Source organism: Neoarius graeffei, chromosome 9 (genome assembly GCF_027579695.1).
Source record: "Neoarius graeffei isolate fNeoGra1 chromosome 9, fNeoGra1.pri, whole genome shotgun sequence".
In the NCBI taxonomy this organism is placed as follows: domain Eukaryota; kingdom Metazoa; phylum Chordata; class Actinopteri; order Siluriformes; family Ariidae; genus Neoarius; species Neoarius graeffei.
Window position 1 is genome coordinate 18,891,652 of NC_083577.1, and position 144,179 is coordinate 19,035,830.

At 43.1% G+C, this 144,179-nt stretch overlaps 2 protein-coding genes across 6 annotated transcripts; both read right to left on the minus strand.

The window, feature by feature from the left end:
* Window positions 1–1,008: 1,008 nt before the first annotated feature.
* si:dkey-230p4.1 (centrosome-associated protein CEP250) lies at window positions 1,009–71,237 on the minus strand. 5 transcript variants are annotated; one of them, XM_060929159.1, is made up of 23 exons: window positions 71,142–71,237; window positions 66,612–66,760; window positions 55,557–55,688; window positions 54,561–54,638; window positions 54,392–54,462; window positions 54,098–54,263; window positions 50,361–50,467; window positions 43,966–44,133; window positions 43,544–43,715; window positions 42,883–43,026; window positions 22,947–23,095; window positions 22,444–22,593; window positions 21,505–21,661; window positions 19,936–20,082; window positions 17,380–17,489; window positions 15,248–15,389; window positions 14,440–14,633; window positions 13,198–13,325; window positions 9,039–13,057; window positions 7,257–7,427; window positions 4,105–4,164; window positions 2,187–2,258; window positions 1,009–1,919 (listed from the first exon to the last, which is right to left on the minus strand). In XM_060929159.1, the coding sequence occupies exons 2-23, from the start codon at window positions 66,750–66,752 to the stop codon at window positions 1,689–1,691; spliced, it is 6,909 nt and encodes a 2,302-aa protein (XP_060785142.1). In that variant the 5' UTR covers window positions 66,753–66,760; window positions 71,142–71,237; the 3' UTR covers window positions 1,009–1,688. The 5 variants fall into 5 exon arrangements, 1 of the variants encoding a protein (XP_060785142.1); XR_009655329.1 differs by lacking the exon at window positions 1,009–1,919 and adding an exon at window positions 4,974–7,176 and having other exon boundaries at window positions 2,224–2,258; window positions 4,105–4,839; XR_009655331.1 differs by lacking the exon at window positions 1,009–1,919 and having other exon boundaries at window positions 2,224–2,258; window positions 4,105–5,086.
* Window positions 71,238–98,512: 27,275 nt separating this feature from the next.
* hce2l1 (high choriolytic enzyme 2-like 1) lies at window positions 98,513–118,463 on the minus strand. Its single transcript, XM_060928610.1, has 9 exons — window positions 118,404–118,463; window positions 117,435–117,486; window positions 116,447–116,506; window positions 115,947–116,099; window positions 112,782–112,899; window positions 110,417–110,595; window positions 110,163–110,244; window positions 98,657–98,781; window positions 98,513–98,571 (listed from the first exon to the last, which is right to left on the minus strand). The coding sequence occupies exons 1-9, from the start codon at window positions 118,461–118,463 to the stop codon at window positions 98,558–98,560; spliced, it is 843 nt and encodes a 280-aa protein (XP_060784593.1). The 3' UTR covers window positions 98,513–98,557.
* Window positions 118,464–144,179: the final 25,716 nt, after the last annotated feature.

Here is a 144,179-nt window from a genome sequence, read left to right on the forward strand (position 1 = left end):
TTAAATGTTTCCCTTTAAACCATTGCAGTATAGCTTTAGCAGTATGTTTAGGGTCATTGTCCTGCTGGAACGTGAACCTTCATCCCAGTCTCAAACTTCCGGATGACTCAAACAGGTTTTCCTCCAGAATTGGCCTGTATTTAGTGCCATCCATCTTTCCTTCAGTCCTGACCAGCTTTCCTGTCCCTGCGGATGAAAAACATCCCCACAGCATGATGCTGCCACCACCATGCTTCACTGTAGGAATGGTGTTCTCAGGTTGGTGGGTTTGCGCCACACATGGCATTTCCCATGATGGCCAAAAGGATCAATTTTAGTCTCATTTGACCAGAGAATCTTCTTTCATGTGTTTGCGGAGTCTGCCACATGTTGTTGGGCAAACTCCAAATGTTTTTTCTTAAGCAATGACTTTTTACTGGCCACTATTCCATAAAGCCCTGCTCTGCTGAGTGTATGGCTTAAAGTGGTCCTATGGACAGATACTCCCATCTCCACTGTGGATCTTTGCAGCTCCTTCAGTGTTATCTTTGGTGTCTTTGCTGCATCTCTGATTAATGCCCTCCTTGTGAGTTTTGGTAGGCGGCCTTCTGTTGTCAGGTTTGTTGTGGTGCCATATTCTTTCCATTTTGCTATAATGGATTTAATGGTGCTCCCTGGGATATTCAAAGTTTGAGGTTAGTTTGATCTATACTTGTCCACAATTTTGTCTCTGACCTGTTTGGAATGCTCCTTGGTTTTCATGTTACTTGTTTAGTAGTGTTGCAGAGTCAGGCTCCTTCCAGAACAGGTTGATTTACACAGACATTATGTGACAGATCATGTGACACTTTGATTGCACAAAGGTGGATCTTTATCAACTAATGATGTGACTTAAGAAGTTTATTGTTTGGACCGGCTTTTATTTAGGGCTTTTATATGAAAGGGGGTGAATACCTATGCACACTCCAGGTTTCTGTTTTTTCATCTTAATTATTGTTTGCGTCACAGTAAAAAAAAAAAAAATGCACCTTTAAAGTGGTAGTGTAAATCAGTTTTGGTCGTGATGTGTAAATCAAAAATGGTGCTAACCCTCTAAAAATCCATTTTAATTCCAGCTTGTAATGTGATGAAACAGGACTAACACCAAGGGGGATGAATACTTTTGCAAGACACTGTATAGCTTTCTAAAAACAATAAGATTTTTCAGTTTCAACATTTGATATGATGTCTTTGTACTATTTTCACTCAAACAGTTTCCATAATTTGCAAATCACCACATTCTGTTTTTATTTACATTTTACACAGCTTCTTAACTTTTTTGGAATTGTGGTTGTATACTTTTGACCCTGCATGTATAATTTTGACCCTGAAAAGATAAAATTAATTAAAAACTTGTGCACCAAATTCTTGTTTTCTATTCAAGATACATGTTATTCATTCTGCCACATATTGGTCACAGCGTTCATTTCCATGATGACATTCATATCCATGCACGTAAGCCTCTGACGCAACTGTACATTGATTCGCCTGTTATTGGCTTTTAAATTTTTAAGATTCATGATATGTAACCACAGTTAGGTCAATTTCAGTTCCACGTGGTAACACCATAAAATGTGGAAAAGGTCAAGGGTGGGGAATACTTATACAAGGCACTGTATCTAACTAAAAAGGACTTTATTAAAAGTGCAAAGTCAGGATACTTTGTAAGTTCATTCGCTGTGACTAAACAAAATTCTGAGCTGCTCTCCTCTTATGCTCCTATCTAGTCTTTGTGTTTCGCACTCCAAAACTGATGGGGCAAGCTGCTTGGACACCAATGTGAGTGAGTCATTCAGGTCCTGCCTCAGTGTCTGCAGTGATTTACTGTTCCTCAAGGACTGGTCAATAAAGTCTGCCCGTTCCCGATGATCTGAAGCCAGCAGCAGACGTAACTGGTGAACCTGTGTATTTGCAGACAAGGTAAGCTGACAAACACTGCAGCATTCTAACATAACCCTTAAATTTATAACTCTCCATTAATCAAGACTTGAAGATGCAGACTGGTTGAAAAGTCCACTGTTCTGAGTCACCACTTCATAAATGATTTAATCTTTAAAATAATCTATATAAACAACAGGGATGGTAACCTACAACACACTTTTGCACAAAACTACTAAATTACTTAGTCTCAGATATAAATATGGTATTCTTGAAAAATCTCCTCTAACCTGTGCAGACAGTTCACTTGACTGCTCTCTCAGAAACTTCAGCTCATCAGTTCCAGAAGGACTGCTGCACTCCTTAAAGGAATACAGGAAAACTCAAACTTTTAGTACAGTTCACATTTACTTGTATATTATTACATATGTATAACAGACATATTAAATATAATATGAATAATTTGCCATTTATTGATGAGTCAGGATGACAACTTTAAAGTGTTTGTAAAGTTATTACTTTATATAATTGTAGTGGTCATGAACAGTTTTGCACTCAAGTTTCCATTAATGAACAGATGATAACTTCAACAAAACAGACTTCAATGCTAAAACTATAATGAATTTCCTGGTTACACAGTTGTACTTTGTGACTATACAGGACATGGTTATAGAAGCAAGTTATTTATAAATCACGCTATCTGTTATCACCCAAATGAGGATGGATTCAATTTTGAGTTTAGTTCCTCTCAAGGGTTCTTCCTCATGTCATCTGAGGGAATTTTTCCTTGCCACCATCGCTACAGGCTTGCTCATCAGGGATAAAATTAGCTCATGTTTAAAGTCTTTAATTTTCTGTAAAGCTGCTTTGTGACAATGTCTGTTGTTAAAAGCACTATACAAATAAACTTGACAACTTAATTTTGTAGGCTGAAGTGTACCAAGAAGGTAGTTAATGCACTATTTCTTGATTCTTATTTCTTGCTTCAATGGTGCTTTATATCATTCTTTGTCCCAACAATTTATGGTCATCATCATGCATGCACAGGGGTGTACAGTATAATGAAATGTAGTTTAGCTAGTCTCAGGTGTAAATGTAGGGCACGTGTCAGTGCAAATAACATAAGACAGAAGCCATTAAATAAGGAGTAGCATTAGATAGGTCACTAAGAGGATATTTTTCACAGTGTACATGGTGTGTGAGTTTGTAAGTGAGCAAGGAGCTAATCTTTAGTTCTGTAGACCTGGTTTGTATGCTCCAAAATCGCTTTCCAGATGGTAGGGGGTCAAAAGATCGGAGGTGTGGATTGACCAAGTGAGGTCTTCCTGGGATACGAACACCGAGGAATTTAAAACTTTTTCCATTGTAGTGCCTTGTATGCATCAGGATGCTCTTCTCTCCCTCTAATCAACATCTTTGGTTTGCTGATATTAAGGGAAAAGTTAGTGGCAGCACAACTTGAGTTAAGGAGGGCTATTTCCTCCCTTCCTCCCTACTGTGCAAGTTCCATTTAATAATGTGGTGACTGTCAAAATCCATTGTTGCAGAGTACTGTAGTTGCAATATTTTTATGTTTCCTATCTATATGTCATCTTGTGATTTAATTACATATAGTTTTGACTGGCCACCAATCCTCATATTCTTTTGACATTATATTATGCAATACTTTGTTATTAAACCAGAATGACAAAATGGGCTTTAGTTTACTTTCTATAAACAATGACCTATTCTTGCCAGTAGCTGATGGAACTAAACCTCCACTTGGTATGCTAGATTATAGTAATGAGACCTAAGCCAATTGTGTGAAGAAAAATACATCTTCAAAGATAAAGGACTACACAAGAAACAGCAAGTTAGTGGGTATCATGTAAGTTACCACAGCAGCTGCCTTATAAGATCTCACTGTCTTTAACAAAGTAAGCTGCCATTATATTCAAAATAATTAAAGCCTAATTTCTTCACAAGTGTCCAAGTTGAAAAAGCCGATGGAACGCTATCTTTACAAAATAAAAAACTGGCTACCATAGATTCTGCAAGGCAGGGCTTTGTGTACTTGCGTATTGATAGGTGGTGGGGTGAAGCAGTTAAACTATTAAACTATTTTAACAGGCAACATTTGCTTCCTTTATAGCAACAGAACTTGGTGAGTTTCTTGTTCACATGATTTATCTTGCAATTCATTCTTGCTATAAATTGTTTCATCCATACCTGTATTTCAGCATTTGACTGTGACAGTTTACATCTCAATTTCTCCCTCTCTAGCTCAACCTGTTGGAAAAGAAAAATAATCATGGAGTTTGGCATTGTCTTGCTGAAATAAGCAAGACCTTCCCTGAAAGAGACATCATCTGGATGGCAGCATGTTGCTCCAAAATCTGTATACAGTATATCATTCAGCATTAATGGTGCCTTCCCAGATGTGCAAGCTACCCATGCATGTGCACTAATGCCCCCAATATCATCAGATACCCCTTTTTGACCAACAGGGAACAGGTTCAGAGCATTTCGACCAAAAATAACTTGGTTCAGAACCTGAAAAGTTGGTTTCCAGCTGGAAGCAAAATATAGCTTTTTTTTTTTTTTTTTTTTAGCGTGAACCGTGACATCATTGGGGGTGTCATTATTTTGGAGAGGAAGTAGAGCACAGCAGTGGAGACCACAATGGAAATAGATGCATCTACAGAAGAAAAAAAAGGGACTGAAAACAAATATCTGCAATAACAGAGCAAAAGCTTGCAAGTATTGCATACCATTGCATTGATATGCGCTCTGCCATCTTGCTACTGCTGTTTACTCCCATTGTGAATTGTGCAACACCTTCCGTTCATGAGGCATCCTTGATGACAATGGTTGCACTCAAAACTGGTGAAAACGTGGGCTGGTTCACAAGCTGGCACCAAAGTTCAAAGAATCCTGAACAGAACCAGTTCAAGAACCCGTTCCCTGTTGGTCTAAAAAGGATAACAGATGATGGCTTTTGAACTGTGCACTGATAGCAAGCCGAATAGTCCCTCTCATCCAGGCCCAGAGAAGGCAGCAGTGTTTCTGGATATTGTTTATATATGGTTTTAACTTACATTTGTGGATGCAATGACGAGCTGTATTCACAGACGATGGTTTTCTGAAGTGTTCCTGAGCCAGTGCAGCGATTTCCACTATAGAATCTTAGTTGTTTTTAATGCAGCATCACCTGAGGGCCCGAAGATTACAGGCATCTGATGTTGATTTTCAGCCTTGCCCCTTGCTTACAGACATTTCTCCAGATTCTCTGACTGTGTTAATGGTATTATGTACCTTAGACTATGTTACCCTCAAATTCTTTGCAATTTTACATTGAGGAACTGTGGACAAGTTGATGACAGTCCATGTAAATATGCATCTTTTTTTTTAATTATCATCAGTTAATAAAGCTCCATAATGATCTAGATTGATTAAAATATATTTACATTGGTCTTAGAGTCAAGGCACGAAATGATGGACACTAATATTTGCATATTTCTATCATTATAAAATAATTATATTTAATCGGTAAATATAGTGGTACGGGTACATGATTATATAAATCTAATTAAATTTTCCAGCTGTTGCACCATACCACTGCATCTAGCCAAATCAAGACAGAATCACGACCAGATAATTATTGGAGCAAAAAAGAAACCCATTTATTTAACAAATGACATTTGATCTGACATTTGGACAGTTCATCGATTCCTCTATTATTACCCACTTCATATTTTCTTTCAGTAATTACACTGTCAGTCCTGCACGCTTTGGCACGTGCACCAGAAGGACTCTCAGGCGTGCTCTGGACTGCGTGCAAGCCAAGCGGATGCTCACACGCACATTGTTAATTATGCACACCTGTGCGTGATTAAGACGCATCAGTGTGCCTATAAAAGGACTGTGTCAATGTACACTCGGTGCGAAGTATTACATGACATTTGTACACTTTGGTGAGCCTTTTTTCTCTGTGTTGATCTCCTGATTTTCTGATCCCTGTTCCTAGTTTCCGATTTTGGTCTGTGCCTGTGATACTCTGTGCCTTGCCCGAGCCATTGCTTGTTTCTCGTTTATGATCTTACCTGCTGTTTTGTATTGTTTCCCTGTTTGTCACTTTTTACTAATAAAACGTACTTCTGCACTTACATCCGCCTCCTACCATCCCCTGACACACTGAATAAGTGTATGCTTTAAATATTACATTTCTGCATTTATTGAGATACATGTAAATATTTTCCTTATATTTTGCAGTGGCCAGCTTAGAATAAATTCTCTCTGGCTGGTGATGCACGGTCGGCGGTGAGTGGGACTGTCGTGAACTGGCAGTTTCTCGTCTTGGGGGCTCGAAAAGATAACTATTCATTCTGGAATGTCCTTGATAACCTTCTGCCCCTTCATCCGACATATAGGAATTCCAATTTCTATCAGAATTCTCTCCAAAACGTGATTCCATATCGAGACTAGTCTAACCACTGCTGCGCATGTGAACGAAACTGACACCTGGATCCTTGTTACACATGTGACATCATGCACCCCTTCGGGATCTTCTGGTTCAGGTCTTGGCAGATTCTGTGAAAATGGGCTGATCTTATTGATTTTCTATCAATTTATGGCCTTTTGGGTCAGCTATGGTTCGAAAACACATGATCAAGCAATATAATGATTGTTGCTTTGTACAAGGAAAAACGTGTGGTTTAGAGGCATTACATACACTTTAAATCGTTACACTATTTACTCATGCAGCCTTTCACAGAGTGGTGAACCCCTCCCCCTCTTTTATAAAAAGGATACTCTTTTTATACCCAATCATGTTACTGACCAGTTACCAATTAATCTAATTAGTTGTGAGATATTCCACGAGGTGTTTTTTTTTTTTTTTAAACCATTACACAACTTTTCCAGTCTTTTGTTGCCCCATCCCAACTTTTTTTGAAACATGTTGCCGGCATTAAATTCAAAAATCAATAAATTTTCCAAAGAAAAATAAAATCTGTTTCAGCATTTGATATGCTGTCTTTGTACTATTTTCAATTAAATATAGGGTTTCCATGATTTGCAAATAACATTTAGTTATTTATTTATGTCTTGCACATTGTCCCAACTTTTTGGCACCAGGGTTGTAACTGGGAGGAACTTCATAACACAGCATGTCAATGATCCAAAACACACTGCCAATACAACAAAAGGGAAAAATGTAGAAGGTTATAGACTGGCCAAGTCAATCACCAGACCTTGAGCCAGACCCCCAGTTGAGCAGCATTTTACTTCCTGAAGAGCAGACTAAAGGGAGAAAAACATGCATGCAAATTTGTTCTATTTTTCAAAAGATGTATTGAGGTCTTGTTAGTAGACCTGAGTACCTGTTTTAAAGTGTCTCGTAAGTTCATTTTCTCCAATCTTAGCTTCTCAATACGATGTTCTAGCCGTTCATTTCTCTGTTGTAATTTCATTAGCTTCAGTTCCAGCTCAGCCACAGCTCTTTGCAGGGCACATACACGTTCCCGTGACTCCTCTTCACAGTTGTTAATAACCTTACAAAATAATAAACACCGTAAATAACATAGCGAATATATAAAGCTAAACATTTGGAAAAGAACATTTGCTGACTGAGAAAGCAGTCTGTGGGCATCAGTGGCTCAACAGTTAAGGCTCCAGGTTACTGATCAGAAAGCTGGGTGTTCAAGCCCCAGCACTGCCAAACGGCCACCGCTGAGCCCTTGAGCAAGGACCTTAACCCTCTCTAGGTTAACCCAAGGGCTGACCCTCATGGCTGTCCTTGCACTCTACGTCCTAACAACTTGGGACGTGAAGAATTTTCACTGTCGTATAATGGAAATGGGACAAATAAAGGCTTCTTCTTCTAGATGAAGAATAGCTAGTAGAGGAAGAAATTGTATAGTATAAGGTGAGGCTCTACTAGGCAGAAAAACATCTTCACTTAGCAGCGGCAAAGAGGTACACCTGCACTTTGCCAAACCCTTCCTAGATCTGGGTTACCACATCTAGGTGCGATGCTGAGTGTGTCGTACATGAGTTGATTTTAGTGTGGATGGGTCACTTGAGAAGATTCCACGCAATGCAAAAAAAACCTCAATATTATGCTACCCTAAACTGGTAAGAACAACTTGAAGGTCAGATGGACTGCCTTCAATTCCAGTTGGTTAACAATCTTCTGATTTTAGTTCAGGGATCCACATATCCTCTGGGCTTCTGTAGCACCACAGCCACCAAGTTAAGGGGCCTTCTCCAGTTGGGTACTGCTCCCAAGTGCACCCCACCTGCATCACCATCAAGCAGGTAACAGACACATCTCTGTTTATATTTCTTGTGGTTCAAGAAAGCCTAGAGAAATTACTACTGTGGCTGGTCTGAACAATACTAGCATTCTCAAGAGGAGCCAAGATTGGATGTAGCAACCTGGGAAACCACCAGGTCGTTTTTTTTTTGCAGAAAACCACCAGGTCGTTTTCTCAAACAAACTAGCGCTTGCATAGGATTCAGAGGGAGGCGTCCCGCATGCGACGTCACGAAAATCAATGTTTGCCAGGAAATCCAAATGGCAAGTTTTTTCAGAGGTGGACGAATTTGCCTCAAATGGCTTGATTTCAACTGAATTTTCCTGGTATTGCGCAAGGTAAAAAAAAATGCACAAAATGCAAAATGTGACAGATATTTGACCAAAGTTTAATATAAAATAGGAGAATTACATTGATCTTGCTCCTGAATTTACCCGTGATATGCACGTCAAGCTTTTTCTCACATTGTGTTCCAGCATGACAGTGCCCTTGTGCACAAAGCAAGGTTAATGAAAACATGGTTTGTAAAGGTTGGAGTGGAAGAACTCAAGAACCTCAACCCAAACAAGCAGCTTTGGGATGAATTGAAACACTGACATGCCTCACACATTCTTGCCTGACATGAGTGAATGATCTCACTAATGCTCTTGTGGCTGAATAATGGGCAAATCTCCATAGCCACACTCCAAAATCTATTAGAAAGGCTTCCCAGAAGAATAGAGGTTACTATAACAGCAAAGTGGGGACTGAATCTAGAACAAGCACATATGTATATGTATATTTAAAAAATATTTTTCTTTACTTCAGTGCTTTGAAATCATGCATCACTACATTCCAAGTTCTCACCTGCAACTTTTTTTCCAGCTGATGTGCTTTTTCTTGATAATGAATTAGCATTGCCTCATTTTTTCCCAGTGCTGTTCTTAAGCGATCTCGGTCTTTCCTGAGCTCGTCTGCTTCCTTCTTTAAATCATATACCACTGCTTGTAATTCTGCATTCTCTGTCATTCGAGTCGGACTTTGTGAGTCCTTCATTTGAAAGTCTTTTCTTGTCTGTGCATTTACTATTGTTAAGTTTGCTTGAAACTGGCTGTGTATCTTCTCCACAAGTATATCTTTCTCCAGATTTGACATTACATTTTGTTTTTCTCTTTCAATTTGCGTTTTCAAAATGTCCGTCTCCATTTGTGCATCCCCGAGCTGTTCCCCTAACAGATGCCTTGCATTTTCTTCTTTAAATGCTGTAATTATTTTCAATTCCGTTTCTTTTTCAGGAAGAGTTTCTGCTGCAAACATGATTTTTTTAACACTTTGTTTTTCTACATGTTTTATCTTCTCATTTGCCTCCATTTCCTTCTTCATAGTATCCATGTCCCTCTTCTTTTCCAGTTTGTCTTTGACAAGTTCAAAACTTGTCTGTTTCTTTTCTGTTTTACTTTTCATCATGGCAGCTTCTTGCTCTTCCATGGTATTCTTCTTTCTGTTAATCTCATTCTCCTCCTCTTTCAGTTTCTCACTGAGTTCAAAACTATCATTCAGCTGACTTTGTCTTTTAATTTCCTCATATTTCAGCAATTCTTCACCTTTTTTTCGTTCATCATTTTTATCTTTTGCATCTTCCTCCAGTGTCATCCTCAGAGTCTCCTGCACCTCTAGCTCCATTTTCTTTGTGTCTTTAACTTCACAGTTCATCTTAATGTCATTTTCCTCCCTGAGCCACAGCTGTGCCTGAAGTTCTTGATTCTCCTTCTGGAGTATCTGAACTCTGAGTTTTAGATATTCTGTTTCTTCTTGTGCTGCTCTGACTTCCTCTCTTCTTCCCTTTATCATCTCGCTCTTTTTCTCCTCGAAGATCTTCCTGAGTTTTTCTCCTTCACAATGGCTCTCCTCTAGCAGCTCCTTCAGAGTGACCATCTCTTCCAATCCAGCTTTTAGTCCATCTTTTATCTTTTTATTCTCTATATCCCGTTCCTTCACCATTGTTTCTGCCTTCTCTTTGCTCACAGAAAGTACTGCTACTTCTTCTCTTAGCTTTGTCACCTCTGCTGACATTGCATTTTTATTTTTCTTGGCTTGTTTTAACTCCTCTTCTTTTTGCTTTAGAATGAAATCTGTTTTCTCCTTCACAGCATCAATAATTCCATCTTTCCTCCTTACATCTTCTCCCAGATCTCCAATTTGTTGCTCTAGCTCTAACCTCAGCTTTTCTTCCTCTTCTTTTCTTTCTTTCAGTTCGATCTTCATCCTCTCCAATTCTCCCTTTGTTTCCTTAAGAGACCTCTTCAGTTGTTCCTTTTCCTGTTCCTCACTCTCCACTCTCAATTTTAATTTCTTAACATTGTCTTCATTTTCTTGCAGAAGCCTTGACTTGGTCTCCAATTCTTTCAACTGTTCCTCAAGTTTTCTTCTCACCACATCTGCCTCTTGTGTCAAATTTTTCTTTGTTACTTCCAGTTCTTTCACTTTTCCTTCTACTTGATCTATTTTATCTCTTGCCAGCTGGAATTGTTCATCATATTCCTTTTGTATATTTCTTTCTTTTTCCTGGACCAATTTAGTTTCCTTCAGTTTTTCTTTTAATGTCATCAGTTCCTCATTTTCCTGCTGTTCTTTCCGTTCTAAAGTCTCTCTCAGTCTGCTTACGTCTACCTCTCTTTCTTTGAGAAGAACAGTCTGGATTTGGAGCTGATCTTTTTGCTCTAGCACTTTCCTTTCAGCTTCTCTGTTTTCTCTATCCAGCTCAGCAATCTTCACTTGAAGCACATTAATCTCTTCCTTCATCTTTTGGCCTCCTTCCTCCAGCTGATTTCTCTTTTCTTCTAGACTCATCTTGTCTTTTTTCAATTCCTCTAGCTGCATTTTCCATTCTTCCTGTTCATTTTTTTCTTTTATCATCATTTCTATTGTACTTCTATGTTCTTCTACCTCTCTATCTCTCTGCTTCAGCTCTTTTGCTTGTTCTCTGTGCTCTTCTTTCATCCTGTCATGGTCACTCACCATATCTTGTTCATTTCTCTTCAGTTTTTTAATCTCTTTGTCTCTTTCTCTCAGTTGGTCTACCAATTCATCCCTCTCTTGTTCAACAGAAATGTGGTTTTCCATTCTCTCTATTAGTACTTCTTTTTCTTTTGCCACATCCCCAGCCTTTTTCTTCCACCACTCCATCTCATCCTGTGTTTCTCTGTTTGCCTGTTCCAGATCCATGACTTTGTTCTTAAGCTTTTCTAGGTAAGTATCTCTTTCCTGCAGAAGATGAGACATGTGTCGTGATTCCATTTTCAATTCTTCCATGTTGTCTTTGAATCTTTCTAAGTCATTTTCTTTCTTTTTTAGCTCTTCTCTCAGCTTCAGCTCTTTTTCTCTCTCCTCTACCTCCCTTTCTTTTTGTTTTATTTTTTCTTTGTTTATTTTAGCAGCTATTCCAATCTCTTTTTCTTTAAGCTCTCTTTTTACTTTTTCTATTAAACTGTCCTGCAATCTTATGTTCTCTATTAATTCCTCTATGTGTTTACTGTTCTTTTCTATCTCGCCATCCCTCAACTTCAAGATGTCAGCCATCTTGGCATTCTCTTTTTCACTTATTTTCAGATCTTCACTGTCTTGATTCACTTTTTCCAAAAGTCTCTCCTTCTCTCTCTCAATGTCTATCACTGTCTCCTTCCATTGTTCCATCTCAGCTTTTGCTTCTTGCATCTGCAGCTCCAGACTCCCGATTTCTGACAACAGTCTCTCCACATGTCCGTCTTTTTCACCAATCAAGACTGCAAGCTTTTCATTTTCTTTCTCCAATCCATCCATCCTGTTTTTTAGAGCCCTCATCTCCCCATCTTTCAGTCCCAGCTCAGAGTTCAGAGCCTCTCTTTCTTTTTGCCACTTTTCTCTGTCTTCTTCATGCATTCTCTGGTTTTTCAATGATGTTAGGGCTTCAGCATTCAACCTCCTGATCTCCAACTGACAGTTTTCAATCTCTTTTTCACTTATTTTCAGATCTTCACTGTCTTGATTCACTTTTTCCAAAAGTCTCTCCTTCTCTCTCTCAATGTCTATCACTGTCTCCTTCCATTGTTCCATCTCAGCTTTTGCTTCTTGCATCTGCAGCTCCAGACTCCCGATTTCTGACAACAGTCTCTCCACATGTCCGTCTTTTTCACCAATCAAGACTGCAAGCTTTTCATTTTCTTTCTCCAATCCATCCATCCTGTTTTTTAGAGCCCTCATCTCCCCATCTTTCAGTCCCAGCTCAGAGTTCAGAGCCTCTCTTTCTTTTTGCCACTTTTCTCTGTCTTCTTCATGTATTCTCTGGTTTTTCAATGATGTTAGGGCTTCAGCATTCAACCTCCTGATCTCCAACTGACAGTTTTCAATCTCTTTTTCACTTATTTTCAGATCTTCACTGTCTTGATTCACTTTTTCCAAAAGTCTCTCCTTCTCTCTCTCAATGTCTATCACTGTCTCCTTCCATTGTTCCATCTCAGCTTTTGCTTCTTGCATCTGCAGCTCCAGAGTCCCGATTTCTGACAACAGTCTCTCCACATGTCCGTCTTTTTCACCAATCAGGACTGCAAGCTTTTCATTTTCTTTCTCCAATCCATCCATCCTGTTTTTTAGAGCCCTCATCTCCCCATCTTTCAGTCCCAGCTCAGAGTTCAGAGCCTCTCTTTCTTTTTGCCACTTTTCTCTGTCTTCTTCATGTATTCTCTGGTTTTTCAATGATGTTAGGGCTTCAGCATTCAACCTCCTGATCTCCAACTGACAGTTTTCAATCTCTTTTTCACTCCGCATCTGTTCTTCACTTGCTCCTCTTCTCTCTTCCTCCCTTAGGAATGAGTTTCTCTCCAGCTCAGACTGAAGACACTTTATCTCTCCTATAATAATAATAATAATAACTCTTATTTACACTCGCAGCATAGAGATACTGTTTATCCTGTTTATTAATGAGACGACTGGGAAATTTAAATGTTGCAGTTTCATTTAAATAAAAAGTGGGATAAGCAGAAAATCTCACCATGTAGAACATCTTTGGCCTGCTGGAGTGTGTGAACCTGCATTTGCAGTTGTGTGTGCTGCACCTCCAGTACAGAAATCTGTTCCTTTGCCACACACAGCTGCTTCTGGAGGATGCCATTAAAATTCCTAAAAATCAAAATCATCACACGTCATGCACAGCAGAGTAGTGCTCATTTAATATGTTTATAGAGAGATTCTACTGATCTAGCTGTATGTTTCACTGTACATCAACCTTTGTTTGTCTATTCATATTTAGTGTCTTTCAAAATAAAAGATACTACTGAAAGGGGCAACACGGTGGTTTTTGGTCCAAACCTTGCGGTCTTTCTGCGTGGAGTTTGCCTGTTCCCCTTGTGCCTGCATGGGTTTCCTCCAGATGCTCCGGTTTCCCCACCACAGTCCAAAGACGTGCGGATTAGGTCAAGTGGCTACTCTAAATTGCCCATAGGTGTGAATGGTTGTTCATCTCTGTGTTAGCCCTGTGATAGTTTAGCAACCTGCCCAGGGTGAACCCTGCCTCTCACCCAAAGTCAGCTGGGATTGACTTAAACTTCCTACGTGTCCCTGACGGATGAGCGGAATAAATAATGGTTGAATACTACTGAAAGTTCAATTCCATTTAAATACTACAACATGAAAAAGACTTTGATTTTATAACATTTCACACTGATATATGCTGGATTCAGATTAGGTAAATATTAATCTGATGTTGTATTTTGTCCAGAAGAACAAACTGCACCATGGCTCCAGTGAACATTGCACAGATAAAGAAACCAAATTTAAAAAAGCTCATAAAGTGAGCTGACTAAGTGCGGCAGCTCATGAAGCTTGTGATAATCATTTATAATTATATCTATAAGAACACATTTTTGTGCATTTTTTGGGTGAATTTATGACATTAACCCTATGAATTCCAGGTTATTTTCAGGGTAATTTCATTAATTTTATTTTAAGCTCTTATCTTGATTATACATGCTGTATCTTTTTTTTCCCAGAACAGTTTAGAGACAAAAAAAAAAAAGTTAGCTTTTTTACAGACGATACGTTGTCCATGTTTTCTACGGTCGATGTTAACAACCAGTTGGGATCAATGGATAAAAGTCCATCTTTTTCAAATGTTAATAATTAGCTTCAGTAATAAGTAATAAATGCAATTGTTATACACTGTATATATATTAATTACCAAAATAAGCCATCTTACTTTTAATAATACGTATAAAAACACAGACACCATTTTTACCTGAGGTCCTCTCTGTCTTGTTTTATTTCCTCCTTCTCTTGCCCTACACTATGCACTTGTTCCTCTAGTCTCTGGTTTTCTCTCTGTAGCTCTTCTCTCTCTCTCTGTGCCCTCTTCTCTTGGTCCATCTCTTTATCCAGCTTCAACTTCACAGTATGCAGCTCCTCAGACACACTTCTGTACTTTTCAGAGAACTGAAACATGCACACAGACACCAGGTTATGTAAAGAGTAGGATCCAATTAAAGAAAAGTGAAAAAGTGTTTTGTTTAATTTTTTTAAACAGTGCTCTTGGCAACAGCACTGTCATAGGCCCTAAAATACTATTGTAGAAAACGGAACAGTTTCCTAAAATCACTAAAATTGGACACAGAAATAAGAGGAAAATAAATAATTAGTTTAACTGAATCTGGGCTTATAATACTGGTGTCTGATGTGATTTAGAAGTTTTAAAATCTGGATCAAAAGGACAAACAACAATAAAGAATAACAATCTTGAAACTGAACTGTTTACTAAACACAATTCCACTGTCATACCATCTACATTATTAGTATTATTGGGTTTTGTTGTACAGATGAATAATGACAGAAGAGTGTGTGTAAGCTTATTTTATTAACAGGTTTGTTCATGCACAACATTGATGACAAATACACATGGGCTTTGCTAGTTATATGACAAGCCATTCCCATTATGTTTAACTGCCTTAACCAAAAATACACTTACATTACTATATATTTAATAGGTTTTTAATTATGTTAATCGCTAGGATTGTTTTCTCTCTCATCACACACCTCTTTTACCATCTCACCTGCTCATTTTTTCTTTTCTCATCATCAAGAGCATTAGATTTGTTCTCGTTTTCCTCTCTCAGTATCTGCAGCTCTCCCTCCATTTCTCTTTCCTTCTCTCGAAGCCGATGAAGGGAGTCCAGATCTGCATTTCGGCAAGTCCTAAAATATAGTTTATATTTGAACACAAGCATTCTGTAATTACTTAGTGATTTTTACATATTGTTAAGAACTGATGCAAAATAAAAAAAATAAAATAAAATAAAAAAATAATAATCTATGAGGAAATTAATCAGTAAGTAAATTAACCAATTAAGACTTTAATAATTTCTTACTGATTAGCTAAAGTAAGGAAAATGAAACTATTGTTATTTAAACAAGTAATTCAGTATAATCAGTAATCATTAACCAGTTTGGAAATGAATAAATACTAACTGCCTGTTTGCTTGACAGGCTCTACATTTATTATGCTTTAGCCTGGATTTTGTCTCCTACTTTAGCGCTACTGGAAAGATGATGTTTTTGAAACTACATTAGTCAGTAACTTGATTCAGGAAGGAAAAGTCATAAAAGAGCAAGAGATGGCAGCAGGAGCAGATGCAGTGGTTTGGTGCTCCCAAAGTTGAAAGATATCACTGGCTGAAGAGTGCAGCAGGACCCTTGAGGATGGTACTCAAAGACGCTTTACAGGAAGTTCAAACATACACACACATACACAATCTCACACACACACACACACACACACACAAACAACAGATAAATAGTAGACAGAAAGAAAAAAATAAATAAATAAAAAATAAAAGTAAAAAAGTCCACCAAGTAGGGGTCAGGATGTAATTCCCGTGGTGTAGCAGCCACAGTCCCACCAAAAGGCGCACGAAAACAAGTCCCACATCTCCAGCACCGCCGCCGTGACGCCGTCAGCAACATCGCTCGAACACCACGCCGTGGATCCACAAAGCGAGCAGAGAAGCTCCGCCACGCAGAGCGCTGGTGTGTCCCAAACCGCCTGCACAGCCGCCGCGACACCACCGAGCAACATCGCTCGGAACATCACGCCAAGCGTTAAAGCACAGAGCGCTGGACAACCATGATGTAAAATGAGCAACGAGCTCACTGCAGTCCACAGCTGGGAGCGCAGGCATCGCCCACGGCGAACCAAGGCCTGGAGGGAATCGATGCCCAAAACTAGGTCCGGAGCTACACCACAACCGGCGGACAAAACACTCAAACAAACATCAAACTACACAAACACACAGAAAAAAAAATAGAAAAAGAAATAAAATAAAACAAAAAAAGCTCCGGTGAGAAGCGGCAGCCAGAACGCGCACGACGTACTCTCAACCGGAAACGGTTGGCCAGAAGGCCCGGGTTCGAGCCCCGTGGCCGGCGAGGGCCTTTCTGTGTGGAGTTTGCATGTTCTCCCCGTGTCCGCGTGGGTTTCCTCCGGGTGCTCCGGTTTCCCCCACAGTCCAAAGACATGCAGGTTAGGTTAACTGGTGACTCTAAATTGACTGTAGGTGTGAATGTGAGTGTGAATGGTTGTCTGTGTCTATGTGTCAGCCTTGTGATGACCTGGCGACTTGTCCAGGGTGTACCCCGCCTTTCGCCCGTAGTCAGCTGGGATAGGCTCCGGCTTGCCTGCGACCCTGTAGAACAGGATAAAGCGGCTAGAGATAATGAGATGAGATTTTGAAATGGTGCGCAATAAGAACAACAAATCTCTGTAGCTGAAACACTACTCTCTAGAGTTGGTATGAAAAGATGGATCATCACAACGATGACACTAAACCAACTGCATTTACAGATCATCTGTGAAATTGACATGCTCACACCAAGAAACTCTTAAGTAAGCGTGATTAGTGAGCATCTCTGAATTGTTCATACTTTCAGAAGCAGTTGAAAGATGATTGCTAATTATGGTTGGTTCAGAAAGGTGGAAATGCTAAAGCAGGTCTAAAAATACCCACACTAAATCTTGTCGTGTGAGTAAATGTAGAATGTGTACAGAAAACAGATAAGTACAACAGTCAGAGCATGAGATGACATCAAGGATCAAGGTCAAATGAAATAATATGGTTCTGCATTATATAAATAAAATGATTCTATCAGAATAAATAATTTGTTTTATACAAAAATAGCTGTTTTTAACCTTAACTCTGTGTTTTCTTCTGAAACAGCATTCAGGTCCTTCTGCAGACATGCTACATCTGATCTGAAACGCTGCAGCTGCAATTGAGATTCAGTCACCTCCTCCTCCAGCTGGGGACATAAACCAAAAACCCGCTGACTTCTTACTGTTATTAAGTAATGCTATGCCTACAACTACCTCTAACACACACACACACACACGCGCTACATAATGACAAATGTAGAAAAGTCTATAAATAAATAGATAAGAAGTATGGTACAATAAACATTCTATCCACATTCTCTGGAAATGAGCAATCGCACACTCTGATTGGCTACTTTACTATTAGGCTATCAGTTCATAAACCGTGACTAGAGAAAAACAAAATGGTGGAGCGTGAAGCCCCAAAAATTATCATCAAATACAACCCCAATTCCAAAAATGTTGGGACAAAGTACAAATTGTAAATAAAAATGGAATGCAATGATGTGGAAGTTTCAAAATTCCATATTTTATTCAGAATAGAACATAGATGACATAGCAAATGTTTAAACTGAGAAAATGTATCATTTAAAGAGAAAAATTAGGTGATTTTAAATTTCATGACAACAACACATCTCAAAAAAGTTGGGACAAGGCCATGTTTACCACTATGAGACATCCCCTTTTCTCTTTACAACAGTCTGTAAACGTCTGGGGACTGAGGAGACAAGTTGCTCAAGTTTAGGGATAGGAATGTTAACCCATTCTTGTCTAATGTAGGATTCTAGTTGCTCAACTGTCTTAGGTCTTTTTTGTCATATCTTCCGTTTTATGATGCGCCAAATGTTTTCTATGGGTGAAAGATCTGGACTGCAGGCTGGCCAGTTCAGTGCCCGGACCCTTCTTCTACACAGCCATGATGCTGTAATTGATGCAGTATGTGGTTTGGCATTGTCATGTTGGAAAATGCAAGGTCTTCCCTGAAAGAGACGTCGTCTGGATGGGAGCATATGTTGCTCTAGAACCTGGATATACCTTTCAGCATCTATGGTGTCTTTCCAGATGTGCAAGCTGCCCATGCCACATGCACTAATGCAACCCCATACCATCAGAGATGCAGGCTTCTGAACTGAGCGCCGATAACAACTTGGGTCGTCCTTCTCCTCTTTAGTCCGAATGACACGGCGTCCCTGATTTCCAAAAAGAACTTCAAATTTTGATTCGTCTGACCACAGAACAGTTTTCCACTTTGCCACAGTCCATTTTAAATGAGCCTTGGCCCAGAGAAGACGTGTGCACTTCTGGATCATGTTTAGATACGGCTTCTTCTTTGAACTATAGAGTTTTAGCTGGCAACGGCGGATGGCACGGTGAACTGTGTTCACAGATAATGTTCTCTGGAAATATTCCTGAGCCCATTTTGTGATTTCCAATACAGAAGCATGCCTGTATGTGATGCAGTGCCGTCTAAGGGCCTGAAGATCACGGGCACCCAGTATGGTTTTCCGGCCTTGACCCTTACGCACAGAGATTCTTCCAGATTCTCTGAATCTTTTGATGATATTATGCACTGTAGATGATATGTTCAAACTCTTTGCAATTTTAACACTGTCGAACTCCTTTCTGATATTGCTCCACTATTTGTCAGCGCAGAATTAGGGGGATTGGTGATCCTCTTCCCATCTTTACTTCTGAGAGCCGCTGCCACTCCAAGATGCTCTTTTTATACCCAGTCATGTTAATGACCTATTGCCAATTGACCTAATGAGTTGCAATTTGGTCCTCCAGCTGTTCCTTTTTTGTAACTTTAACTTTTCCAGCCTCTTATTGCCCCTGTCCCAAATTTTTTGAGATGTGTTGCTGCCATGAAATTTCAAATGAGCCAATATTTGGCATGAAATTTTAAAATGTCTCACTTTCGACATTTGACATGTTGTCTATGTTCTATTATGAATACAATATCAGTTTTGGAGATTTGTAAATTATTGCGTTCCGTTTTTATTTACAATTTGTACTTTGTCCCAACTTTTTTGGAATCGGGGTTGTATTTAAAAGAAACAGAAATTGCTAAAAGAACTGCCCCCCCCCAACAGTTGCTATTCCACACTCCAGCCCAGTCGGTGACGGTAATGCACCTTTAAGTTGGTTTGCCAACCACCAAAAAAACCCTAAAGAAGAAGAAAAAAAATGCAATAAAAGCAACAAACTATGGAATAAAAAGTATTTGATGGTAAGAACATATCTTTTTTATTGTCCAAGAATTATTACTATAGCATTTTTCACAAATTGCTACTGTCATTTCACTGGTTTGTTTACATTCAAAGTGAAAAATATTTTGTCGGATGTTTTGTAAAGTTTTTATTTATTGAATTTGCAAAAAATAAAAATAAAAATGCTCCGTTTCTCAAAATCCAGTGAATGTGGATAGAATAAAACAGTTATTCCACTCAATCTCAGCGCTATGGGCCTCATCAGCTATCTGCTCATGTACGACTTGATTTTGTGGAATAACTTAATTATAACTGTGTATATGAGCTGAAGGCATGCACTGAATGAGACCCCGAAATCTGAAATGTGAATTAAAGGAATAAACACCTGAAGATTTCGGGCACTGAGCTCCCTTTTATCCTGTGCCAGTGACTCGTTTAAGGTGGCCATTTTCTCCAAAGAATCACACGTATCTGAGGTTTCCCTCTGCAGTAAAGTGTGTGCAGAGGAGAGAGAGAGCACAGACTCACGTGCCTAAGAAACAGAGAGACGGGGATAACCAAGCTTAAACTCAGTAATTCTGTAAATTTAGACAAAAGCATAAGACTGAATTACCATGAAGCAGCAGGAAAAATGTTCTTGTGCAAATCAGATAATTTTTGCAACAAAGCGTCCTCCATTAAATAGAACAAGAAGACAGAGTCATCTATATCCCCCGCCCTGTATACCAACTATATCCCAAGTTTCAAGATATTATTTATTACATTTTTCAAGTTCTGCTGCAGGAAACCAACCCTACCTCTTTACATTGACCTCAGCAGCCCATGGCATAAACCCACCGGACCTTTGGTCCAGATGAGCTAAAAATTTAAATTTCTCACATTTCTTAGTATCATAAGGCACATATACATTACTTAATCAGGTATATACCAACTATCAAGACCATACCACTCATAATTTTCAAGTTCTGCTCCAGAAACAAAACCTACCCCTAAGACTAACCTGAGAGACTAAGTCTGAAATTATTTCCATGGAAACATGAAAAATTTAAATTTCTTAGAATGAAAAGGCATGTCTACAGCACCTTGTTAACATGTATACCAAGTTTAAATTCATATCATGAATACTTTTGGATATATGCTCCGGAAATGAACATGCTGTTAGAAACTAAGTCAAAATCTATTTTTTATGTAAAAATTTGAAAAATACTTTTTCAAAAAATCCAAAATGCAAAAGGCACCAGTTCACATGTTGATTGATATGTATACAAAGTTTCATGAAGATATCTTCAGTAGTTTTAAAGATATGGCCCAGAAATGAAAATGTGACCGGACGGACAGCTGGATGGACGAAACCTGTAACATTACCGTAACCATCACGCAACTTTGTTTGGGTGGGGGATAATAAAGTAGAAGTAAAATATATCAGTTATATAGTGTACAATGGAAAAACCCTTGATGTTCAAGATTTTAAAATTTCCCACATTTAACTGATGTAGTGATCTCAATTAAGGACAGGACCAAAACAACACAGAACATCATGCATGCGACAAAAATCAGTGAGCATGAATGGGCATTTTCCAAAAGATCTGCCTCCATTCTGAAACACAAATAGTATTAATGGAAACCTGAAACTTCTTTTCTATCTTTCTAGACATTTCTATATGGCTACATGTGTGTGCATGCATGAACCGAGCATCCTTACCAGGCACTTCTTAACTGAGAGTCTCTGAGTCATGCATGCTTACAGAGTGTTTTGAACCGACTGCGCTACCTGGCATCTCTTAACTGGAAGCACTTAATAAGCATCTCTGAACTGAGAGTGCAAACCTGCAATAAACCACGCCCCCACCTGCTACATGATAAAGTTTGTGTTTAAATCTAAGTCACATGAATATAAGATGGTCAGATGCCAAAAAATGTTGAAAAGTGTTAGTGTGTGTTGTTCAATCTTTACCTTGGCTAAAGCGTCCCTGGTGTCTGCTAACTCCTTCTCTGCACGCGCCTTTTCCAGTCTCTCTTGCTCCAGCGCCACCTGCAGGTTATGTAGTTCTATACGAGTGCGACTCTGTTGCTCGCACAAATGGGCATTTTCCAAAAGATCTGCCTCCATTCTGAAACACAAATAGTATTAATGGAAACCTGAAACTTCTTTTCTATCTTTCTAGACATTTCTATATGGCTACATCTATCTACCTATATGTCTAGCCATCTGTGTATCTGTTTATCCATCTACATAATCTGCTATCCAACATGTTGATCTATCTCTGTCCATATGCCCATCCACCCAACCACTCATCCATCCATCCATCCATCCATCCATCCATCCATCCATCCACTCATCCATCCATCCATCCATCCATCCATCCATCCATCCAAGTTTCCAGAAAAAGAGTATGTTTCATATAGATGTCCATCAGCTGCAAGCAAAGTGCTTCTGAGGTTGTAGGAGGTAAAACCAGTCAATAGTAGATTATACTCAATGCTTCATTCCATAGTCTTAATGCACTGAAATGCAGCTATTTGTGGGGTGGAGAAGTCCATCAAATATTGAACAGTTAGACACTCAATGTCTGCATTGTAGAAATGGATCATTAGATCCTGTGGCTGCCTCAGAAGGAAGATGCTATACAGTGAAGTAATTTGTGTTTGAGATCAAGAGATGAACATGAGACAATTGATCAGAATTTCGGCTTTCATTTCCTGATATTTACATCTAGATGTGTTAACCAACTTCAAACATGGCACCTTTTATTTGAACTGACACATTTTTTCCACCCAAACTGGATAAGTGGTATCGATAATGGATGAATAAATGGTGTTTAAATGCAGAAAAAATTAGAAACGTAGCATTTCAGGCTTGCAAAAACAAAATCTGTCAATTAAGAGTGTTTACCGTCTCTGTCGCTCTCTCTCTATTCCACTCCTCTCCTCATCCTCCCTCTCTCTCTGCTGTATCAACCGTATATTTTCTTTCTTCAGCTCTTCACTGCGGCACTCAGATTCCTCCAGCTGCCTTTTTAAACTCAAAGTTGTTTCTTTTTCACTGCAAAAAATATACACATATGGACCAAAAGTCCAAAGGGTAAAGAGATCAGAGGAAATGGACAGATAGTTTTGAACTGCCACAAAGGATATCAGAGTTCTTTTTCCTCGTAAATTTACGACTTTTATCTTGGAAATTCTGAGGTATTTTTTTCTTGGAATATTACCTAGATAATAATAATAATAATAATAATAATAATAATAATAATAATATCTATCTACCTACCTACAATGGCCCTAATACGCTGTCATACTAGACAGCTAAAATAACAATAACCTTTGTCAATGTCCAAATATTTATGAACCTTACTAATCATTTGTCTCAGCTATTAATTTGTTGTTGCTGTTGCCCACCTGTTCAATAGGCTTTGTGTCTGCTTTAACTCTAGAGTTTCCAAACTGGCTTGTTTCTGAAAATCCGCCCTTTCATTTTTAAGCTCTGTGATTTGCTGCTGCAGTGATTCTGTCTCCACTCTCAACCTGCGCCACTTCCCCTCAGCGTCCTGAAAAACCAAGATACACCATAGTAACATATCAAAAGTATATTAACACACAACCAAGGTATACATCTTATTTGTATTAAGACAAAATTAATATTGTAAAATATAATCAAACGTAAAATATAACCGCTTATGGGATACTAATTTTTCTATGATCATAATTTTTTAATTTTAACCATTTAATAGTCTAAAATCTTTTGCAACCAAAAAGACAAGATAACAAGCATTTACACCATTTTAGTTTTAAAGAGAGTACAGGAGGGCATAATAATAATAATAATAATAATAATAATAATAATAATAATAATAATCTGTACAGTAGGGCAGTGTGGAAATTGTGAAAAAAACAGCTGGATGGTGGATATTTAAGTGATTCTATAGTAGTGTGCAGCAAACTGGTAAAAAAAAACATGGTAATAAAATCCTTTTAGAAATCAGTGGTCTAATGTTTACATGGCTGACATTTTCACTATAGATACTGCTCAGTACGAAACAGGAGAACAGCACTAAAAATAAACTAAAACAGCACAATTAATCTCTTTCAACTTATCACCATTAGCATTATTTATAATGTCACCCTATCAGGGAGTAAATACTGTTCTTTTGGCATATTTAGAGTGACAAGTCATACAAGCATACTCTGATGTTTTTGTGGTGCTCCTAAGTAAAAATGTGTAATGGTTGGCATGTTTGGTAATACAGTATAATCAGCTATAAACTTTATCTGCTGCACTTGTGTCAGGACCACAAAGTGATGATGATGCCCTTTATTGTCACTAGTCACATGTACCAGCAAAATTAGCCGTCAACCTGCCCGTACATATACAACATACAATTAACATAGGGTAGACAGGACAGGAAGACAGGGATGAAGATAAAAAGGAAACATAACATGAGGAGAGATAAGGAAAAAAAGAACCCCCCCCACTATGCTCCTGTCAGGAGTACAGTGTGGGAACATTTAAAAAACCTTTGCACATAAGCACACAACACCACAAGTACACTTTAAACACGGGACTTGAGGGGGGGAATCAGGGGTAAGGGGGGGAGGTAATCCAGCACAAGCAAGCAGCCGTCCGCTCCTGCAGCCATGAAGGCGCTGGTCACGCACCCACTTGTCATACTGGGGGTAAAAATGGCGACCGCGGAGAGTTAGAGAAGGAATGCGAGGAATGCGTGAGTGTCTCCTGGCAGTGACCTTCAGGGGGAAATGTTGCCTCAGCAACGGCCTGAACCAAGACCGGTGCTGTCTCAGGCCGCCGAATGTCGAAGATATGAATTGTTTGGTCTTTCCAGACGCAGTCTTTGCACGTCTACACCGCTCGTCTATATCTGTCCATTCCGTCCATTCTATTCAAATTGATCTCCGAAAAATGTATTCCTTGCAAAGCTGAAAGCTGCTCTGAGATAACAACCATTTTGTGGTTAAAAGTTCTGAATATCCACAGTCTGAGTGCCAACAGCTTTGCCCACCACTCCAATCATATCGGGCAGCTTTGTGGGGCTTTGAACAGCTGTCACCGTTGTCTGATTTCCTCGATATACCAGGGCAATGCCTAATCCAATCAGCAAAAGTCCTGTAATCATGGTTCCGAATAGGTAGATATCTTCAATGTCCTCCACAGAAAGAATCGCCAGGCACACGACCCGCCACCGCTTCCACGCGTCCATCGTGTAACCAGCCGCAAACGTTCCGGCAGGACAGACGGGTTCCCCCGAACCCAAACTTCTCGTTGAGAAAACTGTGTCAATTTCGTTAGGAGACCAGTTTATCAATTCCATGCTTTTTTTAGTGAAGTGAAGCAAAGCACTGTGACATCTACTTTATTCACATCAGAGGACATTTTAAAGTAATCAATGACAGGCAGATTTATTTCACTTCCAAGTCACTATCTCAGAATTCCAGTGTGCCAAATTTTACATACAGTGCCACTAGAAAGTATGTGAACCGGTGTGACCGCTTTGAGGAATAACTTCAACCAGCCAGTCAATTTCTGGTAATCAGTCCTGCACGATAGGCTGGAGGAATCTTGGCCCATTCCTGCTTCAACTCGGTGATGTTGGTAGACTTCCTTGCATGAACTGCTCTTTTTCAGTCCACAACATTTCTAGTGGGTTAAGGTCTGGACTTTGATTTTTTGAACATTCCAAAATGCTAAATTTCTTCTGGCTTTAACCATTTTTTTGTAGACTTACTTGTGTGCTTATGATCGTTGTCTTGCAGCATGACCCAGTTATAGTTAAGCTTCAGTTCACAGGCAGATACCCTGACATTCTCCTGTAGAATTTGCTGGTAATTCTAGAATTCATAGGTTCATCAATAATGGCAAGCTGTCTTGGACCCGAGGCAGCAAAGCAGCCTCAAACCATGATACTGACACAGTCATGCTACATAATTGGGATGAGGTTCTTGTGTTGGAATGCAGTGGCTAGTTTTTGCCAAATATAACTTTTTATTGAAATCAAACCCTATTTTGGATTCATCTGTACACAGAACATTCTTCCAATTGGCTTCTTGAGCAAACTTCAGATGGGCAGCAGTCTTCATTCTGGCTCATTTTGAAGTAGTGGCTTCCTCTTTGCACACTGTTCTTGCTCAGTGTTTTCCTGATGATAGATTCATGATCATTGAGATTACTTAATGCAAGAGTGGCCTGTAGGTCCATAGATGTTACCCTGGGGTTCTTTGAGACTTCCCATAATATTATTTGCTGCACCCTTGGAGTGATTTTTGCTGGACCACCATTCCTTGGGAGAGTAACAGTGATACTGAATTTTCTCCATTTGTATATCATCTGTCTTACAGTGGATTGGTGGATGGTTGAGAAACTCTTGAGAAATTGTTTTTAACCTTTTCCAACCTGGCGAGCTTCAATAACTTATTTTCTGAGGTCCTCGAGAATCTCCTTTGATCAAGGCATGGCACACTTCCATAAACCTGTGTGGTGAAGACCAGATTTTGATAGAGAAGATCAAAGTTTATGTTCTTGAAACATGAGAGGACCTGCTAAGCTCACACGTGATTGAAACACTTGATTTCAATTAACTCTCGTTTGATTAACTTGTACTCCTGGAGGTTCACATGAATTTTCCGACAAAGATGTTTAATTTTGAATAATTTTGCTCAATAAATGAATGCAATACACTTAAGAACAACAATAGTGTGCTAGCTTTGTGCAGCAAACACACTAAAAACTATAATCTCATCTCATTTCATTATCTCTAGCCGCTTTATCCTGTTCTACAGGGTCGCAGGCAAGCATAATTTATTTAATAGGGTTCTTTTTATCTAGTTTTAGGACTTAAATGAAGATCTGATCATATTTCAGGTCAAATTTATGCAGAACTTGAGAACACTAAAGGGTACTGTGGCAGCGGGGGCGTGGTCAAGCGCCGGTCTGTGACAGGAGGGCGGAGTCAGGGAAGGTAAGTGGCAGAATCACTACACCTGAGAGCAATTAACCTGTGTTTGTGTGTCTTCCCAGTGACCGCGCCCTATTTAAGGAGGGACAGTGAGAGCAGAGATGTTGATCCCCGAACAAGACGCCTGTCGTGTGTAGCTGTCTGTTTAGAATAAATATTGTTAGACTGAAAAGTGTGGCAATAAAAGCCCTATTTCCAAAACCTGATCTCTGTCCTGCCGTCCTCTGTGCTCCACCCACCCATACGAACTGCTACAGTGGTGCTGAAACCTGGGAAAAGTGGAGCACCAGCCGAGCAGCCCCATGGAGTCCTCCCCATTCGCCGACCTGGTCCACGCCCTCGCCATGGCCCAGCAAAGCCAGCACCAGGCGCTCGTCACCCTCCGGAAGGAGCAAGGGCGACGCTTCGAAGCCCTGGTGCTGGCCCAACAAGAAGATCGAGAGGCGTTCCGGCACCTCCTCGCGTCGGCGGGGGCCACCAGCGCTCCTACCGCGGGCCCGTCTCCCCTCACCGTCACCAAGATGGGCCCACAGGACGATCCTGAGGCGTTCATCACGCTCTTTGAGCAAGTCGCCGAAGGAGCGGCGCGCCTCCTCCCCCTGCCAACGGGAGAGGCACAGCTGGCCGCACTACAGCTCCCTGCCGACCGCCGGCTAGCCTACGCGGACCTCAGCCGGGCCGTCCTCCAGCGCGTGGGACGCACACCAGAGCAGCAGCGCCAGCGCTTCCGCGCGTTGCACTTGGAGGAAGTAGGCCGGCCGTTCGCGTTTGGCCAGCAGCTCCGGGACACCTGCTGGCGGTGGTTGAGGGCCGACAACCGCGACGCCGAGGGAGTCATCGATCAGGTGGTGCTGGAACAATTCGTCGCTCGCTTGCCAGCAGGAACCGCGGAGTGGGTCCAGTGCCACCGCCCGGCATCGCTGGATCAGGCAGTGGAGCTGGCAGAGGACCATTTGGCAGCTGTCCCGGCGGCAGGACAGCAGATGGCATCTTCTCTCTCTCTCCCCCTCCTCCTGTGTCCCGTCCTCGCCCCATTCCCCCACCGCGGAGGCGGAGACGGGGGCCGGCACCACCCCAGCCGGCCCGCCGCACCTGCGGTGCCCTCCCGTTTCTCCCTTCTGTGTCTGTCTCTCCCCCACCTCAGGTGAGTGAGCTCCAGATCACCGGTGCAGAGGGAAAGCCCGGGCCGGTTTGCTGGCGCTGCGGGGAGCCGGGTCACCTTCAACAGCAGTGCATGGCGATGGAAGTGGGCGCAGTGGTTCGGATCCCCAACGCGCCAGAGGCCGCCCTCAATCAGGCCGGAGCGTATCGCATACCGGTGAGTATCCAAGGGGATACATATCAGGCGTTGGTGGATTCTGGTTGTAACCAGACCTCAATTCACCAAAGCCTGGTTCAAAACGAGGCACTGGGGGGAGCACAGGGGGTGAAGGTGTTGTGTGTGCACGGGGATGTTCACAGCTACCCTTTGGTGTCGGTCACCATTGTTTTCAGAGGGGAAAAATGCATAGTGAAGGCAGTGGTTAATCCTCGCCTTACCCACTCTTTAATTTTGGGGACTGATTGGCCGGGATTTCGGGGTTTAATGACACGCCTAGTAAAGAGTGGGTCCTGCTATTTGACAGGGGGAGGTCCCAGTGTCGCTTTGGCGGGAGCAGCTGTCACAGAGCCGTTTACGTCATCTCCGCGTCAGCGTGAGGAGCCGTCGGCTCCTCCTCTCTCTATTGGGGAATCCCTTGCAGATTTCCCATTAGAACAATCGCGAGACTCGACTCTGCGACATGCGTTTGTGGGTGCAATCAGTTAATTATTGAAATTAAGTGATCAATCTCGTTAAATCAGTCTCATTAAATTTGAAGGTTAATAATTAAAATGAATCAATCCCATTGAATCGTTTACTTTGACTCCTTTGAACTGAATCATACCATAGAATCACTCATTTGAAGTGAATCATTCAGTGAATCATTTAGTGAATCGTTTGATGAATCATTTAGTGAATCATTTAGTGAATCATACAATGAATCATTTAGTGAATCATTTAGTGAATCGTTCAATGAATCATTTAGTGAATCATTTAGTGAATCGTTCAATGAATCATTTAGTGAATCATTTAGTGAATCGTTCAATGAATCATTTAGTGAATCATACCATTAATCCTGGATAAATTACCAAACAGCTAGATTATGGTATATTTCCAAATTATTACAATCACTTACCATATTACATAACTTTTATATGCACCCTTTTGAATTCTTTGAGAAGACTGGGGACTTCATATATCGTTCACACAAATAAACACAGTTTATTTAATAAATGAATTTATTATAACAAAGATAAAAATAATAAATCAATATATACAAGCAGTGAGGTGTGTATATACATGCGTGGTGTGTGTGTGTATGGCCTAGCTTGTTGCTAGCTAAAACAAAAGAATGTTATTTAAATAGAACAAAGGATTAGCTCTGTTGCTAACATGTGCTTGTGTGTGTGTGTGTGTGTGTGTGTGTGTGTGTGTGGGTGAAGGACTTGACCATGTGTTTAGCCTCGTATAGCTAACTACACGTGGTGGAGGCCTAGATTAGCCTTGTGTTGCTAGTGTGTTTGTGAAAGGCCCTATGGCCTAGCTAAAGTGTGTTTGTTAGGCCTGGTGAGGCCTACTGAGCACGTGTTGCTAAAGACAAAGGGAAGCTGTCTAAAGTGTATCAGGCCTGGTCAGGCCTGTTGAGCACGTGTTTTCTCAGTAACAAAAAGATTCCACACTCATAACATTACCAAACTCACTGAAACCTTGATAAGGTCAAAATGTATGATAAGGAAATTAGTGTTAGTCAGAGAGGAGCATGCACAACCTATTAAACAAACAATTGCGAGAACATAGAACCAAAATAAAACACGCTGCATGTCTAACAGTGTAACAGATAAACCTGGGTTTAAATTCACAGTATTTCAAATAAAAGCAAATTCCTAAGACTATCCTAATTATGCCCAAATGCCAAAATCTTACTTAATCCTGCCTTTAGCAAGATATGAAGAACTATTCGCCGGTGTAGTTTCGGGCCTCGCCGTGGGAGCACGTGAGCCACTCGTGATGGAGGCGTAGAAAACTTTCGGGTCCAGCGGAGCACTTGGGTGGTTCCCGTGGAAAGCAGAGGATTCTTGGTCTGAACCTCAGCGTTCGTGAGGAAAAGTCTCTGATCAGAATAAGATGCACAGCGCTTTTGAGTTAAAAAGGATTCAATCACTTCTTAACTTTTAACTGCCTGGGCTGCAGTCGTGACGTCAATTCTAATACAAGTAAACCGGGTGTAACTCAGGTTGAGTTTAAAGATCGCGCGACTCTAGAGTTTACCTTTGCCAAGGGTAAGAAAGAAAATCGCGCTGAGTGATGGATCTTGCAAGAAAGAAGACGTCTTTCTGGTGGAGAGCATCTCTTTGGTGCGTCTAGCTCCCTTAAAAACCGGATGCGAGAGACAAAATGGCAGAGCTTCCGCCTGGACTTATACGCGCATGGTGGACTGACGTAGATGGTCACGCGGAAGTTGCCTGGGAATTGTAGTTCTGACACAAGATGGTGGCATGATACCTACACGTTTGACCAAGTGAAAGTAATCGATGGTCAAACGCTCCAGCCGAACGCCACCCCGTCCTTCCCCTACTTCGCAGTTATGAAGGATAGGTTATACCGAGTGACGCAGGACACTCAAACTAAAGAGCGAGTCACGCAGCTTTTGATTCCAAAGAGCCGCCGGGAATTGGTATTCCATGCGGCTCACTTTAAACCCATGGCTGGACACTTGGGGCAGGATAAGACACTAGCCCGAATAATGGCCCGATTCTATTGGCCGGGGATTCACGGCGATGTTCGTAGGTGGTGTACGGCGTGCCGCGAATGCCAGTTAGTGAATCCAGCGGCCATTCCAAAAGGGCCTTTGCGCCCTCTTCCATTGATCGAGACCCCGTTTGAGAGAATTGGGATGGATCTCGTAGGGCCATTAGATCGGTCAGCACGGGGGTACCGCTTTATATTAGTTCTGGTGGAGTATGCAACGCGATACCCGGAAGCAGTGCCTCTGCACAATATCTCAGCACGCAGTATTGCGGAGACGCTCTTCCGCGTCATCTCCCGAGTCGGAATCCCGAAAGAGATTCTGACTGATCAAGGCACAACGTTTATGTCACGAACACTGCGCGAACTGTATGGGTTATTGGGGATTAAGCCGATCCGCACCAGTGTGTATCACCCACAAACGGACGGTTTAGTAGAACGGTTCAACCGCACCCTCAAAAATATCATTAAAAAATTCGTAAGCGAGGACACACGTAATTGGGATAAGTGGCTCGAGCCCTAGTTGTTCTCAGTGCGAGAGGTTCCACAAGCCTCCACGGGGTTCTCCCCGTTCGAGTTATTATATGGGCGCAAGCCGCGCAGCATCCTTGACGTGCTGCAGGAAAATTGGGAGGAGGGACCTTCACAAAGCAAGAACGAAATTCAATACATTATGGACCTGCGCGCAAAACTCCACACGCTCACCCACCTAACTCAGGAGAATTTGCGGCAGGCCCAAGAACGGCAAGCCCGCCTGTACAACAAGGGTACGCGCCTTAGGGTGTTCACACAGGGAGATAAAGTACTCATACTGTTGCCCACTTCAAGCTCCAAATTGATCGCCAAGTGGCAAGGACCCTTTGAGGTCACACGGCGAGTCGGGGACGTCGACTATGAGGTGAGGCGAACAGACAGGGGTGGGGCGCTACAGATTTACCACCTCAATCTGCTGAAACTCTGGAATGAGGAGGTCCCCATGGCGTTGGTGTCGGTGGTTCCGGAGAAGGCGGAGCTGGGGCCGGAGGTTCAAAAAGGGGCATTGGCATCCCGTACCTCTCCGGTCCCCTGTGGAGACCACCTCTCCCCGACCCAACTTACAGAGGTCGCCCAGTTGCAGACCGAGTTTTCGGACGTGTTCTTGCCCCTGCCCGGTCGCACGAACCTCATAGAGCACCACATAGAGACGCCCCCGGGGGTGGTAGTGCGTAGCCGCCCTTACAGGCTGCCCAAACACAAAAAAAAAGGTAGTTCGGGAAGAACTTGAGACCATGCTTGAAATGGGCATCGTCGAGGAGTCCCACAGTGACTGGAGCAGCCCGGTGGTCTTGGTACCCAAGGCCGACGGGTCGGTCCGGTTCTGTGTGGACTATAGAAAAGTCAACGCGGTGTCTAAATTTGACGCGTACCCAATGCCTCGTATTGATGAGTTGCTCGATCGACTCGGCACGGCTCGCTTTTATTCGACACTGGATTTGACGAAGGGATATTGGCAGATCCCCTTGACTCCACTATCCCGAGAAAAAACGGCCTTTTCCACACCGTTTGGTTTACACCAATTCGTCACACTTCCATTTGGGCTGTTTGGGGCACCCGCGACGTTTCAGCAGCTGATGGATAGAGTCCTGCGCCCCCACACCACTTATGCGGCCGCATATCTAGATGATATAATCATCTATAGTAATGACTGGCCGAGGCACCTTGAACATCTGAGGGCTGTCCTTAGGTCGCTGAGGCAAGCGGGGCTCACAGCCAACCCAAAGAAGTGTGCGATTGGGCGGGTGGAAGTACGGTATCTGGGCTTCCACTTGGGCAACGGGCAGGTGCGTCCCCGAATTAATAAGACGGCAGCGATTGCGGCCTGCCCGAGGCCCAAGACCAAAAAGGGGATGAGACAGTTCCTGGGGCTGGCTGGCAATTACCGTAGGTTTATATCTAATTATTCAGACGTCACCAGCCCGCTGACTGATCTCACTAAAAAGAGGGGCCCAGATCCAGTCCAGTGGACGGAGCAATGCCAGCGGGCTTTTTCAGAGGTAAAGGCGGCACTGTGTGGGGGGCCACTTTTACACTCCCCTGACTTTTCTCTCCCCTTTGTGGTGCAGACCGATGCGTCGGACAGAGGGCTGGGGGCAGTTTTGTCCCAGGAGGTGGAGAGGGAGGACCACCCCGTCCTCTACATCAGTAGGAAGCCGTCAGTGCGTGAGGGGCGCTACAGCACCATTGAGAAGGAATGTCTAGCGATCAAGTGGGCGGTCCTCGCCCTCCGTTACTACCTGCTGGGGCGCCCCTTCACCCTCTGTTCGGACCACGCGCCCCTCCAGTGGCTCCACCGCATGAAAGATGCCAACGCGCGGATCACCCGTTGGTATCTGGCACTCCAACCCTTTAATTTCAAGGTGGTCCACAGGCCAGGGGCGCAGATGGTCGTGGCGGACTTCCTCTCCCGTCAAGGTGGGGGAGGGGGGAGAGTCGGCTGCAGGCCGGACGGCTGCCCGGCCTGAGTCGGGCGGTGGGGGTATGTGGCAGCGGGGGCGTGGTCAAGCGTCGGTCTGTGACAGGAGGGCGGAGTCAGGGAAGGTAAGTGGCAGAATCACTACACCCGAGAGCAATTAACCTGTGTTTGTGTGTCTTCCCAGTGACCGCGCCATATTTAAGGAGGGAGAGTGAGAGCAGAGATGTTGATCCCCGAACAAGACGCCTGTCGTGTGTGTCTGTCTGTTTAGAATAAATATTGCTAGACTGAGAAGTGTAGCAATAAAAGCCCCATTTCCAAAACCTGATCTCTGTCCTGCCATCCTCTGTGCTCCACCCACCCATACGAACTGCTACAGATACAAACAAACTTTCTAGCAGCATTGCGCAAGTTAACTGTCTCTAAACAGTCTGGAAGAGTCCAGAAATATATAAACAAACAAAGAATCTCAGGTGAGTTTTTCAGTCTCTCACATACTTTTGGGGAAATTTTTGCCCACTGTTCTTTATAACTGTGGCAGCGGGGGCATGGCCAAGCATCAGTTTGTGAATGGAGGGCGGGGCCAGGGAAGGTGAGTGGCTAAGTCATTACACCTGGTGTCAATTAGTGTGTGTGTGTGTGTTTGTTTGTTTGTTGCAGGGATGGTGGAGCATAAAAGGAGGGGGAGAGCAGAGAAGAGGTCTCTCCCGACCAGAACACGTGTGTGTGAGACTGTGTGTGAGTGAACAAAGCTGAAAAGCTAAGAAAATAGATAAAATAAAAATTGTGTGTGTGTGAGAACATCAACTCCTGCCTGCCGTGCTTCTGTATTCCACCCACATCAGGGATTGTTACAGTGGTGCCAAAACCCGGAAGTACAGAAGGGAACCACCACATGGAGTTCTCCCCATTCAAAGAGCTCATCCATGCCCTCGCTACCACCCAACAGAACCAGCATCAAGTGCTGATCGCCCTTCCGGAAGGAACAATAGCAATGCTCTGAAGCCTTGATGCTGGCCCAGCAGGAAGATTGCCAGGCATTCCGGCATCTGCTCGCGTTGGCAGGGGCTTCAACCATCACCGCAACAGGCACCTTCACGAAGATGGGCCCACAGGACGATCCGGAAGCATTCCTCGCCCTCTTTGAGCAAGCGGCCGAAATGTGGGGGTGGCCACTCGAACAGCGCGCCTCCTCCTGCTTCTAACTGATGAGGCGCAGCTCTCAGCACAGCAGCTCCCGGCTGACAGCTGACTGATGTATGCTGACTTGAAGAAAGCCATCCTGCAGCGTGTTGGCCGTGCTCCGGAATAACATCACCAGTGCTTCCGGACGCTGGCATTGGAGGAGGTTGGCCGGCTGTTCGCATTCAGCCAGCAACTCCGGGACGCCTGCCGGTGGTGGCTGAGGGCGGAAGACCGCGACGCCGACGGGATCATCGATCTGGTGACACTGGAGCAGTTCATCTCTTGATTTCTGGAAGGAACGGTGGAATGGGTCCAGTGTCATCGCCCGGCATAGCTAGAACGAGCCATCGAGTTGGTGGAGGACCATCTAGAGGAGGTTCTGACGGCAGGCAGACGAGGAGCCTCTCCTCTCTTTGTCCCTCTCTCTCTCTCCTTTTCCCCCCTCTGTCTCTCTTTCCATTCCCCACCCTGTTCCCCCACCATGGAGGCAGTGGCCGGCTTCCCCCCAGCCTGCCCGTCGCACCTGTGGTGTCCTCCCGTCTCCCTTTTCCGTGTCTGTGTCGTTTCCTCCTCAGGTGAGTGATGCCCATAACGCTGGTGCAGAGGGAAAGCCTGGGCCGGTGTGCTGGCGCACAGGGAGTTGGAGCATCTCCAGAGTCAGAGCCCCGCAAGGGAGGTGGGAGCTGTGATCCGGATCCCCAACGCACCAGAGACTGCCCCCGATTGGGCTGGAACATATTGCATACTGGTAAGTGTACAAGGGGTTACATATCATGCGTTGGTGGATTTCGGTTGTAATCAGACCTCAATCCACCAAAGCCTGGTGCAAGGTGAGGCACTGGGAAGAGCACAAGTGGTGAAGGTGTTGTGTGCACAGGGATGTTCACAATTACCCCCTAGTGTCCTTCCATATTCAATTCCAGGGCCAAACACATAGAATTAAGGTGGAGATTAATCCTCGTCTCACCCACTCACTAATTTTGGGAACTGATTGGCCAGGGTTTAAAGAATTGATGGAACACATAATGCGAGGTGGGTCCTGCATAAATACATCACGGGAAGATCCCGGTGTGGCATTGGCTATTTCGCTATTATTAAGGATAGGTTGTACAGAGTGATGCAGGACACTCAAACTGATGAACAGATAACCCAGTTGTTGATCCCAAAGAGCCATAGGGAACCCGTATTCCATGCAGCTCACTTTAATCCCATGGCCAAACACTTGGGGCAAGATAAAACACTAGCCCGAATAATGGCCCGGTTCTATTGGCCAGGGATTCGTGAGGATGTCTGTCAGTGGTGTGTGGCGTGCCTTGAATGCCAATTAGTAAATCCCGCGGCCACTCCAAAAGCGCCTTTGGGCCCTTTCCCTCTAATCGAGACCCCTTTTGAGAGAATTGGCATGGATCTTGTCAGGCCGTTAGATCATTCAGCATGGGATATCACTTTATTTTAGTTCTGGTGGACTATGCAACCTGATATCTGGAAGTGGTGCCTCTCTGCAATATTTCTGCACACAGTATTGCGGAAGCGCTCTTCCGTATTATCTCCCAGGTCGGGATTCCGAAAGAAATCCTGGCAGACCAAGGCACTACATTTATGTCACACACACTGCGCGAACTGTATGGGTTACTGGGGATTAAGTCTATCCGCACCAGTGTCCATCACCCACAAACGGATGGCTTAGTGGAGCGTTTTAATCAAACACTCAAAAACATAATTCGAAAATTCGTAAGTGAGGATGCACATAATTGGGATAAATGGCTCAAGCCCGTTATTTGCAGTACGAGGAGGTCCTGCAAGCCTCCACAGGTTTTTCACTGTTTGAATTATTATATGGGCATAAGCCACATGGCATTTTAGACATGCTACAGGAAAATTGGGAGGAGGGAACTTCGCCTAGCAAGAATGAAATTCAATATGTTCCCAACCTGCACGCAAAACTCCACACACTCACGCACTTAACCCAGGAGAATTTACGGCAGGCACAAGAAAGTCAAATCGCCAAGTGGCAAGAGCCCTTTGAGGTCAAACGGCGAGTCGGGGACGTCGACTATGAGGTGAGGCGAATGGATAAGAGTGGGGCATTGCAAATTTACCACCTCAACCTGTTAAAACGTTGGAACGAGGGGGTCCCCGTGGCATTGGTAGTCTTGGAGAAGGCAGAGCTGGGGCTGGAGGTAAAAAAAAAACAAAAAACCACACCTCGAACCACTCTGGTCCCTTGTGGAGACCACCTCTCACCGGCCCTACTCACGGAGGTGGCCAAGTTGTAAAAGGAATATTCTGACTTGTTCTCACCCCTTCCTGGTCGCACCCACCTCATAGAACACCACGTTGAGACGCCCCTGGGGATGGTAGTGCATAGCCGCCCTTACCACTTGCCCAAACACAAGAAAAAGGTGGTTCGGATGAACTCAAGGCCATGCTCGAAATGGGCATAATCAAGGAGTCCCACAGTAACTGGAGCAGCCCAGTGGTCCTGGTTCCCAAGACCGACAGGTTGGTCCGGTTCTGTGTGGACTATAAAAAAGTCAACAGTGTCTAAATTTGGCACATACCCAATGCCTCGCATTGATGAGTTGCTCGATCGGTTAGGCACTGCTCGCTTTTATTCGACACTGGATCTAACAAAGGGATATGTGCAGATCCCCTTGACTGCTCTATCCCGAGAGAAAACGGCCTTTTCCACACCGTTTGGATTACACCAATTTGTCACGCTCCCTTCTGGGTTATTTGGAGCGCCCGCTACATTCCAGCAGCTCATGGACAAGATCTTCCACCCTCATGCTGCCAACGCGGCCGCATACCTAGCTGACAATCATTTACAGTGATGACTGGCCATGGCATTTGGAATGCCTTAGGGCCGTCCTAGAGTTGCTGAGGTGTGCAGGTCTCACAGCTAACCCGAAAAAGTGTGCAATTGGGCGGGTGGAAGTACGGTATCTGGATTTCCACTTGGGTCATAGGCAGGCGCAGCCCGAAATTAACAAGACTGCAGCAACTGTGACCTGCCTGAGACCCAAGACCAAAAAGGGGGTGAGACAGCTCCTGGGGCTGGCTGACTACTATCGTGGGTTCATACCCAATTATTCGGATGTCACCAGCCCGCTGACTGATCTCACTATAAAGGGAGCACCAGATCCAGTCCAGTGGACGGAGCAGTGCCAACAGGCTTTCAGCAAGGTAAAGGCTGCACTGTGTGGGGGGCCACTTTTACACTCCCCTGACTTCTCTATCCCCTTTATTTTACAGACAGACACATCAGACAGAGGGCTGGGGGCTGTTCTGTCCCAGAAGGTGGAGGGCGAGGAGTGTCCCATGCTGTACATCAGCTGCAAGCTCTCAATGCGTGAAAGCAAGTACAGCACCATTGAAAAGGAGTGGCTGGCCATCAAGCAGGTGGTTCTCACCCTCCGATACTACCTGCTGGGTTTTCACCCTCTGTTTGGACCATGTACCCCTCCAGTGGCTCCAGTGCATGAAGGATACGAATGCGCGGATCACCTGTTGGCATCTCACCCTCCAGCCGATTAAGTTCGAGGTGGTCCACAGGCCGGGGGCACAGATGGTGGTGGCAGACTTCTTGTCCCATCGGGGGGGATCTGCTGCAGGCCGGACGGCTCCCCGGCCTGAGTGGGGTGGTGGGGATATGTGGCAGTGGGGGCATGTGGCAGTAGGGGCATGGCCAAGCATCAGTTTGTGAATGGAGGGCGGGGCCGGGGAAGGTGAGTGGCTAAGTCATTACACCTGGTGTCAGTTAGTGTGTGTGTGTTTTGCAGGGATGGTGGAGCATAAAAGGAGGGGGAGAGCAGAGAAGAGGTCTCTCCCGACCAGAACACGTGTGTGTGTGTGTGTGTGTGTGTGTGTGTGTGTGTGCGCGCGCGCGCGCGTGTGTGTGAGTGAGTGAGTGTGTGAGTGTGAGCAAAGCTAAAAAAAATAGATAAAATAGTGTGTGAACATCAACTCCTGCCTGCCGTGCTTCTGTACTCCACCCACATCAGGGATTGTTACAATTACTTTGCTTCAGTTTATTGATGTTTGAGGGCGCTGGTTTACACAGAAGCCTGCAACAGCATCTCAATGGGGTTGCGGTCTAAATTGTGACTTGGCCATTACATCACCTTGATTTTTTTCTTTAGCCATTCAAATGTTGATTTGCTGGTGTTCTTGAGAGATTGTTGTCCCATTACATGACCAAATTTTGGCCCATCTTAAGCTATTGGACAGATGGCCTCGCATTTGTCTCAAGAATATTCTGGTATAAAGTGGAGTTCATTGTCTCAATGACTGCAAGTGTCCCAGGTCCTGTGACTGCAAAACAAGCCCAAATCATCACCTCTCTACCACCATGTTTGGTATGACGGTTGGTATAAATTGTTTGTGGTGATCTGCTGTGTTTGGTTTTCAGCAAACACAGTGCTGTGCATGATGACCAAACATCTCTACCTTGGTCTCATTAGTACAAATGATATTGTTCCAGAACATCTGTGGCTTATTCACATATAATTTTGGAAACCAAAGTCATGCTGCTATATTCTTTTGGGAGAGAAGGAGCTTTTACCTAGTCACCTTTCCATGAATGCCATAATTGTTTAGTCATTTTTTGATTGTGCTGTCATGAACATAAACTTTTAAAATGTTCTTACAGTGTCCTGTAGAGCACAAGATCATGATGTAGAATCACATTGTAGAATAGTGAATTTCAAATTGTTTGGAGAGGTCATTATACCTCTTCCTAGATTTGTGAACAGTAACAATTGCTTCTCTAAGGTCAAGCTGATGTCCTTTCTTCTTGACATGATGTACAACCCCGATTCCAAAAGTTGGGACAAAGTACAAATTGCAAATAAAAACAGAATGCAATGATGTGGAAGTTTCAAAATTCCATATTTTATTCAGAACATAGATGACATAGCAAATGTTTAAACTGAGAAAATGTATCTTTTAAAGAGAAAAATTAGATGATTTTAAAATTTCATGACAACACATCTCAAAAAAGTTGGGACAAGGCCATGTTTACCACTGTGAGACATCCCCTTTTCTCTTTACAACAGTCTGTAAACGTCTGGGGACTGAGGAGACAAGTTGCTCAAGTTCAGGGATAGGAGTTCAGTTCAGTACCCGGACCCTTCTTCTATGCAGCCATGATGCTGTAATTGATGCAGTACCGTATGTGGTTTGGCATTGTCATGTTGGAAAATGCAAGGTCTTCCCTGAAAGAGACGTCGTCTGGATGGGAGCATATGTTGCTCTAGAACCTGGATATACCTTTCAGCATTGATGGTGTCTTTCCAGATGTGTAAGCTGCCCATGCCACACGCACTAATGCAACCCCATACCATCAGAGATGCAGGCTTCTGAACTGAGCGCTGATAACAACTTGGGTCGTCCTTCTCCTCTTTAGTCCGAATGACACGGCGTCCCTGATTTCCATAAAGAATTTCACATTTTGATTCGTCTGACCACAGAACAGTTTTCCACTTTGCCACAGTCCATTTTAAATGAGCCTTGGCCCAGAGAAGACGTCTGCGCTTCTGGATCATGTTTAGATACAGCTTCTCTTTGAACTCTAGAGTTTTAGCTGGCAACGGCGCATGGCACGGTGAATTTTGTTCACAGATAATGTTCTCTGGAAATATTCCTGAGCCCATTTTGTGATTTCCAGTACAGAAGCATGCCTGTCTGTGATGCAGTGCCGTCTAAGGGCCTGAAGATCACGGGAACCCAGTATGGTTTTCCGGCCTTGACCCTTACGCACAGAGATTCTTCCAGATTCTCTGAATCTTTTGATGATATTATGCACTGTAGATGATGATATGTTCAAACTCTTTGCAATTTTACACTGTCGAATTCCTTTCTGATATTGCTCCACTATTTGTCGGCGCAGAATTAGGGGGATTGGTGATCCTCTTCCCATCTTTACTTCTGAGAGCCGCTGCCACTCCAAGATGCTCTTTTTATACCCAGTCATGTTAATGACCTATTGCCAATTGACCTAATGAGTTGCAATTTGGTCCTCCAGCTGTTCCTTTCTTGTACCTTTAACTTTTCCAGCCTCTTATTGCCCCTGTCCCAACTTTGAGATATGTTGCTGTCGTGAAATTTCAAATGAGCCAATATTTGGCATGAAATTTCAAAATATGTCTCACTTTTGACATTTGATATGTTGTCTATGTTCTATTGTGAATACAATATCAGTTTTTGAGATTTGTAAATTATTGCATTCCGTTTTTATTTACAATTTGTACTTTGTCCCAGCTTTTTTGGAATCGGGGTTGTAGATATACACCTGAGTACTCCAGAACACTAAACTGTTAAGACTGTCAAAAGTTCTGCTTTTATTGAGGTTGTCACACTTCTTGATGAGCTAACCTCATACATTAGCTCATTAGTAACAATTAGTACTTTCATGAGTAACATGTGGCTGCTAATTACTCTCAATGATTATGGAAGTAGGAAGGGTGTACTTATTTTTCCCACCTGATTTCTGAAATGTTGGTTTACTTTTTGGGAAAAATGACAAGCACATATTGAAATCTGTTGTATTTTGATAAGTTTTAGGTTATTTGTTTGTTTATAGAAGTTGGTAAGGACCATGCAATTTTTTAGACCCTGATCAATTAAAACATACAAGTCTAAATCAGAAAAAGTTGTGATGGTATGTTGAAATTGAAATGAAAACTGAAAACAATGATTTGGCCTGCATTGCACTCAAAACACCACAATATTTGATGTCTTACCTCATGAATTTTATTGCTTTTTCAAAATAAATAATTTTGAAAATATTTCAATTTTGACTCTTGCAACAGTTTGAAAAAACTTGGGACAGGAAAGCATTTACCACTTTATAATGTTTCCATTCCTTCTCACAAAACTGAAAAGATATTTAGGGACTAAAGACACCAAGTGATGAAGCGTTTCAGGTGTTATTTTGTCCCATTCTTCCTGTAAACAGGTCTTAAGGTGTGCAACAGTTCGGGGTCATAGTCATATTTTTCATTTCAAAATTCGCCACACATTCTCTATTGGGAACAGAGGGGACAGGCACCCTCTTCTTCCACAGCCATGCCTTTGTAATGTGTGCAGAATATGATTTTGTATTGTCTTCTTGAAATATCCCTGGAAAAAAGCTTGTCTGGAAGGCAGCATATGTTGCTCCAAAATCTCCATGTACTTTTCTACATTAAAAGGCGGCACAGTGATTAGAACGGTGGCCTCATAGCAAGAAGGTTCGGAGTTCAAGCCCAGCAGCCAGCGGGGGCCTTTCTGTGTGAAGTTTGCGTGTTCTCCCTGTGTCTACATGGGTTTCCTCCAGGTGCTCCGGTTTCCCCCACAATTCAAAGGCATGCGGTTAGGTTAATATGGGGCGGCCTTGGGCTGAGGTGCCCTTGAGCGAGGCACCTAACTCCCAACTGCTCCCCGGGTGCTGTTAGCATGGCTGCCCACTGCTCTGGGTATGTGTGTGCACGCTCATTGCTCATGTGTGTGCATGTGTGTGTTCACTGCTTCAGATGGGTTAAATGCAGAGAGGAATTTCACAAACGTGTGATGAATAAAGTTGTTGTTGTTGTTCTTCTTCTTCTATTAATGCTCCATCACAGAAGTGCAAGTTACCTTTGCCAAAGGCACTTTTTTTCTTACAAAAAAAAAAAACTTGGAACACTGATTCATCTGACCACAGTACACGTTTCCACTGTGTGCTGGTCCATCCCAGATGCCTCCGAGCCCAGAGAGGTCAATGGTACTTCTGGACACAGTTAACATAAGGCTTCTTTTTTGCACAGTAAAGTTTTAACTAGCATTTGTGGATGTAACTCCATATTGTAGTTCTTGACAAAGGTTTGTCAAAGTAATCCCGAACCCATGTAGTTATATCAGCTATAGATGAATGACTGTTCTTGATGCAGTGCTGTCTGAGGGATCGGAGATCATGGGTGTTCAGCTTAGGCTTGTGCCCTTAAAGGGCATATCACGGGTAAATTCAGGAGCAAGATCAATGTAATTCTCCTATTTTATATTAAACTTTAGTCAAATATCTGTAACATTCTGCATTCTCTGCAATTTTTTTTACCTTGCGCAATACCAGAAAAATTCAGTTGAAATCAAGGCATTTGAGGCGAATTGGTCTGCCCCTGAAAAAACTTGCCATTTGGATTTCCCGGGAAACATTGATTTTTGTGACGTCATCTGCGGGACGCCTCCCTCTGAATCCTACATCAGCGCTGTTTTGTTTATGAGAAAACGACCTGGTGGTTTTCTGCAAATTTCTTCAACGTAATCTCATAATTATTAAAATGGTTAACAGATATATCATAGGAGGGTGTAGCAACACCAATCTTGATGGGATTAGTACTCATCGTTCTCCAAAAGACCGGACAATGAGAGAGAAATGGGAGTGCTTGGTCTACACAGGCTGTGCACTGAAACTGTGCAAGCTCGCGCAGCCTGCTCACGCTTCCGCAGATAACGTCACGAATCTGGCTCCAGATGTATTTCGTTATTTTATCTTTTTCTGCTGTAGACAGATGGTCTTGTGCAAAATTACCCTTCTGGATGACTGTGTAAAGGGACATACTTTCATATAAAAAAAAAAAAAATTTGGTCCAGAATATGCCCTTTAACCTTTACTCACCAAAATTCCTCCAAATTCTTTGAATTGTTTAATGATATTATGCACTGTAGCAGGTATATCTTTCTTTGAGGAACGTTGTTTTTAAACATTTCAATAATTTTCTCACACATTTCTTCCCCAAAGACTACCAAATCATGATTCACGCTCATTACAGCATTGCTATCCACAAATAGTCTATATCCATTTCTGTCTCATGCACAAATTCAGAATTTATGTACAAACCGCAACTACAAAAATACACATTTGGGAAATCAATTCTGATTGCTAACCTGCAGTTCTTGGTGTCCCAACTGGAAGGCACTCTCAGCCTCAGCGATAACCCACAGGACAGAGTAGAGATCATCACTGAACACACCAGGATCAGAAAAACCTTTTTTGTGTCCATCTGACCTCTGGGCACCCAAAACCCTGTACTGTACATTGATGAAAATGTGTTTAATTACTAATGCTGGTTGTTGTTATTAGTGAAAAATGTAAATACTATTAAAAAGTGTTTACATTTCAAAAAAATGAATAAAATGTAAGAGAAGAATTTTGTTTCAAAATCATTAACATATTAGTGAGCAACAAATACATTTTTATTAAAAGCTATAGTGTGTACTTTTTTTTGCGCTAATTAAAAAAAGGATTACTAAAGTTCTCTATAATATGATGATCCTGTGCTGCTATGTATCACCCTGAAAATGCTCTAACAGTATTGAAGTGCTGGGTCAAGTCAGAAATGGTAGGAAATTGTACATGTGTCACATGCCAGATCAGACACATCAAGCATCATCACACCCAAACTTCAGGCATGGAAGATCTTATTATATAATACACACAGATGTAGGTGAAAATAAGGTATTAAAGAACCAGTGCACAATAACTAATGAATTAACAATACATCTGTGAGAATGATTATGAATCATGAAGTCACTGATGCCAACTCACCAGTTTTCTGATGGCTTGTGTAATTGATTCTATTTTTCTCTCCATTTCTCTGTATTTCTCCTGCTGCAGCTCTCGCTCTTCTTCCTCTTTTCTGTTGCTGCTCTTCATTGCCTCCTCTTGCCTCTGTTTCTCCAGATCCTGAGACTTCATAACAGCTGTCAACTCATCAATCCTGGAAACAGTGAATAACAGTTAAGGTGCTAATACACTCTGGTCAGCTTTCAAATCAACATGACCTAAATCAACAATATATTTCTATTAATAGTCACATAGTGATTCAATTCTGAATCAAAACACCTGAACTGAAGAGCTTCTGAAGTGTCACAAGAAACCAATTTGTTTCTGTTAGTAAGAGATACCAAATTACTTCTAAATTAATACAAACCAATTTAGTCATGAATCAGCACATAACATATAATGACCTGCTTGTGAGCTTCTCCACATCATGATCTAATTCCACCAGAGTCATTGGTTCAGAAGTGTGGGAGGGAGGAGGAGGAGAATGAGTTGAAGAGAGAGCAGGAAGGACATTCAAAGAGAGAAAAGTGGATGACAGGCGAGTGAACTCTGCTCTCAATTCCCATAAGTCTCTGAAATACAGAAACAAATAATCCAAAATATTACAAGACAACAGATTGGCTAGCACACAATTTAGATTGTAAGAAATTTGTTTATTTATTCAGCTAAATGAATATAATACACAAAAATTATACAGTAGCAAACATGAATACAGAAATAAATTGCTTCTGAATGTATAATAACAGGTCGTTGAGAGACAAGTATAATTGTCTTTTTCAGACTTTTTCAATACAACATCAAATTTAAAATCTAAATTGCAGTGAGAAAAGTAGTAGCTGTTGGTTGTTGGAGAGGGGCCGGGTTCACTGTAAAACCCAGTATACAGTATATATTCACACTCCAGTATCTACCTCAGTGGGTTGTGCTGACCGGTAAAGGAGAGCTAACAGTGGTTTTAATCACTGTGGCAGCAAGGGTGTGGTCTAGCATCAGCTGTAGACAGAGAGGAGGTGGATCGAACGGGCAGTTAACGTGATGATTCTCACCTACATGCTATTACTGCCAGTCTACTTATTTGTGTTTCTTTGTGCTTTCAGTGACTGCCGTAATGGGAGAGGCATAGCTGGTGGAGCCTGCTACACACATGCGTGCGCACACCAGTTATCGAGCTGGTGGTACTAGAACAATCCGTTGCTGGATTCCTGACGAATGGAAGAACGGCGGAGTGGGTCCAGTGCTACTGGCCCGCAATCCTGGATGAAGCTGTTCAGCTAGCAGAGGATCAAGTGGTGGTGATCGCTGGTCCAGGCGGCTCCCTTTTTCCTCACACTCTCTCTCTCCTCCCCCAGTCCCCAGAACTGAGGTGCAAGGACCCCAAAACTGTCCCCTGACTGTTTCTTCTCCCGGTTTTTCTCCTTCTTCTCTGATGTCTCCCCCAGCTCCCTCTCTCTGCACAGGTAGATGCTTCCATACCTGCAAACTTTCCCAGGCTTTTCCCTAGTCAGGGGAAAGCCCGGTATTTCCAAGATCAGTGTTCCCTCATGGAAGCAGGAACATGGATCTAGATCTCTGGATCCCTAGCCTCCCCTGATAGAGCAGAAAAACATACCGCATGTCAGTGAGTATACAAGCGAGTACACATTATTCATCCTTGGTGGACTCAGGGTGTAACCAGACCACTGTTTATCAAAGCCCAATTCAATGCAGGGCATTGGGAAATGCACAACTGGTGAAGATGAGGTGTGCGCACAGGGATGTTTGAGTATTCGCTGGTGCCAGTCATTAAATTTCAGGGACAAACACACAATCCTCACCTCACCCATCCATCATTTCTTGGGAAAAATTGGCTAGGGTTCTGAGGTGAGTGGCACAGTGGTGTAGTGGTTAGCACTGTCACCTCACAGCAAGAAGGTTCTGGGTTCGAACCTCATGGCCAACGGGGACTTTTTGTGTGGAGTTTGCACGTTCTCTTCGTGTCTGTGTGGATTTCCTCCGGGTGCTCCAGTTTCCCCCACAATCCAAAGACATGCAGTTAGGTTAACTGGCTACTCTAAATTGCCCATAGTTGTGAATGTATGTGAGCGGTTGACAGGAGCAAACCTCTATAATAATCCAGTAGAAGGCAATGGGAAATCACTACTGTATCTTCCCTAGAAATTTTGATGGCTGGAAGAAAAGCCGTCAGAGTAGCCACGTCACAGCAGTGATATGTCAAATAGAGAGAGAGGGTTGGGTTCCAAAACATCTTGTGGAATGCACACAGCACTGGCTGGGGAGGCAGTGCCAGGTACATCAATGAAAGCTCTATGTCAGGAGGATATGGAGAGCAGGAAGGGCTCCGTCCTTTGCGGGGATTCCCATCAGGGATTTCTCCTTGGAACAATGAGACCAAATGAGAGTAACTGATGGTCTACAGATCCAGCCCAATGTTGCACTTATCCATTAGAATGGACTGCACAAGGGCATTGCTTTGTGTAGTCCACTAAAACTTGGGCTCTTAGCAACATCTCAGCATGCAGCATTGCAGAGGCACTCTTCTGTGCTATCGCCCAAGTCGGTATCCTGAGAGAGAGCCTGGCTGACCAGGGCATGTCCTTTATGTCATGCACTCTTTGCAAAGTGTACAAATTATTGGAGATTAATTAGGGATTAAACTGATTTGTAGCAGTGTCTAAATGGAATGTCCACTGCTTATTTAGATGACCATCATTTACAGAAATGACTGGCAGCAGCATTTCCAACATCCGAGAGCCATCCTGAGATCCTTGAGATGGGTGGGGCTCACAGCCCCAAAGTGTGCATTTGGATGGATGGAAGTATGGTATCTGGGCTTGCAAGTAGGTCATGAGCAGGTGCATCCCTAATTTGATAAGACAGCAGCGATTGCAGCCTGTCCAAGACTCGTCTCGTCTTCTTCCGCTTATCCAGGACCGAGTCGCGGAGGAAGCAGTCTAAGCATGGAAGCCCAAACTTCCCTTTCCCCAGACACCTCAGCCAGCTCCTCGGGAAGAACACCGAGGCGTTCCCAGGCCAGCCGAGAGACATAGTCCCTCCAGCGTGTCCTGGGTCTTCCCCGGGGCCTCCTCCCGGGGGGACATGCCTGGAACACCTCCCCAGGGAGGCATCCAGGAGGCATCCGAAAAAGATGCCCGAGCCACCTCAGCTGATTCCTCTCGATGTGGAGGAGCAGCGGCTCTACTCCGAGCTCCTCCCGAGTGACTGTGCTTCTCACCCTATCTCTAAGGGAGCGCCCAGCCACCCTGCGAAGGAAACTCATTTCGGCCGCTTGTATCCGCGATCTTGTTCTTTCTGTCATTACCCAAAGCTCATGACCATAGGTGAGAGTCGGAACGTAGATCGACCGGTAAATTGAGAGCTTCGCCTTTTGGCTCCGCTCCTTCTTCACCATGACGGACCGGTAAAGCGACCGCATCACTGCAGAGGCTGCACCGATCCACCTGTCGATCTCACGCTCCATCCTTCCCTCACTTGTGAACAAGATCCCGAGATACTTAAACTCCTCCACTTGAGGCAGGACTTCTCCACCAACCTGGAGAGGGCAAGCCACCCTTTTCCGGTCAAGAACCATGGCCTCGGACTTGGAGGTGCTGATTCTCATCCCAGCCGCTTCACACTCGACTGCAAACCGCCCCAGTGCATGCTGAAGGTCCTGGTTTGAAGAAGCCAACAGGACAACATCATCCGCAAAAAGCAGAGATGAAATCCTGTGGTTCCCAAACAGGATTCCTTCCGGCGAACCGGTGACAAAGGGCAGCCCTGCCGGAGTCCAACATGCACTGGGAACAGGTCTGACTTACTGCCGGCAATGCGAACCAGACTCCTGCTCCGTTCGTACAGGGACTGGACAGCCCTTAGCAAAGAGCCCCGAACCCCATACTCCCGAAGCACCCCCCCACAGAATACCACGGGGGACACGGTCGAATGCCTTCTCCAGATCCACAAAGCACATGTGGACTGGTTGGGCAAACTCCCATGAACCCTCGAGCACCCTATGAAGGGTATAGAGCTGGTCCAGTGTTCCGCAACCAGGACAAAAACCGCATTGCTCCTCCTGGATCCGAGGTTCGACTATTGGTCGAATTCTCCTCTCCAGTACCCTGGAGTAAACTTTCCCTGGGAGGCTGAGAAGTGTGATTCCCCTATAATTGGAGCACACTCTCCGGTCCCCTTGCTTAAAAAGAGGGACCACCACCCCAGTCTGCCACTCCAGAGGCACGGTCCCCGACCGCCACGCGATGTTGCAGAGGCATGTCAACCAAGACAGCCCCACAACATCCAGAGACTTGAGATACTCGGGGCGGCTCTCATCCACCCCCGGTGTCTTGCCACCAAGGAGCTTGCAAACTACCTCAGTGACTTCGGCTTGGGTAATGGACGAGTCTACCTCTGAGTCATCAGCCTCAGTCTCCTCAGTGGAAGACATGACGGTGGGATTGAGGAGATCCTCAAAGTATTCCTTCCAACGCCCGACAATGTCCCCAGTCGAGGTCAACAGCTCCCCACCCGCACTATAAACAGTATTGGCAGAGTATTGCTTCCCCCTCCTGAGGCGCCGGACGGTTTGCCAGAATTTCTTCGAGGCCGACCGATAGTCCTTCTCCATGGCCTCCCCGAACTCCTCCCAGTTCCGAGTTTTTGCCTCCGCAACTGCCCGAGCTGCAGCACGCCTGGCCTGCCGATACCCGTCAGCTGCCTCAGGAGTCCCAGAGGTCAACATGGCCCAATAGGACTCCTTCTTCAGCTTGACGGCATCCCTTACTTCCGGTGTCCACCACCGGGTTTGGGGATTGCCGCCATGACAGGCACCGGAGACCTTGCGGCCACAGCTCCGAACAGCTGCGTCCACAATGGAGGTAGAGAACATGGTCCACTCAGACTCAATGTCCCCCGCCTCCCTCGGAAGCTGGGAAAAGCTCTCCTGGAGGTGGGAGTTAAAGACCTCCCCGACAGAGTGCTCGGCCAGACGTTCCCATACGTTTGGGAACGTTCTCACCATACGTTTGGGCCTGCCAGGTCTGTGTCCAGCTTCCTCCTCCGCCAGCGGATCCAACTCACCACCAGGTGGTGATCAGTTGACAGCTCAGCCCCTCTCTTCACCCGAGTGTCCAAGACATAGGGCTGGAGATCAGATGAAACGACTACAAAGTCGATCATCGACCTCCGACCTAAGGTGTCCTGGTGCCACGTGCACTTATGGACACCCCTATGCTCGAACATGGTGTTCGTTATGGACAAACCGTGACTAGCACAGAAGTCCAATAACAAAACACCACTTAGGTTCAGATCGGGGAGGCCGTTCCTCCCAACCACGCCCCTCCAGGTGTCACTGTCGTCGCCCACGTGAGCATTGAAGTCCCCCAGTAGCACAATGGAGTCCCCAGTCTGAGCACCCCTCAGTACCTCTCCCAGGGACTCCAAGAAGGCCGGATACTCTATACTGCTATTTGGCCCGTAGGCATAAACAACAGCAAGAGCCCTCTCCCCAATCCGAAGGCGCAGAGAGGCGACCCTCTCGTTCACTGGGGTAAACTCCAACACATGGCGGCTGAGCTGGGGAGCTATAAGCAAGCCCACACCAGCCCGCCGCCGCTCACCACAGGCGACTCCAGAGAAGTGGAAAGTCCAGCCCCTCTCGAGGAGCTGGGTTCCAGAGCCCAAACTGCGCGTGGAGGTGAGCCCGACTATCTCTAGCCGGTACCTCTCAACCTCCCGTACAAGCTCAGGCTCCCCCCCCGTACAAGCTCAGGCTCTCCCCCCCCCCCGTACAAGCTCAGGCTCTCCCCCCCCCCCGTACAAGCTCAGGCTCTCCCCCCCCCCGTACAAGCTCAGGCTCTCCCCCCCCGTACAAGCTCAGGCTCTCCCCCCCCAGCGAAGTGACATTCCATGTCCCAACAGCCAGCCGCTGTGTCCGGGGATCAGGTCGTCGAGGCCCCTGCCTTCGACTGCCACCCAATCCACACTGCACCAAACCCCTACTGCTACCTCTGTGGGTGGTGAACCCACAGGAGGTCGGGCCCACGTCACCTCTTCGGGCTGAACCCGGCCGGGCCCCATGGGCAAAGGCCCGGCCACCAAGCGCTCGCATACGAGCCCCAACCCCGGGCCTGGCTCCAGGGTGGGGCCCCGGCTGCGTCATACCGGGCGACGTCACGGTCCTTGCTTTTTTCTCCATAGAGGTTTTTGGTGAACTGCTCTTGGTCTGGCCTGTCACCTAGGACCTGTCTGCCTTGGGAAACCCTGACAGGGGCATAATGCCCCCGACAACATAGCTCCTAGGATCATTCAAGCACACAAACCCCTCCACCACAATAAGGTGGCAATTCTAGGAGGGGCTGTCCAAGACTCAAGAACAAAAAGGGGGTGAGGCTGTTTCTGGGGCTGACTGGCTACTATCGTAGATTTGTGCCTATGATTTTTATGCATTATGTAATTACAATTATTACTGATTCTATCTTGATTCAATGAATATGATGACCTGTGATTTATTAACTAACATTCAATGGTCATCCAGATTGCAAATACACCAATATGTTGGAAAATGCAGGTGACACTAAGTTTTCACAACTCGAACACCGTATAATCTAACTGGGTTTCCATTATAATAATACTGATGATCGTTTTGCTAATTTTTTTTTTTTTAAGTGTCCAAGTACAACTCCGTTACAGTGTTTACAGCTGTGACAGAACATACTCCAAGACACTCCACTCTCCAGGGTCATTGGCCTGCTAGAGAAATAAAGCACCACATTTGATTCAGAGTGAAAAGAAATTGCCTCACTTGTCTGTTGCAATTTTGACCGCATGACAGTGGCGTCTGAGAGCCACGACTCTGCTCCAGAGTGACATTAACCTTGAACGCTCTGCTTCTAAATACCCAGAAAAGACCTGCAAAACACAAACGTGCATTCTTCAAACAGACACAAATGATTCCAATATCGCTTAAGTAAAATGAGATAAATCTTTAGCTATATGAAAATTCTTTACATTTTATATCTATATATCTAGTTTACACACAGTTTGTATTTGTGGTGACATTATTTAAATAAAATGCATGGCAATACATAAAAGCTCCTAACAGTGTTAATTAGCAACCAACACTCAGTTAGTATGCTCCTCTGTGTGTTATGCATCATCACCCCTACTACTTTTTTCTCAAACGCTATTTGTTCTCCGAAAATGAAAGTTTGAGTTTTGAAATATGTGACTACTTTTACTTAAAATAAGTTTGAGAAGAAATCTGCTGGAGGATCCCTTAAAAAAAAAAAAAAAAAATGAAAAGACCACTGTTTTGAGGCTTGTATCACTGAAACATTGAAACTTATTTGCATAATCTACTTAAATGTATTCATGTTTTTTATAAATGAAATACAAACATAGACTACTAATGATGTATTGATCCGATACGAACATCAGCTGATACCCATTATAGATATTATATTCAGCATCCTCACAGGACCCAACTACATAGCAGGCCTGGGCACAGAGCATATTCAGTGCCTTGCATAAGTATTCACCCCTTAAACTTTTACACATGTGGAACTGAAAATGACTAATTGTGATTAAAGATACCTTGTAAAGAATTATTCTTGGTCTCTTGGTTGCTTCTCTGACTAATCTCCACTTTACATTGGTCTCCGGATTTTGGTGGATGCCCTCCTCTAGGCAGTCATATTCTTTTCAGTTTTTTTTTTTTAAGGGATCCTCCAGCAGATTTCTTCTCAAACTTATTTTAAGTAAAAGTAGTCACATATTTCAAAACTCAAACTTTCATTTTCGGAGAACAAATAGCGTTTGAGAAAAAAAAATTTTCTTTAAAATGACAGACGGGCGATGTATGCGATGACGTCATGTAGTGGTCGCTTGGAGCAACTCAGCTGTTTATATTCTCTGTTTACATCGTAGTTTTGCTAGTTTTACAAGTATTTTACCGAATTTATCAGTTTTTAAATAAGTATGCCTGTTTAGCTGGCACACACACACACAAACTATCTGTACCGTAGATTATGTAAAAAAGATTTTGCAGCGCAAGGTCTCATGTCTGATCCAGTTTCTGTCAGTGACACTTTGCCACAGCTGAACAGGCATACTTATTTAAAAACTGATAAATTCGGTAAAATACTTGTAAAATTAATAAAACTACAATGTAAACAGAGAATATAAACAGCAGAGTTGCTCCAAGAGACCACTATATGACGTCATCGCATACATCAAGCCCAACTGACATTCTGAAGAAAATTAATTTTTCTCGAACAGTATTTGGTCTCCAAAAATGAAAGTTTGATTTTTGAAATCTGCGACTACTTTTACTTAAAATAAGTTTGAGAATAAATCTGCTGGAGGATCCCTTTAAAAAAAACTGAAAAGAATGTGACTGCCAAGAGGAGGGAATCCACCAAAATCCAGAAACCAGGTAAAGTGGAGATTAGTCAGAGAAGCAACCAAGAGGCCAAGGACAAGTCTTTACCTTTAAATCACAATTAAGTCCTTTTCAGTTTCACATGTGTAAAAGTTTAAGGGGATGAATACTTATGCAAGGCCCTAATATGGTCTGTGCCCAGGCCTGCTGTGTAGTTGGGTCCTGTGAGGATGCCGAGTATCAGATCTATAACAGGCATCAGCTGATGTTAGTACCGGATCAATACATCATTAGTTGTCTAGGTTTATATTTAGCTGGCTGGCTGGCTACAAATGGTCGCTCCCGGGAAATCTGTCAATCATGTAATTCCCAAGTGTAGCCACACCTTCTTACTTTATAGTACAATACCATTATAAAAACTAATTTCTGGGGAAAATAAAAAATGTGCACAAATCACATTGTGTAGATGGAACTGTAGATGAAAAGACAGCTTAGATGGGAAAAGTGACATGGAAAAAAGGGTGTTTTGTCATTGAAACTCATAGGCATGGGCGGAACTAAAATTTGTTCTGCAACCAGCCAGCAGGGGTGCTAGACCAGTGGTGACTTTATTTTTTAGAGATGCTTCACTGTCCATGTTCTAAACCAGCAAAGTGTTGGTGCTGCTGTGAAAGCAATTTTTCTGACCAATAGCTCGCCACCAGAACATTGGTGGAAAAGGGCTACAAGAGCCGGTTCTTTGGCTGCTGAGACACAAAGAACTGGTTCGAGATTTGGCACCTGCTCTGAACCTGCCCTTGAACTGCCTTGGTGGAAATAGGTAAAACAAACTCTGGGATCTTCTTTCATGAACAGAGGAGTATTTGAATTGCAATCATATGACCTTTTACTTGCACACACATGACAAATTCAACATTTTTTTTCTCCGTGCTCTCACGGAAGGCAGTCGCATTTCTTTGCTCTCCTCTCCCTTATTTTCCCTGCTTGTGCTCCTTTGTCTCATCTCATCTGTCTGTCTATACTTCTGAGAGATTCTCTCCACACTGCTCTCTAAACTAAAAAATCATGGACTTAATAAACTGGTCTCCTAACGAAATTGACAGTTTTCTCAATGAGAAGCCTGGGTTCGGGGGAACCTGCCTGTCCTGCCGGAATGTTTGCGGCTGGCTACATGATGGATGCGTGGGAGCGGTGACGGGTCGTGTGCCTGGCGGTTCTTTCTGTGGAGGACACTGAAGACATCTACCTATGCGGAACCATGATTACAGGACTTTTGCTGATTGGATAAGGCATTGCCCTGGTTTATCAAGGAAATCAGAAAACGGTGACAGCTGTTCAAAGCCCCATAAAGCTGCCCGACATGATTGAAGTGGTGGGCAGAGCTGTCGGCACTCAGACTGTGGCTATTCAGAACTTGAACCGCAACATGGGTAACATCATGGAGAAGCTTTCGGCTTTGCAAAGGAAATGGATTGATTCGGAGACCAGAATGGACAGACAGAGTGGTCGTGTAAAAGAATGCGTCTGCTCGCCAGACCAAACAATCCCAATCTTATCTGCTTTCGGCTCCCTTAGACAGCACTGGCCTCGGCCAAGGCCGTTGCTGGGACAACATCTCCCCCTGAAGGTCACTGCTGTGAGACGCTCTCGTATTCCTCCCCCCTCTTCCCACGGTCGCCGCTTTTACCCCCAGTGTAACAAGCGGGTGCGTGACCAGCGCCATCATGGCTGCAGGAGTGGATGGCTGCTTGCTTGCGCTGGGTTACCTCTACCTCCTCCCCCCCCAGGTCCCGAGTCTTCATGTTGTAAAGTGTACTTGTGTTTTTTTGTGCTTATGTGCTGAGGTGGTTTTTTTTTTTTAAATGTTCCCACACTGTACTCCTCACAGGAGCATAGTGTGGGGGTTGCTTCTTTTTTTTTTTTTTTGCTGGTACTTGTGACTAGTGATAATAAAGGGTTCATTCATTCAACTAATTATGTGACTTCTGATGGCACCAAAATTAATTTAGGGGATTCACACCAACAAGAACACTTAATGCAATAACATCTTTTTATTTATAAGTAACTTGCAAACTATATTTCCGCTCACTAATTTTGAAGATTTATGACATAAAATCCTTACTGAATCAATTACAGAGCCATTAGGTATTACTGCTGACCTCTTTCTCTTTGTTCCACTCCATTTCTTTTTCCCCTGCTTCCTCCACTGCTTTGGACCAATCAGCAGTCAGTTTCTTCAAGTCATCCTGCAGTACTTGGTTTGCTTCTGCTGATTGGCTGAGCTGACAGCGCAACAGTGCATTTACTTCAACCAGCGTTACATTCCTGCACAGGGAGACATTTTAGAAAGATTCATTACAGATCACTAAATACATCCCAACATTTGCTGCTCATTATTCAGTGACTTGTTCTTTCAATAAACATCTGTAACAATGTAACATTTAATTTCCGACCTCTGCTGCTCCTCCTCCAGCCTGATAAGGGTGGTCTCCAGATTATCGCTGCGCTCATCTTGAAAAATCCTCTATAAAAGTACATTGAGACTAAGGCTTTAAACATCCTTTTATTTAGCATACCCTGGAAAGAGGAAGTAGGATACAAGAGGATGTAGGATACATCTACCTCTCGGACTCTCATTTCTTTCTCCTCGGTCATCACGTGCTGCTGCAGACATTCACAGCGATGCCTGTACTCCATCACCTAACACACACGTACTAAAATTAATATAGTGAGAGTGTGTTTGTGTGTGCATATATTCAACACAGTGGTACACCTCCTATACCACGGTATGGTGATGATGCTGTTAACAGTGTTTTTTGGTTGCCATGTTTGTGCATTTTTATGCTTTATTGTATGACCAATGATTTATTTAATTAAACTGACTCAAAGGTGTGTCTCTCTAATATGTTAGGAAACCTTTAACTTAACAGCAAAAATTTTATTTGAAGTGAAATTACTGTTAAACTACTACATTATATACTTAATTCATTTAGACACATTTGTCTTTTAAGCTGAAGACCATATATTTTTCAACAGGTTTATTCTGTAACCTTGAGATGAGGACATGAGACTGCTGAAATTCTGATACAAGAGTCTACTTTTCATAAAAGCTGAATAACAAGAAAATGTCTGTTTAGTTTGAGCCTAGCTCATCACCTACTACTTGCTACAACAACAAAGTATAAAGCTGTTAAACAAAGGCAGGAACAAAAATGCAGAATATACGGCTGTTCTTCCCTTGAGCATTTGATTAAAAGTAGGTTTGGTTTCATCCCTTCATTTCTTAGTGGTAAGAGGCAAAATCCATCATAGTAATGACCTCAACACATACACAGAGGCTACAGAAAGTAGAAAACAATTAATACAGAAAGATCAAGAAAACAATTTACCTCTTAAAATCAAAACAACATCTGTCATAGCCAATAAGCAACATCATGCATCATCTCTCTTTAACGCTACCATTTGTTTGAAAAGCATACTTATCTATAGTTTACATGCAATATTAAATGGTAAAAATTAATAGAGAGTAAGACAAAACATTTATTCTCTGATACATTTACTACTCTGTCTGATAAAAATAATTTCTTATTTTGTGTGCGTGCGGGCGCAATTTCATACCTTTTGCTGCAGTTTCTGAATGAGCAAAGCCTGTCTTGATTCTCGCTCTTTTCCCTCTCTCATTTTCTTTCTCCACTCTCTCTGTTCACTTTCCCAACGAAGAGATATGGATGAGTCCAATGTCTGAGACAACTGTATACAACATGCACACACACGCAAAATATGTTAGTTTAAGGAACTACACTGCTATCATTAGGTTAGAATAGAGCAGACCTGGGCGTTTTACGGCCCGCGGGCCACATCCGGCCCTTTGGTTCATTCTGACCGGCCCGCGTAAGGTTAATTAGAAATTACAAAATAAACATATTTTCTAATTTTACCTCATGCATGGACTGAATGTGCATTGCTTTTATTTTAAAGTTGTGTTCAACAAAAACGCAGTGCGCGCGACATGAACATGACATGAAATCCCATGAAACCTAATCCCGCGATAACTACTTCCGTAATTTGTCCAGACCAACCACAAACTTGTATGTCATCCTTCAAACGGTCCAGCCAATCACATAGTGTGACGTCACCAGCAGGCGCCGGAGCCCGAGCCAATCTGTAGATCTGATACCGACACCGAATGGACTGATGATCATCTGTCAGCTGTGCTTCGCATCTCCACCTCAGACATTCAACCTGACTCTGATGCACTCGTTAAAGACCAACAGAGACGAGATTTCTCTCACTGAACAAATAAAAAACTGAAAAACACCAAATGAAGTGATTAGACTACAAATGTGGGCATCATTATTATAATATGATATATCTTGCTTGATATTTGGAGTAGAAAGACAATATTGTGATGTCTTTATTGTGTTTTGGGGTGAATGTCTCATCTCATTATCTCTAGCCGCTTTATCCTTCTACAGGGTCGCAGGCAAGCTGGAGCCTATCCCAGCTGACTACGGGCGAAAGGCGGGGTACACCCTGGACAAGTCGCCAGGTCATCACAGGGCTGACACATAGACACAGACAACCATTCACACTCACATTCACACCTACGGTCAATTTAGGGTCACCAGTTAACCTAACCTGCATGTCTTTGGACTGTGGGGGAAACCGGAGCACCCGGAGGAAACCCACGCGGACACGGGGAGAACATGCAAACTCCACACAGAAAGGCCCTCGCCAGCCCCGGGGCTCGAACCCAGGACCTTCTTGCTGTGAGGCGACAGCGCTAACCACTACACCACCGTGCCGCCTGGGGTGAATGTGACTGGAAAAAAAAAAAAAAAAAAAAAAAGGTACAAACATTCACATTTTGTTAACCATTGTTTTGGGAAATTTGATTGAATAAATGACATTTTTTGTAAGGTAACCTCGTTTTTTCCATACTCTTACCAGTCTTAGCAGCTTGTAAAAACAATGTTATTTACTGCTTTATATAAAGAAATACAATTAATATTATGCAGAATTTAGTTCAGCCTTTTGGTCCAGCCCTCCACAAAATTTTCTGTTTCTCATGTGGCCCCATGGAAAAAATAATTGCCCACCCCTGGAATAGAGGGACATATATTCTTATTTCATGTATTGTCCACAATTCTATTTATTACATGTTCAACATTTTAACTTTATGTTTTAGGTAAATGCCACATTTGGATTTTTAATTTATTCCTGGACTATGCTGCTTAGCTGAATGAATGACAGTGAGTGACCAAATGAGTGACAGGGAATAATTTGTTTGGAAAAAGAAAATGAATAGCAGTAATCGCTACACAAGATGGAAATTAAGTCGCAGTTGGTGAAAATTATATAGCACCACCAGCCGAGGCTGCAAGGCTGCCGAGCAAATCAGCCGGGTCTAGGGCCCGCCTTAGGGCCCTGGAAGCCAAAGGCTAAAAGAAACGCCGAAATGCATTCTCCTGCATTTCCAGGGAGCTTGCAGGTGATTCCAGTGGGTCACTTTTCAGGCAAGAATATTAAAGGAAACATGCTAGTCTTGAGTCAGGAATGCAACTGCTAAGTCACTGGGCAAAATTTAAAAATTTATTTCCAAGTTGAACATGTAAAATTGTTGGAAGGCAAACAGTTCAGGAACTGGTTGAAGGGTTAGGCCTCTTCCCATAGGGCGGCACGATGAGTAGATTTGGAGCAGTGTACCATCACCATATTAATTTATAGTATGTATGATCATGAACACAGACCCAAAAAATTATCTATTACAAGATTAATATAGGGCGGCACGGTGGTGTAGTGGTTAGCGCTGTCGCCTCACAGCAAGGAGGTCCAGGTTCGAGCCCCGTGCCCGACGAGGGCCTTTCTGTGCGGAGTTTGCATGTTCTCCACGTGTTCGCGTGGGTTTGCTCCGGTCTCCCCCACAGTCCAAAGACATGCAGGTTAGGTTAACTGGTGACTCTAAATTGACCGTAGGTGTGAATGTGTGTGAATGGTTGTCTGTGTCTATGTGTCAGCCCTGTGATGACCTGGCGACTTGTCCAGGGTGTACCCCGCCTTTCGCCCGTAGTCAGCTGGGATAGGCTCCAGCTTGCCTACGACCCTGTAGAACAGGATAAAGCGGCTAGAGATAATGAGATGAATGAAGATTAATATAAAACACACTAATTTTTTTTTAATTATTAAAAATTATTGAAAATGAAATTTAAAAAAGGAACACACTATTTGGCAATTTACAGTCATGATCAACTATAGTAGACAGTGATTCTAAAATACTATTTAGACCTAGATCTAATGCTATTTAATTACACTATTTTCATGTATGAATGGCTCGTACATCTGCTGAAATGGTGACAGGTTACCACCTAGGCCAAGAAGATTATGTTACAGACAAGACTGAAACGTTCACAAGTCCAAATTAAAGAATATCAAATAGGCCTACCTGCAGGTGCATGTTGGATTCTGCATGCTTTTGAAACTAATGCTTTTTTAGACTGCGTCCAGAGATCCCATCAATGAATGACCACTTCAAGTTTCTCAGAGCTCAACATTAACTTTTTAATCCACTTGTCCAGTCAGACAAGCAGCAAGATTTTTCACTTGTCCTGGCCATGTATTAACTTATCCTGACCATAACCCTTTTTATTACCATGTACTGTATTTAATAGTTCAATGAAAAGACAGTGGTTGTCACTTCCACACGCATCGGTGTGTGCAACAGACTTTCACTCAGGTTCACCTTGAACAGCGCAAGCCTCTAACGACAAGCACCTACCCTGGATTAAGCGCAATTAGCACGTGCATAAAAGGATGCTGCACACACCTACACGGTGCGAAGTATTGCGTTGTTTATCACCATTACCAAACTGGTGTTACTGCATTGTCTTCCTGGTTATTGCTGGGTTTCAGTCACGTGACTTTTCTTAGTGGTTTTACCGGAAGTGAATAGCTGGTGGTCTAAATGGCTGCCGGAGTGCAAACAACTAGTGATAACTTATCAGAGTATGCTCGTAATCTAGAAGCCGGTGCTTGCTTTAGATATATTCAGAAGATTGCTATGTGCAATGGAATCGACCCCTACAGTCTGGGAAAGAAGGATTTGTCATACAATCTCGAAAACTACCCTTCAGTCGAGTTCCCCGACATCTCGAACTATCTGGTGTTGCAGACGTCCTTCTACACCGCAAAACAGACAAAAGCGTGGAAGAGTATGGAGGCTTACAACTTTTTTTTGTACGTGGCTGGGTAAAGGACCTCGGTATCAAGTTGCTGCCAAATGAATCCTGTATTGTTTTTGCCCATGTAAGTATTTTTTTAAGCTTTTCGTTCGCATCTTTACAATGAAGCGCTGCAAGTTGAAGTGTAAACAAACAACAGTTCGCTTGATTCTCACTTGTGCTGGCTCTTATCTCTCACGTAAATCATTCACAAAGATCAGAAACCCCTTTAAAGGCCTGGATCTTAGTTAAACAAGACAGAGAAGTGATCACGGCGCATTGTAACTGTATAGCTGGGGAAGAATTTTGTCGCGATCTTCACGCATATGGACTTTGTGAGGAGTAAACAAAGAAACAGCTGGGGACTTTACTGCTTCATGACTAAAAAAATTACCGTTAAATAGTGACACATAGCAAGAATAGTACTTGGAAAACACTAACAACATAGCTGAGAGGGATATACAGTACAAACCTTTCACCAAATGATCACTGCAAACTCGAGCATGCTTCGACTAGGCTCCCTTCGATTTCAGTGAGAGGCTCAAAAGCCACCTTTCTTGACGTCTTTTTGTGAAATCCTGTGTTCGTTCACCCTTTTTTATTAGTTCACAGGGAACCCTGAAGAAACTTTTATCAGTTTCATGGTTTGATCGATTTAAACAACCTGCAAGAATGCAAGCGTAAGGCATTTTTCATGCAAGCAATGCACCTTCTCCATACAAACATTTTGTTAACTGAGCTTTGGTAGACCACCAGCTAAAGTTTTGAATAATTAATGAGGCGGATGTGACATCACGTGAAACCCAGCAATTGGCTCTTGTTTCGGTGTTTTGGTTTCCGATTTTGTCCTGCCCAGTTTACTCTGTGCTTCGCTCAACCCTTTTGCCTGTTTATCGTTATTGATTCAGCCTGCCGTTTTGGACTATATGCCTGTTTATTTCTTTTATAATAAAGACACTCTTCCTGCACATACATCCGTCTCTTCTCCAATCAACCTGCGCTTACTTACAGTGGTTAACAAAGTTTATCAAAAAGCAGGTATAGTTATGATAATCATTATGCTTTAATGATTTATAATTTCTCAATAAAATTCAAACTTTAACAGTAACAAACAGAAACTATCCAATGTCCCATTATGGTGCATGTGTTGTTATAACACATTACCTGATCTGCAGTTTTAAGAGTTAGACTCGTACAAATTCAAAGCTTCTGGAGGAAATAAGGTTAAATCTTGATTAATCCAGTAAAATGTGAAGTATATATTAATTTAAAGAAATTAAACTGAAAAAAAAAAAAAGTTCGACATGATAAGGGGGACAGAATCATTTTGTGAATGAAAACAAACTGAGTGAGTTTGGCGCCGTCATAGAATTCCCACCAAATATTTTATGACATTTGTGATGGTTAAATGTGAACCATACAAAAGAAAAATACAATAAAAAGTCCAAATGAAATGATGATTTGCCACAGATATTTATTTTATTGAGGTATTTGATAGCCATTTCTCCGATTTTGATGAATTCAGAGTCTAATAATCTATAATTAGATATTATGACGTGGTTATTTTTATATACACACACACCTGCTGTTCTCGGCTTCCCCAGAATTTCATAAACAATAACAGGGCCGGATCACTGAGGGGACTGAACTGGTTTTGTTGGAGCTTTACTTATGTAACTCTTGAATGATTACTATAAAAACTGTGATTTTCAACAATCCCTAAAAGATGTGGTCCATAAAAGATGCAAAAGCATAAGGTATCATTACTACATTGGCTGGGGCAGTTATATGTGATACTCTATTGAGTAATTTTCTTTCGTCTGTAAACCAAATCAGAACAGCCTATATGTAGAAAATGTGAAAAAATACGTAGACTACTTATACTATTTATGTAAACTGTTTATTACTATTATTTAACTCATTTTTTACATTCGATTGCTATTTTAAGCAAGTTTTCAAGGAGTCTGTTCTTATCATGTAGCCTTAGCAGCAAGCCAGCGAGTGTAAATAATTTGCACATGAACAAATGGCACTGTTAAACTCACCTCAACATGTCTTTTATAATTGTGTACCCTGCCATGGCCAATGCTAAAGTCACTGTTACAAACAGTACAGTGCACAACACCCTCATTATTTTACCGCTATGAAGGCAAGGGGACACTTTCGTGTAGTCTGAGGTGAAGTACGTTTAGCAATTAGCATGCATGCGGCACATGCGCTCTCACGCTCACTCTCTCGGGGAGAAAAGACGTAAAGCCTGCCCACACAGAACACTGACTGGTCTACTTAACAAGACAGACCAATCAGGATGCGCTGACCGAGGATGTGAGCAAGCAAGCAACGAAGGGTGTGAGAGAGCGACCGGCTGACCGAGGGTGTGAGCGAACGACCGGCTGACCGAGGCTGCGAGCGAGCGACCGAGGCTGCGAGCGAGCGACCGAGGCTGCGAGCGAGCGACCAGCTGACGAAGAGTGTGAGCGAGCGACCGGCTGACGAAGAGTGTGAGCGAGCGACTGAGGCTGTGAGCGACTGGCTGACTGAGGCTGTGAGCGAGCAACTGGCTGACCGAGGCTGTGAACAAGCGACTGAGGGAGTGACTGAGAGACTGGCTGACCGAGGCTGTGAACGAGCGACTGAGGGAGTGACCTAGCGATTGGCTGACCAAGGGTGTGAGCAAGCGACTGAGAGTGTGAGCGAGCGATTGGCTGACCAAGGGTGTGAGCGAGCAACCGAGGGTGCGACCGACCGAGGGTGTGAGCGGGCGGCCGGCTGACCGACCGAGGGTGTGAGCGGGCGGCCGGCTGACCGACCGAGGGTGTGAGCGGGCGGGCGGCCGGCTGACCGACCGAGGGTGTGAGCGGGCGGGCGGCCGGCTGACCGACCGAGGGTGTGAGCGGGCGGCCGGCCGGCTGACCGACCGAGGGTGTGAGCGGGCGGCCGGCTGACCGACCGAGGGTGTGAGCGGGCGGCCGGCTGACCGACCGAGGGTGTGAGCGGGCGGCCGGCTGACCGACCGAGGGTGTGAGCGAGCAACTGAGGGTGTGAGCGAGCGATTGGCTGACCAAGGGTGTGAGCGAGCGACTGAGGGTGTGAGCGAGCGTCCGGCTGACCGAGGGTGTGAGCGAGCGTCCGGCTGACCGAGGGTGTGAGCGAGCGTCCGGCTGACCGAGGGTGTGAGCGAGCGTCCGGCTGACCGAGGGTGTGAGCGAGCGTCCGGCTGACCGAGGGTGTGAGCGAGCGTCCGGCTGACCGAGGGTGTGAGCGAGCGTCCGGCTGACCGAGGGTGTGAGCGAGCGTCCGGCTGACCGAGGGTGTGAGCGAGCGTCCGGCTGACCGAGGGTGTGAGCGAGCGTCCGGCTGACCGAGGGTGTGAGCGAGCGTCCGGCTGACCGAGGGTGTGAGCGAGCGTCCGGCTGACCGAGGGTGTGAGCGAGCGTCCGGCTGACCGAGGGTGTGAGCGAGCAACTGAGGGTGCGAGCCAGTGACTGGCTGACCAAGGGTGTGAGCAAGCGACCGGCTGACCGAGGGTGTGAGTGAGCGAGCAAGCGGCTGACCGAGGGTGTGAGCAAGTGACTGAGGGTGTGAGCCAGCGACTGGCTGACCAAGGGTGTGAGCAAGCGACTGGCTGACCGAGCATGTGAGCGAGCAACTGAAGGTGTGAGCCAACGATTGGCTAACCAAGGGTGTGAGCGAGCGACTGAGGGTGTGAGCCAGTGACTGGCTGACCAAGGGTGTGAGCAAGCGACCGGCTGACCGAGGGTGTGAGTGAGCGAGCAAGCGGCTGACTGAGGGTGTGAGCAAGCGACTGAGGGTGTGAGCCAGCGACTGGCTGACCAAGGGTGTGAGCAAGCGACTGGCTGACCGAGCATGTGAGCGAGCAACTGAGGGTGTGAGCGAGCGATTGGCTGACCAAGGGTGTGAAGGGGCGACTGAGGGTGTGAGCGAGTAACTGGCTGACCGAGGGTGTGAGTGAGCAACTGAGGGTGTGAGCGAGTAACTGGCTGACCGAGGGTGTGAGCGGGCAACTGAGGGTGTGAGCAAGCGACCGACTGACCGAGGGTTTGAGCGAGTAACTGGCTGACCGAGGGTGTGAGCGAGTAACTGGCTGACCGAGGGTGTGAGCAAGCGACTGGCTGACCGAGGGTGTGAGCGAGCAACTGAGGGTGTGAGCGAGCGGCTGGCTGACCGAGGGTATGAGCGAGCAACTGAGGGTGTGAGCGAGCAGCTGGCTGACCGAGGGTGTGAGCAAGTGGCTGGCTGACCGAGGGTGTGAGCGAGCGATTGGCTGACCAAGGGAAGTGAGCGGGCAACTGAGGGTGTGAGCGAGCGATCGCCAGACTAACCGAGGGTGTGAGCGAGTAACTGGCTGACCGAAGGTGTGAGCATGCGACCGAGGGTGTGAGCGAGCGGCCGGCTGACCGAGGGTGTGAGCGAGCGGCCGGCTGACCGAGGGTGAGAGCGAGCGGCCGGCTGACCGAGGGTGAGAGCGAGCGGCCGGCTGACCGAGGGTGAGAGCGAGCGGCCGGCTGACCGAGGGTGAGAGCGAGCGGCCGGCTGACCGAGGGTGAGAGCGAGCGGCCGGCTGACCGAGGGTGAGAGCGAGCGGCCGGCTGACCGAGGGTGAGAGCGAGCGGCCGGCTGACCGAGGGTGAGAGCGAGCAACTGAGGGTGTGAGCGAGCAACTGAGGGTGTGAGCGAGCAACTGAGGGTGTGAGCCAACGATTGGCTGACCAAGGGTGTGAGCGAGTGACTGAGGGTGTGAGCCAGTGATTGGCTGCCCGAGGGTGTGAGCAAGCAACCGGCTGACCAAGGGTGTGAGCGAGCGACTGGCTGACCGAGGACGTGAGCGAGCAACTGAGGGTGTGAGCGAGCAATTGGCTGACCAAGGGTGTGAGCGGGCAACCTAGGGTGTGAGCGAGCGACCGACCGGCTGACCGAGGGTGTGAGCGAGCGACCGACCAAGGGTGTGAGTGAGCAACCGAGGGTGTGAGCAAGCGACTGGCTGACCGAGGGTATGAGCAAGTGACTGGCTGACCAAGGATGTGAACGAGCAACTGAGGGTGTGAGCGAGCAACTGGCTGACCAAGGGTGTGAGTGAGTGACCGAGGGTGTTAGTGAGCGACTGGCTGACCAAGAGTGTGAGCAAGCGACTGGCTGACCGAGGGTGTGAGCGAGCGACTGGCTGACCGAGGGTGTGAGCGAGCGACTGAGGGTGTGAGCGAGCAACTGGCTGACCGAGGGTGTGAGCAAGCGACTGAGGGTGTGAGCCAGCGACCGGCTGACCGAGGGTGTGAGCGAGCGACCGGCTGACCGAGGGTGTGAGCGAGCGACCGGCTGACCGAGGGTGTGAGCGAGCGACCGGCTGACCGAGGGTGTGAGCGAGCGACCGGCTGACCGAGGGTGTGAGCGAGCGACCGGCTGACCGAGGGTGTGAGCGAGCGACTGAGGGTGTGAGCGAGCGACTGGCTGACCGAGGGTGTGAGCAAGCAACTGAGGGTGTGAGCGAGCAATTTGCTGACCGAGGGTGTGAGCGGGCAACTGAGGGTGTGCTCGAGCGATTGGCTGACCAAAGGTGTGAGCGAGCGACTGAGGGTGTGAGCCAGGGACTGGCTGACCGAGGGTGTGAGCGGGCGACTGAGGGTGTGAGCGAGCGATTGGCTGAACGAGGGTGTGAGCAAGCGACTGAGGGTGTGAGCGAGCAATTGGCTGACCAAGGGTGTGAGTGAGTGACCGAGGGTGTTAGTGAGCGACTGGCTGACCAAGAGTGTGAGCGAGCGACTGGCTGACCGAGGGTGTGAGCGAGCGACTGGCTGACCGAGGGTGTGAGCGAGCGACTGAGGGTGTGAGCGAGCAACTGGCTGACCGAGGGTGTGAGCAAGCGACTGAGGGTGTGAGCCAGCGACTGGCTGACCGAGGGTGTGAGCGAGCGACCGGCTGACCGAGGATGTGGGCAAGCGACTGAGGGTGTGAGCGAGCGACTGGCTGACCGAGGGTGTGAGCAAGCGACTGAGGGTGTGAGCGAGCAATTTGCTGACCGAAGGTGTGAGCGGGCAACTGAGGGTGTGAGCCAGGGACTGGCTGACCGAGGGTGTGAGCGGGCGACTGAGGGTGTGCGCGAGCGATTGGCTGACCAAGGATGTGAGGGAGCAACTGAGGGTGTGAGCCAGCGACTGGCTGACCAAGGGTGTGAGCAAGCGACTGAGGGTGTGAGCGAGCGATTGGCTGACCAAGGGTGTGAGCGGGCAACTGAGGGTGTGCGCGAGCGATTGGCTGACCAAGGGTGTGAGCGAGCAACTGAGGGTGTGAGCCAGTGACTGGCTGACCGAGGGTGTGAGCGAGCGACCGGCTGACCGAGGGTGTGAGCGAGCGACCGGCTGACCGAGGGTGTGAGCGAGTGACCGAGGGTGTGAGCGAGTGACCGAGGGTGTGAGCGAGTGACCGGCTGACCGAGGGTGTGAGCGAGCGGCTGGCTGACCGAGGGTGTGAGCGAGCGGCTGGCTGACCGAGGGTGTGAGCGAGCGGCTGGCTGACCGAGGGTGTGAGCGAGCGGCTGGCTGACCGAGGGTGTGAGCGAGCGGCTGGCTGACCGAGGGTGTGAGCGAGCGGCTGGCTGACCGAGGGTGTGAGCGAGCGGCTGGCTGACCGAGGGTGTGAGCGAGCGGCTGGCTGACCGAGGGTGTGAGCGAGCAACTGAGGGTGTGAGCCAGTGACTGGCTGACCGAGGGTGTGAGCGAGCGACCGGCTGACCGAGGGTGTGACCGGCTGACCGAGGGTGTGAGCGAGCGACCGGCTGACCGAGGGTGTGAGCGAGTGACTGAGGGTGTGAGCGAGCGAGGGTGAGAGCGAGCGGCCGGCTGACCGAGGGTGTGTGCGAGCAACTGAGGGTGTGAGCCAGTGACTGGCTGACCGAGGGTGTGAGCGAGCGACCGGCTGACCGAGGGTGTGAGCGAGTGACTGAGGGTGTGAGCGAGCGACCGGCTGACCGAGGGTGTGAGCAAGTGACTGAGGGTGTGAGCGAGCGACCGGCTGACCGAGGGTGTGAGCGAGTGACTGAGGGTGTGAGCGAGCGAGGGTGAGAGCGAGCGGCCGGCTGACCGAGGGTGTGTGCGAGCAACTGAGGGTGTGAGCCAGTGACTGGCTGACCGAGGGTGTGAGCGAGCGACCGGCTGACCGAGGGTGTGAGCGAGTGACCGAGGGTGTGAGCGAGCGGCCGGCTGACCGAGGGTGTGAGCGAGCGACCGAGGGTGTGAGCGAGCGGCCGGCTGACCGAGAGTGTGAGCGAGCGGCCGGCTGACCGAGAGTGTGAGCGAGCGACTGAGGGTGTGAGCGAGCAACTGGCTGACCAAGGGTATGAGCGAGCAAGCGACTGAATGAATAAATATCTCTATCTCAAGTGAGTGAGGGACTGAGTGAATGACTAACAAGTGACTGAATGAATAACTATTTCTCTTCTGACCCGTTCAGTCAGCACATTTGATCGAGATCGAAGTTGCTCTGTCTCTGCCCGACTCTCAGCCAGCTCTTCCTCCAGCCTGGATAACTCTGCCTTTAACTCCACCCGCTCTGCATCCCAGCCACGCAGCAACTCAGAGTCCATGATAAATCCTGTGGAAAAATAATATTATTAGTATGTAATACAAGTAACCTGAGAAATCTAATACACATGCAAAAATGGAAGGTTAAAAACAGTAGCTGGGGATTCTCATAGCTTCTTTTTGGTCCAATTTCTTCTAATGTAGCATAATTCATGTTTGATTAGTGTCCATTAAAGGAATTTAACATACACTTGATCTGTCGGGCACATGGAAGTACATTTGATCAAAAGACATTTCTACATTGGATGTTAGTTAGCATTGTCTCTAGAAATAGCATTTCACAGCTATTGTACAATTTAACAAAGCGGTTGTGGGCTGTGAATTTGCAGTCTCTTCCTTTGAGAGACCAAATTTGAACAAATAACAGTGTGGACATCATAACTTACAAGACCTTAATGCTCAGTTACCCTCCCACAAAAAAAAGAATATTGAGTTTTCTGCAACTGCACAAATAGTTGCTAATAGGAAAAAAAATATCTTGCATCTAAATCAGAGTAAAATCAATGCTGAGCTATGGATCAACATTAGGTCTAATGGTAGTCCTGATCACCAGTTCTACTTTCTGTGGACACACAAGTTAGTGTGAGCTTATGTTATTGACCTACTTTCTGAATCTCATTTCAGTAATCTCAACAGATATAAACTACAGTCCCCTCTGAAAGTATCAGAACAGCAAAGCCAATAATTTTTTTTTTTTGTTACTATAAACTGAAGACTTTTGGATTTTAGATCAAAAGATGAATACAAGACAATAGATCAGAATTTCATCTTTTTTTTTTTTTTACTGATAACTTAGAAAATGGCGCCATTTGTGGCAAATTATTGGGTAAGCAAAAGTATTGGAAAAGACAGTCTTACAGTGAATTACTAGCATAACTATATAACTAAATTAATTTAATTTGGTTCTGTATCTCTTGCTTGTAATAACTGCACCAAGCTGGCAACTCACTGACATTACCAAACCATTGTTTTGTTCTTTTGTGATGCTTTTCCAGGCTTGTACCACAGTTCCTTTGAGTGGTTGTTTGGTGTTGGTTTTTTTTTTGTTTTTTGTTTTTTTCCTTCAGTGTCCTCATCAGGAGGTGAAATGTTGCTCAACTGGGTTAAGGTCTGTTGACTGACATGGCCAGTATCTTTTGGCTCATTTGTCTTGAGGCATGATGAATTTCATCCCAATTAAATTGGATGTATTTCTCTAAATAGGCAGACAGATTGTTTCTGTAGACTTCTGAATTAATTCTGCTGCCACCATCATAAACAAATAACCCCCATCAGTCACATGTTTTTGATCATTTGAAAAATGGGTGGGTTCAAACAAAAGCTGTCATGTTCCAAGTTGTTTCACACATCTCATCTCATTATCTGTAGCCGCTTTATCCTGTTCTACAGGGTCGCAGGCAAGCTGGAGCCTATCCCAGCTGACTACGGGCGAAAGGCGGGGTACACCCTGGACAAGTCGCCAGGTCATCACAGGGCTGACACATAGACAGAGACAACCATTCACACTCACATTCACACCTACGGTCAAATTAGAGTCACCAGTTAACCTAACCTGCATGTCTTTGGACTGTGGGGGAAACCGGAGCACCCGGAGGAAACCCACGCGGACACGGGGAGAACATGCAAACTCCACACAGAAAGGCCCTCGCCGGCCATGGGGCTCGAACCCAGACCTTCTTGCTATGAGGCGACAGTGCTAACCACTACACCACCGTGCCACCCTGTTTCACACATTTAGATGTAAATATCAAGAGATGAAAACTGAAATTATAATCTTTTGTGTCGTATTCATCTTTTGACCTCAAATACCTTCAGTGTACAGCAAAAAAAAAAAAACAAAAAAAACAATAGAATTGGCCTTGTCATTCCAATACTTTTGGAAATGACTGTAGTTAATTGCATAAATCAAACACAGCTAGACAGTTGCTGGTGAAGATAAAACTGCATGCAAATTTAACTGACTGCCTGGTAAGCATGACAATCTAAAACTATATTCCCATTCAATTAAACATCTGACAGAGTCCAGGCTCTCTAAAATCTACCAACAAACATCGGAAGATGAGAATATCGAAGTGTAAAATAAAACACCCAGTGGTGTGATGTGGCCTCGCACCAAGAGAAATTTATGTTACAAAATCAAAGTTGATTATTTTCCTAGTACAGCACGTTGTGAAGTGATTTATGTCTCTTATACCACAGCAACTTATCTACAATTGCAATGTTACATTTGCGAAGGTACTTCAAAAGGTTCTCAGCCTCACCCAGAAAATGTCACAGGAGAAAGATTGTTCTTGCATTAGTTTTCAACATAGTCTCCTTTAACTTCAATGCACATGGTCCACTGATGTTCAAGCTTGTCTATCACTTCGCAGAAGGTGGTCACATCTTGAGCCTCCAGATCCTCCTCAACAGCACGGATGACTTCACCATCACTCTGAAAATGGCAACCATGCAAATGAAATTTCAGTTTGGGAAACAGATAGAAGTCAGATGGTGCCAGCTCAGGTGAGTAAGGTGCATGGGGCAGCAGTTCAAAGCCACATTTGGCTGCTTCTGCCCGTTTCCTGTGCTGTGTGGACAGGCGCATTGTCCTGGAGCAGCAGCACGCCAGCCCGAAGCTTTCCTCTCCTTTTTTCTTTGATTATTTCTTTTGTTTGAGTTCTTGTGGACAATGATATAAGGCTTTACAGTACACAGTTATGTTCCAAAATGGGAGTTACACCCATTGTTTCCAGGTGAGGCCGAGAACTTTTTGAAGCATCCTTGTATTTTTAAAAAAAAAAAAAATTGCCCATTATACTGTAAAACATTTAGATTACAGCGCTGTTGAATTCTCGATTGTGGTTGTAATAAATTTTCACTAACAGCAACTATGACAGCTTTGTTTATTTTGCATTTATGGAAAATGAGTCTCCAGCACTGGTTTTTTGTAACTGTCAGGAGGTTTTCCACACACAGGGACATCTTCAGCCTTCACAGCCATTCCACAATATTAAATGTAACTATAAATGGGTAAAAAGTATGACATTTCATTCATTAATAAATTGTCATTTTTTAGCAAGTTGCAGTTGTAAAAGATGTATAAAACGCATGCTGTTACAGAAGAAGAAACCTTTATTTGTCACATGTACACAGATTCATCCTCTGCATTTAACCCATCTGAAGCAGTGAACACACGCACACACCCAGAGCAGTGGGCAGCCATACTACAGCGCCCGGGGAGCAGTCAGGGGTTCGGTACCTTGCTCAAGGGCACCTCAGCCCAAGGCCGCCCCATGTTAACCTAACTGCATGTCTTTGAACTGTGGGGAAAAACTGGAGCACCCGGAGGAAACCCACACAGACACGGGGAGAACATGCAAACCCCACACAGAAAGGCCCCTGCCGGCTGTTGGACTCAAACCCAGAACCTTCTTGCTGTGAGGCGACAGCGCTAACCACTACACCACTGTGCCACCTCACAGCAAGAAGGTTCTGGGAAATAGGAAAACTATAATCCAAATGACTTTAGAGGGGTAAAATCAACTCCACTTCTCACCACCCAGGCATTATTATTATTATTATGGGGTGGCACGGTGGTGTAGTGGTTAGCGCTGTCGCCTCACAGCAAGGTGGTCCAGGTTCGAGCCCTGTGGCCGGCGAAGGCCTTTCTGTGTGGAGTTTGCATGTTCTCCCCGTGTCCGCATGGGTTTCCTCTGGGTGCTCCGGTTTCGCCCACAGTCCAAAGACATGCAGGTTAGGTTAACTGGTGACTCTAAATTGACCGTGAGTGTGAATGGTTGTCTGTGTCTATGTGTCAGCCCTGTGATGACCTGGCGACTTGTCCAGGGTGTACCCCGCCTTTCGCCCGTAGTCAGCTGGGATAGGCTCCAGCTTGCCTGCAACCCTGTAGAACAGGATAAAGCGGCTAGAGATAATGAGATGAGATTATTATTATTATTATTATTATATTAAAACAGCACTCCTCCAAACAAACATTCCCTGTACAGAGTAGCTATTCTGGGTCAATTATGAAGTTTATTGACCAAGCTTTCCAAGTTTCATACAGGATGTTGCACAGTAAATCAAAGATGAATCAAATCAAATCAAATGAAAATGAGTTTGCCGTGTGTTCATGCAGGATCACATAAAACTGCACTCATAAGCAGCAAACAGGCAGGACTGAAGAGCAGCTAGAAATCTCATTTAATCTCATTAAGATTCTTATATGTGTACCGGTTTGTTTGTGATTATAAGTGTTTATTTATTTATTCTTGTTGTTGTTTTACATTTGCTCCAGTGTATCAAGACAGGTAAACCGCTAAATGATGCTTTAAAAAAAATAAACACAATCACAACAACATCAATTTCTCATTCACTGTTAAATGTGTCTGTGAGCTGCTTCCGCTTACCTTTAAAATCTTTGACTACTTCACGAAATGTTTATTCTTTAACACCGTTAGTTTATCATTCATAATACAGTATTTATCCTTTCCTAGTTGCGTAAACACTTCTTCTGTAACTAATACTTTGAAGCGGCAGCTCGTTTTTTAGGAGTGAAACTGCCACAGCGCCACCTCAGGACGGAGGAAGAAAGAAAACACACCATCTCATTATCTGATCTCATCATCTCTAGCTGCTTTATCAAGTTCTACAGGGTCACAGGCAAGCTGGAGCCTATCCCAGCTGACTACGGGCGAAAGGCGGGGTACACCCTGGACAAGTCGCCAGGTCATCACAGGGCTGACACATAGACACAGACAACCATTCACACTCACATTCACACCTATGGTCAATTTAGAGTCACCAACCGGCGGCACGGTGGTGTGGTGGTTAGCGCTGTCGCCTCACAGCAAGAAGGTCCGGGTTCGAGCCCCGTGGCCGATGAGGGCCTTTCTGTGTGGAGTTTGCACGTTCTCCCCGTGGGTTTCCTCCGGGTGCTCCGGTTTCCCCCACAGTCCAAAGACATGCAGGTTAGGTTAACTGGTGACTCTAAATTGACCGTAGGTGTGAATGTGAGTGTGAATGGTTGTCTGTGTCTATGTGTCAGCCCTGTGATGACCTGGCGACTAGTCCAGGGTGTACCCCGCCTTTTGCCCATAGTCAGCTGGGATAGGCTCCAGCTTGCCTGCGACCCTGTAGAACAAGATAAAGCAGCTAGAGATAATGAGATGAGTTAACCTAACCTGCATGTCTTTGGACTGTGGGGGAAACCGGAGCACCCGGAGGAAACCCACGCGGACACAGGGAGAACATGCAAACTCCACACAGAAAGGCCCTCGTCGGCCACAGGGCTCGAACCCGGACCTTCTTGCTGTGAGGCGACGGCGCTAACCACTACACCACCGTGCCACCCAGAAAACACACCATCCATCCATTATCCTGTGCAGGGTCACGGGCAAGCTGACTGTGGGTGCGAGGCGGGGTTCACCCTGGACAAGTCGCATACTTGCCAACTTTTCAAAATTCTCATGGGGGAGAAAAGTGCGTGAACGACATTTTCAATTGGACGAGGGTATGATGCGAGGTTGAAACGATAAAAACAGTGGATCCCAGTTAATTGCAAACCATTTGAAATTTATACAATTAATGAGTTTTTGAATTGTTTATATTGTTCTATCAGGGCGGCATGGTGGTGTAGTGGTTAGCGCTGTCGCCTCACAGCAAGAAGGTCCTGGGTTCGAGCCCCGGGGCCGGCGAGGGCCTTTCTGTGTGGAGTTTGCATGTTCTCCCCGTGTCCGTGTGGGTTTCCTCCGGGTGCTCCGGTTTCCCCCACAGTCCAAAGACATGCAGGTTAGGTTAACTGGTGACTCTAAATTGACCGTAGGTGTGAATGTGAGTGTGAATGGTTGTCTGTGTCTATGTGTCAGCCCTGTGATGACCTGGCGACTTGTCCAGGGTGTACCCCGCCTTTCGCCCGTAGTCAGCTGGGATAGGCTCCAGCTTGCCTGCGACCCTGTAGAAGGATAAAGCGGCTAGAGATAATGAGATGAGATGAGATATTGTTCTATCAATGACTATAGGTTATGGGATTCATGTATCAGGCCTGAGAGAGCGCAGAGTGAAAAATCTGAAATAATACTCTTGTCTTGAATTTTAATATAATAACAATGAAAGGGAAGTCTTCAATCAGATTTTTAGCTGAAAAATCTCATGCCTGAATATTGTATACATACAGAGACCCACAGAAAATAACAAGTGATGCTTTAGAAGAATGTTTATAACTTCTTAAAATAGTCACAGTGAATGAAAGTATTATTGGATTGCATCAAATGTGTTTTCCTTCTGTAAGCTCATGTAAAAATACAGAGAACTATAATATCATAAATAAATTAAATTTTATTTGCATGTTGTAGCAGTTCAATAGGAGTGGGTGGAGCACAGAGGACGGCAGGACAGAGATCAGGACAGAGATCAGGTTTGTAAATTGTAATTGCCACACTTTTCAGTGAACAATTTTGCATTGGCTAGAGACACACACACACAGCCAGCGTCTAATCCGGAGATGAGCTCCTCTGCTCTCTGCTCTCCCTCCCTAAATAGGGCACGGTCACTGGGGAGACACACAAACAGGTTAATTGCAGTCAGGTGTAGTGATTCTGCCACCTACCTTCCCTAACTCCACCCTCCTGTCACAGACCGGCGCTTGACCACGCCCCCGCTGCCACACGTCTTTCACTTAAAAGCTCAAAACTTTATCAAAATCATTCACTTTCCAGATAATTCACTTGTAAACTTTCATTTAAAACTTTCAAACATAAATTCAAAATAGCACTAAGACACTACCACACTATTCAAATACGCTCATCAAACAAATTCAATAGTTACAACCACCAGACCCAGCATTAAAAATTTTCCAACTGAAATAAATTTGCGAGACCCGGATGTAAACATACAGACTTCTAAACTTTGACCTGTGCTGTCAGTGAATCGCTTACCTTGCAAAATGCGTTGGTCTGGCTGGTCGAACATTTGCTTATCCATGGAAATTCATTCTCCCATGCAACCTGGTATTTGCATTCATATTTTTGCTGTTTTGATATTTGGTTTAGTGGCCATGATGAATGACTGCTTGTAAAAAATGTCAGACAGCCTGGGTGAATCTTACAGTACATTATGGAAGTGACTGTCGTTCTGTTCGTTGATTGGTTAAAAATCAGTTGATGTCAACAGTGTTTTTCATACAATTTTGATTGGACATAATCGGGAGTATTTTTAACTTGGCGGTAGGGCTTTCCCAAAACCGGGAGATTATCCAGTTTTTAACAAATACGATCGGGAGGCGGGAGGCGGAGGCTAAAATTGGGAGCCTCCCACCGAAATCGGGAGGGTTGGCAAGTATGAAGTCGCCAGATCATCACAGGGCTGACACATAGAGACAGACAACCATTTACACTCACATTCACACCTACGATCAATTTAGAGCCACCAATTAACCTAACCTGCATGTCTTTGGACTGTGGGGGAAACCGGAGCACCTGGAGGAAACCCACGCAGACACGGCGAGAACATGCAAACTCCACACAGAAAGGCCCCCGTCGGCCACTGGGCTCGAACCCACTACACCACCGTGCCACCCAAGAAAACACACCCCACCACAAATACAACTCACATGCTGCACAAACTGCACAATGTTCTTTCCATTTTTATCAGTGTTCATTATATAGCCTATATATCAATGTGCATTCAATATACAGTATGCTCATTTATGTACTGTAACTACATTATATAATGTAAATATGCAATTATGTAATACAGTATGCTCATTTATGTGCCACCGTGGGGCGGCACAGTGGTGTAGTGGTTATCACTGTCACCTCACAGCAAGAAGGTTCTGGGTTTGAGCCCAGTGACCAAGGGATGCTTTTCTGTGTGGAGTCTGCGTGTTCTCCCTGTGTCTGTGTGGGTTTCCTCTGGGTGCTCTGGTTTCCCGCACAGTCCAAAGACATGCGGTTAGGTTAACATGGGGCAATCATGGCCTGAAGGTTGGGCTGAAGTGCTCTTGAGCAAAGCACTTAATCCCCAACTGCTCCCCAGGCACTGTAGCATAGCTGTCCACTGCTCTGGGTATGGGTGTGTGCTCATTGCTCACTTGTGTGTGCATGTGTATGTTCACTGCTTCAGATGGGTTAAATGCAGAGGAGGAATTTCACTGTGCTGTGTTTGTCTGTGCTTGAGTGTACATGTGATAAATAAAAGCTTGTTGTTCTTGTAATTATGTAGAAAAAAAAGCCCAGGTGATGTCTTTATTCAGCTGCCCTGCTGAGCCTTGCATCCACCGTAGACACAAATTTTTGTTTTTGGTTGACAGAAGTGGATGTGGTTAAAACCATATCGCAACTGAGTCATCCAGTACTGCAGTGGCCATTACAAAGCCTCAATCAGAATCCCATTGAAAAAGCATGTCCAAACAAGGACCGAGTCAGGAGGAATGGGCAAAAATATGGGGAGAAACTAGTGCCACTAGAAACTGAATTTGAATTGGTGTTGTTTAGCTTGAATAATTACATTGTAAAACTGAATCTGAATTACCTTATTTGAAATTGAATTTATAAGTTTGGAAATCAATTCCAATAAACTTGAAAAAGAATGTAATATTATGAAATTGAATTAATTTGCTCTGAAACTGCATTTGATCCTCAATGAAAATTCAACTCTCTATATCCTTCCACATTCACTTCTCGCAATTCAAATTCTGTTCTTGTAATTCAATTTCAGATTTTCTGTGACACACATCCAGGTCGTTGAGGAAGAGCAATCAAGTGCAGGTCATTGTGGAGAAACAGAAAATGCCACAACAAATATGGCTACCTTTAGCCACGAACCTAGCATGAAATCTACAGTGAATTATAACGTAATTATGCTATAATGTTCACTAAATATGTGACTGAATACAGTTATCGGGTAAATATTATTTAAATATTGTAAAAGGACAGTGTGTGAATCAGGTATTACTGTTCCATACTTGACATTTTCATGCAAACTTTGCAGCAGTGCTAGTTCCTACATTTACGCTAAATGTGGTGGGAGCAATAAACTGACTGGAAGTCATTCATTTTCTATGTGAGCCAGCGTCTCTCGGCAGTGAGAATCTTCGGGAACACAGTCGTGTAAATTTTGGTTCCATTCAAACCGTTCCCAAGTAGCCTTACAATGGGGGAGAAAGTGATAATTGTGGTAGTGGGTTTCCCCATCATTTATAATGCATCCCTGTTTGCATACAGGGACATAAATTAAAAGGTTTCAAAAACTGTAGGTGTTTCAAGTGAGTTAGTGAAACGCATAATATCTATTCATTATCCGTAACCGCTTATCCTGTGCAGGGTCGCAGGCAAGCTGGAGCCTATCCCAGCTGACTATGGGCAAGAGGCGGGGTACACCCTGGACAAGTTGCCAAATCATCGCAGGGCTGACACACAGAGACAGACAACCATTCATACCTACAGTCAATTTAGAGCCACCAATTAACCTAACCTGCATGTCTTTGGACTGTGGGGGAAACTGGAGCACCTGGAAGAACCCCCCCACACACACAGGGAGAACATGCAAACTCCACACAGAAAGGTCCTCGTCGGCCGCTGGGCTTGAATCCAGAACCATCTTGCTGTGAGGCAACAGTGTTAGCCTCTACACCACTGTGCTGCCCAAGGCATAAAATATTTTGTGCAAATAGAAGGGATTTGCATGATAACTAGCGCCATAGCATGCAAAAGAGTGCTGGCTATTTACCTACATGTGACGTGAATGATACTGTCGAATGGGAGGTATTACAAGACAAGATTTGTTAAAATGAAAGCAGTAATTTTTGTCGATTTTTTGAGTTTTTTTGCAAAAAGGCAAAAAACAAAAAGTCTACCCGGTCTCCCTAATGGTATTATTATCCATTTTTAAAAATTATTTTATTATTTTAATTACAACCCCGATTCCAAAAAAGTTGGGACAAAGTACAACTTGTAAACGGAATGCAATGATGTGGAAGTTTCAAAATTCCATATTTTATTCAGAATAGAACATAGATGACATATCAAATGTTTAAACTGAAAAAAATGCATCATTTAAAGAGAAAAATTAGGTGATATTAAATTTCATGACAACAAAAAAAAAGTTGGGACAAGGCCACGTTTACCACTGTGAGACATCCCCTTTTCTCTTTACAACAGTCTGTAAACGTCTGGGGACTGAGGAGACAAGTTGCTCAAGTTTAGGGATAGGAATGTGTGGCAGCGGGGGCGTGGTCAAGCGCCGGTCTGTGACAGGAGGGCGGAGTCAGGGAAGGTAAGTGGCAGAATCACGTCACCTGAGAGCAATTAACCTGTTTGTGTGTCTTCCCAGTGACTGCGCCCTATATCAGGAGGGAGAGCGAGAGCAGAAGGAGCTCAGCCCTGAACCAGACGCCGGTTGTGTGTCTGTCATTGTTATACTGAAAAGTGTGGCAATAAAGCCCTTTATAAAACCTGATCTCTGTCCTGCCGTCCTCTGTGCTCCACCCACACGTAGGGTCTCTTACAGTGGTGCCGAAACCCGGGACAGTGGAGCACCAAACCAGCAGCCCCATGGAATCCTCCCCGTTCGCCGATCTGGTCCACGCCCTCGCCACGGCTCAGCAAAGCCAGCACCAGGCACTCGTTACGCTCCGAAAGGAGCAGGAGCAGCGCTTCGAAGCCCTGGTGCTGGCCCAGCAGGAAGATCGCGAGGCGTTCCGGCATCTCCTCGCGTCGGCGGGGTCCACCAGCGCTCCGGCCGCGGGCCCGTCTCCCCTCATTGTCACCAAGATGGGCCCGCAGGACGACCCCGAGGCGTTCATCACGTTGTTTGAACAGGTCGCCGAAGCCTCGGGGTGGCCGATGGAGCAGCGCGCGGCGCGCCTCCTCCCCCTGCTCACGGGAGAGGCCCAGCTGGCCGCGCTACAGCTCCCCGCCGACCGCCGGCTGGCCTTCGCGGACCTCCGCCGGGCCGTCCTCCAGCGCGTGGGGCGCACACCGGAGCAACAGCGCCAGCGCTTCCGCGCGCTGCGACTGGAGGAAGTCGGCCGGCCGTTCGCGTTCGGCCAGCAGCTCCGGGACGCCTGCTGGCGGTGGCTGAGGGTCAACGATCGCGACGCCGAGGGAATCGTCGACCAGGTGGTACTGGAACAGTTCATCGCCCGCTTACCAGCCGGAACCGCGGAGTGGGTCCAGTGCCACCGCCCGGCTTCGCTGGATCAGGCAGTCGAGCTGGCGGAGGATCATCTGGCGGCTGTCCCGGCGGCAGGACAGCAGATGGCATCTCTTCTCTCCTCTTCTCTCTCTCTCTCTCCCCCTCCTCCTGTGTCCTGTCCTCGCCCCATTCCCCCTCCGCGGAGGCGGGGGCCGGCACCCCCCCAGCCGGCCCGCCGCACCCGCGGTGCCCTCCCGTTTCTCCCTTCTGTGTCTGTCTCTCCCCCACCTCAGGTGAGTGAACCCCAGATCACCGGCGCAGAGGGAAAGCCCGGGCCGGTTTGCTGGCGCTGCGGGGAACCGGGCCACCTTCAACAGCAGTGCAGGGCAATGGAAGTGGGCGCGGTGGTTCGGATCCCCGACGCGCCAGAGGCCGCCCTCGATCGGGCCGGAGCGTATCGCATACCGGTGAGTATCCAAGGGGCTACATATCAGGCGTTGGTGGATTCTGGTTGTAATCAGACCTCAATTCGCCAAAGCCTGGTTCAAAACGAGGCATTGGGGGGAGCACAAGGGGTGAAGGTGTTGTGTGCACGGGGATGTTCACAGCTACCCTTTGGTGTCGGTCCACATTATTTTCAGAGGGGAAAAATTCATAGAAAAGGCGGCGGTTAATCCTCGCCTTACCCACTCTCTAATTTTGGGGACTGATTGGCCGGGATTTCGGGGTTTAATGACACGCCTAGTCGAGAGTGGGTCCTGCCATTTGACAGGGGGAGGTCCCGGGGTCGCTTTGGCGGGAGCAGCTGTCACAGAGCCGTCTACGTCATCTCCGCGTCAGAGTGAGGAGCCGCCGGCTCCTCCTCTCTCTACTGGGGAATCCCTCGCGGATTTCCCATTAGAGCAGTCGCGAGACGAGACTCTGCGGCATGCGTTTGACCAAGTGAGAGTAATCGATGGTCAAACGCTCCAGCCGAACGCCACCCCGTCCTTCCCCTACTTCGCGATTATGAAGGATAGATTATACCGAGTGACGCAGGACACTCAAACGAAAGAGCGAGTCATGCAGCTTTTAATTCCGAAGAGCCGCCGGGAATTGGTATTCCAGGCGGCTCACTTTAATCCCATGGCTGGACACTTAGGGCAGGATAAGACACTAGCCCGAATAATGGCCCGTTTCTATTGGCCGGGGATTCGCGGCGATGTCCGTAGGTGGTGTACGGCATGCCGCGAATGCCAGTTAGTAAACCCAGCGGCCATTCCAAAAGCGCCTTTGCGCCCTCTACCGTTAATCGAGACCCCGTTTGAAAGAATTGGGATGGATCTCGTCGGGCCATTAGATCGGTCAACACGAGGGTACCGCTTTATATTAGTTCTGGTGGACTATGCAACGCGATACCCGGAAGCAGTGCCTCTGCGCAATATCTCAGCACGCAGTATTGCAGAGGCACTCTTCCGCGTCATCTCCCGAGTTGGAATCCCGAAAGAGATTCTGACTGATCAAGGCACTACGTTTATGTCACGAACACTGCGCGAACTGTATGGGTTATTGGGGATTAAGCCGATCCGCACCAGCGTGTATCACCCACAAACGGACGGTTTAGTGGAACGATTCAACCGCACCCTCAAAAATATTATTAAAAAATTCGTAAGTGAGGACGCACGTAACTGGGATAAGTGGCTCGAACCCTTGCTGTTCTCAGTGCGAGAGGTCCCCCAAGCCTCCACGGGGTTCTCCCCGTTTGAATTATTATATGGGCGTAAGCCGCGCGGCATCCTGGACGTGCTGCGGGAAAATTGGGAGGAGGGACCTTCACAAAGTAAGAACGAAATTCAGTACGTTATGGACCTGCGCGCAAAACTCCACACGCTCACCCACCTAACTCAGGAGAATTTGCGGCAGGCCCAGGAACGGCAAGCCCGCCTGTACAACAAGGGTACGCGCCTTAGAGAGTTCACTCCGGGAGATAAGGTACTCGTACTGTTGCCCACGTCGAGCTCCAAATTGATCGCCAAGTGGCAAGGACCCTTTGAGGTCACACGGCGAGTCGGGGACGTCGACTATGAGGTGAGGCGAACGGACAGGGGTGGGGCGCTACAGATTTACCACCTCAACCTGCTTAAACTCTGGAACGAGGAGGTCCCCGTGGCGTTGGTGTCGGTAGTTCCAGAGAAGGCGGAGCTGGGGCCGGAGATTCAAAAAGGGACATTGGCATCACGTACCTCTCCGGTCCCCTGTGGAGACCACCTCTCCCCGACCCAACTCACGGAGGTCGCCCAGTTGCAGACCGAGTTTTCGGATGTGTTCTCGCCCCTGCCCGGTCGCACTAACCTCATAGAGCACCACATAGAGACGCCCCCGGGGGTGGTAGTGCGTAGCCGCCCTTACAGGCTACCTGAACACAAAAAAAAGGTGGTTCGGGAAGAACTTCAGACCATGCTCGAAATGGGCATCGTCGAGGAGTCCTACAGTGACTGGAGCAGCCCGGTGGTCTTGGTACCCAAGGCCGACGGGTCGGTCCGGTTCTGTGTGGACTATAGAAAAGTCAACGCGGTGTCTAAATTCGACGCGTACCCAATGCCTCGTATTGATGAGTTGCTCGATCGACTCGGCACTGCTCGCTTTTATTCGACACTGGCTTTAACGAAGGGATATTGGCAGATCCCCTTGACTCCACTATCCCGAGAAAAAACGGCCTTTTCCACACCGTTTGGTTTACACCAATTCGTCACCCTTCCGTTTGGGCTGTTTGGGGCCCCCGCAACGTTTCAGCGGCTGATGGACCGAGTCCTCCGCCCTCACGCCACATATGCGGCAGCATATTTAGATGACATAATCATCTATAGCAATGACTGGCAGCGGCACCTCGAACATCTGAGGGCCGTCCTTAGGTCGCTGAGGCGAGCGGGGCTCACAGCCAACCCAAAGAAGTGTGCGATTGGGCGGGTGGAAGTACGGTATCTGGGCTTCCACTTGGGCAACGGGCAGGTGCGTCCCCAAATTAATAAGACGGCAGCAATTGCGGCCTGCCCGAGGCCCAAGACCAAAAAGGGGGTGAGACAGTTCCTGGGGCTGGCTGGCTATTATCGCAGGTTTATACCTAATTATTCGGACGTCACCAGCCCGCTGACTGATCTCACTAAAAAGGGGGCACCAGATCCGGTCCAGTGGACGGAGCAGTGCCAGCGGGCTTTCTCAGAGGTAAAGGCTGCACTGTGTGGGGGGCCACTTCTACACTCCCCTGACTTTTCTCTCCCTTTTATGTTGCAGACCGATGCGTCGGACAGAGGGCTGGGGGCGGTTTTGTCCCAGGAGGTGGAGGGGGAGGACCGCCCTGTCCTGTATATCAGCAGGAAGCTGTCGGTGCGTGAGGGGCGCTACAGCACCATAGAGAAAGAGTGTCTGGCCATCAAGTGGGCGGTTCTTGCCCTCCGGTACTACCTGCTGGGGCGCCCTTTCACCCTCTGTTCGGACCACGCGCCCCTCCAGTGGCTCCACCGCATGAAAGATGCCAACGCGCGGATCACCCGTTGGTATCTGGCGCTCCAACCCTTTAATTTCAAGGTGGTCCACAGGCCGGGGGCGCAGATGGTCGTGGCGGACTTCCTCTCCCGTCAAGGGGGGGGGGAGTCGGCTGCAGGCCGGACGGCCGCCCGGCCTGAGTCGGGCGGTGGGGGTATGTGGCAGCGGGGGCGTGGTCAAGCGCCGGTCTGTGACAGGAGGGCGGAGTCAGGGAAGGTAAGTGGCAGAATCACGTCACCTGAGAGCAATTAACCTGTTTGTGTGTCTTCCCAGTGACTGCGCCCTATATCAGGAGGGAGAGCGAGAGCAGAAGGAGCTCAGCCCTGAACCAGACGCCGGTTGTGTGTCTGTCATTGTTATACTGAAAAGTGTGGCAATAAAGCCCTTTATAAAACCTGATCTCTGTCCTGCCGTCCTCTGTGCTCCACCCACATGTAGGGTCTCTTACAGAATGTTAACCCATTCTAGTCTAATATAGGATTCTAGTTGCTCAACCGTCTTAGGTCTTTTTTTGTCGTATCTTCCGTTTTATGATGCGCCAAATGTTTTCTATGGGTGAAAGATCTGGACTGCAGGCTGGCCAGTTCAGTACCCGGACCCTTCTTCTACGCAGCCATGATGCTGTAATTGATGCAGTATGTGGTTTGGCATTGTCATGTTGGAAAATGCAAGGTCTTCCCTGAAAGAGACGTCGTCTAGATGGGAGCATATGTTGCTCTAGAATCTGGATATACCTTTCAGCATTGATGGTGTCTTTCCAGATGTGTAAGCTGCCCATGCCACACGCACTAATGCAACCCCATACCATCAGAGATGCAGGCTTCTGAACTGAGCTCTGATAACAACTTGGGTCGTCCTTCTCCTCTTTAGTCCGAATGACACGGCGTCCCTGATTTCCATAAAGAACTTCAAATTTTGATTTGTCTGACCACAGAACAGTTTTCCACTTTGCCACAGTCCATTTTAAATGAGCCTTGGCCCAGAGAAGACATCTGCGCTTCTGGATCATGTTTAGATACGGCTTCTTCTTTGAACTATAGAGTTTTAGCTGGCAACAGCGGATGGCACGGTTAATTGTGTTCATAGATAACGTTCTCTGGAAATGTTCCTGAGCCCATTTTGTGATTTCCAATACAGAAGCATGCCTGTATGTGATGCAGTGCCATCTAAGGGCCTGAAGATCATGGGCACCCAGTATGGTTTTTCGGCCTTGACCCTTATGCACAGAGATTCTTCCAGATTCTCTGAATCTTTTGATGATATTATGCACTGTAGATGATGATATGTTCAACCTCTTTGCAATTTTACACTGTCGAACTCCTTTCTGATATTGCTCCACTATTTGTCGGCGCAGAATTAGGGGGATTGGTGATCCTCTTCCCATCTTTACTTCTGAGAGCCGCTGCCACTCCAAGATGCTCTTTTTATACCCAGTCATGTTAATGGCCTATTACCAGTTGATCTAATGAGTTGCAATTTGGTCCTCCAGCTGTTCCTTTTTTGTACCTTTAACTTTTCCAGCCTCTTATTGCCCCTGTCCCAACTTTTTTTGAGATGTGTTGCTGTCATGAAATTTCAAATGAGCCAATATTTGGCATGAAATTTCAAAATGTCTCACTTTCGACATTTGATATGTTGTCTATGTTCTATTGTGAATACAATATCAGTTTTTGAGATTTGTAAATTATTGCATTCCATTTTATTTACAATTTGTACTTTGTCCCAACTTTTTTGGAATCGGGGTTGTATTTAAATTATTGTATTTTTAAATACGATAGTCACAAGCCACAAGTCTGACTACTATGTTCTCCAGATTAGTTTTAAAGACCAAAGGTATAAAAATTAAACAATTTGTTTACTAATTGATAAATTTACATGTTAAAATGTGTCATTTATTGGTGGTGTAAAGAATGCAAAGGGTCAAGGGTCTGTCTTCATGACAATCTATGATAGGGAAGAAAGAAAGATACAGTATGATATGTTACCATGAGTGAGTGATATAAAGACTTTTTTCATGAATACACAGTATGAAGGACATATACTTTTATACAGACATCATTATCATGTTACTATGCAGTTAGGCACACATATGCACAAGTGCAAAAACTTTCTAAAATGGAATTCCTCAGGATTTCAGTAATGTGGTATACAATTACTGGTTACTACCAAAATGTAACTTTGCACAATTTTCACCTTTGACTTCATCCGTTAATGTCCATGAAGAAACCCACGTCAGTGTCATTGATCTGCTCAGTGATGTTCATTAAAAGAGATGTGATTTCTGAAGTTATCACTTATCTTCTAATCAAATGTAAAGCCAGTCATAGAAATCAGGTGATACACAGGGACTTGATCATTTAAGTATAGCTCACTGTGTTATAATGACATTATAATACAATAGATATAATCCAAATGAAATGCCTATTATGTACTATTAGATACAGTATGTAAGCAGATAGCTAACTACCGTATTCTGAAATTAGACAACTAGATATGATAACACCCATCCATCCATCCATCCATCCATCCATTATTTGTACCGCTTACCCGTAAGTGTCACAAGAGGTAGCTGGAGCCTATCCCAGCTGATATCAGGTGAGCCAGGGAACACCATGGACAGGTTGCTAGTCTATCACAGGGCTAACACAGAGACACATTCACACTCACATTCACACCTATGGATAACTGTATCTAGTCACAAATTTAATGAAAATTATAATCACAAAGTAATTCATTGTAGATTCGAGATTCCATGCTACATTTATTCAAGCTAAGCAATACAATTTCAAACTAGAAGGAAACTCAGTAGAGTGCATACAGTGGTGCTTGAAAGTTTGTGAACCCTTTAGAATTTTCTATATTTCTGCATAAATATGACCGAAAACATCATCAGATTTTCACACAAGTCCTAAAAGTAGATAAAGAGAACCCAGTTAAACAAATGAGACAAGAATATTATACTTGGTCATTTATTGATTGAGGAAAATGATCCAATATTACATATCTGTGAGTGGCAAAAGTATGTGAACCTTTGCTTTCAGTATCTGGTGTGACCCCCTTGTGCAGCAATAACTGCAACTAAACGTTTGCGGTAACTGTTGATCAGTCCTGCACACCGGCTTGGAGGAATTTCAGCCCATTCCTCCGTACAGAACAGCTTCAACTCTGGGATGTTTGTGGGTTTCCTCACATGAAATGCTCGCTTCAAGTCCTTCCACAACATTTCCATTGGATTAAGGTCAGGACTTTGACTTGGCCATTCCAAAACATTAACTTTATTCTTCTTTAACTATTCTTTGGTAGAACGACTTGTGTGCTTAGGGTCGTTGTCTTGCTGCATGACCCACCTTCTCTTGAGATTCAGTTCATGGACAGATGTCCTGACATTTTCCTTTAGAATCCGCTGGTATAATTCAGAATTCATTGTTCCATCAATTATGGCAAGCCATCCTGGTCCAGATGCAGCAAAACGGGCCCAAACCATGATACTACCACCACTGTGTTTCACAGATGGGATAAGGTTCTTATGCTGGAATGCAGTGTTTTCCTTTCTCCAAACATAATGCTTCTCATTTAAACCAAAAAGTTCTATTTTGGTCTCATCCGTCCACAAAACATTTTTCCAATAGTCTTCTGGCTTGTCCACATGGTCTTTAGCAAACTGCAGACAGGCAGCAATGTTCTTTTTGGAGAGCAGTGGCTTTCTCCTTGCAACCCTGCCATGCACACCATTGTTGTTCAGTGTTCTCCTGATGGTAGACTCATGAACATTAACATTATCCAATGTGAGAGAGGCCTTCAGTTGCTTAGAAGTTACCCTGGGGTCCTTTGTGACCTCACTGACTATTACAGGCCTTGCTCTTGGAATGATCTTTGTTGGTCGACCACTCCTGTGGAGGGTAACAATGGTCTTGAATTTACTACATTTGTGCACAATCTGTCTGACTGTGGATTGGTGGAGTCCAAACTCTTTAGAGATGGTTTTGTAATCTTTTCCAGCCCGATGAGCATCAACAATGCTTTTTCTGAGGTCCTCAGAAATCTCCTTTGTTCGTGCCATGATACACTTCCAGAAAACATGTGTTGTGAAGATCAGACTTTGATAGATCCCTGTTCTTTAAATAAAACAGGGTGCCCACTCACACCTGATTGTCATCCCACTGATTGAAAACACCTGACTCTAATTTCACCTTCAAATTAACTGCTAATCCTAGAGGTTCACATACTTTTGCCACTCACAGATATGTAATATTGAATCATTTTCCTCAATAAATAAATGACCAAGTATAATATTTTTGACACATTTGTTTAACTGGGTTCTCTTTATCTACTTTTAGGACTTGTGTGAAAACCTGATAATGTTTTAAGTCATATTTATGCAGAAATATAGAAAATTCTAAAGGGTTCACAAATTTTCAAGCACCACTGTACCTCCACATTAGAATATCCAGAAAAAATTAGAATGTTTTGATCAAACAAATAAAATGTGTCAGTTTTGATATCACACATCACATCACATTATCTCTAGCCGCTTTATCCTTCTACAGGGTCGCAGGCAAGCTGGAGCCTATCCCAGCTGACTACGGGCGAAAGGCGGGGTACACCCTGGACAAGTCGCCAGGTCATCACAGGGCTGACACATAGACACAGACAACCATTCACACTCACATTCACACCTACGGTCAATTTAGAGTCACCAGTTAACCTAACCTGCATGTCTTTGGACTGTGGGGGAAACCGGAGCACCCGGAGGAAACCCACGCGGACACGGGGAGAACATGCAAACTCCACACAGAAAGGCCCTCGCCAGCCCCGGGGCTCGAACCCAGGACCTTCTTGCTGTGAGGCGACAGCGCTAACCACTACACCACCGTGCCGCCGCAGTTTTCTCATCTCATCTCATTATCTCTAGCCGCTTTATCCTTCTACAGGGTCGCAGGCAAGCTGGAGCCTATCCCAGCTGACTACGGGCGAAAGGCGGGGTACACCCTGGACAAGTCGCCAGGTCATCACAGGGCTGACACATAGACACAGACAACCATTCACACTCACATTCACACCTACGGTCAATTTAGAGTCACCAGTTAACCTAACCTGCATGTCTTTGGACTGTGGGGGAAACCGGAGCACCCGGAGGAAACCCACGCGGACACGGGGAGAACATGCAAACTCCACACAGAAAGGCCCTCGCCGGCCCCGGGGCTCGAACCCAGGACCTTCTTGCTGTGAGGCGACAGCGCTAACCACTACACCACCGTGCCGCCGCCGCCGCAGTTTTGATATGTAAAAACATTTACACTCAATTCCCCAGAAATCGCCAACAGCAGATGTATTTTATTATTATTATTATTATTTGAAATATCTCAGCTTAGGTACCTGCTGGTCATTTGTCCATATGCTGAGGGCAAGCTATAACTAATAGCCTTACATTACATTACATTACATTACATTACATTACATTAATGGCATTTAGCAGATGCTCTTATCCAGAGTGATGTACAATATACCCAGAGTAGCCTGGGGAGCAGTTGGGGGTTACAGTAGGTGCCTTGCTCAAGAGCACTTCAGCCATTCCTGCTGGTCCAGGGAATCAGTCCAGTGACCTTTTGGTCATAAAAGTGCTTCTCTAACCATTAGGCCATAGCCTTAGGCCTCTAGCACGTTTCTTATGATTCTTTTCTGCAGGAGTTCTATCTGATGCCAGTCTTCTCAAGATGTTTGGTGAGGTTTTTGGTAACCATGCCTAATGAACCAACACAAGTCTTGATGTTCCATAGATGTGCCATCTCTCTTCTGAGATCCTGGGAATTTTCAATCTTTTCTCTCTCCTTGTCAGTGATGCTGGCATCTCCAGCAGGGGCGATTTCTCAGAGACAACAAGGGAAGCCGAGCTTCCCCTAAAATTCTCTCCCCAAACTGCGGCATCTATGACGTTGAATTCTCATTTAAACAATAACTTGCATAACATAATATATGCCCAAGATTGTATTTACGTTCATAACTATCCTGTAACTTATTTGAGTGATGTCTGACGAACTTGCAGTTCGCTACGAGAATCACCTTTGCTGCCAGGCTGTAACCAGCGTTGCCAGATACTGCTGACGTTTTCCAGCCAAAATATGTTCAAAACCCACCAAAAAACACTTAAAACCGCCCAATCTGGCAACACTGGCTGTAACCTTTCTTATTTCAATGGGCTCTATGCGCTGGCAGCCGGGTTTCCGTTGCAGTCTATGAGAGGGCTCTGAACAGCCAATTTCGGCTAGTTGTTATTGGTTAAAATCGACAAAATCGTCACTTCCAGGGAAGCCGGGCTTCTCTGGGACTAAACGAGACAGTGGGAGGGACAAGAAGCCGGGCTGATAAAGGATTATTGGAGGTAGTGTTTGAAAGACATGAGGAGGGCGGTACTTCAGCGAGGAATACAGAAGTATGATCAGTCAGTCCCTAGCGGATGTCGAGAAAGTGTAGTCATGTGCCAAAGTGCTGTCCGAATTTCTTTTCATATAAACATTACACTGTAAAAAAAAAATAGTTGAGAATACTTGAAATTTCAAGGCAACCGTCTGCATTAAGAATTTTATGTTTTGCCAACGATGTGCCCATGATAATCCAAACTATGATAAAACTGTTATCTTTATTAACAATTCTTAATTAAGTCAATTTTCAATTCCTCATTCTGCCAACATAGATTTCTCTTTTTGCTGAACAGTGGCATTCACAGTAGTACAAAAAGGCAATTGAGGTTATCACAATTTTTTTTTTTTTTTAGATTTTTTTTCACCTCTATTTGGATAGGACAGTGTAGAGACAGGAAATGAGCGGAAAAAAGTCTGATAACCTCAATTACCTTTTTGTACTACTGTGAATGCCACTGTTCAGCAAAAAGAGAAATCTATGTTGGCAGAATGAGGAATTGAAAATTGACTTAATTAAGAATTCTTAATAAAGATAACAGTTTTATCATAGTTTGGATTATCATGGGCACATCTTTGGCAAAACATAAAATTCTTAATGCAGACTGTTGCCTTGAAATTTCAAGTATTCTCAACTATTCTTTTTTTACAGTGTACTTCTCATTGATGTCTCTGTACATTACTCTGTAAATAAATGTAAATATTATTCGTTGTGCTCCGTTAACTTTCATCCATTCTATCAGTTTGATCATTCGTGAATTCACTCGTTTATTTCATTTGTAGTTCAATCTGGTTGTAGGCTAGCTTGAGCCTTATTGGGATCTGCAGTGCTAGCTGCTAACAGAAATTGATGAAGTCTCTGGAAAGCACAACCAGCTAGTATGACAGGGTCACAGACCATTTTCTGGAAAAGGAGCGGAGGGCAGAATTTGTGCATAAATAGTGTGCATCATATAATGTTCATGAATCTGAAGTGTGTATATTGTTCAGTAATGTTAAGAGAATGGTGGGCTCTGTGTTATAGGTTATACCTGGGTATAATATTCAAGGTTCTGTGTGTTGCATAGCCTACCTGGTTATGAATTTCCAGACTGTGTTGCAGAAGATGTTCAAGGATGTGTTGCACAGCTGGGTGTTGTGTTAAAGACCCTGTGTTGCATATCAGGGTATGATTGTTCAAGGCTCTTCGTTGAATAGCCAGTGATTTTTGGATGTTTGATATTTTTGATTAAGGATATGAGGCACTAGCCTGGCAAGCCAGACTATAACATGAAATGTACAACCAAAAATACTTTCTGCCACTAGGTAGGGTTGTCTAGTTCACTATGCTAATGGGGCACACCTTTCTATGCTTTGATATCCGGCCTACAGGTTTTACGATGAATACGTAAAATGGGCTTCCCCTGTTTTAAAAACCAGCAGCCGCCACTGATCTCCAGGTACAGCAATATCAATTATTCGGTAGTGTTTCTCTTTATTATTATTATTATTATTATTATTATTATTATTAATGATGATGATGGTGATATAAGCTTACTTCAAAATTCAGAGCTTAAAAAAGCAGATTTGGTGAAATCACGAGGGCGGCACGGTGGTGTAGTGGTTAGCGCTGTCGCCTCACAGCAAGAAGGTCCTGGGTTCGAGCCCCGGGGCCGGCGAGGGCCTTTCTGTGCGGAGTTTGCATGTTCTCCCAGTGTCCGCGTGGGTTTCCTCCGGGTGCTCCGGTTTCCCCCACAGTCCAAAGACATGCAGGTTAGGTTAACTGGTGACTCTAAATTGACCATAGGTGTGAGTGTGAATGGTTGTCTGTGTCTATGTGTCAGCCCTGTGATGACCTGGTGACTTGTCCAGGGTGTACCCCGCCTTTCGCCCGTAGTCAGCTGGGATAGGCTCCAGCTTGCCTGCCACCCTGTAGAAGGATAAAGCGGCTAGAGATAATGAGATGAGATGAGATGGTGAAATCACAGTGTTAACTGTAATTAGCCAATAATAATGTGTGTGTTGTGAGTGTGATGCAGTGCTGCAAAATGACACATGGGATGGGACTGGTGTGTCATGGACTGTGGTTACAGGACAAACTAATCCAGTGTAAGCTGATTATCAGCGTATGCCAAACTTTGGAAACAAGTGAAATGGAACATTGCATTGAGAAATATCTCTCTCTCTCTCTCTCTCTGTGGACTCATACATCAAGAGTGGGTGTTTGAAGATTTATAAACAAAGTCTATTGGATTATCTGGACTTTCTGTTGCATTTATATCAGTAATCAGGCTGCTTAGATGGGCAGAAATTATTGGAAATGATTTCCAACGAAGACATAATGCTGATGAATTGAGACAGTGATTAAAAGAAGATTTTTTTCTTTTGGGATGCTGCTCCTCTACTCCTGTTTTCTTTTCCTCATGTATCTGTCGCTCTACCTGTCATTTAACTTCCTCAGGAGTCTGTTCACATTAGACAGCGAGAAGCATGATGTGACGGCAAGAATCCGGAGAAAGAGATGGAGGAGAGGACAGATGAAACTGTCTACCAGGATGACATTCCAGCGAAAGAGCACACATACTATTGAAAACACACTCACACACATTCATTAACAAACACATTGCCATGCATGCTAAAACAAACACACACACACACACACACACACACACACACACACACACACACACACACACTTGTCCACAACAAAAACACATCCACTGTGTTGCGCACAATTTGGGGAGATAAGTATAAAGCATGTGTTATACTGATAAATACATTTAAAAATGCATATGTTTTGAACTTTTGTCAACATTAGACGAATTAACAGCTTTAAGATATTCTTAAAGTATCCTAAAAGTTTACAAAATGCTAAATTTCAGTGTATTTACTTATAACTTTAAGAATTCTTATTGGATAACTTTAAGTGCCTTTCTCTGACTTCTTAAAGATAAGAAAATGCTGTTAAAAAGAACTTTTAAGATCTCACTTTTAAAATTACTAAATTTAACATTTAAATGTACTAAGGTCAATACTACTTTTAAGAATACCAATAAAGGGTCTTAAAGTTACTAGTACATTTAATGAATTAAAAAAGCTCAGTAAAGGTACTTAAATGTACTACTAAATTTAAAGGCTGGTGTTAAAGGTAACTTAAATACACTACTAAATTTAAGGCTCCTTTAAGGTTTAGATTAAATGCAAAGAAATTCACATTTTCACCTAGTGAAAAATGTATTTTAAAAATATGTTTTATTACAATTACATAGAGATGAATATAAATATTAGATATAAAGTTGGATCTTATCTAATATCAGTGGTCAAAATACTTTTTTCCAGTGTTCTGCAATATTGCAGAATGTCAAAATTTTGTTCTGCTATTTGGAAATATTTTCTGCAAATACACAAGCCTCCATACTACACCCTTCTCAACCTAATAATGCCTATATTTACATCATATCTTGCTTTACAACTCATAGCATTACTGTAATTCTTTATTCTCTCACTCTATTTTTAATTTCAGTCTTCACAGATCCTTCTCCGCAGCAAAGTTATCATTCCATGATACCTCCACAGGTCTTTCATCCCCCTCGCCCTGACACTACAGGCTAATACAACTTGAAGTATACCAACTAATTCATAAATGTACTAGTTATCATACCCACACATTATCCTTCCACACAACATACTAATAAAGGTATCACCACAATAAAAATAGAACACAACTGTTCTTCAAGAAACAAAGCATTCATTTTCATGTTACACATCATGTTACATTTTGTCAAGATTAAGTTTCTAGCTTGAACAATAGATTGTTACCCAAAATATACTTCATTCAGTGTTTGCATCTGCAACCTGTAGTTTTAAATTGAAAGCAAGGTTTCAATTCTACACTCTGTTACATCTTATGATGATGCAAAGAACTGATGCCATTATGAAATAAAACCCAACTGGCAAATGGAAAGACGTTTGGGTTCATTGTGTTTGCCTGGCTTCTAAAGTGCAAGGTCATGAACTGAACTGAGAACTACTGCAGGGGCTTCACTGCTCTAAACTAACAACAGAGAACTGGGTACAAACTAATCATGGCAGAACTGGGAGCTACAGAACTACTGAGAGCTACAGAACTGAACCTATGAGCTTTGTCTTACAGGGCAACTGTTTTACTTTGTGCTAGTCTGCACCACAGGCAAGACAGCACTAGTAAAAAAAAAAAAAATAGAACATGTACACAAAACATGTATTAGTGTAGCTTGGTATGAGAAAACAAAATATTCAAAAGTATCTATGAATAAAGGTAAAATACTGTTGCTGTCTTCAAAAGGGATATAATATCAGTATAGTTTTGCATGATTCAACAGTACAATATATACAAACCTATACAATTTACCAATATATATGTATGCAAGATAAGAACTAGTCAGCAGCGACTGTCTTCATTTTTTTCACCCTCGCGGATGCGCGATCTGTCACTGTTGTTGTTGGAGTCACGCTGGCTGCCGGTTTTGCCGAGATACGACAAAATCATCCTTGTTTTCTTGCCGTTTTTGTCGGACTCTTGCCCCGAAGAAACAATTCTCTTTTTGGGAGCCATGTTTGTTGTGCCACATTGAATTCTGGGAGATGCATGGCGGAAACTGCCGAACACTGCTGAGGTAGTTGTCGGGTCCTCCCGGCGGGTAATAAAACTGACGAAATCTTACATTGGAAAATCGCAACTGCCCTTATTTGGTTGTCGTCGCCTTTCGTCGGTATTACGTAAATATTGCTCAACTTTGACCTGGAAAACGCCGTCAGGTTCGCGCGGCGCAGGTTTCAGTTTATTTACAGCGCTGCTAGTTTGCTAAATTGAGAACCATTGTATCCCGAGCCTGATTTTTTCATTCTGCAAAATTGCAGGTTGTTTAATTTTTCTTCTGCAATCTTGAAAATCATTCTGCAAAATGCAGACTGCAGACGGGTATTTCGAACACTATAATATGCAGATGGCATTAATAACAAATAAGAAAATAATGTAATGAATTGTAATGAATTTAATGAATTCTTAAAATAATGTGTAATTGATACATAAATTAATAAATTGACAGTAATGTATGTGATACCAATATTTAACAGTTATTCCACGAAACTGAGTCATACATGAGCTGATAGCCGACAAGACGCGTAGCACTGAGTTGGCTATAAGCCATGTACGACTCAGTTGAGTGGAATAACCATTTTATTCTAACCACATTCACCGGATTTTGAGAAACAAAACATTTTTATTTTTTGGAAATTCAATAAATAAGAACTTTATACAAAACGTCCGACAAAATAATTGCTGCTTAGAATGTAAACAAACTGGCGAAATGACCGTAGCAATTTGTGAAAAATGTTATAGTAATTCTTGAAAAATAAAAAAAACCCATCATTGCATATTTTGTTGCTTTATTTTGTATTTTAGGGAGGGGTTTCCTCTTCTTCTTCTTTAGAGTTTTTTGGTGGTTGGCAAACCAACTTAAAGGTGCATCGGGTAGTGTAGTGGTTAGCACTGTTGCCTCACAACAAGAAGGTTCTGGGTTCGTGCCCAGCAGCCGACGGGGGCCTTTTTGTATGGAGTTTGCATGTTCTCCCCATGTCTGCCCGGGTTTCCTCTGGGTGCTCCAGTTTCCCCCACAGTTCAAAGACATGCAGTTAAGTTAGCATGGGGCAGCCATGGCCTGAGGTTGGGCTGAAGTGCCCTTGAGCAAGGGCACCTAACCCACAACTGTGCTGTAGTATAGCTGCCCACTGCTCTGGGTATGTGTGTGTGCTCATTGCTCAATTATGTGCGCATGTGTGTGTTCACTGCTTCAAATGGTAAATGCAGAGGTTAAATTTCACTGTGTGCTTAAGTCTGTGCTTGAGTGTACATGTGACAAATAAAGGCTTCTTGGCTTCATTACTGCCACTGACTGGGCTGGAGTGTGGAACATGGGGGGAAAATATTCTTTTATCTATTTCTGTTTCTTGATAATTACTAGGGATTTGTTTTTGAGTAGAGTTTTTATTTTGTCCTAGATAGGTTCAGCCATTTTGTTTTTCTCTACTCATGGTATATGAGCTGATATCCTAGTAGTAGAGTAACCAATCAGAGCATGCAGATAGAATAAATACATATACAACAGTTAGGTCCAGCCAAATAATTTGATTGTGTGAGCGGCATTCCAGGAGTGCTTATATTTAGTATAACTCCACTTGTCATGTAAATTTCTAGTAACAGTCCTACTAAACCAGTTAATACATTATCAGTGGACATGGCAAACAATACATTTTTCATAAATATAACATCTGACTTCAAATATGAAAGCTCATCAAATGAATGTTAAAAGGGAAAAGGGGTACCAGTTTCGCACCTATAACAGGACTATACAAATCATTGTGAGCTAGCTAGCCTATCAGTGAGTGTAGCTTCTTAGATACCCATTTCCATTAGTGGAGCACAAATAAACAAATTGTTTGGCTATATTTTGTCCAAAATGTCATATACTTGATCCTATTAATTTGTTGTTTATAAAACCGTTGTATACCGTAAAAGTGATATTGCACTCACAATTGTGCTGTATAACAATACGGTATGACCATACAATACTTTTACTCATGTGATGTTGCTTTTAAAGCATTTAGTTACTAATACATGAATGTTAATAAAATGTGAATATTGTAATTTTCATGGGGGGGGTCACAGTGGTGTAGTGGTTAGCACTGTTGCCTCACAGCAAGAAGGTTCTGGGTTCGAGCCCAGTGGCTGACGGGGGCCTTTCTGAGTGGAGTTTGCATGTTCTCCCTGTGTCTGTGTGGGTTTCCTCTAGGTGCTCCAATATTTCCCACAGTCCAAAGACATGCAGGTTAGGTTAACTGGTGGCTCTAAATTGACTGAGTGTGAATGGTTGTTTGTCTCTATGTGTCAGCCCTGTGATGATCTGGCGATTTGTCCACAGTGTGCCCTGTGTCTCACCCATAGTCAGCTGGGATAGGGTCCAGCTTGCCTGCGACCCTGCACAGGATAAGTGGTTATGGATAATGGATGTGATTTTCATTTTATTTGAAAATTTCAGAAATAATAAAGCCAATCATGATATAATGGACTGAGATCTAATGGAATTTATTTACGCACTTAACCACACAAAATAACCGACAGTTTGTTAAATAGCCTTAAAAATTATTTATAATAAATTAATTGCAGAAACCTGATAGCTGTGTTATATGCATGCAGTATTTTCATGACAGTAAGTCACACTGAAGTATATTATCACCACATCCTGCTAAATTTTAACTGCTTGGAGAAACAAATTTATCAGCTACATCATTTATGTAAGCAGCATTTCTTTACTAGGGATTATTATTGCATATTAAAGCATTTCTTTTCACTGATAGGATAATGACAGTGCATTTCACCTACATGACATTTTGTAGCATTCTTAAGCAAAAACATAAGAATGGATGCTCACCTTCCGATCATTTTATTGTTCAAGCAGTGTGTAGCAATATGGTAGAAGGTATATACAACTTGATATTGATATGATTTTGGACTCATGTTTGTATGATTAACTTATATGTTTAGCAACAGTGTATCAGTTATAGTATGTAGCTTACTACATTTACTGTAGGTTTAAGTGTCATGTTCACAGAGCCATATTAGAGTTTTTAAATTTATTTACTTTTTAAAAGGAACTTAACATCCTGACCTCCCATAAGTTAGTGAAAATATACAGTTGAATATTAAATGTTTGGCTATGCCTGGCCAAATGACAAATTTAATTGATCTTTGAAGTGAAAAGAAGTAAACACAAGTGCTGCAGCAATTTATTAAAAATAGCATGGAAATATTCCTGCAAATGTTAATGCATAGTTACTTTGTATGTGATGAGCTTAAAAACTACAAAAAACTAAAATGGTACTTGTAGCATATACAAATGTTTGGACACCTTTCCATTTTCAGTCTCTGAATTTAATTAACTCATTTGGTCCTCATCTAATTATTAAGACTCATTACTGAGGTCAAAAATTGAAATTAGGAATAACAACTCCAGAACATAATCAATTCTCTGTCTCTTCAAACTTTGCGCTAATACTCAAGAAGCATTGGCTCCATGAAGCAGCTGACTGAGGATCAGAAAATGAAGCTAACTGATGCCTCTAACAAAGAGAAAGGCTGTAAAAACATATCAAAATGCTTCTATCTTGCAATTTTTAGTGAATGTGAAATGTGAATGTGAAGGCAACAGAAAATACCTAATCATCATCATCATCATCATCACTGCTTTTTTCTTTATATACGGTATGTTACCTCTGGGTGATATTATTCGTAAACATTGTATTAGTTTCCACTGTTATGCTGACGACACACAGTTGTATGTTTCTGCAAAACCTGATGAGAGACACCAGCTTAATAGAATTGAGGAATGTGTAAAGGACATTAGACACTGGATGCTTATTAATTTCCTTCTGCTTAATTCTGACAAGACTGAAGTACTTGTACTAGGACCACATGCAGCTAGAACTAAGTTTTCTGATTACACATTAACTCTGGATGGCCTTTCTGTTTCTTCACGTGCAGCAGTAAAAGACCTCGAAGTGATTATTGACCCCAGTCTTTCATTCGAAACTCACATTGGTAACATTACCCGGATAGCTTTCTTTCATCTCAGAAATATTGCTAAGATAAGAAATGTAATGTCACTACATGACGCGGAAAAACTAGTTCATGCTTTCGTTACCTCCAGGTTGGATTATTGTAATGCCTTACTGTCTGGATGTTCCAATAAGTGCATAAACAAGCTCCAGTTAGTTCAAAATGCAGCAGCAAGAGTCTTTACTAGAACTAGAAAACATGACCACATCACCCCTGTCTTATCCACACTGCATTGTCTCCCAATCAAATTTTGTATTGATTATAAAGTACTACTATTGACCTTTAAAGCACTGAATGGTCTAGCACCACAGTACGTGAGTGAACTTCTGCTCCTCTATGACCTGTCACGCCTACTTAGATCAAAAGGTGCAGGCTATCTGCTGGCACCCCGTATAATGAAGGCTACATCAGGGGGCAGAGCCTTTTCTTACAAAGCCCCACAGTTATGGAACAGCCTTCCAAGTAGTGTTTTGGAATCAGACACAGTCTCAGTGTTTAAGTCTAGGCTGAAAACATATCTGTTTAGTCAAGCCTTTTGTTAATGGTGTTTATGAGGTAAAGGTGTAGATCTGGAGGGTCCTCAGACATAGAGTGTTTTGGTAAACTGGGATGTATGGATGCTGTCAGTCCCCACTTGCTTGCTCACTCAAGTTTGTTGATGGTGTAGTGGCTGGTTGCTTTATGTCCTGGGGCTCCCTCATGCCTGGTTACCTTCTGGCTCTCCCTTTTTAGTTATGCTGTCATAGTTAGTTGCCGGAGTCTCTGCTTGTACTCAGTACAATATGTATGCTGTTCCTACTTATTCAGGTGACATTGGGCATACCTAACAACCTGTGTTTTCTCCCCCCCCCCCCCCACAAATTTATCCCTCTGAGTTACATGTCGGTCCTGGGATCGAGATGCTGACCTCTTCTGCTCCTTGGACCTGCCTGATCCATCCTGGTGCCCTGTGTCTGGTTGGAGTCTCATCGCATCACTCCTGTGGAGGGCAGCCCCATGTGGACAGTTGGAGGTCATGCCTGGAGGATGCTCTGGACTCTTGCAGTGGTGCTTTTGTGGCTGGGGACAGCAGTTGACTTGCTGACTTTAGGACTGCAGTTGACTTGCTGACTCTGGGACTACGGTTGTCATGAACGGTTTTGCGTTCAGGTTTCCGTCAGTGGGGGGTTTATAGCATTAACGAAGCTGACTTTATGTTAGGACTGTTAATGTTATAGTCATGTTGTCTGTTGTTGCCCGGATGGGGATGGGTTCCCTTTTGAGTCTGGTTCCTCTCGAGGTTTCTTCCTCATGTCATCTGAGGGAGTTTTTCCTTGCCACCGTCACCATAGACATGCTCATTGGGGATAGATTAGGGATAAAATTAGCTCATATTTTAAGTCGTTCAAATTCTGTAAAGCTGCTTTGCGACAATGTTTATTGTTAAAAGTGCTACACAAATAAACTTGACTTGACTTGATCATCATCATCAAAGACTGTTCGAAGGTTTAGCTGACAGAGGAATGCTGGTGCACCATTCCACTGTGTAGCAATACTTGCACACATGATCTGCATGGAAGAGTCATCAGAAGGAAAAAGAGACTGGCTTCTACAATAAGACAATGATCCAAAACATACCTCAAAATCCACCATGAACTACTTCAAGAAACATAAGCTGAAGGTTTGGAATGATACCCACCCCCTGATCTCCTGACTTGAACAAATGCCATTTGCAAGCTGTGACATCTGGCAAAGGTGTTCTTGCTAAGTACTGACTTAGCAGGGTACCCAAACTTTTCCACATGCTACAATTATTTTTCTTCCCTGTTTCTTAAGTTCATCAAATACAGTATAAAGTAACTGTGCACTGATATAGTAGAAATGCTTATTCATTTATTAAAATATTTTGCTGCAAAAGTTTTCTTTTTAGCAGATTTGATAATTAGCAAGTCATGAATTGTTTAGTCGTGTTATATTTTTATAACAGCAGAATGCACAAATTTTAACATACTTTGTTTTGCATTCCAAGGTGCAATATCTACTACAGTGCCAAATAAAAAGTGACTTATAGTCTGGAAAATACAATAATAGTGACGGAGTTGCTATTTAATACAGTGATAAAGTTTTATTCCAGAGCTCCTGTTCAGATGAGACCACCTGTTGGATTGTAGGAAAAATATACATTAATTATGATTTGCAATTAACTGTAATGCTGAGAATTTGAAGTGAAGATTTTACGCACCACAGTTGTACAGCAGATTTATTTTGTGAATATCTAGTCGGCTCGGTCCATCACGCTGGCCAATAGGAATGTTTGGATCTGGTTTAGGGGTGATAGTTGGTAATCCATCTTCTGAGAAAGCATATCTATATTAAAATTAAAAATAATGAAATTTAAAAAATGAGATGAACTGTGAATTAAATATTCACAATTATTAGTTAATATTGTTCTAATTATGACAGTGGGCTCCATTTATCACTCTTTTAATACAATTTGTGTGCAAATGTTTATGCAGGCCAAACTGAATTAAAAATTCCACCAAATTTACAAAGGTCTGAGTAACACTGACTTTCTTTGTAGTCAGACACAGTCATGGGAAAAAGAAAGTACACCCTCCTTCAATTCTATGGTTTTTATTTATTAGAACCTACATAACAATTGTGTGGTCCTCACCAATGTCTATAAACAAACAAATAACTTCAGGTGACAATGAGAAACTAATTAAAACAGTAATTAACAGCAATTACTAATGAAATGTATGAGATTAGCTCATCAAGAAGTGTGACTACCTCTAGAAGAGCAGAAATTTTGGCAATTTGGTGTTCTGGAGGATTAAGTTGTCTGTCGACATAATGCCAGCAAAGCCCATGTTCACATTATCAGGCTGAAGTGACTCAAATCAGATTTTTTTTTGCCTTAATGTGACAGATCTGAGTTTTTCAGGGCTGTGTGGACACATAAATCTGATCTTTTCAAATCAGATTTGAGTCACTTTCTGTCAGTAAACCCATTGAGAACAACCAAACTACAAGCATGGATGCTTTGAACTACAACTCTCAAGAACCACAGCGCCCACTGTCACTGGCCTACTGATTACAGCTGCCACTCATTCCACTAATTACCTGTCACGCTATTTAAGCTCCCCACTCACTCCACTCCAATACGAAGTATCATTCTGTGTTTCTCCAGTTCATACCAAGCCTTGTATTCTCTGTCTGCCTCTCATTATTCTGACCTCTGCTTACTCTCTATGTTCATATTATCTGTCTTGCCTCTACTACTCTGTTTGCTGATCAACCGACCCTCGCTTGTTTCCTGACCATGCTTCCTGTCTTATGATTTGGCTTTGTCTACAGTTTGCATCCCACTCTCATCTGCACATACATCCATAAGTGCCTGCACTCTGACAGGATAGTTCACCTATCATGGATGTAGCAGAAGAAGGGAAGCAAACTGCTCTGAATGCGCAAAGACGTCTACTAGGAGAACATCAACATATGCTTGCAGACCTCAACACCCACATGGCGCAAGTTTGGATTATCTCCTCTGTGTTTGCCTGCATATTCTTTATACTTGGCATTGATTGTTTCCAGATGTTGGTGAGCCTCCTCTCATACTGCTTGGCTGCGTGAGAACCAATCCTCCACAGCCTGTACCTGGCTTGGCGCATCGTCCCAGGGGAACACGGGTGGTTGATAGCCAAGTATGCACTGAAACAGTGTTAACTGTGTTGCAGAGTGTCTGAGGGAGTTTTGTGCATACTCGGCCCATGGGAGAGAACGTGCCCAGTCCCCCGGTTATGTATGCAGAAGATTCTTAGGAAGCAGCCAATTTCCTGGTTGGCTCTCTCAACTTGGCCATTTGATTGAGGGTGGTAGCCAGATGTAAAGCTCACTGACACTCCTAACCTCTCCATGAAGCAAGTCCAGAAATGAGAAATGAACTGAGAGCCCCGGTCACTGACTATATCCTCTGGGATACCATAGTATCTAAATACTTGCTGGAAGAGGATTTTTGCTGTTTGGGATGGCGTTAGGATGCCAGGTAAGTGGATGAGCCTAAGAGCTTTAGAGAAGTGGTCAATAGTTACCATAGTGGTAGTGTTACCTTCTGAGTGAGGGAGGTCAGTGATGAAGTCAATAGCTACAGTGGTGCTTGAAAGTTTGTGAATCCTTTAGAATTTTCTATATTTCTGAATAAATATGACTTAAAACATCAGATTTTCACACAAGTCCGAAAAGTAGATAAAGAGAACCCAGTTAAACAAATGAGACAAAAATATTATACTTGGTCATTTATCTACTGAGGAAAATAATCCAATATTACATATCTCTGAGTGGCAAAAGTATGTGAACCTCTCAGATTAGCAGTTAATTTGAAGGTGAAATTAGAGTCAGGTGTTTTCAATCAATTGGGATGGCAATCAGGTGTGAGTGGGCACCCTGTTTTATTTAAAGAACAGAGATCGATCAAAGTCTGATCTTCACAACACGTTTGTGGAAATGTATCATGGCACGAACAAAGGAGGTTTCTGAGGACCTCAGAAAAAGCATTCTTGATGCTCATCAGGCTAGAAAAGGTTACAAAACCATCTGTAAAGAGTTTGGACTCCACCAATCCACAGTCAGACAGATTGTGTACAAATGGAGGAAATTCAAGACCATTGTTACCCTCCCCAGGAGTGGTCGACCAACAACGATCACTCCAAGAGTAAGGCGTGTAATAGTTGGCGAGGTCACAAAGGACCCCAGGGTAACTTCTAAGCAACTGAAGGCCTCTCTCACATTGGCTAATGTTAATGTTCATGAGTCCACCATCAGGAGAACACTGAACAACAGTGGTCTGCATGGCAGAGTTGCAAGGAGAAAGCCACTGCTCTCCAAAAAGAACATTGCTGCTTATCTGCAGTTTGCTAAAGATCATGTGGACAAGCCAGAAGGCTATTGGAAAAAATGTTCTGTGGATGGATGAGACCAAAATAGAATTTTGGTTTAAATGAGAAGCATTATGTTTCCAGAAAGGAAACCACTGCATTACAGCATAAGAACCTTATCCCAGCTGTGAAACATGGTGGTGGTAGTATCATGGTTTGGGCCTGTTTTGCTGCATCTGGGCCAGGACAGCTTGCCAACATTGATGGAACAATGAATTCTGAATTATACCAGCGAATTCTAGAGGAAAATGTCAGGACATCTGTCCATGAACTGAATCTCAAGAGAAGGTGGGTCATGCAGCAAGACAACGACCCTAAGCACACAAGTCGTTCTACCAAAGAATGGTTAAAGAAGAATAAAAGTTAATGTTTTGGAATGGCCAAGTCAAAGTCCTGACCTTAATCCAATCCAAATGTTGTGGAAGGACCTGAAGTGAGCAGTTCATGTGAGGAAACCCACCAACATCCCAGAGTTGAAGCTGTTTTGTTCAGAGGAATGGGCTAAAATTCCTCCAGGCTGGTGTGCAGGACTGATCAGCAGTTACCGGAAACGTTTAGTTGCAGTTATTGCTGCACAAGGGGGTCACACCAGATACTGAAAGCAAAGGTTCACATACTTTTGCCACTCACAGATATGTAATATTGGGTCATTTTCCTCAATAAATAAATGACCAAGTATAATATTTTTGTCTCATTTGTTTAACTGGGTTCTCTTTATCTACTTTTCGGACTTGTGTGAAAATCTGATGATGTTTTAGGTCATATTTATGCAGAAATATAGAAAATTCTAAAGGGTTCACAAACTTTCAAGTACCACTGTATATGGGACCAGGGTCTCTGAGGAATAGGGAGGGGCACAGTTTGCTGGTGGGAGGAGTTCTAGGAACCTTTGCCTGTACACAAATAGAACATGATGCAATGAACTGGTTAATCTCAGTAAGCTTGTTCTCCCACCAATACTTATTCTTTAGCATTTGATGAGTACGTTGACTGCCAGGATTTTCTGTGGTGGGAGACGAGTGGGCCCATGTGATGAGTCGGCCTTGAAGCCACTTGGGCATGTAGAGTAGACCAGGTGGGAGGTTATTGGGGGGAGTTTGCAGTTGAGAATTTCTTATATCTCTGTCTAGGTCCCAGGTGATGGACTGTACAAAACATTGGGATGGGAGAATGGGGTGGGTGACAGAATCTTGGTGCGAAGGACCAAAGCTTCGAGATAAGGTGTTCACCTTCGTATTTTTGGAACCGGGGCAAAATGAAATTGTGAAATTGAATCTCGTAAAGAAGAGAGCCCACCTGGCCTGGCGAGGGTTTAGCCTCTTGGCTTGTTTAAGATATTCAAGATTCTTGTGATTAGTGAGAATTACGAACAGGTGAGTGGCCCCCTCTAGCCAATGTCGCCACTCTTCAAGGGCTAGTTTAATGACGAGCAGTTCCCTGTTGCCCACATCGTAGTTCCTTTCTGCAGAAGAGAGTTTTTTTCAAAAGAAGGCTATAGGATGAAGTTTCTGTTTCTCCCCAAAATGTTGAGACAAAATCGCCCCTACTCCTGTGTTGGATGCATCCACTTCTAAGGTAAAAGGTCTGGTGGGATCTGGATGCTGGAGGACCGGAGCAGAGGTGAAGGCCTGCTTGAGACATTGGAATACTTTTTCAGGCTTGGGGTTCCACTGGAGGTGCTTAGGTCCCTTCTTAAGCAAAGTCGTTAAGGGCGTGGCTATTGCACTGAAGCCCCTTATGAACTGATGATAGAAGTTCATGAAACCCAAGAAACACTGAAGATCCCTTATGGAGGTAGGTGTGGGCCAGGACATGACCATGGAAACCTTGGAGGAGTCCATGCTAACTCCTTTTGTGCCAATAATGTATCCTGGGAAGGAGATACGAACTTGATGAAACTCACATTTCTCAGCTTTGACATAGAGGTGATTCTCTAGCAGGCATTTTGAGAACTGCTCTGACATGTTCCTGGTGACTTCTTTCATCTGGGGAGTAAATCAGGATGTCATCTACAGTGGTGCTTGAAAGTTTGTGAACCCTTTAGAATTTTCTATATTTCTGCATAAATATGACCTAAAACATCATCAGATTTTCACCCAAGTCCTAAAAGTAGATAAAGAGAACCCAGTTAAACATATGAGACAAAAATATTATATTTGGTCATTTATTTATTAAAGAAAATGATCCAAAATTACATATCTGTGAGTGGCAAAAGTATGTGAACCGCTAGGATTAGCAGTTAATTTGAAAGTAAAATTAGAGTCAGGTGATTTCAATCAATGGGATGACAATCAGGTGTGAGTGGGCACCCTGTTTTATTTAAAGAACAGGGATCTATCAAAGTCTGATCTTCACAACACATATTTGTGGAAGTGTATCATGGCACGAACAAAGGAGATTTCTGAGGACCTCAGAAAAAGTGTTATTGATGCTCATCAGGCTGGAAAAGGTTACAAAACCATCTCTAAAGAGTTTGGACTCCACCAATCCACAGTCAGACAGATTGTGTACAAATGGAGGAAATTCAAGACCATTGTTACCCTCCCCAGGAGTGGTTGACCAACAAAGATCACTCCAAGAGCAAGGCATGTAATAGTCAGGGAGGTCACAAAGGACCCCAGGGTAACTTCTAAGCAACTGAAGGCCTCTCTCACATTGGCTAATGTTAATGTTCATGAGTCCACCATCAGAAGAACACTGAACAACAATGGTGTGCATGGCAGGGTTGCAAGGAGAAAGCCACTGCTCTCCAAAAGAGCATTGCTGCTCATCTGCACTTTGCTAAAGATCATGTGGACAAGCCAGAAGGCTATTGGAAAAATGTTTTGTGGATGGAGGAGACCAAAATAGAACTTTTTGGTTTAAATGAGAAGCATTATGTTTGGAGAAAGGAAAACACTGCATTCCAGCATAAGAACCTTATCCCATCTGTGAAACATGCTGGTGATAGTATCATGGTTTGGGCCTGTTTTGCTGCATCTGGGCCAGGACAGCTTGCCATCATTGACGGAACAATGAATTCTGAATTATATCAGCGAATTCTAGAGGAAAATGTCAGGACATCTGTCCATGAACTGAATCTCAAGAGAAGGTGGGTCATGCAGCAAGACAACGACCCTAAGCACACAAGTCGTTCTACCAAAGAATGGTTGAAGAAGAATAAAGTTAATGTTTTGGAATGGCCAAGTCAAAGTCCTGAGCTTAATCCAATCGAAATGTTGTGGAAGGACTTGAAGCAAGTAGTTCATGTGAGGAAACCCACCAACATCCCAGAGTTGAAGCTGTTCTGTACGGAGGAATGGGCTAAAATTCCTCCAAGCTGGTGTGCAGGACTGATCAACAGTTATGGGAAACATTTAGTTGCAGTTATTGCTGCACAAGGGGGTCACACCAGATACTGAAAGCAAAGGTTCACATACTTTTGCCACTCACAGATATGTAATATTGGATAATTTTCCTCAATCAATAAATGACCAAGTATAATATTCTTGTCTCATTTGTTTAACTGGGTTCTCTTTATCTACTTTTAGGACTTGTGTGAAAATCTGATGATGTTTTAGGTCATATTTATGCAGAAATATAGAAAATTCTAAAGGGTTCACAAACTTTCAAGCACCACTGTATGTACGCGATGGCATATCTACCTAGCATGTACTGTAGAATGTCATTGATTAGGCATTGGAACACGCTAGGCGCCGAAGAAAGACCATATGGCATTACCCGGTGGCTGGCGGTTGTGCTAAAGGCGGTCTTCCATTCATCACCCTGTTTGATCCTGATTAAGTTATATGCACTGTGTAAGTCTAGTTTAGAAAAGATCCTTTGCTGATCAGAACTGCTCTAAGGCCACAGGAACAAGAGGAAGGGGATAAGGATATTCAATGGATACCTGGTTCAAACCTCTAATCAATACATGGTTGAAGTCCCCCACCTTGTTTCTCCACAAAGAAGAAGCCTGCAGAAGGTGGAGATTTGGAAGGGTGGATGTACTCCTTTATGGCGGCATGTTCCTTCTGGGACAAGGGAGATATATGCCCCCATGGTGGAGACATGCCTGGCAGTAGGTCAATAGCACAGTCATAGGGTTGATGTGGTAGTAACCCTCAAGCCTTTCCCTTGCTAAAGACCTCCTGCAGGTCCATGTAACATTCAGGAACTCCATCCAAGGAGTCTGGTTGAGAACTCTCCACAGACATGGATGAAAGATTGACTTGGGGATGAGAGGTACAGTTTTGAAAACAAGTAGGTGACCATTGGAGAATTTCTTTGTTCTGCCATGATATCAAGGGATTATGAAGCTGAAGCCATGGATAGCCAAGAATGAGATAGTGACTCACAGTATTGGTGACATAGAGGGAGATATGCTCTGAATGTAGAGCTCCCACTTGGATATGAATTGGTGTGGTCCGCGTGGTGACAAAACCATCTCCTATGGGTCCTCCATTTATGGTCCTAATGCTGAGTGCACTCTGCAGGGGGACTGTGGGCAGGTTGACCTTCTGCATGATAGTGCAGCTGATAAAGTTCCCTTCTGCCCCTGAATCAATAAAAAGCACAAAGGATGTGTGTGAAGGCTGTCAATGTTAATAACACAGGAACCTTAAATGATTTGGAATTCAATTTTCTTACCGGACTCACAGTGCATGTTGAACCTTCTGCTGGAGCTATACGGGATGGACAAATGGGACAGTGGTTGAGCTGATGCTCAGAGCACCCGCAGTAGAAGCACAAACCCTCCCTTTTCCTTCTTTTGCACTCTGAGCATGTTAGCCAGGTGCGTGAGACTTCCATGGGCAAGCTGTCCTCAGAAGTCATGACCGGCTTAGCACATTCCTGAATGGAGGCTCGGTGTGCCAACAGATGATCGAGTCAAATGGCTAAACTGATAAGAGTCCAGTGTGAGTTGTTCATCTTGGCAGGTAAGCCTACTAAGAATCTCAGGGTGCAGACCTTGGTGGAAAACAGCTTTCAGGGCAGGTTTATTCCATCCACTGGCTGCTGCTAATGTTCTGAAGTTGAGGGCATACTCAGCCACACTTCGGGAAGCTTGTGAAATGGTGAGCAAACTTTCACCTACTTCAATCCCTTCAGGTTCATGGTTAAATACTCTCTTAAACAGAGAGAGGAACTGCTCATAGCATGTCATCTGCTCACTGTCCTTGTTCCAAACAGCACTTGCCCAGCGTAGTGTTTTGCCCATGAGAAAGGAAAGGAACTTAGTGATCTTATGCTTATCAGAAAAGTTAGACATGGTAGCAAAATACATCAAGCATTGAAGTAAAAACCCTTTATAGTCGAGAGTGTCTCCAGCAAATTTCTCTGGTGTAGGGAGCTGTAGCGGGCCAGGAATGGACTCAGGGTGTGGTAGGAGGGTCTGTGATATCATAGTTGCTAGTTGCATCATACAGGCATTGAGGTCTGCTAGCATCTGTTGATGTTCTCCCAGTAAGCATCCCTGAGCGTTCAGAGCAGACTGCTTCGCCTCTTCCACTACATCCATGGTATTGAAGTATCCTGTCAGAGTGCAGACACTTACGGATGCATGTGCAGAGGAGAGTGGGGAAGCAGACTGTAGACAAAGCCAAGATGAGAGACAGGAAGCTAGGTCAGGAAACAAGCGAGGGTCAGGCAACTGGCAAACAACATAGTATAGGCGAGACAAAGAACGTAAATGAAATAGGGCAAGCAAAGGTCAGAAAATTGAGAGGCAGACAGAAAGTACAAGGCTTGGTATGGACTGGATAAAACAGAATGGTACTTCGCACTGGAGTAGTGTGTGAGAGTGGCTTAAGTAGGGGAAGAGCTAATTAGGGAGATGCGTGGCAGCTGTAATTAATATTCTGGTGACAGAGGGCACTGTGGTTCTTGGGGAATGCAGTTCTGAGTGTCCATGTTTGTAGTTTGTGTGTTCTCAGCAGGTTTACTGACAAGCCATAAATTATAAGCAAATTCATGGCACAGCTGATTTACATTTAGTGGCCTCCACAAAACTCCATAAAAGGCAAAGCTCAGAGTGCTGAAAATGACAAAATTATGACAGAACATGCCTCATAAATGCAGCTCAGCTACTACATCACAACGGCTAATACAGACACATTAACTCTTCTTCCTATACAATTTAAACTTGACACCGTGATCAGTCTATAAAATTGTAGTAACTCATCACCAAACTGAAGCCAATCACTCAAGGTTCACATTAGTGACTCTCCTTATACAGCAGAGAAAATTGGTATTGAATGTGTCAACATTTTTCTCAGTAAATATATTTCTGATGGGGCTATTGACATAATTTTCACCAGATGTCGGTAACAACCCAAGTAATTCACACATACAAAGAAATCAAAACATATGTCCATAAATTAAGTGTAACAAAGTGGAATTACATAAGGAATAAAGTACTGAACACATGAAAAAAAGAAGGTGCAAAAAGGCATAGAAAGCCAAGAAACCAGCTGAAGTCTGTCAGTATTTAGAAAGCAATCCTGCCCCCTATCAGTGCAAATTAATCTCTGTTCGTTTAGATCTAACTGATGGCCTATAAAAAGGTTTCTCATTACCAAGGTGTCACACAAGAAGCATCTCATGATGGGTAAAAGCAAAGAGCTCTCTCAAGACCTTCGCAACCTTATTGTTGCACAACATACTGATGCCATTGGTTACAGATGTATTTCTAAACTTTTGAATGTTCCAGTGAGCACTATTGGGGCCATTATCCAGAAGTGGAAAGAACATCATTTAACCATAAACCGGTCACAACCAGGTGCTCCTCACAAAATTTCTGACAGAGGAGTCAAAAGAATAATCAGAAGAGTTGTCCAAGAGCCAAAGACCACTCAAGGAGAGTTTCAGAAAGACCTGGAATTAGCAGGTACAGTTGTTTCAAAGAACACAATAAGTAATGCACTCAATCGCCATGGTCTCTATGCATGCTTACCGTGCAAGACTCCACTGCTGAAGAAAAAGCATGTTGAAGCTTGTTTAAAGTTTGCTGCACAACATTTGGACAAGCCTATGAAATACTGGGAGAATATAGTCTGGTCAGATGAGACCAAAATTGAATTCTTTGGATGTCATAGCACACACCATGTTTGGAGGAGAAATGGTACTGCATATCACCCCAAAAACACCATACCAACAGTAAAGTTTGGAGGTGGGAATATCATGGTGTGGGGCTATTTTTCAGCATATGGTACTGGCAGACTTCATATAATTGAAGGAAGGATGAATGGAGAAATGTACCGAGACATTCTTGATAAGAATCTGCTGCCATCTACCAGGATGCTGAAGATGAAATGAGGGTGAACATTTAAGCAAAACAATGATCCCAAACACACAGCCAAGGAAACTCTCAGTTGGTTTCAGAGAAAGAAAATAAAGCTGCTAGAATGGCCCAGTCAATCACCCGACTTGAATCCAATTGAAAATCTATGGAAAGAACTGAAGATCAAAGTTCATAGAAGAGGCCCTTGGAACCTTCAAGATTTGAAGACAGTTTGTGTGGAAGAATGGGCCAAAATTACACCTGAGCAATGCATGCAACTAGTTTCTCCATATAGGAAGCGTCTTGAAGCTGTCATTACCAACAAAGGCTTTTCTAAGTATTAATTTCAGTAAGCGTGTTCAATACATTTTCCCCACTGTAAATACATTTAAACAAACAAACAAACAAACAAAAATTAAGTTTTGTTTTTTTCCCCAAACTAACTGGATTTTCATGAATATCACATTTCCTAAAGGTAGATAGCCTTTCGATTAAATAAAATTGGTGAAATTTAGTTCCCTCTGAAATTTGGTCATTGTGATATATGTTTATTTCTGTAATATCTCACAAAATATCAGGCCATTCTGTGGCTGGGAAGTTATTTAATTTGAGGAGATTCCCTAGCAAAATATATGCATGAAATCGCTTGCTTCGTGCAGTCAAACAGACAGAGGAAGTCTGTGTGTGCATGTGCAGGTTTACCTTCTTCTTCTTTTGGGTTTTACAGCAGCTGCATCCACAGTGTTGCATTACTGCCATCTACAGGTTTACCTTGATTGTGCACTGACAGTTACATCATTCTGTCGCTAAACGAACAGCTGATCACACCGAGGTGCTCGCTGTCTGCCAATATTTATTAGTTTGGTTCTGTGTTTTCTTTCCTTTGCAATGTAACATCTTTTCTTCTCGCTTTCCATTACTGTAATCGGTCTTTCACATTTCATTTGCACACTCACATCCTCTATTTTCCTCTCCTGTTTCAAATTTGTATCCCACAATACCTTGCGCAAATGGGGAAAGCCCACCACGTGATGCATAATGTAGTATCTTGAATTGGGTCATGTTGAAGCAAGAAAAAACAGCAGAGAATTTAGGGCATGTGGCCCTAAATTCATTAATTGTTCTATTTAAAAAAAAAAACTAATAAAATTGGAAGTCTGTGATTCGAATTCAGTAGCTTTTGCGCCACTAAACTAAAATAATTGGGTGTCAGGGAAAATTATTTTTATGACCTAAACCTGAAAAATCTGAAAGGCAGTCTACCTTTAAGTAAATTCTTGTGTGAACAATTTACTAATACATTTTTAAAACTCTAACAAATTTGTATGTTCTTATACAGCTTGATAAATGAGAAATGTTAATCATTAAATAATTAGGTTTATTTTAAAATTCTGATCATTCAGAATGATACAGGTAAAAACCAAGTTTAAAAAAAACCCAATATGTCAACAATAATAAGAACCACAATAAATTTGAGATAATATTGGTAACTGAAATACAACTGTTCATAAAATGATTGTGTTATGAATATTGGACATTGGCACAGTGCTTACCTTCCATAGTGCATTACAGAGTCATAATCATATATGGTGTTTAAATTGTTTGTCTCATACTTTTTAAAGTTGTGCTTTTGACCTGCAGAAAAGAAGTAAGTCATTAATTTTTTTTTAAAAGGAAGATAAGAAATGTTGGCTAATTTAAAATAAAATGTTACACAATGATTGCTATAATGATCAAACAGCCTGGATCCATAGGAAAGGATGTTGTGTAGCAGTAAGCAGAAGAGGATGGAGAGTATGAAACAAACCCTCAATGATGTTTTCCCACAGGATGGTGACATAACGGTCGCGATCAGAGCGTGACTGCTCATGAACAAAGCCGAGCACATGCATGAGCTCATGAGATGCCACGCCTGACCACATGCATGCTGGGGTCTGCAGTGAGAGTGGCTGAGGTCCTCCCAGCCTGCCCAAGAATGACCAGCACCTGCAGCATCAATAATACGCCCAACTGCATTACTGTAAATAATGGCCGATACCATAATAGCCAAAAACATTACCACAGCTGGAGGATAAACCAGCTTTGTTTAGTTTCAGAGCTAAGATCATATTCTTTTACAGAGCCTTATTGACAACAACTACAACAAGAAAAATGGAAGGCATGTGCATACAATATAGTCATACACAATGTAATGAGTGGTATGGAAATATAATATACTGTATTGTTGTGTTGTACTTGAGATCGGTCTTGGTCTCAAGTATTTGAGGGGATTTCCTAGCAAATAATGTGTATGAAATTGCTCGCTTCGCGCAGTCAAGCAGACAAAGTCTGTGTGCGTATGAGCATGCTTACCTTCATCGTCTTCTTCTGCTTCATCTTTTGGGTTTTATGGGAGCTGGCATCCAGTGTTGCATTACTGCCATCTACAGGTTTACCTTGACCATGCACTGACAGTTACATCATTCTGTCGCTAAACGAACAGCTGATCACACCAAGGTACTTGCTGACCACCAATATTTATTAGTTTGGTCCTGTGTTTCTTTTCCTTTGCAATATAATGTCTTTTCTTCTCGCTTTCTGTTACTGTAGTTGGTCTTTTCACATTTCATTCTCACACTTGTTCTCCATTGTTCTCTCCTGTTTCAAATTTGTATCCCACAATGCCTTGGGTGAACGGGGAAAGCCCACCACGTGATGCATGACATAGTATCTTGTATTGTATCATGGTGAAGCAAGAAAAAAATAGCGGACAATTTAGGGCCATGTGGCTGTAAATTCATTAATTGTTCTATTTTAAAAATAAATAAATAATAAAATTGGAAGTCTGTGATTCGAATTCAGTAGCTTTCGTTCCACTAAACTAAAATAATTGGGTGTCAGGGAAAATTCTTTTTATGACCTAAACTTGAAAAATCTGAAAGGCAGTCAAGCTTTAAATTGTTGCACTGTTTGCCCACACAGTCTTTCACAGAGCAGTGAACCCCTCCCCATCTTTACTTCTGAGAGACTCAGCCTCTCTGGGATGCTCTTTTTTATATCCAATCATGTTATTGACCTGTTGCCAATTAACCAATTTAGGGTTGTAGTTTTCTAAAGCATTTTTTTTAGCATTACGCAACTTTTTCAGTCTTTTGTTGCCCCTGTCCCAACTTTTCTGAAATGTGTTGCTGACATCAAATTTAAAATGAGCATATATATTTTCAAAAAACAATACAATTTCTCAGTTTCAACATTTGATATGTTGTCTTTGTACTATTTTCAATGAAATATAGGGTTTACATATTTTGCAAATCATCACATTCTGTTTTTATTTATGTTTCAGTGTCCCAACTTTTTTGGAATTGAGGTGGTAAACTTCTTTATGTTCTATACATTGAAAAAATAGATCGAATTATGTTACTGTTACTGATTATGAAATGTGGAATCATTAAATGTTGTTATACATATAAAAATGTTTCCAGGTACAAGACCTCAGCAGGTGCAACACATTTTTTTAAAAAATAAGCCTTTAAATAAGGCGGCACAGTGGTGTAGTGGTTAGCGCTGTCGCCTCACAGCAAGAAGGTTCGGGTTCGAGCCCCATGGCCGACGAGGGCCTTTCTGTGTGGAGTTTGCATGTACTCCCTGTGTCCGTGTGGGTTTCCTCCGGGTGCTCCGGTTTCCCCCACAGTCCAAAGACATGCAGGTGAGGTTAACTGGTGACTCTAAATTGACCGTAGGTGTGAATGTGAGTGTGAAGGGTTGTATGTGTCAGCCCTGTGATGACCTGGCGACTTGTCCAGGGTGTACCCCGCCTTTCGCCCGTAGTCAGCTGGGATAGACTCCAGCTTGCCTGCGACCCTGTAGAACAGGATAAAGTGGCTAGAGATAATGAAATGAGATGAAGCCTTTAAATATTTCATGTCTGGAAAAGCCTTGGCTATTTAAATTAAACCAGCTTAACGAGGCCACTTTAAACAATATTTTAGTAAAAAGAATGTTAGTGTGCTGTAATTTCTCAGATTTCCCTTTACATTGCAGTGTTTATATGGCATTTAATTTCATCCCCTTTGAAAATCTGAAATTATCACAATGCACTGAATACCGTAACCCTGGGTTGGATAGATATCTTACTGGGAATTGATCAAATTGTTATACATGTGTTAATGGTTGAGGGTTGAATCAAAGCTCACCCAAATTTAGGTTGGATATCAACAAAGTCAGCTTGATGCGTACGTGGCACAAATTTCACACATGTCGCAGATGATATGTCCAGCATTCCCATCTCGATTGTGATCCGGTCTATAGTATCTGCAGCAGAATAATATGGTTTTAATGGCATAAAAATAAGAAAACTAAGAAATGTAAACGTCTCTAGATATATATTGTAATACTACATAATTTTGCACTAAAGGGAGAAAGGAACTGTCCTCTTATTATTACAGACATGGTGACAAATTAAAATAAAAACAAATATAAAATGGTTTGTATGATGCTGGGCCAACAGGTGCTGCCAGAACAGCTTCCATGCACCTTGCTGTAGATTCTACAAGTGTCTGAACCTGTAATGGAGGAATTCACACTATTGTTCAAAAGATATTTCTTCAGTTAGTGGCTTGATGATGATGATGATGGAGAGTGCTGTCACTCTGAAATGTTCAATTGAGTTGAGATCTGGTGAGTGTGATGTCCAGAGCATAGGATTTACTTAATTTTCAAACTCATTCAATAATTCACTGAGTCCTCATATCCTGTGGATGGGGACTGAGTCATTCTGAAAGTTGACACTATGATGAAATATTTCATTCTGCCATGATCAGTCAGAAGAACTTTGGATTCATTTGTAGTTGTGCTTCAAAAAAAAGAAAGAAAAGGAAAAAAAAAGGTCATCTAATGGTAGACAGTGGATCAGATGCAGACCAGCATATTTCAGTTGACCGGACCGAGTACTTAGGAGAAGAAAAAAAAACTGCAAATTTTTTTCCCTCAGTATTACAATGGAGCTGACAAGATGAAAAAACCTGCCGACATCCCAGTTGTTGAAAAGAAGGGGAAGGATGATTCATCTACCCTTATCACTTTTTTCATATTGCTGTAGATCAGTGCTTGTGTACCACTGAACTTGAAAATGTGTATTCATCTTTCAATGAGGATTTTATGCATTATAGCCCTGCTACAATAACCCTTGTCAATGGACTGTTCTGGCTGACAAGCTGAACACATTCTGTGTTTTCATTCTCAGTCACCTGAAGAACAGTTGCTCTTCTCTTGTTCCTTATAGACACATTGCACTAATGCACATGCATCACACTCACTGACTGTTTTTGATCACAATTTCCAACCCTACTGTTTTATCTTTCTCATAGATTTAAAAGCATTTTTTTTATTATAGACACTGTTGAAACTGTCCTTGTGACTGTAGCCATTCTTACCCTAGTTATGAACTCTTTGCAAGTATCTTATATTTTGCCATCTTGATCCAAAATCAATATCAACTTGACCTTCTTAGCATTTTTTTTATACATATATCATGAACTACACCTACTGGGAAGCATCTGCACTTACAGTGTCTTGCAAAAGTATTCATCCCCCTTGGTGTTTGTCCTGTTTTGTTACATTACAAGCTGGAATTAAAATGGATTTTGGGGGGTTAGCACCATTTGATTTACACAACATGCCTACCATTTTAAAGGTGCAAATTGTATTTTTATTGTGACACAAACAAATAATTAAGATGAAAAATCAGAAATCTGGAGTGTGCATACTGTAGGTATTCACCCCCTTTCATATAAAAACCCTAAATAAGAGCTGGTCCAACCAATTCACTTCATAAGTCACATAATTAGTTGATTAAACTCCACCTGTGTGCAATCAAAGTTTTACAGGATCAGTCACATGATGTCTGTATAACTCAACCTGTTCTGGAAGGACCCTGACTCTGCAACACTACTAAGCAAGCAACATGAAAACCAAGCAGCACTTCAAACAGGTCAGAGACAAAGTTGTGGAAAAGTATAGATCAGAGTTGGGTTATAAAAAAAAATCCCAAACTTTGAATACCCCAGGGACCACCATTAAATCTATTATAGCAAAATGCAAAGAATATGACACCACTACAAACAAACCTGACAAGAGAAGGCCACCCACCAAAGCTCACAGACTGGGCAAGGAGGGCATTAATCAGAGATGCAACAAAGACACCAAAGATAACACTGAAGGAGCTGCAGAGATCCACAGTGGAGATGGGAGTATCTGTCCATAGGGCCACTTTAAGCCATACACTCCACAGAGTGGGGCTTTATGGAAGAGTGGCCAGAAAAAAGTAATTGCTTAAGAAAACATTTTTGAAGTTGGCCCAACAGCATGTGTCAGACTCCCCAAACACATGGAAGAAGATTCTCTGGTCAAATGAGACTAAAATTGATCTTTTTGGCCATCATGGAAAATGCCATGTGTGGTGCAAACCCAACACCCTGAGAACACCATTCCTACAGTGAAGCATGGTGATGGCAGCATCATGCTGTGGGGGTATTTTTCATCTGCAGGGACAGGAAAGCTGATCAGGACTGAAGGAAAGATGGATGGCACTAAATATAAAGCAATTGTAGAGGAAAACTTGTTTGAATCAGCCAGAGGTTTGAGACTGGGAGTGACATAGGTTCACATTCCAGTACGACAATGACCCTAAAGATACTGCTAAAGCTAAACTGGAGTGGTTTAAAAGGAAACATTTAGATGTCTTGGAATGGCCTAATCAAAGCCCAAACCTCAATCCAATTGAGAATCTGTGGCATAAATTGAAGATTGCTGTATACCAAAGTAACCCATTTAACTTGAAGGAGCTGGAGCAGTTTTGCCTTGAGGAATGGGCAAAAATCCCAGTGGCTAGATGTGCAAAGTTAATAGAGACATACCCCAAGAGACTTGCAGCTGTAACTGCAGCAAAAGGTGGCTCTACAAAATATTGACTTTGGGGGTGAATACCTATGCACACTCCAGAGTTCTGGTTTTTTTTTCATCTTAATTGTTGTTTGTGTCACAATAAAACAACAATTTTCCCCTTTAAAGTTGTAGGCATGTTGTGTAAATCAAATGGTGCTAACCCCCCAAAAATCAATTTTAATTCCAGCTTGTAATGTGATGAAAGATGACAAACACCAAGGGGGATGAATACTTTTGCAAGACACTGTATGTTCATCCACTCATTTATCCCCTTCAGTCATAATGTATACAACTGTACACATTAAGTTCCATAGCATGAAGTTCTATAGCATTTTTCCTTGTGTCTGAAGGGGTTATTCAAGTTTTTTTTGTAATTTGTCACCCATGAATATCTAGAAAATTATTTTTTAACCCACCATAGAGAGGAGAAATGATGTAAGGCACATAGACAAATCCATCTACTGATTTTGGCCAGAGGCAGTTTTGGTTTGCACATGAAATGGCACTTCTCAATCCAGAACTCGCGATGTCACCTTCACGAAAGGCATAGCCCCGAAAATGTGGCATCCCTGTGGGAGAAAAACACTTATTTATGTATTTCAATACTGTTTTTGTATTAAGTTTTTTTTTAAAACAAGAAACTTCATATTCATGGCTTACATTCTCTAGCAAACTTCAAAACTTACTTTAATATTATATTATATTATATTATATTATATCCTTCAAGGCCCTGAGATGACCTGGCAACTTGTCCAGGGTGTACCCTGCCTCTTGCCCATAGTCAGCTGGGATAGGCTCCAGCTTGCCTGTGACCCTGTACAGGATAAGTGGCTACAGATAATGAATGAATGGATATACTTCATGGATAGGAAGTGTGTTGGAGGCTCAGTTACCATCAGTATTGTTCAAACCTTACCGTTGTTTGCTACAAGTATCTTGTCCATTGGATTCATCTCATCTGGATACAAAAACTCCTCTGAAGCAACAAATTAATAAGTTACATTACAATAATTTTATGATTAAATTAACAATAATCAGCATGTAAACATGAACAAACACAGCAATGTTCATAAATGCTAAATTATACACAAATTGGTTGTTTCTTGTGTACTATATCTACCTGAGAAACCATAAACTAAGTATAAACACACACACACACACACACACACACACACACACACACACACACACACACACACACCGGAAAACAGAAAAACACCCAACACACATACTGACCAGAAACCAGAAACCAGAAAACACAAAAAGATATTCCTAGAAACTATGAGCATTTATACTAGAGAGAAGTTAACATAAGCAGAGAAGTTTCTTGATGTGGGAGCATTCATGATTTTATGATGACATTGAGGAAGTCATGGCACTGAAAGCCGAAGTGCTGCCCAATGGAGGCCATAAACTCACTTGCAAGTTGAACAAAATTATCTCGCTAAATGTGTCCACTATAGGCAATTCCTCAGTAAGAATATGACCTAGCCATAAGCACATTAAATTCTTAGTTGGCAAGCTAGCTTTACTGATATGACATGAGATGAAAAATTGCAAAATTGAGCTCCTCTGACAAATCATCCTCATAATTTCCTGTAACCATAATAACCTTCTGTTGGTGTTCAGTTCAATAGTATGTGGTCAAACCTATTACGTTTATGAACCCTCTTCTAATTCTGACACCCAACAGCACCACATGACATTTTAGAAAACAAATAAAGGCTTGCTGATTAAAATCAATAGAGTTTCCTGTTATATTTCTGCAATTAGAAGGTGCAGCTGAAATCACAGTGATGTGTCTCACTCAGAGGTCCACACACACTGACCAATCCTTTACCAAAGAACACCCAACACACACTGACCAATCCAAAGCCAATTAGTAACCAGAGAAATTATTTTACCTGAATACCCCCGTTTTGCTCTCATTTTTGCTCCATGCACTGCAGAGGAATTCTGTAAAAACATAAGAAATATACTGAAAGGTGGTCATAAGCTGCCTATTTTTATATGCTATTCAAATTGCATTACAAAAGATAAGACTCCTTTTAGAATAAATGCCCAGATAAATGCTTTATAAATGTGATTTCATAAATGTATATAAACAATTGATTTTTAGATCTCTATCACTAAATGATTTTAGCACACGATGTCCTTTACATAGTGAAGTCAAGTCAATTTTATTCATGTAGCACTTTTAACAATAGACATTGTCACAAAGCAGCTTTACAGAAAAATATAAATTTCAAGCGGATAAATTTATCATTAATGAGCAAGCCTGAGGCGATGGTGGCAAGGAAAAGCTCCCTAAAACAACATGAGGATGAAACCTTTAGAGGAACCAGACTCCAAAGGGAACCCATCCTCATTTGGGTGATAACAAATAGCATGATTATAAATAACTCACTTCTATAAATGTGTCCTATATGGTCAAAAAGTGCAATTGCGTAAACAGGAAATTAATTATAGTTTTAACATGAAATCACTTTTTTTTAAGTTATCAACTGTTCCATAGTACCAGTCACTTTCTGCTTAACACAGTCTACTTTACACTTAGAGATAAAGCATACCTCACCCGAAACTTATAGTATTCTAATATATAGACACACTGCACCTGAAAACATCGTCCTCTTATTATTACAGTTTTTCCTTAGCATTCTCCTAATTATTTAGGTCAAACCATCTGGCACTTTTTTACACTTAGGCAAGTACACTACTCAATACAATGTTTACTAGGAAAAAGTGCCTAATAAATGACATTTGACCCTAAATTATTTGCAATATTATTATTAATGTTAATTTCCTTACAACAGATATTTTCTAAATAATTCTGTTTCACATGGGTGATAAAGTTAGCAATTTAGCATTTTTACCTGCAGAGGAAAAGTCCAACATTGCACCGCCATCCCAAAAAGTATTGCTAAATGGAGCATTTTGCCGGTTAGACACACACACACACAGCTTTAGCAAGAAACCAAACTGAGTGTAATTTAAAAGTTTGAGTTCTTATATATACACACACACAAATAAAGTTCCTCCCATATTAAACACGCACATACAGTAACGTCACACATTGTGATTGGATATTAGGACAAATCCTTAACGCCAGGGAACAGGTTACACAATTACTATGTGCACTATAGCACTAAGTGCACAATTACTATGTGCACTACTTTAACTTGAGAGTTTGTGTCCTACATCAGCAGGTTTATGAAAAGCAGTTTAAATTCACTGAGACTGAATCACTGACTCAGCAAGCACTGATTCAGCACACTGCACTCAGAGTGTGTTAGTCATCACTTATATTACATTTCATCCTATGCTTAAAAATCTCTTAATGCTCAACCTTATGAATGGCACACTTCAACATACTCTTAGCACACAATTTACAAGTTTTTTTGCCTCATTAAATAACACACAATTGAGGAAGAGAAAATTCTCTTAAAACTACTAATATTTTTCAAGTTGAAATATCCATCCATCCATCCATTATCTGTAGCCGCTTATCCTGTTCTACAGGATCGCAGGCAAGCTGGAGCCTATCCCAGCTAACTACAGGTGAGAGGCAGGGTACACCCTGGACAAGTTGCCAGGTCATCACAGGACTAACACACAGACACAAACAACCATCCACACCTACGGTCAATTTAGAGCCACCAATTAGCCTAACCCGCATGCCTTTGGGGGAACCCACGTGGAGAGCATGCAAACTCCACACAGAAAGGCCCTCGTTGGCCACTGGGCTTGAACCCAGAACCTTCTTGCTGTGAGGCAACAGTGCTAACCACTACACCACTGTGCCACCCCAAGTTGAAATATACTGAGTAAAATTAAATATTTAAGTATTGAATTGTGCAGAGCAGTTGAGGTTTAAGGGCATCACTCATAACTGTTATCTCAGGACCTTAACCACTGAGCCATTTTTGGCTTTCATACACGTATAGTCACCTTAAAATATTTACAATAAACCATGTTTTCAGGCAACACAACTAACTGTGCCACTGCACAATCTGTACTGAAAACACTAGGAGTGACGTCATCGGAGTGAAATATCAGGAAATATGTCACTCAGATCCACGATGTATTTCATATGAAAAATGTGAGCTTTTCAACACAAGAAGATAAACTTCATATCTTCAATCCAATATGTGATGTTCTTTTTATTATATAGACACATTCACAAACAAAACGTACCCAAATTTATCAAAACAATTAGATTAGATTAGATTAGATTAGATTAGATTAGATTAGATTAGATTAGATTAGATTAGATTCACTTTATTCATCCCACATCGGGGAAATTCACGTGTTACAGTAGCAAGAAAATGTCAAACAGATAACAAATAAAACTGAAATAAAAATTAGACAAATGAAGGATTAAATACAGAGGGCTATTTGCGTTATCTACCATGAAAAAGTATAGAAAAATTGCCTTATTGAGAGGCTCGGAAAAATTGCACAATACAGGTAGACTCTGTATATATACACACATACATAAATTATCTCATCTCATCTCATTATCTCTAGCCACTTTATCCTGTTCTACAGGGTCGCAGGCGAGCTGGAGCCTATCCCAGCTGACTACGGGCGAAAGGCAGGGTACACCCTGGACAAGTCGCCAGGTCATCACAGGGCTGACACATAGACACAGACAACCATTCACACCTACGGTCAATTTAGAGTCACCAGTTAACCTAACCTACATGTCTTTGGACTGTGGGGGAAACCGGAGCACCCGGAGGAAACCCACGCGGACACAGGTAGAACATGCAAACTCCGCACAGAAAGGCCCTCGCCAGCCACAGGGCTCGAACCCGGACCTTCTTGCTGTGAGGCGACAGCGCTAACCACTACACCACCGTGCCGCCCCTACATAAATTATATATATATATATATATATATATATATATATATATATATATATATATATATATGCATAAAAATAGTTTAGGGACTATATTATTGCACATAATAATTGCATCAATGAGACATGGCAGAGGTAGTAGTGGTGAAGTAGTGCAAATTAAATGACAAACAGGTTATTGGTGCTACGTTACAAGTTGTGGGTGTTATACAGTCTGAAATTCATCGATTTCCTCACAAGTGACATATTTAACAATTATTCCATGAAATCAAGTCGCACATGAGCTGATAGCTGATGAAGTGCATTAGTAGAGCAGGTTAAGCAAACCATTGTGCACTTTGTGATATAAGCATGAAATTTGGCATGATTGTTGCTTATAGGTCACTTTTTCAGAAAAAAGTGCTAGCCACGAAAAAAATTCAATATGGTGGCCATTTTTCAAGATGGCCGCCAGACGCATCCTCGTTTCATGTTTTTGTTAAGAAAACACAGAGCAAATTGTTATATAAACATGAAATTTGGCAATAATGTTCTGTGTAGGTCATGTTATCAGTTAAAAGTGCTAGCCCTCCAGAAAATTCAATATGGCGGCCATTTTTCAAGATGGCCACCAGACGCGTACCCATTTTGTGGCTTTGTTAAAGGTCCCAGGGCATGAAATTTTCACTTTCTGATGTTTTTTAACGTTAAAATGAGTTCCTCTGACCTTCTTAAGTCACCCCAGTGGCTAGAAATTTCATAATGTGTAAACCAAACTATGCCCAATATTTGAGAATGGCACGTCAAAACGGCGCGTTGAGAAGCTCTTCCCTTGCCGACGTCAGCAAGGGAGATGATCCCCACGCCCCCCCTCTGGATTCCCACCCACCATATGGATTGCCCGCCCAGTTGTAGTGAGTAGACCATAGAGGACACAACAACATGGCACCACCTAAGCGAGTGAAACATGGAAGTTGCGCTGTACATGGATGTGACAACACAGAAAGGAGTCTGTTTTTACTGCCGACGGGAGAGCCCCTGAAGACGCAGTGGCTTAATTTTATTTACTTCAATAATACGCCGTCGAGTCTACCTAAGACGGTGTATGTTTGTCGGAAGCATTTTACTGATGAATGTTTCCATAACTTGGGACAGTACCGGGCAGGTTTTGCACATCAACTGTTACTGAAGCCTGGGTCTGTGCCAAGCATCCCTGCCGCATCAGCCTCAAACACCGAACAAGTAAGTGTATAACTGGTCATTTTGCCATGTTTTAAAATCGGTGCCACGTTAGCCTTGCAATGGCTACATTAGCTGTGCAGCTAACCGCTTCCTGCAGTTAGCCAGGTACTCTGCACTACAAAACCAAAAAGCATGCAGCATGCTCTGTTAAACTGAGTTTAGTCTGGAAATTGACTGTAACTTATGAGCTTATATTTTGCCGTGTTTTAAAATCGGTGCCACGTTAGCCTTGCAATGGCTACATTAGCTGTGCAGCTAACTGCTTCCTGCAGTTAGCCAGGTACTCTGCACTACAAAACCAAAAAGCATGCAGCATGCTCTGTTATAATAGCCAATCAAAACAGTTTTTACAAAGACACCCACATTCTTTTTTTTAAGTCACTCGTTCATTTTATTTGTTTGTTCAGTAAAAACCCAAACATTTGTTGAATTTATTTTATTTTCTCGCGTTGCACCTTAATGATGTCAGCACACGGTATTTTTCCCTTCGTGGTTTGTTCCTTCTCTCTCGCCATAGTAAGACACCCACATCCGCTTGTTCTGACCCACTGGGGGTAGCGTCACAGTGCTGTTAGCCAATCAGAGGTAACACGTTTACATGTCATGAATATTAATGATAAGACCCGCCCCCACCCTCTACACTTCCCCGCCTCCTGCTTCTCATTAGCAAAACGACGCACTGGGAAAAGCGCTGAAATGGGGCTTTCTCCCAGGAGGCTATATCTACGTGCTGAGGGTTCATTTCGAGAAAGGCTGCGGATATAACATCCAGAAACCTCCACGAGCCCGTTTAAAGCATCAACAAACCACCATGCCATGGGACCTTTAAAAAGCCACAGTGCATATTGTCATATGAACCTGAAATTTGGCAATAATGTTCTGTGTAGGTCATGTTTTCAGTTGAAAGTGCTAACAGACCAAAACATTCAATATGGCAGCCATTTTTCAAGATGGCTGCCAGACGCACATCCTCGTTGTGTGGTTGTGCTCATGTGTGCCCCTAAAATGGACTGCTATTGCCGGGATAGCAATGACCTCTCATTGCTTACAAAATATCCCAAATGGCTTGCAAACCACACAGCCTCTGGCAGTCAAGTGTCCACCCTAGCCTTCCAGAGCCGGCAGGGGTGATTTTGCAGATAGAGGTGGTGCGAAAGGCGGGTATCTGGCGCCTCAAAACCAGTTGCTCTTGGCAGAAGAAACTGAGTAATGGCACTAACTGGAAGGGGATGAGGAGGACGAGTAATGACACTTACTGGAACAGGACTATGAGGATGCCGAGTAATGGCACATCTTCTGGCAGTTCATAGGGCGTAAGAAGAGAGTGTATGTCGCTCACTACCAGGGCACACTGGTGACAGACACTGCTGTGAAACTCAGCATGGGGTTCAATGTCAGCTAAACATTGAGTTAGTATCCCAAATGCAAGTGCTCGAAGGCTGGAATAGGGTGTACTCCATTGTGCAGTTGCCCTTGTGAGATTTTTAAGCAAGGAACAGTGACTGAACTTTGGGCCTAGCCATGCTGGCGATGGCAAAGTAATCCAAATTCAAATGGTCTACCAAACTTCACTTTGGACAGTGGTACATATCCATTCATAAATCAGAGCTGGCAAACCATTTTTATGGTAGGGGGCATTGTCTACCTAAAACTGTGTAATTGGGTGCTGGGGGAGGGGGGGTAGCAGTTCAGGGATAAAAGATAGATCTCAGCAATGGATATTTTTGTCGATGTCATAGATTTGATCAAGTTATTTTTCACTGTTGAGCATTAGCACTATTTTCGTTCACTTGTTTTTCTCTGAAAGGCCTATGAGCATGCTGGAAAATCATGTGACCAATTAATTTGGGACTATTTGATGGAAGGATCAATCAGCAAGAAACAACTCTTGGAGCTTAGGAAAGATATGGGAATTTTCCCAAAAAAGCATTGGAATGTAAGGGTTTCACAAGATTATCCACTGTGAAAAATAGGCTTTTCATCATGCCAGATTGGCTAATTGTGCAATCATTCTGTTTTTCTGCATGTAATTCAGTATTATAATGGCAATAAATCAAAAATGTTTCATTGAATTCATCTTTTGTACTTTGACACCAGAGCAAGACCACTAACGGGGGATTTTTTGGCGACCATCTTGAAAAAATGGCCGCCATATTGAATTTTTTGGGGGGCTAGCACTTTTAGCTGATAACATGACCTACACAGAACATTATTGCCAAATTTCATATTCATATCATAATTTGCACTGTGGTTTTTTTAGCAAAACCACAAAACAGGGACACGTCTGGCGGCCATCTTGAAAAAATGGCCGCCATATTGAATTTTTTTCGTGGCTAGCACTTTTTTCTGAAAAAGTGACCTATCAGCAACAATCGTGCCAAGTTTCATGCTTATATCACAAAGTGCATGATTTGGAGCAAAATCTGCCTTAACCTGCTCCACTACATAGCACTGAGTTGGCTATAAGGCATGTAGGAGACTGAGTGAAATAACTATTTTATTCTATCCACCTTCACTGGATTTTGAGAAACAGATCATTTTTATTTTTGCAAATTCGATAAATAAAAACTTTATACAAAACATCCGACAAAATCCTTTCCGCTTAGGTGCAGAGGTATAGAATAGCTTTAGACATTTATTTAATTCTTCCTTGGACATTTCAGTTATGCAATTTTCAAACTTCTTTGAGCTTTTGAACCAGTCTAAAAATAATTCAACAAATTTTAATGCTTAAATATAGGCAAATTAGGCAAAAATTCAAATTCAATCTAAATTGCTTGAAACTGGTCTCATTGAATTCAGAGGTGAATGTAGAACAACTTCCTTTTTTACAGAATTAAAATATGTTCATCCGTTCTTGAGATATTACAAATCAAAGATTGAAAAAATGGCTTAATTTTTAGAAAACTGACGTAATATTCTATATTAGAAAAAAACATGGTACAAAATGGGCCTAATTAACGAATGAGATCAAATGTTTTTTCTTAATAACTTTTTTTTTCAAGATATTCACATGGAAATTGGCAGGTACATAGATGGTTGTATACTGAATGCAAAAGTTGAAAAATGAGTAAAACTCAATTATGAAAATTAGTATTTAATTAGCATTACTTATGCTAATTAGGTTTTAAAAAATGTTAAATTGGTACACTCTCTTCTTCAAAGTTTCACCAAATAGCATTATTTGTGTAATATAACTGATCTTAACTCTCATTTATACATCACAAAAAAGGAGAAATCAATGTTAATTATAAAATATGCATTAATAAGCATTAAATAAACAATTAACAATTTTTTTCACAGATAATTTTTCGACGATAAAAAAAAAACCTATGATTGCTTCCTTGCTAAAGTTCTTCAGCTCTTCTACAATACGGCGGAGGGCAAGAATGTGTGAGGTAGTGGACCTTCCTTGTCTGAATCCGTTTTGGTTATTCCTGAGGACATTGTCGATAACTGGCCGGATTCGATTCAGGAGGCATCGGTTATAGACTTTTGACGCAATCAAAATTTTCGAATTTCGAATGCTTATCGATTTTCAAAAAGCATTTGACTCAATAAACAGAGAGAAAATGCTGCAAATATTGATTGCTTACGGCATCCCAGAAGAAGTGGTTGAAGGAATAAGGGTCATGTATAACAACACCTCTGCTCAAGTTATCACCCCAGACGGAATGACTGACCCCTTTCTTATCAATACCGGTGTACTACAAGGTGATCCACTTGCACCCTTTTTATTCATTATCTGTCTTGATTATGCCCTGCGAACTGCAATCCGAGACACTGATGGACTCACGTTGTACAGACGTCGTAGTAGACGATACCCAGCACAGACTCTACCAGATCTAGATTATTCTGATGATATTGCCCTCTTGGAGGATATGGTTGCAGAAGCTCAAGACCTGCTTCGACGTGTAGAAGACGCATGTAAAGCTACCGGCCTACACTTGAATGCCTTCAAAACCAAATACATGCATCTGAATCCTACATCCCAACAGGGTGTATCTGCATCTGATGGCTCCAACATCGAACGTGTTCAAGATTTTAAATATCTTGGAGGGTATACAGACTGCGACCATGATATTGAGTCAAGAATCGGTCAAGCTTGGGGTGCCCTACACTCTTTAAAGAGAGTCTGGAAAGCTCCAATCAAAAAGTCTACCAAGACAAAGGTCTTCAAAGCTTGTGCAGAGTCCATACTTGTCTATGGCTCTGAGTCGTGGGCATTAAACAAAGTCAGGAATGTAAAGTTGGATGGAACATACACAAAGATGCTGCGCGCCATCTACAACGTATCATGGAGGGATCATGTCCCGAACACACAATTGTATGGCCCACTTCCAGCCCTATCTCAAGCAATTCGAAAGAGGAGGCTTGCCCTAGCTGGCCATGTGATCCGAGGAAAGGAACCAGCCAGCAAGTTACTGATGTGGCAACCAGAAGGAAAAAGAAGAGTTGGTCGTCCTCGAACTACCCTCAAACAGATCATTGAAGATGATACTCAGCTTTACTCAGATGATCTCATCAATGCAATGCATGACAGAGAATTTTGGACGAAGAACTTTGTTCTGGCTTCACCGGAGTTCAAGGACAACGGATGACTCACAGAATTTTTCGACATTGATCCTCTCTTAAGCAAAATGTTTGCAGCATTCGAAATAATCAAAGCATGTGGATGGAACTTTGTATTTTATCATTTTCAACAAAAGATTATTTCAAAGAGCTGTCAATCATATTGCTTGGTTTGTTTTTTATTCTTTAGTCAAGAACATTGAGCTCCCCCTTCAAATAGTCCACATACAAATCCTACTCATACTCCCCATCCTCATTGTCATCACCGTCATATCATATTAGGAACATTCTTTCGACAATATTAGTAGTCAAGTCAAGTCAAGTTTATTTGTATAGCGCTTTTAATGATAAACATTGTCGCAAAGCAGCTTTACAGAATTTGAACAACTTAAAACATGAGCTAATTTTATCCCTAATCTATCCCCAATGAGCAAGACTGTGGTGACGGTGGCAAGGAAAAACTCCCTCAGACAACATGAGGAAGAAACCTCGAGAGGAACCAGACTCAAAAGGGAACCCATCCTCATTTGGGCAACAACAGACAGCATGACTATGATATTAACAGTTTTAACATGAGGTCAGTTTCGTTGATGTTGTAACTCTTCATTGATGGAAAATTGAGTGCAAAACTGTTCATGACAACTGCAGTCCTAAAGTTAGCAAGTCAACTGTAGTCCTCAGCCATAAAAGCATTACTGTAAGAGTCCAGAGCATCCTCCAGGTGTGACTTTCAACTGTCCTCATGGGGTCATCCTCCACAGGAGCAATGCAATGAGACTCCAACCAGACACAGGGCACCAGGATGGATCAAGCAGGTCCGAGGAGCAGAAGATGTCAGCATCTCGATCCCAGGACCGACATGTAACTCAGAGGGACAGATTTGGGGGGGAGGGGGGAGGGAGAGAAAGCACAGGTTGTTAGGTATGCCCAATGTCACCTGAATAAGTGTAGGCAATGTCTAAAAATAACAAGTATTAAGTCTGTGTGGTAGGCTTGCAGAGACGAGAGTCCTGGCATAATACACAACAATGGCATGTTAATATGGTTAAAAACTATCATGACCTGCTCTGGCTGGATGCTTGAATGGGTGATGGGTGCACACTCCTCAGCAATGAGACAGTTGGAATTATAGATCAGAGCGAGTGCAGGCAGATGCAGATGGGACCCTTAGGGCTGGCCAAGACAATTCAGTTACATTTCACCGGGTCTTGGACATGCGACAGAATGTCTGACGGCCAATTCCCTGCAGGCTACGAGAGCCAGTCAAGGTCTCCACCCTCTCCACCAAAAGATTTCCTGTTGACTCCATGTAACTCAGAGGGACAGATTTGGGGGGGGAGAGAGGGAGAGAAAACACAGGTTGTTAGGTATGCCCAATGTCACCTGAATAAGTAGGAACGGTATACATATTGCACTGAGTACAAGCAGGGACTCCGGCAACTAACTATGACAGCATAACTAAAAGGGGAGAGCTAGAAGGTAACACAGGTATGAGGGAGCCCCAGGATATAAAGCAGCCAGCCACTACACCATCAACAAACTCGAGTGAGCAAGCGAGTGGGGACTGACAGCATCCATACATCCCAGTTTACCAAAACACTCTATGTCTGAGGACCCTCCAGATCTACACCTTTACCTCATAAACACCATTAACAAAAGGCTTGACTAAACAGACTAAACAGATAGTACAAGATGGATTAGTGCGTTCTTTAACATATCCCTGCCACCAAGTCTCTGTTTTCTCATTGCAGTCATAATAGAGCTGTTTCACAAGATGTCCAACCAATTCAGGTAGTGCACCACCAGGATCTTTCTCAAGTGTTTGATCAATACAGATTCGTTTTTTGTCGCTTTTTGTAGCAGCAAGTTTAACTTTAAGTAATTCTTCTTCTGCTGAGTCACCTAATCTCTCTAACTCAGATTGTATCAGCCTTTTTCTCTTTTCCAGGGCTTCAAGATCTCCAGACTCCTTAGCCAGATTGGTGGCAACATCAATGGTAGGGGAGAGCGGGGTAAGATGACCCAGAGGGTAAGATGAGCCACCCCCTGTTTCTAAGAAACAGTAAACAAATGTGACCATGTGACCACATTCAAAGGGGGGCGGGACCATTTACTTACACTTGTGGAGAGGAGCACCACATGTCAAACTAGGTGAGGGAGATATTTATAAAAATGTGTTTTTGTGCTTTCTAAGTCAATTCCATGTTTGTCCACAGTGAAGATGATTTAGAGAAGACAAAAGTAGAATAATATTTACACACATTAGGGTTAAGTTAGTGGCTTTCTAAGCTATGATATGAATGCTAATAAAAATAATTTTGATTAGCCTAATCCCCTTTATTAGCATTTTTCTACAAAATGGTGGCCACGGGGTAAGACGAGCCATTAGATGTGGGGCAAGTTGAGACACTAGCTCAACTTACCCCATTGGTGGCTGAGCTTACCCAATATGGATGACACTTAAGTTTTCACATTTACTGGTCATATATGACAACAAATATATATATATATATATATATATATATATATATATATATATATATATGACATCAGATGAGGAAGACCAGTTGTTAGATGTGGGGGATTATGTTGTGGCAAAATTCACGGGGAAGAAGAAAGTGCATTTCTTCATTGGCCAGATAATCAAATTGGATGTCTTCGAAATAGAGGCAAGATTTGTCAAAAGAAGCCGGTCATGCCATGGCTCTGCAAGAAAGCCGACCTTTGTCTTCAAAGAGAAAGATAAGGCTGTCCTGTCAAGACAGGATATTGTGAAAAAATTGCCCCACCCCTTTACTGTTGGGGGGACAGCACGGAGGGAGAGGCAAATGGTGTTCCCTTGCAATTTGAATGCTTGGAACATTGAATAATGATGAAATGATTGCTGCATGTTTTAGCAATGTTTTAACCTACTGAAAGAAATAAGATTTTTTGGCACTGTTCTACTGTTTTAGTAATTTCTATAATATAGTATATCTCTCATTCCCTCTCTAACCATCCCTCTTTCTATCTATCTATGCATATCTCTCTCTCTCTATCCATCTATCTATCCCTCCCTATCCCATCTCGTTCTATCACCTCTCTCTTCATCTCCCCTTCTCTATGCAACGGCCCTATCCCCCACTTGATTGACTTGACTTGATTCACTGATTGCATTTCTAATAATAAAAGTTGTTTACTTTGTTAACCTAACATGTTTTGTGTTGGCTCAATTTACCCCACACAGTGGCTCATCTTACCCCGTGCATGGGGTAAGTTGAGCCACTTGACATTTTTTTTTCAAGAGGTAATATCACTCTAACCATAAGAGCTTATCAATTATTTTTTGCTCAGATAGTAACAGTACACTTTGAAATTTGGTATGGTGTGTAGACTGGAAGCAAAAATGGCTTTAACATGTAGTTATGATGAAAAATGTAAAAAGTGGCTCATCTTACCCCGCTCTCCCCTACTAATAGATACATCTGCATTTTCTCTAATAATCTCCTTCAGGTTCTGAGCTGCCCTGTGATGACCTGGCGACTTGTCCAGGGTGTACCCCGCCTTTCGCCCGTAGTCAGCTGGGATAGGCTCCAGCTTGCCTGCGACCCTGTAGAAGGATAAAGCGGCTAGAGATAATGAGATGAGATGAGGTTCTGAGCTAATTCATTGTCAGTAAATTTCACACGTCCTTGACTGAATTGAAAAAGTTCCTTATTGGTGTTTTTACAGCCAAGTATCTTCCACATTTTCAGTTGATACTTCAGTTGATCAGTAAGCCCTTTGTCAGTCTTCTAGTAGTTTCTGATTAATATCACTAATTGACCAAAGTCCACCAGAAGCCAAGACTGCATTTGTTATCTTAGTTTTTTCCTCAACTTCTTTCACTTCTTTCTTCATCTACTTTGGCCTTAATGACTGCCAGTTGTTTTTCTTTTAGAATTTTCTTTCTCTCTTTATAGGTAGCAAGAATTTGTGGACCTTGTCTTCTGGCATCATCAAAAAGTTCATTTGTCTTGTGAGTATCCATAGAGTTCAAGAACTGACAGCTTTTGTTGTTTGAGAACATAATGGAAGCTTCAATACCAAAGACACTCATATTTGGTTTGGTACGCTTAATAAGGTCCAGTTGATCAAAGTCTCTCTCACTGATAGTGTTGGTTTTTGGCATTAACTTAATTTCCATTCTAATATTATCAGATGTTAGGGACACATTGTCAGTATAAGGGAATGCGTCTCCAACCTGTCTGTTGATAAGAAGTAAAAATGATGCCATGACAATTTGCAGTGCTTCCAGTGTTAGTTGGTCAGTAGTGTCATTTTGTACTTTAAAAAGTTTATCATACACTTCATCCCTGTTTATCTCAGTACCAGGGAAGACAATATCTTCATGATATAATAGAGATGAAGAATCCTTAGCCCACTGTTCACATTTTCTTTTTAGTTGTAGGTACAACAGGGGCATGTCTTCAATGTGGATGTCAGACTCCAATAGCTTCCATAATGGTCTGGTAACAACCTTGCTGACAATGCTAAGGGCTTGTTACCCAGCCACCAAACTTGGTTCTAAGACATCAGCAAGCACAGCTACAAGTAACTTATTTGGTGTTCCCCAAACCTCTATGAATAACTTCTCTTTGTCTTTCCTGTGGTAATAAACTGCTCCACCATTCCTGAACAAACTCCTACTCCACTCTGTTCTGAACCATGAGCTTTCAAGAGCTTTACATATAAGACGCTGTACACCAGATTCAGACTTGCTAGGGAAAATCCTGGAAACTGCAGCAGCACCAATTTTCTGACCATTGGATGCTATTCTCTCCCAAACACAAAGGCTCTGGTCAGCAACCGAAGCCAAATTAACTACTAGTGGAGCAGGTTAAGGCAGATTTTGCTCCAAATCGTGCACTTTGTGATATAAGCATGAAACTTGGCACGATTGTTGCTGATAGGTCACTTTTTCAGAAAAAAGTGCTAGCCACGAAAAAAATTCAATATGGCGGCCATTTTTTCAAGATGGCCACCAGACGTGTCCCTGTTTTGTGGTTTTGCTAAAAAAACACAGTGCAAATTATGATATGAACATGAAATTTGGCAATAATGTTCTGTGTAGGTCATGTTATCAGCTAAAAGTGCTAGCCCCCCAAAAAATTCAATATGGTGGCCATTTTTTCAAGATGGTCGCCAAAAAATCCCCCGTTAGTGGTCTTGCTCTGGTGTCAAAATACAAAAGATGAATTCAATGAAACATTTTTGATTTATTGCCATTATAATACTGAACTACATGCAGAAAAACAGAATGATTGCACAATTAGCCAATCTGGCATGATGAAAAGCCTATTTTTCACAGTGGATAATCTTGTGAAACCCTTACATTCCAATGCTTTTTTGGGAAAATTCCCATATCTTTCCTAAGCTCCAAGAGTTGTTTCTTGCTGATTGATCCTTCCATCAAATAGTCCCAAATTAATTGGTCACATGATTTTCCAGCATGCTCATAGGCCTTTCAGAGAAAAACAAGTGAACGAAAATAGTGCTAATGCTCAACAGTGAAAAATAACTTGGTCAAATCTATGACATCGACAAAAATATCCATTGCTGAGATCTATCTTTTATCCCTGAACTGCTACCCCCCCCAGCACCCAATTACACAGTTTTAGGTAGACAATGCCCCTACCATAAAAATGGTTTGCCAGCTCTGATTTATGAATGGATATGTACCACTGTCCAAAGTGAAGTTTGGTAGACCATTTGAATTTGGATTACTTTGCCATCGCCAGCATGGCTAGGCCCAAAGTTCAGTCACTGTTCCTTGCTTAAAAATCTCACAAGGGCAACTGCACAATGGAGTACACCCTATTCCAGCCTTCGAGCACTTGCATTTGGGATACTAACTCAATGTTTAGCTGACATTGAACCCCATGCTGAGTTTCACAGCAGTGTCTGTCACCAGTGTGCCCTGGTAGTGAGCGACATACACTCTCTTCTTACGCCCTATGAACTGCCAGAAGATGTGCCATTACTCGGCATCCTCATAGTCCTGTTCCAGTAAGTGCCATTACTCGTCCTCCTCATCCCCTTCCAGTTAGTGCCATTACTCAGTTTCTTCTGCCAAGAGCAACTGGTTTTGAGGCGCCAGATACCCGCCTTTCGCACCACCTCTATCTGCAAAATCACCCCTGCCGGCTCTGGAAGGCTAGGGTGGACACTTGACTGCCAGAGGCTGTGTGGTTCGCAAGCCATTTGGGATATTTTGTAAGCAATGAGAGCTCATTGCCATCCCGGCAATAGCAGTCCATTTTAGGGGCACACATGAGCACAACCACACAACGGGGATGTGCGTCTGGCAGCCATCTTGAAAAATGGCTGCCATATTGAATGTTTTGGTCTGTTAGCACTTTCAACTGAAAACATGACCTACACAGAACATTATTGCCAAATTTCAGGTTCATATGACAATATGCACTGTGGCTTTTTAACAAAGCCACAAAATGGGTACGCATCTGGCGGCCATCTTGAAAAATGGCCGCCATATTGAATTTTCTGGAGGGCTAGCACTTTTCACTGATAACATGACCTACACAGAACATTATTGCCAAATTTCATGTTTATATAACAATTTGCTCTGTGTTTTCTTAACAAAAACATGAAACGAAGATGCATCTGGCGGCCATCTTGAAAAATGGCCGCCATATTGAATTTTTTTCGTGGCTAGCACTTTTTTCTGAAAAAGTGACCTATAAGCAACAATCATGCCAAATTTCATGCTTATATCACAAAGTGCACGATGGTTTGCTTAACCTGCTCTACTAATGATGGACAATAAATATGAGAGCTCCTCATAATCAGTCTGCGTGTGCTTATACTTTTATACCACTAGGGGTTGCTGCATATGCATGGGTAGTAGGAGACTGTGTAAATATACACACATCCTAATGCACATTGGTAAATACTGTTCTATGGGTATAAATGTGAGTAGAAAAGTGTATATAGATGATTTACACACAAAAATATGTGTACGCCTGGTTGATAAATGACCACTCGGGTCTGCTTGAGTGGCAGCTCAACTCTATTTTTATGAGTTTCTCCTTAAAAAATTTTTGTATAGGTATTTGCTTATTAGGAGTAGTTTACAGACAGCTGTGTATTATGTTTACTGGAGACTCTGGAATATCTGACACACACACAAAAAAATGTGATGAACATTACAAATGTTTATGAGGTAAAGGAATAGATCTAGAGGGTCCTCAGACATAGAGTGTTTCGGTAAACTGGGATGTATGGATGCTGTCAGTAGAGGTCTGCGTGGGTCGGATTTTTCAGTCCCGCTCCCGCCCGCGCCCGCATTGTGCAGTCCCATTCCCGCCCGCGCCCGCAAAGAATTATGATTTTCAGTCCCGCTCCCGCCCAGAAAAAAATTATGATTTTCAGTCCCGCTCCCGCCCGCGCCTGCCATATTTTGTCTCGCTCCCGCCCGCAAATCCCGCATGATGCAGACGTTCGCGTTATTTCTCAGGAAAGTTCTTGTCTTGACACAGCGTGATGATGCCCCGCCCCCTACTTTGAGTGGATTTGAGCATAAATATCTACAGCTCACATTTGTTATCGTTTACCTTGTTTCTGAATTCAGCATGTAGTATCTCTAATAATAATAATAATTAGTGCTGTCAAATGATTAAAATATTTAATCACAAATCACACATTTTTATCACATGAGAAACCATTGTAATTCTCCGATCAGCATAAAAAAGTGAATGGGCTTGCTTTGTACCAATGGTGTTTTTTTTTTTTTTTTTTAATTGCAAAGCAGAGCTAGTAAAAGAAGTGAATTGATTTACTGCTTGCGTTAGTCTACAACTTTAATCAGAGAGACATGTTACACAGTGACGGTAAGCTTGACTCAATGCTATCCCAGAAATCCTTCCTGTAATATGCAAATTTGGCCGCCTCTGATTGGACAGCCAAATTTACATATTACAGGAAAGATTTCTGGGATAGCATTGAGTCAAGCCTACCGTCACTGTGTAACCTGTCTCTCTGATTAAAGTTGTAGACTAACGCAACAAGTAAATCAATTCACTCATGGTTCTCTTGCGAGCTGGGTGTGAACTGTGAGTTATTAGAATGATCAAAGAATTTCCCCTTAGGATGCTCAATGGTAAGTTTAAGATGCCATTTCTCTCTCAATCTGCCAATCTGACTTTCTCTGCAAATTTAGGCATCTTAAAATGTTTTTATTAATGCCAAATAAAATATCCAGCACAAATTATATATGATAGACATAAATTAATAATTTATAAATTTTATTTCAAGCACGTTTTTAGTTACTGGGACTGCAGCTTATCACCGCTCCCACCCGCGCCGCATATGTGCACTTCCGGTCCTGCCCGCGCCCGCAATGAGCTTTCAAAATTTGTCCCGCGTCGCACTGCTTTGCGGCGGGTCCCGCGAGTCCCGCGGGACTCCCGCGGGAGTGCAGGGCTCTAGCTGTCAGTCCCCCACTCACTTGCTCACTCGAGTTTGTTGACAATGTAGTGGCTGGCTGCTTTATGTCCCGGGACTCCCTCATGCCTGTGTTACCTTCTGGCTCTCCCCTTTTTGTTATGCTGTCATAGTTAGTTTTGCCGGAGTCCCTGCTTGTACTCAGCACAAAATGTATACTGTACCTTATTCAGGTGACATTGGGCATACCTAACAACCTGTGTTTTCTCTCTCCCCCCCCAAATCTGTCCCTCTGAGTTACATGTCAATCCTGGGATCAAGGTGCTGACTTCTTCTGCTCTTCAGACCTGCCTGATCCATCCTGATGCCCTATGTCTGGTTGGAGTCTCATCACATCGATCCTGTGGACAACGGCTCCATATGGACAGTTGGAAGTCACACTTGGAAGACACTCTGGACATTTACAGTAATGCTTTTATGGCTGAGGACTACAGTTGACTTGCTAACTTTAGGACTGCAGTTGTCATGAACAGTTTTGCACTCAAGTTTCCATTAATGAAGAGTTATAACATCAATGAAACTGACTTCATGTTAAAACTGTTAATGTTATAGTCATGTTGTCTGTTGTTGTCCAGGTGAGGATGGGTTCCCTTTTGGGTCTGGTTCCTCTCGAGGTTTTCTTCCTCGTGTTGTCCGGGGGAGTTTTTCCTTGCAACCGTTGCCACGGGCTTGCTCATTGGGGATAGATTAGGGATAAAATTGGCTCATGTCTTGGGTCACTCAGATTCTGTAAAGCTGCTTTGGGGCAATGTCTATTTTTAAAAGAGCTATACAAACAAACTTGATTTGACAAATTACCCCAGTCTCCTCTAAGCTTTATACATACTGATCCAACACCTCCAAGAAAGGTGTGTTAATGAGCTGATTAGTCTACTCAGGTGTGTAAGGAAAACTAATTGAGTAGAACTGGAGGATACAGCTTACACATTTGTTTTCCTGCGCTTTTATTTGCTTGCTTTAAGAATTAAGATCTTAAAGAAGAGCCCTGACCTTGAAATGGATTCATCACAACATATTTCCTTTCAACATGACAAGGATGTTCAAGTAAATATGAGATTTCTTTTTTTCAGATACAGTGCTACAATATGAAATTGTTACTCATGTAGCTTAGTCTACATTAGCATACTGCATGCACATTCAAAGCAGATCTAGTGCAACACAGAGAATGCTACAGTAAATACTGTCAATATTTAGTGCATTGATTCCATAGAAAGCAATGATCAAGGTTACACTGCATTCAGTGTTTAAGCTATACAATGCTGTGATATAGTGCTGAATTATTTTGCTGGACGATGCTAAACTGGCACTCCAATGTTCAGTGCAAATGTAGAACGGTGTTATACAATACTATAATACTAAAACAAGAATATCCACAGTATACTTTGTGTTACAATGCACTGGTGTAACACTTTTTTTTTTTAACAGTTTAACCAATTTAATCCATGTAAAGTTTACTAATACAATCTGTTGCTAAACTGAAGTTATTTACTGCTATAATATTATTATTATTATTATTATTATTCAGCTAAACCTCAGAAATGGGTATGAATGTGCCTTTTTTTTTTTTTTTTTTAAATCCCACTCAAGTTATCATCTTGACTGGACTTGTCCATGATATTTTCTTACAAACTTGGTTGGTTCTCTTTCCCTAAATATCCAGACATTAGTCCTTTTAAACCCATATAACCCATTAAATCAATGTGAGCAATTTGACCTCTTCCCAAGTTTACCTCCGTCAACTTAAGGTTATGTTTTTGCCTCTTGTTTGTTTGGCTTTTCCCAACGTAATTCAAAAAGCAGTGGATGAATTTTCAGGAAAGGCAAGTCATGGGCCAAGGAACAGCTGATTAGATTTTTATGCAAATCCAGATATGTATGTGGATCTAGTATTTTTTTTTTTTTTTGTCTGTTCTCAATGTAACTCAAAGTTGTGAATAGACTGTGATGAAATTTAGTGTACTGCTTTTAGTATTGTCCTAGGTTCAAGTGATTTCTATGTTGATTTGTGGCTTGGCAGAGGTATGCACTCAACTGAGTGCCCTTCTAGTTTATGAATGTGGCTGTTCTTTGTCCCTCAAACTTCATCTCTAACTGCCTGTATAAAATAGAAAACACACGTGGTCTAACTTTGTTTCAATGCACACCTTTAGTATACAGAGACAAGACACATTTGTTCAAAACCTCGAATTGGGGAAAATGCATGCATCTTCATCCACTTATCTTTAAGTGCATGTGTATACACTACAAAATGTGATTTAAAAACTAATATAATAAAAGTGCTATATGATGCTACACTATAAAGTATCACTAATGTTCTCTACCATACTAAAGTACTTATTAGTGTGCCATGATATGAAGGTACAATAAGATGTTGCAGTGAAATAAGACAAAACTGTTAGAATATACACTTACCATCCACTTTTTTTGGAACACCTGCTAATTTATATAGTTTTCTAATCAGCCAATCATGTGGTGGGAATCTCATCTCATTATCTCTAGCCGCTTTATCCTGTTCTACAGGGTCGCAGGCAAGCTGGAGCCTATCCCAGCTGACTACAGGCAAAAGGCAGGGTACACTCTGGACAAGTTGCCAGGTCATCACAGGGCTGACACACAGACAACCATTCACATTCACACCTACGGTCAATTTAGAGTCACCAGTTAACCTAACCTGCATGTCTTTGGACTGTGAGGGAAACCGGAGCACCCGGAGGAAGCCCACGTGGACACGGGGAGAACATGCAAATTCCACACAGAAAGTCCCTCACTGGCCATGGGGCTCGAACCCGGATCTTCTTGCTGTGAGGCAACAGTGCTAACCACTACACCACCGTGCCGCCTGTGGTGGGAATACAATGCAGAATACGATTTCAGACTGCAGGCCCTGTGTGCTGAGGGCCTGCAGTCTGAAACACCTTGTTGGTGTAAACTGTGGGTGGTAAAAGAGAGCAACTGGACTTGCTTGAAGATTCTTGAAGACATTTCACCTCTCATCCGAAAGGCTTCTTCAGTTCTGATGCTCCCTACCAGTCAGACAGAACTGAAGAAGCCTTTCGGATTAGAGGTGAAACGTCTTCAAGAATCTTCAAGCAAGTCCAGTTGCTCTCTTTTACCACCCACAGTTTACTATGACCTGGATGACTGAGAATCTTCAGACACCTTGTTGGTGTGAGAGATCAGTAGAAGATGGCCAGGTTTGGTTTGAGTTGACAGGAAGTCTATAGTACCTCATAACCACAGTTGTCAAGCATGATGAGCAGAAAAGCATCTCCGAATGCACAACACATCCAACCTTGAAGCAGATGAGCTACAGCAGCAGAAGACCACATTGGGTTCCACTCCTGTCAGTCAGTCTGAGGCTATCATAGGCACAGACTAGCCCCCCCCCCCCCAAAAAAAAATCACCTGGTCTTTTTCCAGTCTTCAGCTGTCCAGTTTCGGGGAGTCTGTGCCAATGATTTTTGTTCTCAGCCGATAGGCGTGAAACCTGATGCGGTCTTCTGCTGTTGTGGCTCCTCGACCTCAAGGTTTGCTGTGTTGTGCATTCTGGTCTATGTTTCTGCTCACCGTGATACTATAGACTTCCTGCTAGTTCAAACCAGTCTGGTTATTCTCCTCTGATCTCTCTCATCTGTAAGGTGGTTCAGCCTAGAGGCTGGGCTTTTTTGTTTGTTTTTCACACTGTTCTGTGTACAGTAAACTAGAGCTGTGCACCATCACTGAGGCTGATGCGATACACATCTCGAGGTATTGCCAATGATCCAATACAATTCAAGATGCATATGAAGAAACTATTAATGCGATTATGACTTGATTCACCCCTATTTACCCCTTACACACATCCCACAATCCGCTCTGTGGTTGGGAGCTTCCAGTGGCCAGGCCCAGGTTGCTGATAATGGTACAAAAACCAATATTGGGCTATATAATAAGTTTTGATGTTCAAATATCAGATGCAAGCTGAAATGTGATATTAGACTGCTTTTATGTGTCTAGTTACTGGTCCCATGGGATTTTTTTTTTTCTTTCAGCACAGAAGCTTTTAATTGGTCATCCTTATATTATTGCCCATACAGCCCTTTCACTTTCTCACACTGCCTTGTTTCCACAAAATACATGTTCCAACTCCTCAGCACTATAACTCTGGCCAACAACTTTAACAGTGTACACTGATGAAATTGTAAATGTGCAAATATTTTGAGCAGTATTAATCTTGAAACATCTGTGCGACCATGTAAACCTGTAATAATATTTGAACATCGAAACTGATTATATAGCCCGGTACTGGTTTTTGTACCATTATCAGCAGCCTGGGCCTGGCCACCAGAAGTTTCCAAGCATGCAGTGAATTGTGGGATATGTGAAAGGGGCGAATAGAGGCCTTGCACGGTCACGTGACGCCATAGCAATGGTAACTATGGCACCATGATTGGGGGGGCATGCTTGTAGTGCTTCATTCAACTGAGTTAGTTATTGATCGGTATGGGAAGGTTTTGCTGCATTTTTGGATGTGCAAATCATTTTGAATAAAAAGACATCAGATTTTTTTAATTTACCAAAAGTAATTAATCATTGGGGGAACTAGAGAAATTTCTAAACGGGGGGGCAATTCAGCAGGACTCGGTGTTGAATGGAGGGGTCAAAAACCCTGTGGTATGCTCACTTCATTTCTATGAAGGTAAGAATTTTTTTTTTTTTTTTTTTTTTTTAAATTTCAGAACTGGAGCAAGGTGCTCATTCTTATCCAATGAAGTGAATATGAGCCTCAATACAGTAGCTCTACACAGCCTAACCTTCACTGAGACTTGCAGTGCATTTACATTTGGGGCTTCTTCGGAATGCATTGTGCGTGTGCGATTTAATGAAATCGAAAGGCTGTCTAGCTTTAATTGTGAAATGCTTCAGGTTTTAAAAATAGTTTAGTAGTTTTTAAAGAAAACAATATAATAATAATAATAATAATAATACATTTAAAAAGCACTGTGTGTACACTATATATCAAAGTCCCTCTCATGCCAGAATCTGGTCTTCCCAGGCAATCTCCTGTCCCAGTACTAACCAACTCTTTAAGGTGTATGGGTGCAGTGTGGATCTCCGTTTTGATGGCCCTTGGTCTCTTGCCTATACAGCTAGGGTTACAGTGGGGGGGCTAGTCCTCTGGTAACTGTGAGAGCTTGATTTCCCCACTTGCATCTGTATTGCAGCATGCCTTGCCAGATGGTAGTGGGTACCATTTTTATAATGGTCTTTTGGTATGACCCAACTATGAGTAGAACTTGCAATCTCCCAGTCAAGAGGCAGACACGCTAGTCAACTCATGGTCTAAAATGCCATATTATCATGCAATTATCAAACGAGAACAAAAACATCAGTGTGCTTTTGTGCCTGCAAGAATTGACCAGGAGTGTGTGCGTGCTAAATTCAATTTACACATTTGTGTTTTTTGTTTTTTAAAGTATTTACTGAAATGGCTCAAGGATGCAACTTCTAAACTGCACAGTGTGACATCTGAAAGGGAAGAAGTAAGCATGGAGGTTAATCAGTGGTAAAACGAACAAATGCACAAACCAAAACCACTGTGTGCGGTGTTCAGATCTGGTGTTTATTAATGGTCTGTATGTGCAGGCGTGAAGAAATGGACCGGAGGACGCTGCTGCTGTTGTATGTGGATGATCGAGTGTGTGATGCACTGGTCGAGCTAGGAGCTGCAAAGCAGAGAAAACAGACCTTGATCCAACTGATTCAGTCACTGAACATGCGTGTTAGGTATAAACCAGAAACATACTTGGAACAATGAAAAATGTGGTGCTTTTTAAAAAATACAGTAACTACACTAAGTACAGTTTAAATTCCCTACAATTTATACATACTGTACTTGTGATTTTCATTCCTCTGAGCATCTGTTTGAACACTAAATTTGCATTAATCCACATTTTGCACACCTCTTATTCTAACACCCTGTATCAAGGCATTTAAAAACATGTTTTGGAATAATACAGGGAGACGAAGCTATGCACAGTGTCTGTGAGTGTGATGCAGAGACAGGTGGAGGCTCTGGAAGAGGAGGAGAACAAGCTGAAACTGCAGTGTGAACAAATGAAGAGACGTTTGAAAGAAACCTGAACAAACAGTAGCATAAAAACGACTGGTTTTTGTGTGAAATTCTGGACGCATGTGAAATCTATTTAGTTGTAAACTTGGGTTTACTTCTTCAGATGTGTGATGTAAGTTTAAAAACAAAAAAAAAAAGGCAGCTGGTTCAAACCAGTGGGAGATGGATGGATGAGGAACTCTGACATAAAGATGCTCTTGATGTGAATGTGTACTTCATTTTGTTTTTCCTTTTTAAACAAAGTAAAACAAAGATATAAAACGTATGAGAAGGACTGCACCAAATCCAAGTAAATGCTTTAAAAAACTAATAAAACTGAGTAAACAAGTTGTACTTGAAATATTGTTTTAGATTCTAATCAGTTTTAGATATATAATAAAATTCTGTAGATAGTTTAATGATCTTTGAGAAAGTGTTCAGCACAGCACCTTGAGGGCTAAAAGAAGCTGCAAACCCAAAGAAAGCTGCTTCTCTTCTGTTGTGGAAAATTCTATATATAACTATGTACGGTCCTGCTGGTTTTGGATTAAAAATTCAACAAGAATTTATACATCATACCCTAGATAATTATTGGCACCTTTCATGAAAATGATAAATTACTTGAGCCCATAGTAACCTTTTTATTTTTTAAAAAATTTTTTGCTTTTTCTTATATGAACGAGTGTTCTGCTGGGAAATATGCCACTTGTATTTTTCATACAAACCACATCTGGGACATGGAGAACAAAACTGACATATTGAAATAACATTGGCTGGGTTTTTTTCGTGGTATATCAGATATATGCCATTCAGCTAGCATGATATTGAACTCGTCTTCGACTTGTTCAGTATCATGCTAGCTGAATGGAATATATCTGATATACCACAAAAAAGCCAGCCAATATTAGTAGCATAATTATACACACACTCTTCATATCAGTATTCTCGAAGGCCAATGCTAGCTTACCTGCGACCCATCACTGTTGGCGCAGCAGTGCAGTCACCTTCCAGCTGGTGTAGTGTTCATCAGTGATGTTGGCAAATGCAAATAAAGCAGTCAAGCCAGTGCTATCAAGAGCAAGTAGCACAGGCTAACAACTGAGGAACTAAGATTTCTGTCTCCAGACTCTTCTTCCATGCATGCTTGCCACACTTTTTTTTTTTTTTTTTTAAACTCAGTGTATTCATTTCCCTGTGTAAGTTGCTTAATAACTTTTAAAATCAACAACAATGGAGCTACTTGGCAGCCAAAATTCTCTCAAAATCTTCCATACTTGATGAAGCAAATCTGGCATCCATGTTTGTTTACAAATTATCAGTCACTAGCGTGGAAGTTTTACATCTCCTACGTGTCTCTTTTCCAGTTTTTCAATGTCCGTTGCTACGTTTTTCTCTTGTAAATGTGCATGAAGAATATCTAATGGAGTTTTGGTAGCCTTTTGGGTGTTCAATGCAGCTTTCTCTTTCCCAGCGACCACAAATGGTTCTGCACATACAGTGGTATGCAAACGTTTGGTCACCCCTGGTCAAAATTGCTGTTACTGTGAACAGTTAAGCAAGTTGAAGATGAAATGATCTCCAAAAGGCATAAAGTTAAAGATGACTCATTCTCTTTATATTTTAAGCAAAAACAATTTTTTTTTTCATTTTTTTACATTTTCAAAATTACAAAAAAGGAAAAGGGTCCAAAGCAAAAGTTTGGGCACCCTGCATGGTTAGTACCTAGTAACACCCCCTTTGGCAACTATCAAAGCTTGTAAACACTTTTTGTAGCCAGCTAATAATCTTTTAGTTCTTACCTGGGGGATTTTCACACATTCGTCCTTGCAAAAGGCTTCCAGTTCTACAAGTTTCTTGGGCTGTCTTGTATGCACTGCTCTTTTGAGATCTATCCACAGATTCTCAATGATGTTTAGGTCAGGGGACTGTGAGGGCCATGGCACAACCTTCAGCTTGTGCCTCTTGAGGTATTTCATTGTAGATTTTGAGGTGGGTTTTGGATCATCGTCTTATTGTAGGACCCATCCTCTTTTTAACTTCAACATTTTTAGAGATGGTGTGATGTTTGCTTCCAGAATTTGCTGGTATTTATTCAAATCCATACTTCCCTCGACCAGTGAAATGTGCCCTGTGCCACTGTCTGTAACACAACCCCAAAGCATGATTGATCTACACCCATGCTTCAGAATTGGAGAGGTGTTCTTTTCCTGGAATTTGGCACCCTTTTTTCTCCAAACATACCTTTGCACATTGTGGCCAAAAAGTTCGATTTTGATTTCATCAGTCCACAGGACTTGTTTCCAAAATGCATCAGGCTCATTCAGATGCTGAATTTTGTGGCTAGGACGCAGGAGAGGTTTTCTTCTGATGACTCTCTCATGAAGGTCATATTTGTTCAGGTGTCGCTGCATGGAACAGTGCACCACCACTCCAGGGTCTGCTAAATCTTTCTGAAGGTCTTTTGCAGTCAAACAGGGTTTTTTATTTGCCTTTCTAGCAATCCAATGAGCAGTTCTTTCAGAAGGTTTTCATCTTCCAGACCTCACCTTGATCTCCACTGTTTTCTGTTAAAGGAATACTCTGGAGTGAAATGCTTTTTAGGGCTATTTTTGCATGATTGGGAGTGCATACGTTGAGTTGGTAGCACAATCACATCAATCGGTTGTGTTTTGAGAAAGTTGCTTTTTTGTGATTTAAACTGAAAGCGCTAACATGGCAGTGCGAGGGGCATGTCATTTCGCCGATACAAAACGCTGTTTTTAAAACCATTGCCAAGGTCCAAACATTACAGTTCAGTGGAAGTGAGTACAGGGTTCCTACACACAAACTGAAGTGTCTCTGGCTCTGTAAGCATACGGACAGATCGTCTAGAAGACTGAATACAAAACGTGTACCTTCCCAAAAATAGTTGTTCTCCAGACGCCATCTTCAGGGGACCGTCCGTAAAAGACGAGTGCAGCGCTAAATCCTCTGGAAATGCACAATTTCGTAGCATTTTATGGAAACACAGTCTAGTGCTTAGTTCGAAATTAAAAGGAAACTGCATGCAACATTATAGTCCAAGTGGGTTGGAATTTTGAATGGGAGGTCATGTGATGCTACGAAATTGTGCATTTCCAGAGGATTTAGCTCTGCACTCGACTTTTACGGACTGTCCCCTGAAGATGGCGTCTGGAGAACAACTACTTTCGGGAAGGTACATGTTTTGTATTCAGTCTTCTAGACGATCTGTCTGTACACTTTGTAGCATCAGCCACATAAAGTTTTAATTATTGATCAGTAGCATAAAATAGTAGCTATTGTCTAAGACATTTATATTTCGTATTAAAACGTCTGTGTAAATTAATACATAGAAAGCCTGGCCAGGCGCTGAACGTTCTTCTGCCTTCACTTTAAGAGATATGGGTGTTTTACAAGAGA

Coding starts and splice junctions, on each gene's coding strand:
- si:dkey-230p4.1 (XM_060929159.1), bottom strand. CDS start 66,752: ATGGACTCTGAGTTGCTGCGTGGCTGGGATGCAGAGCGGGTGGAGTTA. Junction 44,134..50,360: donor GTCAAAATTGCAACAGACAA/GTGAGGCAATTT, acceptor TCTGTATTTCAG/AGACTTATGGGAATTGAGAG. Junction 22,594..22,946: donor ACACAAAGCCTATTGAACAG/GTGGGCAACAGC, acceptor TATTTTTTGCAG/TGAAAAAGAAACAACTTTGA.
- hce2l1 (XM_060928610.1), bottom strand. CDS start 118,463: ATGCTCCATTTAGCAATACTTTTTGGGATGGCGGTGCAATGTTGGACT. Junction 116,507..117,434: donor AGCAAAACGGGGGTATTCAG/GTAAAATAATTT, acceptor TTGTTGCTTCAG/AGGAGTTTTTGTATCCAGAT. Junction 110,596..112,781: donor GATATCCAACCTAAATTTGG/GTGAGCTTTGAT, acceptor TTGATGCTGCAG/GTGCTGGTCATTCTTGGGCA.